The sequence below is a fragment of the Peromyscus eremicus genome, chromosome 10 (assembly GCF_949786415.1).
Source record: "Peromyscus eremicus chromosome 10, PerEre_H2_v1, whole genome shotgun sequence".
Classification (NCBI taxonomy): Eukaryota; Metazoa; Chordata; class Mammalia; order Rodentia; family Cricetidae; genus Peromyscus; species Peromyscus eremicus.
Window position 1 is genome coordinate 14,102,997 of NC_081426.1, and position 144,179 is coordinate 14,247,175.

Sequence of the window (144,179 nt, forward strand, 5' to 3'; positions counted from 1 at the left end):
GGCGGGTGCTTTAGCCAGTGAGCCAGCCAGCTGGCTAGCCAGGCAGCTCTTTCTAGAATCGTGACAGCTTTTCATTGAGTCAGCTAGTTTCCAGCGAGACAGTAAGGAGATATGGACGCTGTCATGAGAGAGAGAAAAGCAGAAGTGAGGTGGAGGGAGGCTGGTGAAACTTTTAAGAAATGAAATAATAAAACCGAACACCTGAATAAACTAAAATTTGAACATTTCCTGACTCAACTGTTTACAGGAGTTAGTAAAGACTTCAAAGCAGCAGTGATATTTAGGCTGTCAGATGAAGGCATGTGCTAGGTGGGGCATTCCTAGCAGGGGGTAGGCTGGCAGTATGATGACCAGAAAACTGCCGGGCTTACAATTTCCAAAAGAGCTGGGGTGACTGTGCCCATCTGGAATACACTGAAATTCTAGTGTAGGACACCCAATATTTGTCCTACAAACTTGAGTCTTATCATTTGTTGGGAGACAGAGGATGAGGCGCCTTATTTGCTAAGTAAAAATGCTTGATTCGTCATAGCCATCACTAATAGAGATTATTTTCACGTGATTTGCTGTAGGACCTGTAATGATTTGTTTATTCTAACTTTTACTCTTTATAGTGTCAGTTACCTATGGCCAGTGGTGGTCCCAGAAGATCAAACAGGCATTTCCAGAAATAAATAGCTCATACATTTTAAACTGACCGCAGTTCTGAGCATGATGTGATCCTTCTGTGACATTAGGTTGTGCTTTTACTACTGTGCTATTTTATTATTGATCTTGTTAATCTCTTGTTGTGCCTAATTAAACTTTACCACATGAATAGGTATAGCAAGCAAATAGAATATATAGGTTTTGGTGCTATCCAAGTTTTTGGGTATCCACTAGGGGGTGGGTCTTTAAAAATATCCCATATAGATAAGAGAGGACAGCTGTATTATATGAAATGACCTCCCAGGAAAAGAATGCTTCTGTTCTGGACAAAATTTGTCAGGTTATAGGTGTTGTAACACACACACACACACACACACACACACACACACACACACACGCACACTCACAGAGGTTTCTCTGGGGATCGCAGATGATCTACTAGGCTGAGCCAAACCAAAACAAACCAAAGCAAACTCAACAGGTTTTTAAGAAACAGTACAGGGGTTCGGCTATACAAGAACATATTTTAAAAACAAAACGTGTTTGTCAAGGGGAGAGTGAGGGGGAGAAGAAAGGCTTGTGGCTAATCAGCGTTTTGTTGATCAACCAATCATAGCAATACATTCACAGCATACAGAACATCCCACAGCAGGCTTGCTCTGATCCAGTTTGTGAGGTAGATATTATTTTACTAACTCATAAAGGGCAAAACCGAAAGTCAAATAAAGGGGTCTCTTGTAGCAAAACAAACTTGAGTCTTATTTTTTTCAACCTCTGAGACTATTTTTCTGTGCAAAATAGAAACAGGATAAACACTTCCTACCTCACAGGGACAAGATGATTAAAAGGAATAGTAAATAGAAATTTGACATAACTCTTGACCTTTACTGAATTGAACTGCTCTGATTCTGTTCTGATTTTGCACTTTATTAAAAACTGAGTCTTATTAGGTGTGAAGGCTCACACCTTCAATCCCAGCACTGGGAGGCAGAGGCAGGAAGATCTACATTCCTTATTTCCAGCCCTGGATGAGGATTTGAATTGAGGTATCTGGTTCTAGAATCTGAGCTCCCAAGCACTGAACTGTGCATTATACACTGATAAAAACAGTGGACCAGTTTCCTTAAATGAATCCTTGTTGTGGGATGTTCTGTATGCTCTGAATGTGTTGCTCTGATTGGTTAATAAATAAAGTGCTGATTGGCCAGTAGCCAGGCAGGAAGTATAGGCAGAACAAAGAGAGAGGAGAATTCTGGGAAGTGGAAGGCTGAGTCAGGAGACCCACCGCTGCCACGAGAAGCAGATGTTAAGATATTGGTAAGCCAGGAGCCACATGGCAACTTGTAGATTAATAGAAATGGGTTGGTTTAAGATATAAGAACTAGATAGCAAGAAGCCTGCCACAGCCATACAGTTTATAAGTAATATAAGCTTCTGAGTGATTATTTTATAAGTGGGCTGCAGGACTGCGCAGGGACTTGGCGGGACCTGGAGAGAAACTCTCCAGTTATAAACCCGAGCCATGATTATGTACATCCATTTTGATTTGGTACCAGCAACCACTCCTTGATTTAGGATAGGGTTATGTCTCTACTATAGATGGAGGTTACTACATTTTGACTTACTATGATATGTGCCTTTTTGATATGTGAAATGATACCTGAAAAAATTATTCTCCATCTAACTAACCTCTATAAATTGTCTTCTTTCCTCTAATTGTTCTGTTTTTAATTTCCTAAGAGTCAGACACTGGATCACTGCACATGGTAACAGTATGTCTGAGCTAGGAGTCACAGGCCATTGCAGAAAACTCGGTCTGTAGTGAACAGATGTGGCACATCTGTGGCAGCATCTGTATTTTTGTCATGTTTTATGTGCTTAGCTGTGGTCTGTATACGTTACATGGCTAGACAGATGACTTCTCAAAGAACGAGGTGCCACACAGCATAAACCCGAGGCGCTTCTACCCTTCTGCTTGCCCCAAAGTGTTTTCATCATCACCCCAATTAAAAGGATGGCCTCATTCCTCAGGCTTCTAGGGAGCCATCTGATGCTGGAAGTAAAGGGAGAGGCTACCATGTATAAAAATAGCTCTCCCAGGTGGTTGAGGGACAAAGTTACAACTCAGCGTCTTGATACAGCTGAGCACTTACATTTTTGGAGTAGGAGAACCAGAGAAAAACAGCCAGAGAGTCTGGGCTGGAGTCCACTCCTAAACAGAACAGAAGATGCCAGGAGCCATCATTTAACATGCAGATCAGCTGTTAGGATTTCCTGTTGCTTCATTCCCATCACTGGCCCACCTCTTCGCGTCTACCTTGTCTCTGGACCAGCATGAATCACTCACACACACACACACACACACACACACACACACATTTTTAAAAAAAGTACTGAAAAGAGGTGCAAGCCATAGCTTTTAAAAGATTTTGGAAAAACTCTAGAATATAAGCTGAGGTGACCATACGCTTAGAAAGAGCCGTAGTGGGACTCACCCTGACTCTTCATCCAGGCTCAGCTTTCAACACCTCTGGGTGAAGCTTATGCAGTTAGACCAGCCACATTTCCTCCAGTCTCCTGTTGACTAGTCTCCAATTTGCAATGAAGCCTCTTGCTTCAGAAAGCACAGACTATTTGTAAACATTTTGACACCATTTACAATCTCCAAACAAATGCTAAAGCTCTGAGATCACGTACTGGTTTGAAACTTACATTTCACAAACACAAAATTGATGAATCAAGTATTTATAAAGACTGAATTGTGCAGTTGTCCCCTCCCCTTCTGTTGCGTTCAAATTGCCCCACATTCTGGAGGGAGACTGAAGCCCCTGTAATAAACCCACTTTTAAAAATAGTTCGACGTCTAGCCAATAATTGAAGTTAGACTTTCAAAATATGTTAATTAAAAACAGGCTTGTGCTTTTACGCGGCAAATGTAATAGATGCTATTATTTTTGAACAAGTTCACCGAGAAACACATTGAGCTCTTTAAAAATTTATTAGCCCAAACCCAGGGAATTGCTGTTCCCTGGTGGCAGTGCAGACTCATTGCAAGCCAGCTACTTATTGATGGAGGAAAGGCTTCCAAATTTAGTTCTATAATAAATAAATCAACTCTTTAAAATACTTCCATTAACCTTGCATGCTATTGGTGTTTTGAGACAGGGTTATACAGTGCAGACTGGTTATACAGCACAGGCTGCCTTGAACTTACAATCCTTTTGCCTCATCCTCCCACGTGCTGGGATTGCAGGTGTGGGCCATCATAATCTCATATGAAAGGTTTAAAAGTATAGAGAAAATAAATGGAATCCTCAGCTGACTTTCCCCCAACATAATAGGATTTTTACTGGACAAGTGAGTGATAATATGGAAGGTAGGATATTAATTTTTTTAAGAGGAAATTCCTCATGGAATCGTGGGGGAGCATAGGCTTTGTGCTATGTACCTTGAAGAAGTCCTGTGAGCAGGCACTGAAGTCTCAATGCTGGTGTCCATGCTCTGCTGCAGCACCAGGTCCTCTGGCCATTGTGTTAAGTAGCTAACTAGTGCAGTAGGTGATATACAGGGGAAGGAATAAAGATAATGTCCAACCTATTCTGATTGCTTAGTAGGTGCTTAGACTCTTGTTGCCATGTTAGACCTTGCTGGAGGCTACCTGGTAGACAGGTATGGTAGTTTTACTCTCAGTATACTACCCTTACCCTTCAGCATAGAGATTTGGGTACACTGTCCTAGAAAAGAGATTGACCTGCTAGACAACTGTTGCACAAGTTGGGGCACGATTTTCAATGTCTTTATTAAGAAATATCAAAAGTTGATTACCATTCCAGACACGATTGTACAAAGTTCAAGTGAAATGGTATGTAGGGATGCCATCTCTATGCATGTTTGGTCTATGGTAGCTTGCCAAAAGGGTGACCCAAAGTTCCAGTTCCACAACAATGTCTTTCCCCTATTTCTACTAGGCCACAGCATAATACCTTGCTATTTGAAAGACTATTAATACATTATAAATGTTTCTTTATAGATTCATCTTTTTATTCTGTCATTTTCTTTCTTTCTCTGAGAAAGCTGGGCTGTTGATAGGAAGTACAGCATTCGAGTCCCATTTACTGCTGATTGTGTTACATTTCCACAAAGTCTGCTTTGGATGCTCACAAACATTGCATGCTACATGTTACAATATCACACACACGGGGGACTCAAGCACATTGTTATTTTAATTTGACAATGAACACAAAAGGGAGGCATTGCTTGTCTTGGAAACAAAACACCATGGTCCTGTGGACCTTTCGGGTCTAGGACAAACCTGCTAGTCCCACCAAGCTCCAGTCACACTGGCAGACAGTGTGATGGAGTGTGGATAGATGCAGGAACACCAGCATAGAGTAGTGGACGGAGAACTTTCAGGGATGTGACATCATCTTTCATGTCACAGCTACTGTATCAGAGAGGAGTCACACGTTCAAAGTAATTGGGGTTAGAAGGTCATTGGGAAACAGCCATGGTGTGGTGTGCCTTGGTTAAGGCTTGTGCTGGTCTGTCTAAACGTAGATTTCTGGAGATTGTCTAGCAACATCGGAAGGAGCTGTATTCAGAGGAAGGACTCCTTGTTCACCCACATGAGGCTGCGTGTCTCGTTGGGCTTGCATTCATACTCAATGACAGAGAACGGGCTTCCCCACTGGCAGTGGTCTCGCTTGTGGTAATTGTAGAACTTGACTTGCCACACTGTCTCGAAGGTCCCAATGTCTGTGAACTGAAGGAAGAGAAACACCTATCAAAATCTTATCCTGCCACAAGCTGTGGGTGCCTGCTAATATCAGTGACACACACAAGCAGTGAATGCCTGCTAAAGTCAGTGGCACACACAAGCAGTGGATTTCCACTAAAGTCAGTGGCACACACAAGCAGTGGATGCCTGCTAAAGTCAGTGACTCAGCCCCCCATAATCAGGTCTCAGTAGCTACATCTCAGTCAGCAAAGCTCACACATTTCCTTTTAGGTACTACATTCCTAAGATATTGAAGATGTTTTTCCCAAATCCCTTTGGCATTGGACTATTTCATAAATTTATCTTGTTTTCCAAGTTTAGTTTTCCGAAGAGCCAGCCTTAGACTCTCACAATTTCAGTGCTTTTTAAAAAATTCCCCTTGCCACAGAAGGGAGCTGGAAAGAGAAGAAAGGGAATATAGTGTTGACTGGCCATCTTCTGGGTTCTGTTTCAAAAGACAGTAGTACAAGAAAATGTCTATGTTATGTATCTAAGTGTAAGGTATAAATAATTGTTCTTTTATTACTAGTTTCGATTCAGGGGAGGACATTTGACTGAAGGTGAAAAAAACCACAAAAGATTTGCTTCAAAGTATTGGATTCATAAAGACTTATTTGTCAAATATTAAGGGTGTGTAGGTCAGATGTATATGCCCAAGTCTCAAGTTTAGGTCCTGTATCACTCAAACTATGAGTGCCTATTATGTACCTTATGCATATAAAAGTTGTGTAAGGTGTGATAATTGTTCTTAAGATGTTTGCATTCCAGCCAGGTATGTTGACTTACACTGAAATCCCAGCATATGGCACGCTGAGAGAAGAAGACTACCATGAGTTCGAGGCCAGCTTGAACTGCAAATAAAAGTTATCATTTTACTAGAAGGTTGGAAGGTAGGTTCAGTAAAAACCACTGTACAGAATTCTGAGCCATAAAGATGAGTTTGTCTTGTAGCCACAAAGAGGGCATTGAATGCTCTAGAGGCCACTAGGCAGATGCTCAGGTGGCCTGGGGTTTGCCTGAGTACTGCCTTCTGTGGCTATTTAGAGGATCTGGCATTAAACAGCATTATGCCTGTAGTTATTTTCTCCGCTGATCCTCCCATAATGGGAAGGGGCAGGGACTGACTTGGCAGGAATCTTAGACTCTCTTAGAGCCAGGAGACATAGAGAGAAGGGCAGCGAGCAAGGCAAGGGTGTATGCTTTGCAGTTGATACGGGAGGAGGGTGATCAGGCGCTTTGCAGAGAGCTTTCCAAGGTGCTCAGGACTTATGCCCTGCACCATTGCCTCATCCACTAACTTGGTCCCAAATCAAGATCTGGGCTTTCCTTCAGGAAATGCGCCTGATGTGAAACACAGGATGATACCATCAGAGTCTGCATACTTCCTAGGTATGAAGAGGAAGTATCTCTTTTTGGAGAGTCCTGGCCTAAAGATCTACGAACCTACAGCAGCTTGTTTATAATAACCCAAGTCTGGAATAAACTCAAAACACCTCAATATTCAATTGATGGGAGGCAAGTTTTGGTATATGTGACATGTGACTGACCTATCAATAGGACATGCAGATTAAGGTTAAGAACAGGGATGGATCTTAAGACACTATAAGCAAAACAATCTAGATTCCAGAGAACACATATCATATGGTTCCCATTACTTTAAAACTATATGATAAAATAAAATCTATACTAACAGAAAATATCTGTGGTTATCTAGGGACTGAAATGGGAAGATTGGTGAAAATGTGTAAGACAGAATTTTTGGAGGACAATGATATAAATATTCTATATCTTGGTTAATGTCAGCCAAAACACATTGAACGGTATACTGATCTATTTATTATTTGTAACCATGTCACATAGTTGATTGCTTTTTAAATCAGCATCCATTTGCAGTAAGCCATGGGAAGGTAGGCTGCTGAGTATGTCATTAAGGAGTTCTTTGACAGTCAGGTTAAAGGTGTGAGTGAACATGGGTCCAGAAGTCTTACTTCCTATAAGAATGTTATAAAGTTCAGAGCAGTGAAAACTGAACATGAAAATATTTATTTATAGAATAAATATATTATTATATAGAAATTTTAATGTAAAAATATATATTTATTCTCACATAAATCAAGTACAGTACAATAATGAATGCATAGTATTGGGACAGGGATATAGTTCAGTGGTAGAGTATCTGCTCAGAAAACATGAAAAACTCTAGGTTGATCCTCAGTAAAAGATAAATTCTAGGATAGTATTATTCTAATGTCCAATTTAATACCACTTACCTAATTGCAACTTAATGTTGAAAATTGATTGAATACATTTACTTTCCTATGTGCTTATTTGTATTTTTACAATTTAATGAGAAAAAAAAAAAACCCCTGAAACCCAAACTAAGTATTGGCAGTTTTGGTCAAATAGTAATGTAAAATGCATAATAAGTAAATAAAATATTACATGAATTGTATGAGTTACTGTTAGGATAAAAGACTGATTATAGTTCATTAAAAGAAAACTATAGCCGGGCGGTGGCGGCACACGCCTTTAATCCCAGCACTTGGGAGGCAGAGGCAGGCGGATCTCTGTGAGTTCGAGGCCAGCCTGGTCTCCAAAGCGAGTTCCAGGAAAGGCGCAAAGCTGCACAGAGAAACCCTGTCTCGAAAAAAACAACAACAACAAAAAAAACAAAAAAAAAAACAAAAAAAACAAAACAACAACAACAACAACAAAAAAAAACAAAACAACAAAAAAAAGAAAACTATAGGGGCAGGGAAGATGGCTCAGTGGTTAAAGACGCTTATTGCTCTTGCAGAGGACGGGGTCCAGTTCCCAGCACCCATATGTTGGCTCATAACCATCTGTAAATCCCAATTCCAGGGGATCTTAGGCCTCTTCTGACCTCTTTGGGATCCTACATTAAGGCACACATACATACACATAAAATATTTAAAAAGTTAAAACAGAAAACTATAATTAACGTTTGAAAAATATTCAAACACACTATTAACAGTTAAGCAAATACAAACTTTTACAGAGATACCAGTTATCTATTCAATGACTTTAAATTTCTAAGTCCTAGAAGCCTGTTCTAGGCGTCTGTTATTAAGAAAATATTATGAAAATGGCAGTGTATTGGGATGGGGGATTTGCACAGCCATTATGGAGTAACTCAGGTTATTAATATGATGTGAGAACATGCATAGAACAATCTTAACCAGAAAGAGATTAGAACAGTTTATACACATGAGCTCAAATATGTAAAATCTAAAGTATACTAAAGCAGAGTTTTAACATCTAAGTAATCAGAGTTTTCTATTTTTTTAATCCAGATTTTTCTGTGAAAAAGAGCTATTTTCAAAATGAAATGACTTATTCTACCTCTAAAGTTAAGACTGACACATTATAAATTATATTAAGAATATGTACATTCTAATGAAAGTATCACAGCTCTGTTCAAAATAAGATAGTAGTGCTGTGTACAAATTGCAATCTTATTTAATAACTCACTTTTAAAAATGAAGTATTATCAGTTTTAACTGACAGAGGTATTTCCAGTGGTAGGCACAACTGAATTACAAAATTTAACTGGAATCCGAATTCTAAATTACAATGGCTAACTTATTTTGAGATAAGGTCTCACTGTGTGGGTCCATCTCTCTGAAGCTTGCTATGTAAATCCCGCTGGCCTTGAAATAACAAATATCTTCCTGCCTCTGACTTCTGAGGGCTGACCTGCATCTCTCGCCAATAAAGGTATTTTATAAAGTACATAATTCAGTAGCAAAACATTTAGTATGAAATTAGCTTTCAAATAAAGCTAGTCACCAGAGAGAAGTGGCAGCCCAAAGCCATGTGCCAGGTGAGGGGAAACACTGAAACAATGAAGTTTTTTGAAATAAGAAAGAGCTGGATATAAAATAAAAAACAAAAACATAAAAAATGAATAATATAGCCACACATAAGAGAAAACTTCGGTGTTATTAACTTACCTGAAAAAAATTAAATTAGGAAAGTCATTTTTAAAAATTTATTTTTTAGTTTATGTGTAGGGGTGTTTTGCCTGCATTTAGCATGTTCAGTGCCCTCAGTGACCAGAAGGGGGCGATGGATCCCCCGGAACTGGAGTTAGAGGTGGTTGTGAAATTCCATGTAGGTGTCGAGGATAGAACCCCGGGTACTCTGGAGGAGTGGCGAGTGTTCCTAACCACTGAGCCATCTCTCCAGTCCCTGGAAGTCTTAAACTAAGAAGATTCAGTAGTAATATTCAGTAACACAAGAGACCAAAATAGAAATATGCTGATGGCAACGGTCATAGCAAATACACGAGACGTTAATTTATAGTCCTCGTTTGGTTTGGCTTCTCTTGATTACTGTTAAGTCCAAAGTCACGCTGAAGTACACCACTGTTACCTCCACACATCTTCCTGCCTCCCAGGCCTTAGATTTTTATTCTTCCCACCGATTTTCCGGAGTTCCACTTCCTGGTCCTTACACTGTCTAACTCAGACCTTCTCATCTGTCTGAGAACAGAAGCAGCCACGCAGGCTTGCCCTCCCTCCTTATTTAATCTAGGAGAAAAAATAATGACATTAAAATTTAGTGTCTTGAAAATGTTTAAATTGATAAACTTTCTTCTCATCTTATTAGTATTTTGAGAATTTTGAACAATGTATCTTGATCATATTCATTCCTCTCACAATATTTCTCAGATACACCCTCCGCCACCCACCCAACTTGCATCCTCTTTTTTAGTTTTTTTTTTTTGTTTTGTTTTGTTTTGTTTTGTTTTGTTTTGTTTTGTTTTTCGAGACAAGGTTTCTCTGTGTAGCTTTCCGCCTTTCCTGGAACTCACTTGGTAGCCCAGGCTGGCCTCGAACTGACAGAGATCCGCCTGGCTCTGCCTCCCGAGTGCTGGGATTAAAGGCGTGCGCCACCACCGCCCGGCTCTTTTTTAGTTTTTTAACGCACCGAGCACAGTTTGTGTTGCCCGAGTATGCCTGGATGTGTGTGCACTGGATGTGGTTGACACATCGGGGCCACACCTTTAAAACGACTGACTCCCCCTTTCCCAGCAGCTATCAATTGCCAACAGCTCTTCAGCTAGGGGTGGGAATGTGTACCTCCCTCTCCTCTCCATGCTGGGATTTTGTCTGGCTTGAGTTTACATAGACCTTGTGCACATTGTCACAGCTGCTATGAGAAATTAGTCCATTCTTAACAACCGAATAAGAAGAATAAAAATTACCAGTGTCATGGGTAAAAAGTAAAACAGAGCAGAATTACACATTACATAGACCTTTAACTGTGAAATCTTTATAGCAGTAATTTCAGTCAAGATGGATAACTTGGCCTGGCAGAATCACTCAGTGAGTAGAAGAAAGTACGCAGTGGCGTGCAAGCCTAGCAACTTGATTTTGATTCCTGGAGCCCACATAAAGGTGGGTGGAGAGAGATGACTACATAAAGTTGCCACTTGATCTCCACATGCACACCGTGTGTGTGCACACCTATGCACACCCTCCCACACACATCCCTGCACACGCTAGAAGTAAAAATTTCCCCTGGAAAGACACAAACTTCCAGTGGAGTCATAGCTCCTAAAGGCATTGAGTTGAGGGGATGGCTCCATTAGTAGGTGTCTACTGTACAAACACAAGGACCTAAGCCTGGGTCCACAGTACTCATGAAAAACATTGGGCACAGATCTCCAAGTCCAGTGCTGTGAGGGTGGAGATAGGCGATCCCTGGGCTTACTGGGCAGCTAGCCTAGTCAAAGTGACGAGCTCCAGGTTTAGTGAGAGACCCCATCTCAAAATATAAGGTGGGGAATGATCAAGGGAGCCATCTGGTGTTAACTTCTGGTCTCCATAGAGATATGCACACAGATTTACATGAATAGAAACACCACACACACACACACACACACACACACACACACACACACACACGCAGAGAGAGACAGAGAGAGAGAGAGAGAGAGAGAGAAAGAGAGAGAGAGAGAGAGAGAGAGAGAGAGAGAGAGAGAGAGAGAGAGAGAGAGAGATTGAGATTAAATCTAGGTTTAAATCTTTGATAAATCGTTCATTAATAATTTCAGAAACTTAAGAAAATATACCAATTCTACATAAATTCCTTCAGATAGAGATGGGAAAATTTCTATTTTATGAATCTGACATCACCTGTCTTAGTTAGTCGAGTTTCTATTGCTGCAATGAAACACCATGACCAAAAAGCAAGTTGAGAAGGAAAAGGTTTATTTGGCTTACACTTCAGCATTGTTGTTTATCACTGAAGGAAGTCAGGACAGGAACTCAAACAGGGCAGGATCCTGGAGGCAGGAGCAGAGGCCTAGGAGGGGAGGGATGCTGCTTACTGGCTTGCTCCCCATGGCTTGCTCAGCCTGCTTTCTCATAGAACCCAGGACTACCAGCCCAGGGATGACACCACCCACCATGGGCTGGGTCCTCCCCCATTGATCACTAAATGAGAAAATGCCTTGCAGCTGGATCTCATGGAGGCATTTCCTCAACTGAGGCTCCTTCCTCTGCTGACTCTAGCTTGTGTCAAGATGACACATAAAACCAGCCAGTACATCCTTGTAACAAGCAAAACTGTTAAAAAAATTATAAAGAAAGGAGATTTATACAGAAAATGTCATGGTCTTATAAGTAAATTTGTGTATTGTTTCTATTTTTTGAAATACTAAACTCAGAAATATATAAGAAGGATGCCAAGACCAAGAAAATTTTATTTTTTTTAAACAGAATAAAGGGTGAAAAGTCTATACAGATGTGTGTTAGATAACTATTTTAGGTGATAATGGACCTGATATGTACTGCATTGTGACATCACAGCCATCTCAACAAGTGTGAGTGCATACTGTGATACTTTCATAATGAAATTGCCAACTGATGCATTTTCTCTTTTTGTATTTTTTTATTTAATTTGTGTGTGTACATGAATTTGGGTGCCCATGTGGAAGGCAAAAAAGGGAGTTGGATCCTCTGAAGTTACAGGTAGTTACAAGAAGTTCAATGTGGGTGCTTGGAACCAAATGTGGGTCCATCTCTCCAGCTCCACGAAACTCTGCTTAAAACATATCTCCATTATTAAGTGACACATGACTGTAATAATTTAACAGATACAAGAAAGAATCTTGACAGAGTAGTGTTGTTTCTGTCCTCTGCAGACTAGAAATAGAAAGTTTTTCAAACTTATTAAAGGACACTGACAAAAAAAATCTATGAAACATAATCCTAAATGGTGGGAGAGTGAATCCTTTGCTCGTGAGATTAGAAAGCAAAGGTACAAACTCCTACAGCCACTATTCAGAACTGTACTGGAAGTTCTAGTAAGTGCCAAGAAACAATAGCAACAACAGCAACAACAACAACAATAACCAAATAGTGTGGTGTGAAATCAAAATGTTTCTGTTTGCAGATGAAAACTGTGTCCTGCAGAAAACGCTAAGCATTCTAACACAAACCTACTAGGATGAGTGAATTTGGTAGGTGTACAGGTTACAAAAATTCTTACTATTTTATAGATGAGCTTTGGCATTGATATATTTATATTTTTTACTAATAGTGAAAGCAAAATCATATTCATGTATTTATGGGACAATTGTTCTCTTGTGAGTTGCCCACTTACATTTTTTTTGGCTCACTTTTCCATTTTCATATCCTTATATTCTTTCCTACTGGTGGCTAAAATTTGTGTGTACATCAATGTGACCGCTCTTGTCAAACAACAGACCAAGTAGCAGGAGGGACAAATTTTATATCTGGTAGTGCATGTGTGAGGTCACCTTCCTCATCACACATTAGCCTTATAGCCAGCTCATATCTTCTCTGCCTTATTCCTCCAAATTTCTATGGACAAAGGCCAAAAAAAGGGGCATTATAAGGATTCATACAGACAGAATTTCTGTCTGCATGCTCTCCCAGGAAGGGCTAAATGAGCGAGGCTTCAGAGGCAGGAAGACCCATGAACCTGAGATGCACAGTAGGCTAGTTTGAATGAGAATGGCCCCCATAGGCTCATATGGTTGAATACTTGGTCCCCAGTTGGTAGGACTTTTTTGGAAGGATTAGGAGGTGTGGCCTTGTTGGAAGAAGCATGATATAGAAAAGCAAACAAGACACAATGAAACATGTTTGAGGGTCTGGTTTGTTCTTATTTTCCCAAAGCTGTAAGGCCATTAAGTCATTAATTTGAGATCTCTCAGTTTTTGCATGTAGGCGTTTAGTACTATAAATGTTTATCTTAGGACTGCCTTCATTGTGTTCCACAGATTTTGGCTTGATGTGTTTTTGTTTTCATTAAATCCTAGGGATTTTAAAAGTTACTTCTTTAGTTCTTATCATCCGATAATGTGTAGTTAGGTTTCCATGAATTTATGTACTTTCTATTACTTTTGATATATAGCTTTTTTCTATTGTGGTCAAATAAGATAGAGGATGTCATTTCAATTCTCTTAACATGTGGTCAGTCATTTAGAAGAAAACTTCATAGGGGGCTGCTGAAAAGTATGTGCATTCTTTTTTGTTTAGGTGGAATGTTCTGTAAATGTCTGTTAAGCACATTTGATTTATGATGTCATTTAACTCCAATGTACCCCCCCCCCCCACCAACACAAATTCTAACTGGTCGTAATAAAAAAAAAAAAAAAAAACAGAGCCAGATATCAGGGTAAATGCCGAAAGATCAGAGAGACAAAGGAGCAAGCCACATCCACTTCTTACTTCACCAACTCCTCAGCCTGAAAAGGGGTGAGCTCCTGTCTCCTCCCACCTTATATTCCTCTTTCCACCCAGCCATATCACTTCCTGTCTCCACCTCCCTAGTGTTGAGATTAAAGGTGTGTGACTCCCAAGTACTAGAATCAAAGGCATGAGATCCCAAGTGCTGGGATTAAAGGTGTGTGCCACCACTAACTGACCTCTATGGTTAACTAGTAGCTAGCTTCACACTCTGATCTCCAGGCAAGCTTTATTTGTTAGAGCACAAAAAAAAATATCACCACACACACACACACACACACACACACACACACACACACTCACTCACATTCAGATGATATATCTCCTAGTGAGAATGAGCTTTGAAGTCATTCGCTGCCACAGTGTTGAGGTCAATCTGTGATTTTACATCTAATGGCATTTGTTTTATTAAATTGAGTACACCTGTATTTGATGCATATATGTACAGAACTGTAATACCTTCCTAGCATATTTTTCTTTTAATGAGTATAAAGCAATCTTTGTTATCTTTTTTTATCTGCTGTGGTATTAAGACTATTTTGTCAGATAGTAAAATAGCTATGACTACTTGTTTCTCTGGTTCTATTTGTCTGGAATACCTTTATATTCTCACTCTAAGATGGTGTCTGTCATTGACAGTGAGGCGAATTGTTTTTGAAGGCAGTAAAATGATGGCTCCTGTTCTCTGATTCAATTTGCTGATCTGTATCTTTTTATTGGGAAGTTGAAACTGCTAACATTCAGTCATTGATAAAGGATATGTATTATTTCCTGTCATTTTATTGTGGTGCTTTCCAAGATTTCTTTGATTAACTGTCCTGGCATTATTTATTTATTTATTTATTTATTTATTTATTTATTTATTTATTCCCTGTGTTCTCTTTAGTGTGTTTACCCTTCTCCTCAGACTGAAGTGTTTCTTATAGTGGCTGTCTTAGTTAGGGTTTCTGTTGCTGTGAAGAGACACCATAACCACAGCAACTCTTATAAGGGAAAACATCTAATTGGGGTGAATTGCTTATAGTTTCAGAGGCTCAGTTCATTATCATCATGGTGGGACATGTAGGCAGTCATGGTGCTGGAGAAGTAGCTGAGAGTCATACATCTTGCAGGCAATAGGAAATGGTCTGAAAGTCACACTGAGGAAAGCTTGAACAAAAGAGACCTCAAAGCCCGCCCCCACAGTGACACACTTCCTCCAACAAGGCTACTGCACTTCAACAAAGCCACACCTCCTAATAGTGCCACTCCCTATGAGATTGTGGGGGCCAATTGCATTCAAACTACCACGTTCCACTTCCTGGCTACCATAAGCTTTTGACAATATCATAATGCAAAATGCATTTAGTCCAACTTCAAAAGTTCCCATAGTCTATCACAGTCTCAACAATGTTTAAAAGTCCAAAGTCCAAAGTCTCTTCTGAGATTCATGCAATCTCTTAACTGTAATTCCCTATAAAAAAAATCACATACTTCCAACATATAATGGCACAGGATATATGTTACCATTCCAAAACATAGGGAAGGGAGTATAGTGAGGAAATACTGGACCAAAGAAAGACCAAAAACCATCTGGGTAAACTCCAAACCCTGCATCTCCATGTCTAACTTCAAAATGCTATTCAGAACTCCAACTCTGTTCAGTTCTGTTGAATGCAAAGCACTTCTTTTTCTTGGGCTGGTTCCATCCCCTGTTAGCAGCTTTCCTCAGCAGGTATCCCATGGCTCTGGCATCTCACACATTTTGGGGTCTCCAAAGCAATCCAGGTTTCAGCTTCACAGCTTCACACAATGGCCTCTCTAGGCTTCCATTCAGGGACACCCCTGACACATGCCTGGCCTCAGCGACTTTCCTTAGGCACTGAAGCAAATTCCATATAACCCGTTTCTTCTATCCTTAACTCTAAAGACATAACAATGTGGCTAAAGCTACCAATTTCTGCTGCTTGCTAGGACTGGAACATGGCTACACCGTCACTAGCTTTTTCCTTTTCACCTTCACTACCTAAGCTTGGTTGTCCTGAGACTGGATCTGTAGACCAGACTGGCCTCAAACTCAGAGATCTGCCAGCCTCTGCCTTCCCAGTGTTGGGATTAAAGGCGTGCACTACCACACCCAGCTCTAGGATTTTCTTTAGTTCCTTTTCACAAGTTGGAAATTTAGCTGGATGAGATCTTGCCCTGAGGTCACCACTCCCTTTATTCCATTTCTTAATCTGTTTATCTCCCTGAACACAGGACTTAGTTGCATTTCACTATTTGGTGTTCCTTTTCTCCTTATATTTTACATTTTGTAATTTACCCTGCTCAGCTTGCTCCTTCTCATTATAAACCACACAACAGAGTCTATACTAGGCTGTTTTGTGACTTCCTCGGTCAATGGAGTTAATCCCAAACTCCTCACTCTTCAGTGTCTGTTGTAGAGCTATCTTAGTGATCATGAATTCCTTTAATCAGTTTTTATCATACAAAGTTTTCTTTTTACTTCTCCTTCAACGTTAATAGTCTGAGTTGACAGTTGCTGTCCTTCAGAACCTGGCAGAGATCTTTGCACATACCTCTCCCTTTAAGTTTCTTTGAATAATCCATCATCTGTTATTCTGATGAGCCTATCTTTATAAGTAACTTGACCATTCTCTCTTTCAGCTTTCAATACTCTTTCTTTATTCTGCGTTTTTAATGTCTTAACTATAATGCTATGGGTATTTCCTTTCTGGTCCTATCTAATTGATGTTCTGTTGGCGTCTTGTACCTGGATAGGAATTTCTTTCTCTAAATTTGGAAAATTTTTCTTTTATGCTTTTATTGAAAATATTCTTTATGTCTTTGGTATGATATTCTTATTTTTCTATGCACATCATCCTAAGGCTAGATCTTTTAGTGGTATCCTAAATCTCATCTGTGTTCTATAAATATATTTTTAACAATTTGTCATTGACTTTAATACATGACCCAGTCCCTCTACCTTGTCTTACAGCCCTGATACTTTGTTTTCTAAATGATCCATTATGTTGGTGGGGATTTTTAAAAATTTGGTTTATTGAAGATTTTCATGTCCAACATCATTTCAGCTTGCTTTTCTTTAGTAATTCTCTTTTATAAACTGTATTTTCATGTCCTGTATTGGTTCCCTTATTTGATTCATCTTGTTTCTGTTCTCTTGTACTATATCCATGCTTCCTTTGAGTTGTTTGAATATAATTACAACCACTGTTTAAAATTCTATTCCTGGGCCGGGCGGTGGTGGCGCACGCCTTTAATCCCAGCACTAGGGAGGCAGAGCCAGGTGGATCTCTGTGAGTTCAAGGCCAGCCTGGACTACCAAGTGAGTTCCAGGAAAGGCGCAAAGCTACACAGAGAAACCCTGTCTCAAAAAACTGAAAAAAAAAAAATTCTATTCCTGGAAGTTCTTCCATGTTGTTCTCATTAGGGTTCATTATTATGGGATTAATAAGTTTTGGAGGAGATATATTTTCTTGGTTTTTAATTTTGTTTTTGTGTGGGGATATATACATCTGAAGTTAATTGGCTGAGTCATTCTTTCTTTTAAAATAGATTTATTTTTATTTTAATTAATGTGCATGTGTTTGAGAACATGAATGTGTGAAAGCTGGAATAAAGCATTTAATTCCCTTGAGCTGGAGATACAGGTGGTTACCAGATACTTGAGGTGTGTGCTAGGAATCGAACTTGGGTCCTCTGGAAGGGTAGCAAGAACTCTTAACCACTGAGCCATCTCTCCAGCCCCCCCTTTGTTCAAGCCACATTTCTTCTTTCAATGGAAGTGTGTACAATATTTAGAAGTTGCTTAAGTCTTAGTATGTTTGAAATGATTTTCCATTGTGTGGCTGGTATTGAGGGCTGCAGGCTCTATCTCTCTTTTTATTCTGAGAGTTAGAGATTGTTTACAGCAGTGGTTCTCAACCTGTGGGTTGCGACCCCTTTGCAGGTCTAATGACCCTTTCATAGGGATTGCCTAAGACTGCTGGAAAACACAGATATTTACATTATGATTCATAACAGCAGCAAAATTGCAGGTATGAAGTAGTAACAAAAATAATTTTATGGGTGGGGGGGCATCACCACAACATGAGGAAGCCGCATTGGTAAAGCAGAGAGCCACTGGTTTAGAGTGAAGTCTTGGTGCATGGGTGGTCCTAAGGAGAGAAAGCCATGGTCCCTCAACTGCTACAGGAAGCTGTGTGGGTTGGACTCCTGGAGAAAAAATCCTGGGTAGCATAGATGGGGCTGATAGTCTGGGCACACAGAGTGAGGTTCCAACTTGGCTTAGGCAGACCCAGGCAGGGGAAGCTGGAGGTCTCTCACTTAGTGTAGCTGGTTTTCAGGTATTGTAAGTGGACCTAAGCAGGGAGATGTGGGTTCCTTCACTTAGTGCAGGAGATAATTTCACAAAATAAATACCAACCGATTTAAAAGATCTGCTTGGTCCTTACACAACAAGGGTGGATTATTTTGATAAACCAGCCTCATTTCTAGGTAGGTCCTCTAAACTAAAAACCAACAAAAAAACCTCAGAGTTAAACTATACTATAGAGAAAATTGACTTAGCAGGTATCTACAGAATAGTTCATTGATCAGAAACAGATTTTTCTCAGCAGCCCATGAAACCTTTCTTAAAATAGATCACACTGTAGGCCACAGATCAAGATTTGCCAAATAAAAAAGAATCGAAATAATCCCTTGTACTTTACTACACTGTAGTATAATAAACTAGAAATTAATAGAAAAAAACTATAGAAAGTACATAAATACATTGAGATTGAGCAATCTATATACTTGAAGTATTAATGAGCTGATGAATAAATCAGGGATGAAATTCAAAAATTCCTTAAATCAAGCTGCTGAGGTGGCTCAGCGGTTAAAGGCACTTGACCTCAACCATGTCACCCTGAGTTCAATTCCCGGTACCCGTATGGTGGAAGGAGAGAAGCAACTTCCACAAAGCTGTCCTTTGACCTCCACATGTGTGCTGTGGCATGCCCTGGCATACAAATCAATTAATCAATCAATCAATACAATTTCATAAAAATTGCCTATGGGCTGGATAGACAGACCTGTCAGTAAAATGCCCACTGCACAGCATGAGGACATGAGTTTGCAAGCACCTATGCAAAGGCTGGACATGATCACACATATCTGTAACTCTAGTGCTTGGGGGTCAGGGTGGAAGGGACAGGCGGATCCTCAGAGACTACAGGCCAGCCAGTCTGGTCAGTCAGTAATACTGTGTAGAATTCAGTGAGAGACTCTGTTTCCAAAATTGAGATGGAGAATGACAGCAGAAGACACCGGACCTTAACTTCTGGCCTTCACATAAACACACACACATGCCTACATGCACATTCACACACACACACACAAACCTGTATGTACTATACCAGACACACACACACACACACACACACACACACAAATGTGTATGTACATGTACTACACAAATACACAACAAATAAACCTAGCCAAGGGTACTGAAGACCTCTAAAATGAAAACTTTAAGGCACTAAAGAAAGAACTTGTAGGCACTAGAAGATAGAAAATACTTTCATACCAATAGGTAGGTTGAATTAATATTATGAAAATGGCAATACTGTCAGAAGCAATGTATAGATTTAATACAATCCGTCTAAAAGAATTCCAGGAGCATTCTTTCCAGAATAAGAGAAAACAATCCTAAAATTCACAAAGAAAGACATAAGATGGTGAATAGCCAAAGCAATCCCGAGCAGAAAGAACAATGCTGCATGCATGCATAGCAATACCTGCCATGTAATTATACTATAGAGCAGTGGTTCTCAACCTCTGAGTTATGACCCCTTTGGGGTTGCACATCAGATATTCTGTATGTCAGATATTTACATTATGATTCATAACAGTAGCAAAATTTCAATTATGAAGTAGCAACAAAATAATTTTATAGTTTGAGGTCAACACAACATGAGGAACTATATCAAAATGTCTCAGGATTATGAAGGTTGAAAACCACTGCCATAGAGCCACAGTGACAAAGATAGTGTGGTACTGGCTGAAAGACAGACACACAGAAAAATGGAACAGATTAGAAGACCCAAAAATATACTCACATGTTACAGTCTCCTAAACTGTGATAAAAGGTGCTTGGGATGATTAACTTTTTTGAACTTGTGGGATTTAAAATAACCATGGAAACAAATCTCTGGGCCTGTCTGTGAGATTGTATGTAAGCTCTGCCCTAAATGTGGGTGGCACCATTACATGAGTTGGGGTCCTAGGTCAAGTCAAAAGGAGAAAATGAGTGGAACACCAGCGTTCATCTTTTTCTGCTTCTTAACTTGGGATGCTTTGCCACCAGCTGGCTGAAGCTCCTGATATACCTTCCCAGCCAGGATGAGCTGTGTCCTCTATCTCTAAGCCAAAATAAACTCTTCCTTCCTTGATTCGCTTTAATCAGGCTTTTGTCATAGTAACAAGAAAAGCAACTAATCCAGGTCCAAAAACATTCTCTGAGGAAAGCGCAGCCTCTTTAAAATGATGTTGGGAAGACTGAATTTATATGGACAGACAGTATAAATTAACTCTTTAACAAATTGTGCTGGATGGTTTTTGTCAACCTGACACAAACTTAGACATATATGGGGAGAGAGAACCTGTAGGAAGAATGTCCTTGTGCTCATGGACAAGCACTAGGGAAACCAGGAGTGTTAAACACACAGAACTGTCTCTTCAAAGGGAGCGATGTATAAACTGTTTTCCATCCACAAGGCTGGGGATGGATGTAGTTCATGGCCTGGTGACCTCTGTGCTATCTATAGGCCAGGCCACATCTGGCTTCCCCAGACCCTTATCGTGAGCTTATTTACCTTGGTCCTGTTTTCTCAGTTAATCTATAGAACCCATCTTTATGGAAGATGTCACTTGTACGTTACAGGAGTTTTGGTGTAATCCTGTCTTAAGATTTGTTGTGCACATGGGATTGAGATAATTATCACCAGGAAGCTCCCCCCGCCACCTAAATTTTGCTGTGCTAAATATGCCTAAAATAAACCACCTACTGTCAGATTCTTGAACTTTGAACCAACACCGGATACTGAGTCGTGTTCCCTTCTTGCCTCTCATGGATTGACATTGTGCTGATGGTGGTGTTTGCAGACTCCCACCCCCCAATACCGCAATTGAGGAATTGCCTCCATCCGATTGCCCTGAAGGTAAATCTGTGACAGAATTTCTTGATTATTTATGTGCAAGGTACCAGCCCATTGTGGGTGGTTCCCCTCTTGGACCAGGTGGTTCTGGATTGTGTAAGAAAGCGGGATAAGCAAGTCACGGAGAACAAGCTGGTAAGCATGCTCCTTTATTTCAGTTGCTGACTCCAGATTCCTGCCTTGATTTCCTTCTGTGACTTCCTTTCATGATGGGCTACAATTGTAAGAGGAAATAAACTTTTTTCTTGGTAAAGGGGTTTATCATAGCAGCAGAAACTTAACCAGGATAAAAATGATGCTGGGAAGAACAAATGATGTTTCACAGGGCAAGGATTAGACTGGAAACAGATCTCTCACTGTACATAAAAATAAACTCAAAATGGATAAAAAAACAAACAAACAAAAAAAAATCCCAGAAACTTTTTGTCTTAGGTTTCTATTTCTGTGAAGAGACATTATGACCATGACAACTCTTATAAAGGAAAACATCTAATTGGGGCTGGCTTACAGTTCAGAGGTTTAGTCCATTATCTTCAGGGTGGGAAGCATGGAAGCAGGCAAGTAGACATGGTGCTGGAGAGGTAGCCTAGAGTTCTACATCTGGATCAGCAGCCAGCAGGATAACAGAGTGACACTGGGCCTGGCTTGAGCATCTGAAACCCCAAATTCCACCCTAGTGGAGTAACTTCACACCTATTCTAAAAAGGCCTCCTAATAGTGCACTCCCTGTGGGGTCCCTCTTCATTCAAACCACCACACTATGTAAGAACAGAAACTTTGAAATGGATAGAGGAAAACACAGGTAAAATACTTCAAGGTGTAGATACAGGGAGAGAGTCTCTAAACAGGATTCCAGCAGCACATAGAGTGAGCCCAAGAGTTGACAGATGGTAGTCTACAAGATTAGGATGTTTCTGCATAGCAAAGAGTATTGATATCTGGACTACACAAAGAACTGAGAAAATGAAACACTCCAAACCCAAATTCTCCCATCAAAAAAATGAGCCAATGAACTGAATAGACAAGACATTCCGATGACAAATAGTTATTTGATCAATTGTTCAATATCCTTAGCTACTAGAAAAAAACAGCTAAAACTGCCTTGAGATTCTGCCTCACCCCAGCAGAATGGCTGTCACCAAGAAAACACAAGACAACATATGCTGGCCAGGATGTGAGAAAAGAGGAACCCTTCCTTAACCACTGTTGATGGAGGTGTAAACTTATGTAGCCACTGAGGAAATAGTAAGGTTTCTCAAAACACTGAAAATAGAACTATTATATGACCCAGGTATAGCATTTTTGGGCATATGCCTGAAGGACTCTAGGCCAACATACTGTAGAAATACTTGTATATCCATGTTTATAGCTACAGAGGCAGGCAATGGAACACACTTTGATGTTCATTAACAGATGGATGGATTAATAAAATACAGAACATAAACAGAATGGAATTTTATGCAGCCATAAAGAAAAAAATAAATAATGACATTTTCAGGAAGATGGATGGATACAACTGCATGTCATCATGTTAAGTGAATTAAGTCAAACTCAGAAAAATACTGCTTTCTTTCTCAGAGGTAAGACCCAAATTTAAAAGTATATGAGCATATGAAAATAAATAAACTGCAGCCCAAACTTGAGAAATTGAAGTTTTACTGATTTTCAGTGCAAAGCTAAGAATTTAGAAATGATAGTGAAGCTGGATATTTAAGGGCAACTCAGGGTAGACAGGTCTAAAATCTCAGTATAAAAATCTCAATTTGGGACTAGGAGGATGGCTCAGAGAGTACACTTCCAAGCCTGGTAACCTGAGTTTGATTCCTGGGGCCTCACATGGTGGAAGCTGAGAACCAAATCCCATTATTGCCCTCTGACCTCTGCCTGTGTCCTGTGTGCTCACACACAAAATAAATAAATAAAATGTAGAGATAAAAATCTGTAGTGTTGTCTGACTGTTGTATCCCATGGGCACAAAGGGATGTCGAGTTAGAAAGTCAGCAAACAGAAGGTAACAAGGCTGATAGAGCTGTCAGCTGATACACGCGACCTGGAAGACAGAGCTTGAAGTTTGAATCAAGCTGTTCAGTGCTTGCTAGGACGTGAAAACACCATAATACAGGTTGAACATCTCTAACCTGAAGATAAAAAAAATCTGAAACTCTGTGCCAGCCTGACCCTTGGGAAGTCTGGGGTTTGAGCTGAATGTGGTGATACTTGCCTGTAACCTTGACACTCAATAAGCTGAAACAAGAGAACCGTGACTTCAAGACCACCCAATCTCAAAAGGCAAAACAATTATTTTTGATCTGAAAGCATTTTGGATTAAGTTTGTTCATCAAATTAAGTTTGTGAAAATAATCTCCAGTTCTCAAAGCCTCTGAAACCGGGAAAGTGCTGACTTTTGGATAAGGGACACAATTTATACACAGGAGAATAAAAGAGAAACTACAACAGTCAGTGTTACTAGCCAAAATTACCAAACATGCAACGACACAGAGAAGTGTACACCTAGGGGAAATCAGCCCATAGCTACTTATAAATGGAGGCAGATGTTGGACTTATCAAAGATCTCAAACCACAATTACAGCCAGGTGTGGCTTTGCTGCAACCCCAGCTACCTAGGAAGCTGGAGTAGGAAGATCACTGGTTCAAGGCCTCTTTGGGGATACAGAATATGAAAATGTTTCAGGCCAGTCTAGGCAACTTAATGAGACCCTGTCTCAAAATAAAAATTAAAAAGAGGACTGGGATAGATCAGTGGTATAGAATTTGTCTAGTATTAGAAGGGCCCTGAGTTTAATTTCCAGTACCACAAAGAACAACAAATCAATAAAACAATCAAACACCTTCCCAGCAGTTATAAATGTTCATAAGTAAAGAAAAACATAACTTGAACATGTGGGCATTTAAAACCCTAGAGTTGAAAATAGAATAGCAAAGGTTTAGAACAAAATGTGCATCTGAAAATTTCAGGAGAACCAGTGAACGTAAACACACTGCACTCAGAACTCTCTGGGGACCCACAGAACGACAGGCGACTACAGCCGAGAGAAGGAGAAGTAACCTCCACCAGGGAAGAAAGAACCCACTAACTGGTTGTCTAGTCCAGGGTCCTCAGCTCTGAATTATATACATACCACCAACAAAAACAATCGGAAGAAGTTGTATTTATATACATTTTACATACACTACACATACACATATACATACATATATGTGTATATAAATAACAAAAGAAGAAGAGGCTGCCAACTTGAGAGTGGGGGACACGGGAGGGGTTGGAGAGAAGCTAGTTTGTGGGGGGTTGCAAGGAGGAAAGAGAGGGGAGAAAGTGATGCAATTCTATTTCAATAAAAACATTATTTTTTTTTAATTAAAGAAGGTTGAACACAGTCTCAAAGGCTTAGGAGATAATACCAAGCTTCCTTACATATGTGTATTTGGAATCCTATAAGAAAAGGAGAGACAAAGGATTGCTATGAAAAATTTTTGCCAATGAAGTCGACAACTTAGTTGAAATGAATGACCTCAAATGCAAAGTACAAAAACAAAAGAACCCTAAGAAATAAATGTGGATAGCCCAATACTAAGAAATCTTAATTGAAAACCTTCAATAAAAATAAAATTTGTGGCTCTAGGAGAAAAAGTATTTAGCAAAATAAAGGCTCATAGTACTCTAAATTTTGGTAAAAAGCTTATAGATTCAATAAATTCAACGATTCCCAATAAAAACCAATACAAAGAAAAACACAATTAGGTGCACCATAGCCAAACTACTTAAAACTAGACTGTACACTATATAAAGGCATCATTTTACTTTGTATTATACCTCAATTGTATGTCAAGGCAAACAGAGGAAGAAAATATAGGCCCAGAATCATGTAAAAGCAAAGGCAGGATTTTGAAAAGGTTGTTAAAGGCAATAAATGTCTAGCTATACTGACCAGAAAAAACAGACATTTTGAACATCAAGAGTTAAAGAGTGGATCTTGTTAGAAATCCTAAGGATGGGTAAGAATTACCATGAGAGGCAGGAAAGATGGCTGAGCGGTTAAGAGTAAGCACTGCTCTTCCAGAGGACCTGAGGTTTGTTCTCAGTACCCACATCAGCCAGCTTCCTTTGGCCTCCTCGGGCACCTGAACACACACACACACACACACACACAGTTAAAATAAATTGAAATAAAATATTAAAGAAGAATTACCATGAACAGTTTTATTGAAGTAAATAAAACAACAATAAAATTAATTACTTTAAAGGTAAAGTCTGTAAATATGATAATCTGATAAAGCTGAATTTTAATGGAAAGCTTTGGTGAATTCTATTCAATATATTATGAGATCTGTAAGGTGTGAAAGCTTTCCAAATCATTTCATGCAGCTAGCACTATCTTGATACTGAGATCAGATAAATACATAACAAGAGAAGATCAGACCAATCACTTGCAGAAACATAGATAGAAAATTCATCAATAAGATATTAATATGAGAAGATATTCTTCTCATATAGAAAACACACCATAATCAATTACTACTTATCTTGGAATTCAAGGTTATTTCAACATTGGAAAAAAGCAATATAAACAAAAGAAGAAGATGATTAAACTCTGTTAATACACAAAGATCTTGAAAACATTCTATAACAATATAATGAAAGTGCTCAGGAAAGCAGAAGGGAATCTCTTTTTTTTTTTTTTTTTTTTTTGGTTTTTTCGAGACAGGGTTTCTCTGTGTAGCTTTGCGCCTCTCCTGGAACTCACTTGGTAGCCCAGGCTGGCCTCGAACTCACAGAGATCCGCCTGGCTCTGCCTCTCGAGTGCTGGGATTAAAGGCGTGCGCCACCACCGCCCGGCGGGAATCTCTTTAATACTGAGTTTATATTAAAAACTAAATAGCTAACATCATACTGTTAAAAAGTTGAACTCTTTCTTCTGAAGATGGAGAGACAGGGATAATGACTCTCACCATTTCCATTCAGCATCACACTGAAGTTCTTAGCTATTATAATCAAGCCATAAATAAAAGGAATAGAGATGGGAAGGAAAGAAAGAAAAACGAATTTTTCCATGACAGCACATGTAGAAATTAACAATGATTCCACAAGAAAAGCTACAGGATGAACCAACCAGATTTGCCAGATTTCAGGATTGAAGATTAATGCAGAAACCGATTTTATATCCATATCAGCAATGAAATGAATTCTATTTATAGTAGCATAGAGAATTATGAAATAATAGTAAATCAAAAAAATCATGAAACCTGCATAGGGGATATTGTAACCTATTACACAGAAGATGAGAGAAAATGAGGACTTTAAATAGATATATTAATGGATTAGAAGACTCAATATAAAGGTATCAAATTTCTCTAAACTAATTTGTAGATTTTCATCACTGATTTTTGTTTCCTGACACAGCCTTGGTATGTTGTCTAGTATTGTTCCTTCTCTCTTGGCTTTCCAATTGCTGTGATTACACATATAGACTACCCCTCTCTTTCTCCTCCTCTTCTCCTTCTCCTCCATACAGTGTCTTATGTTTCATAGCCTCACCTTGAACTCTTGGGCACAAGCTATCCCAGCCTCTTGAGTAGCTGTGATTAGCAGGTGTATGCTATCACACCTGGCTGACCTATAGATTTGATGCAAATATGGCAGCCCAATTATTGAATAAATATACAAGATAATTTTAAAATCTCTATAAAAATATAAAGGGCTCAGAATAACAATCCAAAGTTTTAAATATAAACTTGTAGTTCTAAAGTAAGAAATCAGTATAGATTGCAAAATGAAATTTTGTTGGATATTCTAGGTCTCTTTCATTTCCAGACTTAAAGATGGGCATCTACAGAGAGTCTAAAGCAACCAGGATTCACACAATACTTCTGGTGGAAAGAAAAAGTTACAACAGTTTGGGCATTTAAAATAGGATTTATTTTATTTGTAAATGGTGTGTGTGTGTGTGTGTGTGTGTGTGTGTGTGTGTGTGTGTGTGTGTGTGTTTGTGTCTATGTGTACATGAGTACAGGTGCTTCTGGAGGTCAGAAGAGGATGTCAGAGCCCCTGGAGCTGGAGTTACAGACAGTTGTGAGCCATGTGGTGGGGACTGGGAACCTAACTTGGTCCTCTAGAAGAGCATTACACACACTTGACTGCTGAGCTATCTCTGTGGCATCCTCCCTTAAAATTTCCATTTTTAATTTTTTAAATTATGTGTGTCTGTGGGAGGTTGTGATATGAGTGCATGTACCTGCAGGGGGATGGAAGTATCATGGAAGTATCAGATCTTCTAGAGCTGGAGTTACAGGCAGCTGTGAGTCCCTGATATCGGTGTTGGGAACTGAACTCTCAAATACTTTCTGATAAATGAAATAAATAAAAATTAATAATATGAAAATTCTAAATGTAATCTTATACCATTTAATTTACCAATATATTTAATAAAATATTTAAGTTAGGCTTATTTTAGGAATTAATCCCTACATTATCTTCCAATAGAATGATAGGAACTGAAATGATATTTAAGTCTAATTCATCCAAAATTTCACAAATGAAACCATGAGAATTTAAATAAAAATATACAAATGTAGTTGTGTTTATATGTATGCACAATTAATCTCAGAATTAGGAAAGATTTTCCATTCTGGATTGGTGCTAACTGCAAAAGCCATAGAAGGAAAGACTAATATGTCAGGCTACATTTTAAAAAATTAAATTTACATTGTGACCAAAGTTAATACACATGATAATTGATGAGCACATTTAAAATACAGTAAGAGATCACTTTAAGATTTATTGAAGTCATTAAGACACACAGGTTGACATGGATAAAGCACAAACAGCAAATATTTCAAGCCAGCAATAATTAGAAACACAAATGTTAAAATATTCTATTGTGGTTAAAACATTTAAAAGTGGTTTTTTAATTATGTTTATTTATTATTATTAAGTATCCTATCATTTATTGTGTGGGTGTATGTCTCAGGTGCAGCCTAAGTTGGATTTCTTTCTTTCCACTAGGTTGGCTCTGGGGATTGAACTCAGGTTGTCAGGCTGGCTGGCAAGCTACTGAGCCATCTATCCAGACTCTCCTTGTATTCCTAGAGGTCAGTGGTTGTAAAAATCCCCTAGCGTGCATGTTTCCTTTGGAAATCTATCCCAAGCAAACAATAACTTTGCAGACATGAGTAAAACTTAAAGTAGTTTTCCTTACAGTGGTGAGAAATGGAAATCACCAGTAGGTAATAGGAGATATTGATACACTCACATAATGGACTTCAAAATTATTTTCCATATTTACATCTTTGGATGTATATGTATATACGAAAAAAACCTATGCATGCATGCAAAGACATAGCAGAAGCAGCTTTCTAAGAACACGAACTAAAATATTGACAACAGTTGTCTCTAAGAGAAATTAGTATTTTCCACACTTTTGTATTTTCCTCTGTTGACTCTCTAGTAGAAAATAGAATTCCTGACTAAAGAAGTTCAAATGTATCTCTCAAAAGAATGGGCTCCTAGAGTCTTTCCTTATGTTACCACTGTAGTTGTTTTGAGGATATTGGACACTGTGAGGCCTTAAGGTTTTGTCAGATGGGATGGATAAGATCTTAGATTCGTGTCTCTAAAGGGGATTCCACAGACCGTCTTTATCAGGGTTGATGCTCTGAAGGCATGTCAGTTTCTTTGGTCCTAGCTTACCCATCATTAAATTACAACAACAAAAAAGCCCAAAAAACTGGACATGAGAACTAGGACTGAAATTTTAAGTAATCTTCAGAGGAATTTTTTCCCTGTATGGATATTTGGGAAATTCTGTGATCTCCTCTGTGGAGGCAGAGGGCACACAGTGCAAAACTGCTCTTTCTGAGGGAAAAGACTGACCAGTTTTTACAGTAGTCTGCTAGGTGATCTTCCCTTTTCTTATATTTTAGCAAGCTTACTGCATCATCTATTATATGTGCATGTACAATTAACTAACTTTATTGGTCAACTCTATCCTTTTATCTATTCAATGTCAATATTCCTTGGTGATAAATGTTTTCTTGTAATATACACATATATTCTATGTGAATAGACTCTACATCTGTGGATTAATCAACCTTGAACTGAAAACACTCAGAAGAAAATTGTGTGTGTATTGAACATGCATGGACTTTTTTTTGTCATCATTCCCTAAAGAATACAACGCAAGAGATATTTACATAATGGTCACAATCTAAAGATGATTTAAAGTGTATGCAATGGTGTGCATGGTTTATATGCAAATACTGAGCCATTTTATATATAAGGGAAGAGCACCTGTGGATTCCAGCATCTGTGAGTGATCTTGGAACAAATCTCCCATGGATACAGAGGAATGACTGACTGGATATGGTAGGACTAACATCTTATTGTCCACCATAGCAGTCACTTTTTAGGTTCCTTCAGGTGGAGTGCATTTAAATAGCAAAATGTCATCTATTTAGAGATTTTTTTTCACATTTAAAGGACTATGAGCCATGTAGAATCACAACCTTTTCAGAGCGAATTATTTAAATATTCCTTGTGTAGAACACAACATAGAAAATGGCAACATAGCGACTGTCTCTCCCAGAACCATTTACCTGGCTTCTTCGATGTCTGAAAGTTCAGTCCAGCATGCAAAAGAGCATCAGTTACATTACTCTCTCTCTCTCTCCACAGGTCCATGAGGGAAACTGAACCCAATTTCTGTAGTAACTGGCTCCAAAGCATCTTTTTTTATTCTTAAAGAGGTAGTGATTTTTTTCCTCCTGTAGTTTCTATTTGTTCTGAAACCACACCCCTACATCCCCAACTTGGACTTACCGGCATGGTGATCTGGATGGGTTGTCGCTCACCACTTTTGGTAGGAGCTACACCTTCTGTATCATATATCCCCGTGTAGACAACTCTCTCCCCATCAGGCTCTTTACACTTCAGCTCCAGTGGGACAAGCACACCACCAATGGAAATGTTCCTGCAATGGACTTGAGTTGAGCATAGATGGTAGGAATTAGCTTAGGTATCCTGTTCTAGTTTAAACCAAAATCCTAGAGAGGAAACCCACAGGGTTTGGTTAAGGAAGACATGGTAGAAACTTCTGAAAGTTTAGGAGGTTACAGTTATCCAGCTACGCAGTATTATGATCATAGACCAACTACTTCCACTCTCTGGACTGACTTCAGTATTCTTATGTAGAAGAACTCTTTTCTCATTGAAATCATCTATGGAATTAAAATTCCGCTTATGCTCAGCCTGACTCCAAACTCCAGAGAGCAGGATTCTATTGGTCTGGGATGTAATTTGATACTGGTAAATCTAGGTTATATATATATATATATATATATATATATATATATATATATATATATATATATATATATAGTTTCAAAGACTCCTGACCTCTCTAATGGGTTTTATTATTTTTTGTTCCAACAATCAAAGATTTTCCTTCAGATTTATCACATTCTAGAAATTCTCAGTGGTATCACTCCTGATCTCCTTTATCTCAGGATACCTGTTCTCAATGCAAAGTCTGAGTATCAACTATCAGAATGTAAACATTTAGGCTTCACCATGGAAATATCAAACTAGAAACTCTGGTGAGCCCCAAATGACCAGTCCTTCAGGAATTTGATACAAACTCAATTTGGGAGTTCCTGGATTAGAGCACTGAAGAAATCCTTCATAAAACTTAAATGTTAATAGAGAAAACTTTATCACCATCCAATTTGCTTTTAGATTAACTCAAAATCTAGAGAACTACCCCCAAAAGAAGGGGAAATAACATGTATAAGTGGGGGCAAATGTTGTCAGGGTGGATGAGAAAGAAAAAGCCTGGATACAAGTGCAGAGACAATTAGGCAGTGTGAGGACACTGGGTACAGGGACCTGTGAGGTAGAGGTTTGTAGGGGGTGGTGGTGCTGATGAATTCAATGGACTAGGAATGCCAGAAACCTTCCAAGCGTGGCTACAGATCTTTGTGTCAAGAAGACTAAATAAAATAACTTTACTGAGTTCAAACTGAAAGTATCTGATGGATTCAAAGCCCCTTCCTCCCTCAGCATATGTTCGGTATGCTAAGTTTTGGGTTGTTTTTTCTTACGATCCAGACTTCACACAATGTTTAGGTGAAAGGTAAATGTAAAGGACCCTGTGATGGCTGGTTCCAATTGTCAATGTGACACAATCTAGAACCACCTGGGAAGGGATTCTCAAGGAGGGACTATCTCGATGGCTTGGCCTTAGAAGATCCATCCTAAAAGTGGAGGGTACCATCTCCTGGGCTGGGCTCTGGAGCTAAGGAAAAGGAGAGAGCAGCTGAGCACTGGTGTGCAGGTACCCATTCTCTGCTCTCTGTTCTTGACCGTGGATGTAATTATGACTAGCTTCCTCAGGTTCCAGCTGCCCGGGCTCTTCCACAAGATGGACTGCAACCTCAAATTGTGAGTCAAACAAAACCTTTCTTCCCTAAGGAAGTTGATTTTGCCAGGGAATTTTATCACACCAACAGGAAATGAAACCAAGACCCATGTATGAAATATTTTTCATACACCACTACGCTGCTTTACACCTGTCTTGTTAACCATCACAGGTAACATCACCAGGCTGACCGACAAATTTAGCCAGCAAAGAAAGAAAAGGCACAGTTCATGGAAAACCATAAAGGTAGGCCAAAGCACAGGCGGTGTCCTCTAATTTGTGCCGTTAACTCTGGAAAGGAGTAGTGGGGAAATTTCCCTCGGGAAATCCAGTGACCATCTGTCCTCTGAGGCTACTCATTCCTCAGCCCTCCCCCACCCGCTTCAGTCTCCTCAGCAGAAGCAGGAGAGCTCCTAGGATCCAGGAGAGGAGGGATGGGATTGCGATTGCTGAACCCCTCTCTGTCTTTCTACCAACTGCCCCACCCTATCTACCTGTGGTTCCCTGTTGTAGCTGGACCGAAGAGAAATTCACAATGAAACAAAAGCAAACCCCCAAACACAACAACAACGAAAGCCCCAAAGCCCTGGCTTCCTGTCGTAGATTTAAAGGTTCTTGCTGAGATGGGTGGAAGGAAGATGGAATGCAGGGCTACAAGCTTGGGGCAGGAGAGTAGCTTGGGGACAGGGCGTTCACCTCTTGCCCTCACTCCAGGTCCCACTGAGCCGGGGAGAGACTAAGGGAACCAAGTGGAGGCTAGGGATGTCCTGGGGCCTCCGCGCTCCTCCCATACCCGGGTTATCAATGCCCTGCCGCCCGGCGCGCCCCACACTCACTCGACCTGCAGTGTTGTGGGTTTGATCTTCACCTCCACCTTGTAGGAGGAGCCGGTGAGCAGCTTGATTGTGCGGTTCTGGCCGAAGCGCTGCCCGTCCACCTTGAAGAAAACAGGGCCGTCATTGGGCTGGATGCGCAGCGCGATGGAAAGGCGCACGAGCCCCGGTAGGTCCCCCATAGCTGGCAGAGGGGCTGGCGACCCTGGCCGTGGTGATGATGGACAGTGTGGGTTGGAGGGAGCTGCTGCAGCGCGATGGGCGGAGGGGACAGGCAGGGAGGAAGAGGGAGCAGATGGATGCAGGCCACAGCTAGCAGCGGTCGCCTCCGTCCACCCCAGATTTTGAGCAGCTGCTGTTGAGGCTGTGGCCCTCCACCGCACTCAGCCACGGAGCCAGCCCCAGACACAGCACGGAGGCAGCTGGCTGCCCCATCCCCCGCTCCACGCGCTGGGCTCTGCACGCACCTCGCGGGGACTGGACTGGCAGGCTGCCCCGCAAATCAGCACAGCTGGGGGCTAGAGAGTTAATCCTGTTTACGCACCACAATCCCCTTCAGTAGGACTGACGTGTAGGCTCCTCCTAGAACAGCACCGGATGCGAGGAGGAGGATGGGGCGGGCAGGCACTGGGCGAAGATTAATTGCAACACCAAGGAGCGGAGCCCCCAGTGTCTAGGCACCAGGAGATGTGGATTTCCTTTCTAGAGTGTCTGAGCTGAGATTTGGAGTGAAGAGGCTGAGATGGGAAATGGAGGCGAGGCAACTGACGGGAAACGGGGAAGAAAACTGCTAGCTAGTGATTTAAATTTCAGGAAATGAGTGTATCCTTTCTAGAGCTTAGGGCAAATGGCCCTGGAAGGCAGAGTTCCTTCTCATGTGGAGCGGAAGCTACACTAGATCAGGTGCGGGTGGACAGACAGATGCGGGTTAGGGAGAAAGGGGTCGGGGAGAGGCCGAGAGAGTCCTGTATGTCCATTTCCATTGTACATTTCTTGTCTCAAAAAAGACACCGTAGTCAATCACATATATTTACGCGAATCTGTAAGGGAGAACTAACCAGCTCTGTCAAAGGTAAGCTAGTGTGGCACTTAAGGTGTAGGTCGTGACAACGTCCAAGAGGGAAGGATGAGCCAAAGGACGACCGCAGAGCGCTTCAGACGACACTGCGGGGTTTGCATTTGCAAGTTAAACGTGGTTTTGAAAGGCTTTCTCATAGACGTTGACGGCTGAAGATTCTGAGCGGCAAAGGGAGACCAGGTGTACGGAACTGCGTTCCGATGGAGAAAATGAGTTCCTTCTTCAGCACCACACAGGTGGATAGTACCAGAGCCTCTGCATACCGCATACCTGGGAAGGCAGGATCCAGTTAGAGCATCCAACTGGGAAACACAGACTTGTTGGTAACTTTGTACTCACCCAGGTTAGACTTTTCCCTTAGAAATAATAATCTCTATTTGTGCATATAAATTATTTGCACGTGATTCTGTTGAATTGGTGTTTATTGTAACTATGATTGCAAAAATCAAAACAAAATCTAAATGGACTGTCAATTCACAAAGAATGGTTGAAAAAAGACCCAATAACATAACGAATGGTTGAATATTCTCACATTTCTATACTACAGATTGCTATACAACTATTTAAAAGATGTATCATATGTTACATTTGGTAACACTTGCTTAAGCCTAATTACAAGAGCAGGTGTGTTATGAGCAGTGGAAACATGAGGGTGGGATTTGAAACACAAGGATGGGGTTTTCTCTGTTTTACTTATTACTGAATACTCAGCACGCACAAAACAGTGCCTGCACATTTTACATGCCCCCCCCCAAATGCGGAGTGACTTGAATTATTGCTGTTTTAACCACAGTCACATGTAAATTCTTCCACATCTAAAAGTAATTAGATTTATGGCGATTCACCTAGGATGAGGGCAAAGAGACACGAGTCCAATTGTAAACAATATCTGTATAATTTCATTGTCTATTTTGAAGCTCAGGAACAACTTTGTTAGTTTAAAAGAAAAACCCTAGTGCAGACTAGCTATAATCTTGGCTGGATGAGGAAGGCAGAGAAGAGAAAGAAAAGCCATGCTGTTTCAGTTAAGCTGCTGTGGAGGTCAGCCACATGGTGAATAAGTAGCTATGTAGATGGGGAGAGGAGCTTTAGAGAGAGAGGGAAGAAGCCCAAAATACCAGAGAAAGCATGCTTAGGCTCTGGCTAGCATCCAACAGAAAAAGAAGAGAAGAAAGGGGCCATGATGCCTTTCTTCACTTAGAAAGGCAGACAGACCCAAGGGAAACTTATGGTGGCTGTGCAGCAACTAAAGAGGACAGGGACCCTGGAAGGAAAAGTCAATGGTCCTATTAGAGAGAGAGTTATTCCTTCTGTCTCTTAAGCACATATTCAAGTGGATCCACCTTCCTGGGGGGTGATCCCTTAGCCAGGCTATTCGCCTGCCCAGCTGGATTAACTCTCAAGGGAGGGACAACTGCAACTCTCCCACCTAGAGAGAGACCCCATTCTCTACTGCCACATTTCCCCTCAGAAGCAGTAACTCTAAACTCCCACAATATACTGGAATTGGGGACTGGATACAACCCATCCTCACCAAAAAATATAGAGATTTCATTCCAAAACTGTTCACCAGAAGGGATCTATGTTTGGATGGCAGTTCTTGTCCTCACCCCTGAATTTAGCCTGTAGGCGGGGCTGCTCATTTAGGAAGAGATGAGAAACTGGAGCTCTGCTGTTCGTGGCCAGAGAAATGAGAACATTTCTGGAACTACTGATTTAGGGGCATCTCTTTTCCCATGTAAGGTTAAACATTATGTACTTCCCATTCTCATACCCAGCTCCACACCAAGAGGTAACCCTAACTGCTTTCTAGGGAGTTGGGATGTCAATCTTTTTTTTGGCTTCTTAGAGCTGAGTGGGGTCACTGAGTGTAGCAGGTGAGATATTCCTTCAGTGGGACTTTCTAGGGGACACTGAAAGTATATAGATAGTTCCATTTGATAACGGCCAACTATAGTGAGGAAGACAAGTCCTTGAATAGTGTCTGGAAAGACCCACGGGAGAGAGACTACAGGCACGAGTTACTAGTATTGCAAGCCACAGGCTGAGAGCCAGCAGAAGCCAGAGCAAAGGACAATTTAAAATATTTCCTGCCCTTTGGGGTTTAGATGAGTTGCCTCAAGAGCTCTTTCATGTCAAGCTATTCCACATAAACGTTGTAACACTTTTGACTCATCTCAACGTTGTCACAATACTGAGTGTTATTCTTTTTAAGTGTTGAAATTATTACAAGGTAAAAGATGATTTTTTTTACTTTGTGAATTATTCAGTGAGTATGAATATATTAAGAATCATTTAATGCTTTCCATGCCCTGTAGCTGAAGGGACAGAATGAGCTGGCTGGGCAGTCACGAGGCTGTGAAGGAAATGACTTAAGGAGGAAGATAAAAGCTTGTGTATGATGTTAACAGTTTATATGTGATGTCTGCATTATTTCTGAGGAAGTGCTGAACACTAACTAATAAAAATGTCTACAAAGCGAGTTCCAGGACCATCAGGGCTGTTACAAAGTGAAACCCTGTCTTGAAAAAAACAACAACAAGAAGAAATGTATTACAGAATGAAATAAAATTTAGAATAGAAATTAGAAGAATTTTGCAAGTCTTAAACTGATATTTGAAAAGTAGTTGAGACATGAATAGAACCAATACCACAGTAAGTATAATAGGAAGGCAAAGAATGAGCCAGTTGTTCAAGTACATGAGTCAAATCAGGCAAAAAAAGTCTGAGTGTACAGGTTCTACAATTCAGTATGTTAAGTACTTGCATATTTATTTTTCCCTCACAATGATGCTTACTTGAGAAGTCAGAGTTAAGTAAAAAATGCATTTTTTATATGAATCCATTCTATTACCTACCACATGACTATCTAAAATCTTTCTTAACTTTCTTTTGATTTGTTCTGTGTCTTTTACATCATGTATCTCTATCCCATTCATTTCTCCTCCTTTCGCATCTGCCTTGTACCCATGCATACCCCCCAATAAGACAGAATTTAAGAGAAGAAAGGAAAATAAAAGGGAAAATTTTTTAAAAATCTCATCACGGAAGCTGCAGTATGACACAGTGAGTCACGCAGTAAACCCCTTTGTCCATCTATCTTCACTTGCAAATGTTCATTGCAAAGAGTCATTGGTCTGGTTTGAGGCCTCTGGTTTCTACTACACTGTCGGTGCTGGGCCCTTGATAGGACTCTTCTTGGATATCCTGTTGTTGCCCTGTGTTGTGGAAGTCCTGCAGCTTTGGATCTGTGGGTCAGGTCCTTTTACATGGCCCAGCAGATCATAGATGAGGTGGATGCTGGGGTGGGCCAAGGCATAACCCTGGTTCTGGACCTGGGCAGCTGCAGGGTTGGTCTGCCAGACAGTTCTCCCCTGTCCTCACCACCAGGGAGAGCTCTTCAGCATTGCCCCAGCTAATTCACCTCTTGCAGCAATGATTGAGGGGTGGGGCCAGTTCTCCCACTTTCATGTTCTCAGAGTCAGCTCTCCCACACCTATACCGTTAACACTAGCTCTATTGTGTTGCCCGGGTGAGGTACAGGGGCCACTCTCCTGAGTGCTGCAGCTGGTGAGAGGTAGGGACAGCCCTCTTACTCTTATGACCCCAGAGCCAGCTTCTCCACCTGTCTCAGGTGTTGATGGGCAGGAGGTGAGGTGGGAGGGCATCTCTCCTTTCATCCACACTACCACATGTCAGATGAGTAATGGAGACAGCTCTCCTTTGCTCATAACATCGTGGCTGGGTCACACTCACCTGCTGTGGGATGGTCTGTATGTCAAGTGTGTTGCTGATTGGTCAGTAAATAAATCACTGATTGGCCAGTGGCCAGGCAGGAAGTATAGGCGGTACAAGGAGGAGAATAAAGCTGGGAAGTGGAAGGCTGAGTCAGAGACACTGCCAGCTGCCACGATGAGAAACAGCATGTGAAGATGCTGGTAAGCCACGAGCCACGTGGCAAGGTATAGATTAATAGAAATGGGTTAATTTAAGCTGTAAGAAAAGTTAGCAAGAAGCCTGCCACGGCCATACAGTTTGTAACTAATATAAGTCTCTGTGTTTACTTGGCTGGGTCTGACCTGCTGTGGGACTGGCAGGTGAGAGAGATTTGTCCTGACTGTGGGCCAGGCAGGAAAACTCTAGCTACACTCACCTCTGACCACTGGGTAGCTCTTCTGTACTTCCTAGGTGAGGGCCAGGGCCCATTTCCTGAGTGCTGCAGCTGGTAAAGGGAGAGTCAGCTCTCTCATCTGTTGAAGGCATTAAGGGGCAAGGGATAAGGGGGGCATCTTTCGCCCTCCCACACCACCACACGACAGATGAGTAGTGGGGACAGCTCTTCCATACTTACAACTTTGGGGTTGGCTCACCCACACCTCTGCCAACAAGGCTGGCTCTATTGTGTTACCCAGATGAGGTGCAGAGACTGCTCTTCTTGAGTGTTGCAGCTGGTGGGGGGCAGGGACAGCTCTCCCACTCTTGTGACCTCAGGGCCAGTTCTCACACCTGCCTCAGGTATTGATAAGCGTGTGTGTGTGTGTGTGTGTGTGTGTGTGTGTGTGTGTGTGTGTGAACTCTCCCCTGCCCATTCACTAGGAAAGATGGGTGATGGGGACAGCTCTCCATTGCTTACTACTTCAGGGCTGGCTCACTCATACCTGTGCAAACAGAGTTGACTCCATTGTGTTGTCAGGAAAGGTGCAGGGCTTGCTCTCCTGAGTGTTGTAGCTAGTGGGGGTCAGAGACAGATCTCTTCTTCTTATGACCACAGGGTCAGCTCTCCCATCTGCCTCAGGTGTTGATGGGTGGGTGGGAGTAGGAGGGCATCTCTCTCCTGCCCATGCCACCACAAGACAGATGAATGATGGGGACAATTCTCCAGTGCTCACAGCTTTGGGGCTCACTCACCCACATCTGCGCTAACAGGGTTGGTTCTATTATGCTGCTCTAGCAAGATGCAGGGCCTTCTCTCCTGAATGTTGTAGCTGATAGAGGTCAGGGACAGCTCTCCACTCTTATGACCACAGGGCCAGCTCTCTTGCCTGCCCCAGGCATTGTTGGGTGGTAGGTGGGGGAACACTTTCTTAAGAAACTAATCACAGAGGGAAGTAGTATTCCAAGAACTATAATTCACATAAGTGTTCAGAAATAGCATTTGGTAATTAACAGGATATCCCTTATTGAAAAGTATAAGGCAGAAGTAGACCATTCACTATTCACTTTTAGATTTAAAAGAACAAACCTTTATTTTGCTCTAATTACATATGTGATGGTTTGAATGAGAATAGCCTCTATAGGCTCAAATATTTGAATGCTTAGTACCCAGTTAGTGGAACTGTTTGGGAAGGATTAGGAGGTGTGTCCTTGTGGGAGGAAATGGAGATGGGCTTTGAGGTTTCAAAGGCCTATGCCAGGCCCAGTTTCTCTCTCTCTCCATCTCTCTCTCTCTCTCTCTCTCTCTCTCTCTCTCTCTCTCTCTCTCTCTCCTACCTGCAGATAGATGTAAAGCTCTCAGTTACTGCTCCAGTGCCATGCCTGTCTGCTTTCCACCATGATGAATACAGACTAACCCTCTGAAACTATAAGCAATCCCCAATTACCTTCCTTTGTAAGAATTGCCATGGTCATTGTGTCCCTTCACATCAATAGAACAGTAACTAAGACAATATATAATGAACCAAGGGGGATAAGAGCCCTCTACCCCATATAAACTTCTCCCTCCTCCAGTGATCCAGCCATCATCAGTAGAGAAAAGGGTGGGAAGAAAAGTGGAGGCAACAGATAGCTGTGGTCCCCAGCAACTGAGGCCTATGTGGTAAATCTTCCAAGAGTCAAAGCTTTCTTTTTTACAGTAGTAGTGATATTTATTGGGCCTCATACATTTATAGACCCTTGGACACGATCATAGATGAAGGACTGAAAAAGTGCATTTCACTTATATGTATGTTTACAGGGATGACCATTTATCCCTGGACAACCAATTGGTGTGCTCTTCCCTGGGGAAGACCACCTCTTCTGTTTCCTGAATTACTTAGTTGCCTGTAGTTTTTTATGTGGGTTTGGGGCCTAGTGGGCTTTTCCTCACACAGTTTGGAATATTCATTGGTATTGTTGTGTGAGAAAACTTTCCCTGGTGAGACACAACACATGTCTACTCACCCCAGATAGAAAACTCACCACAGATCAAAGTATAGATACCCCCAATGTCCAATTTGGTGAACCAATGAGTTTTACTGGGGTTACTTTTATTTCTTTTCATTCATTTTTTTATTAAGAAAGTTTTTATTCATTTTACATACCAATCACAGATCCCCCTCTTCCCTCCTCCTGCCCCTACAGCCAACTCCCCAATCCACACCCTATTCCCTCCTACAAGAAGGTAAGGTCTGACATGGGGAGTCAGCAGAGCCTGGTACATTCAATAAAAGGAGGTCTAAGCCCCTCCCCCTGCTTCAAGGCTGTGAGAGGTGTCCCATCATTGGTAGTGGGCTCCAAAAAAGCCCGCTCATGCACCAGGCACGGATCCTAAACCGTTGGTAGGAGTGCAAACTTGTACAGCCAATTTGGAAACCAGTATAGCAGTTTCTCAGAAAATTGAGAATCACTCTTCCTCAAGACCCAGCTATACCACTCTTGGGCATATACCTAAGGAATGCTCAATCATACCACAAGGACACGTGCTCAACTATGTTCATAGTAGCATTATTTGTTATTGGGGTTACTTATAGGGATTTGGGTAAGGAATTACTTACAGTAGCAAAAATGACTCAAAGACAGTTGTATCACTAAGGCCCACCCCACCATGCATGACAGATCACGGATTCTGGGAATCCTGGAGCACACTGCACAGCCTGCAGGCAGATCAGCAGGCTGGAGAGCGTCCTTTCAAAGTGACTCTGGTCTACACCTCTTCCAGGCAGCTCTGTTGCTTTCTCCTTCAGGGCAGCTGGTCTGGTCTTAGAGTTTTCTTTGCATCTTTCCTCCTCTGAGAGTGTTCTTTGCAGCCTAGCTGTGCCAATCTGAGGCGGATTCTTAGCTTTTATTGCTTACTCTGGCAGGGAGGGGCCTAGTGAATCTGGTCCCTTTTAGTGACTTCCTGAAGCTGTTTTAAGTTGTTTACCTTACTGTTTAAGGAGCTTCCTGCAGGATGGAATGTTTCAGTTCTCAGAGGAAACTGTTACACAACAGGTACACTGTTCAGCTCACATATGGGTGGTCACATTGGTAAGACTTTGAGTATAGCTTTTGAAAGGAGAGAGAGGAGTATATGGGAGGGCTTAGAGGGATGAACAGGAAAGAAGAAATGTAATTAAATTACAATTTCAAAAATAAATAGAAGGGGCAAATCTATTGCTGAAGATGCCATACACTTTGGATACAGATCTTGGAGGAATCATGTTGGAATGTTGGAATCTACCTGAAAATCCCCTCCATGAGGAATAGATCTCAGTATTATAAGGGGTTATGCAAGTTGTCAAGAGTGAATGCATTTGTAAAGACTATAAACTACAACAGTGAAAATCTCAGTAAGAATCCCCAAGAGTGTAATAGTGGCACTTATATCTTGAGGGTAACCAATAGCTGTTTAATTGGACTTAGGACCTGCTAAATAAGAAGTAAATCATTCTTGGTAAGCCTAGCCAGCTAGTTGTGGCTGGTTAGGACATGGACCTGAGAGGAGAGTGTGTTACTGACACTTTCCTAAACCAGTGTAATACCTAACTGCATTCTAAATATCTGTCTTTTAACCCACAGATGAGTGACCTCTGCCCTCATCAAAAGAGCTTCCTTTCTGTAACAGATAGAGAATGTGGCAGGAATTCACAACTGTTCAAAATGTAGAGAACAAAAACCCATGGTGCTCAACCCCAGATGATCCATGTGGTTATACAATATCTACATCTAAGGGTAAGAGAACATCATGGAAGAGAGGGGCAGAAAGATTCCAAGAGACAGAGGACTAGAATGTCTGATACATATATATGACTAAAATGTCTCATTGTGTGTATGTATGTATGTATATTTGTATATATATATATGTGTGTATCTATCACACACACACACATATATGTATGAATGATAGGGATGTTTAGCCTGTGAAATCTTAACAATATGGTCACCAAAACAAGATGCTCACATCATAACATGGATGGGGAAATATCACAGGCCCTACTGCTAGATGAAGAGGAATAATCAATTAATGGCTGCTGAGAGAAAAATCAGTCTTCTTCAGGAACTAGTGCCCTAATAGTTTATCCATCCCTAAGTGGTCAGCCCTAAACATATAGACACATGGGCCATACTAAATGGACTCTAAACGCAGGGTGTATTTATACACACACACACACACACACACACACACACACACACACACACACACCATACCACACCACCACCACCACCACCAACAACAACAAGAACAATTAAAAAAGAAGTCATGATTTTGAGGGAGGGTGTGGGGACATGGGAGGAGCTGGAGGGGAAAATGGGGTTTTAAATGATGTAAATACAAGTATTCATGTATGACATTCTCAAAAAAAATTAGAAACGTAACTTAAAAAGGGCATTTGTTAAGATCAAGATATTTTCTGGTTCTATGATGCGAAAACACCTTTTATTAGACAGTTTTTTAAAATGGTAACTTAACCATTCTCTGTTATCCTACGTTGATAGTTGGTCCAGGACATCTCATATATGCTTAGTGGAATTTCATAAAATAGAGCTTTATGTTGGTTGCCATTTAAGAAAAATAAGTACTCTGGATATGCCTTAGCCAATGGCAGGAACCTAAGAAGGTCGTTTATGGTTTCCATTGGTGGACAATAGCTATGGATTACCAAGCTACATGTGCGCCTTTTGAGGTCTCTGTGTTCTACATGAATAATGCTGGACTTCTAGCATCTTCTGATAAATACTTTATCTTGTTTGGGAGTTAAAAGTTAATTTTCCTTTCTAGCAATAGTAATAGATTTTATATCACAGAGCAGTGAAATCAGAGCATTTTTTCAAGTCTTTAAAATAAATAATTGTTCTCTCCCCTTTTTATTTTTATCTATATTTACTACAATGAATAATGAACATGTATTACTTTCATAATATGATATGAAGGTAATAAGTATACTTTTGATAAAGCAATACCAGAGAGAGAGAGAGAGAGAGAGAGAGAGAGAGAGAGAGAGAGAGAGACAGAGACAGACAGACAGACAGACAGACAGAGACAAAAAGACAGAGAGACACACACAGACATAGAGAGAGTCAGAGAGACACACAAGCACCTATAAATTGTTGGCTAACAAAATCAGGCCTTCAGTTCAGTCTTGACTTTCCTGAGAATTATGAAAAAGTTAGAGATAGAAAATGAGCTCTTTAGTATGACAGAAAGAAGGAGGCATTTTTTTTCTAAAGAGATGAAGTTCTTCCTGTCACTGAATTTAAGGAGAAATCTTGTCAGGATAGTCTCAATCAGGGTTTCTATTGCTGTGATAAAATACTGTGACCAAAAGCACCTTGGGGCGGAGAGGATTTATTTCATTTTTGACTCATCATGGAAGCAAGTCAGTAAAGGACCTAAAGGCAGGAACCTGGAGGCAGGAACTGAAGCAGAGGACATGGAAGAGTGCTGCTTACCGGCTTATGCTCCTCCAGAATTGCTGTTTGCTTTTTTACACACTCCAGGACCTCTTAACCAGAGATGGTGCTGCCCACAGTGGGCTGGGCTTTTCTACACCAATCATTAATCAATAAAGTAGCCCTTAGCCTTTCCCACAAAGCATTATCTTGAGGGTCCCTCTTTCCAGATGACCTAGTCTATGTCAAGTTGAAAAAACCTAGCTAGCATAGAGAGGTACTTGAATAAAGTACACTGAATGATTCAATATATATCATGAAATATGTTTTTGTAGATGAATATTCTTCATAAGCATTTAAATGTTATTTATTCCATTATCTTATGTGTATGGGTGTTTCGTCCTCATGTATACATGTGTGTGCAGTGCCTGAAAGATCAGAAAAGAGTGTCAGATCCTCTGGAAAGGGAGTTACAGATGATTGTGAACTGCCATATGGATGATGGGAATCAAAGTTGGATCCTCTGGAAGAGCACCCAGTGCTCTTAACCACTGAACCATCTCTCTAGTCTTTCAAAAATAATTTTTTAATATTAATGCATTAAAAAACTAAAAGATTAACACTGAGTCTTAATATAGTAAAGATATTTCTATAAGAGACCAAAATGAGATCAAGGTAAGTTTTAATCTTTGGAATACCAAGCAAATGTAAGTCAATTCTCTCTTATCCTCCCACTCACCTTAAAACATTATTTCTTAAAAAGGATATGCAAACTCACAACATTATTTGTACAAAGTGGATGTCTTTGTGGTTTCATTTGTAATTCATATTCCTCATGAAACAATAGAAGTTCAACTGAACTGGTTCAAGTGAGTATGCTTTTTCTTTTTTTAGCTCTCTTCACTCCTCTCTCTTCCCTAAATTTCTGTAAGCTCCCTGAGATCCAAGTTCACTTTTTGTCCTCAACTGAGTAGAATCAATCTCTTTCCTTCCTTATTAAACAAAGCAAAAGTCTGGTTTGATTGGTTATATAATTTCTAACTGTTTTTGCCAGTTGGTTACCCAATACCATACAGTCAGCCCTGAAAATAGGCATACAAGTAACGTTATGCAGACTGAGTAGGGTGTACATATGTATTTAGGAGTATCTGTGCATATACATATGTGCATGTAGCAACAATGAATGAAAATAGAGCCCATGATTGAAAGAGAGCAAGGAGGGGTCTATGGAAGGGTTTAGAGGGAGGAGAGGAAAGGGGGAAATGGAGATGTAATTGTATTTTAATCCGAAAAATAAAAGAAATAACTTTTTAAAGGCCTTCATGCTTTCTTCTTTGTCTTAGGTTGTTTTTCTGTTGCCGTGATGAACACCATTAGCAAAATCAGCTTGGGGAAGAAAGGGTTAAGAGCCAAAGCAGGAATTCAAGGCAGGAACCTGGAGGCAGGAACTGAAACAGAGACCACAGAGGAAAGGTGGTTATTGGCTTGCTCAGCTTGCCCTCTATATAGCCCAGGATCATCTGTGCAGGGGTAGTACCACCCACAGTAGCTTGGACCCTCCCACATCAGTCACTAATCAAGAAAATGTTCCAGAGACACACCCACACGCCAGTGCGATAGAGGCAATTCCTCAATTGAGGTTCCCTCTTCCCATGCGACTCTGGTTTGTGTCAAGAACAAAAACTAACAAGCACACCAACCTATGACACTATCCCTTAAAAACTTCTGCTATGGAAATAATATTAAATTATATAGTTTTAAAAGACTTTCATCTTGTCCAAAACACCCAGTCCTACACAAAACACAATTGTTATCATATTGCTTCTGCCACAGGACATTGGGAAATTTCCAAAGTAATGAAACAAACAACTCCAATGGGTCTTGGGTACCTTTAAAAGGGAAGAGTTGAGAATGAATCTCATGAGATTATCCATCAGTTTTGAAATTCTGAGGCTTGGAAACAAAAAACTAAAGTATAGACAGGTACCTTTGAGAAGTACTTGTTCTGTACTTTGGACATTTTGACCATGATATGTGTCAGTGAAGTTCTGTGCTGGCCGTGTCCATATGGAATTGTGAAGCATTTAAATATCCATTTCTTTCTTTTGATTGTCCCTTGTTCCTGTAATGGAACACATAAGGTCTTTCTGAGGTCCAGAATGATAGATGTCTTTAATACAGAGATCTCAACTCTCTTAAAATTTCTTCAGTGATAATGTTTTTTATTTTTTATTTTTTGTTCTAAAGAGATGACTCTTTGTGGGATCTTTAATGATTCCTGGCCACCCAAAGGACTCAGCTAAGATTAAAGCTTGCAAATGTTAGCCTTTTACTCATAAATTGTATTAACCACTTTAACCATTGATTATATCTTCATGATGAAGCCCTAATAAAAATCTCAAAAATCTCAAAAGCATAACCTGGGAATGGCTTGGAGGTTGTGGTGCCTGGAGAGGGTCTAGAAGTTTTGAAGTTTTGTTTCTTATTCTCCTGTACCTCTCTTCCATCTGAATACCTTACTATATGCCTTGTTATGCACTAGGTAATAAATCAATAAATGTAAGCATTTATCTGTACTGTTTTTGTTTGAGTTTTTTTTTTTGTTTTTTTTTGGTTTTTTTTTTTTTTTTTTTTTTGGTTTTTCGAGACAGGGTTTCTCTGTGTAGCTTTGCGCCTTTCCTGGAACTCACTTGGTAGACCAGGCTGGCCTCGAACTCACAGAGATCCGCCTGGCTCTGCCTCCCGAGTGCTGGGATCAAAGGTGTGTGCCACCACCGCCCTGCTTGTTTGAGTTTTTAAGACAGGGTCTCTCTACATAGTCATGGCTGTCCTGGAACTCACCACGTAGACCAGGCTTGCCTTGAACTCACAGAGATCCCCCTGCCTCTGCCTCCCAAGTGCTGGGATCAAAGGTGTGTGCCACCATACCCAGCCTGTTTTTTGTATTCCTTAATCTGCTTTAGGAAATTGATAGAGTTCAAAGTGAGGGGTGGGAGCCTCCAAATTGTAACCAACTGAAGTTGTGGGAAACCAGACCTTCAAATGGGGGTCATTTTTGTGGGTCTGAGTTGGTAACTTGTAGGATCTGACTCAAACACTAGATAGAACCTGTCAGAATTGAATTGGAAGTCAATTAGTTGACATCCACTGAGGCATTAATTACTATAGGAGACAACTCCCCCCATCCTTTTGGTGGGCATATAACCATACTATATGGCTATAGTATGAACTATAGCCATACTACTGTATAATAGAACTTTTTTTGATCACAATTATATTGAAGAAAAACATTTTGTTTATGTTCAATAAAACATTTTAAGAAATTTCTAAATAATCAGGAGCCCCAAACAACAGAAGGAAGAAAACACATTCCTTAAAATGATTACATGATGTTCAGTACACCTTTCTCTACCACATAACTTTTTTTGTTTTTTTTATACCAGATATTTCATTTAGTCCTCATAAAACCTTTAGCAGGGAACTGCTAAGACAGAGAAAGAGCCCGAGGTATAATGACTAACAAGTGACCATAATTGCAGTTAGCAGGCGATAGAACTGAGATTCAGAGGATCCTGAGGTTACTCAGCCACAATTATCCACTCTCACTCATCTCTGAAGAAGCATTGGACTTTTGCAGTGCAGCTTTGTTTAGACCTTAGTAACAACTTTTTGAAAATCAGAAGACCAACTATTGAAGGAGAGTGAGTAAAAGCCTTTTGCAATTCTGTTACCTCTCTAGAAGAATACTTAAACAAAAATGAATGTTTTATTACTCTTAAGCTTACAGAATGTAGATATACATTTACGTATGTGACCATGCCTTATAAAAACCAGAAGAATGTGGAATGAGAAACTGGATGTGAATCACTTTTCTATCTCCTGCTATAATTGAATGTTTTTTTTTTTTTTTTCTCACAGAGATTTGTTGGTGTGTTTCATAGTTACCGGAACATGATGGGTACTTTTAATGACTACATTTTAAATTACATGACAAGAACAGCAGTCAGGCTGAAATTGGCTGTGGGCCAGGCTGATGAGGACTGGCCTTGAAGATGAGGTGGGGAACAAGGCATAAAGAACGTGTGATTTGCCAGAGCTGTGGTAGAAGCTGACCCCAGGCAAGCATTGTGTGTCCGAGCTGGTTTTTGATGTAATGTTTTTCTTTTGATATACCTTTGGCTGTTTGTGACAGCTTTGCCACTTTTGAAGAAAGGTGCTTTTCTTATCCATTATTTTATGGACAGTCACTTTGGCTCTTCTGACAGAGTCCAGTTGTATTTTCCATTCATAGCTGGCTGTGGTTCTTGTCCTCAGAGAATTTAGAGAAATTTGTTAGAAACTCAGGACTATAATGCAGACATTGCACTCAAGATATGTTAGCCTGAGGGGTCTGTCTTAGAAAGTACCACCTATATCTTTTAGATTTATTTTATGTGTATGGGTATACCTTTGTATGAATGTGTGATGTGTGCACATGTGAGTGTGCATGCATGTGTGTGTGAATGCCTGTGAAGATCAGAAAAGAATATCAGATCCCCCTGAAGATGGAGTTACAGGCACTGTGAGCCACCTAATTTGGGCACTGGGAACTCACTTGGGTCCTCTGGAAGAGCATCAAGCACTTTTTTTGTATTCTAGTTGTATATTTTTTATTATTTTTATTATTAAGAAAATTTCTATTCATTTTACACACCAACCACAGATTCCCCTTTCCTCCCTCCCCCCGTCCCCTCAGTTTTCCCCCCAACCCAACTCCCATTCCTACCTCCTCCAAGGCAAGGTCTCCCACATTCAGCTGAGGCAGGTCCAAGCCCCTCCCCGCTGCACCAAGGCTGCACAAGGGGTCCCACCATAGGCACTGGGCTCCAAAAAGCCCGTTCAGAGCATTAAGCACTTTTAATACTTGAAGTCATCTCTCCAGTCCCCACCTACAATTATCAGTAATATATTTATTATAGGCATTGGGAAATGATGTGATTAACATTGGTCTGCTTCTTCAAGGAGTTATGTGAAGAAGCCTAAACTGAGTGATATAGTTTTTATTTATCCCAGAGTATTGATTTATGACCCATACCTTCATGAGGTTTTTTTGTTTATTTCTTCATAGTTTTCTGTAATGGAAAGGTAGTTCCTCTTCTTATTGTTACCAATATCATATTCTTTTTTGGTAGAAACTTGAGAGAGGAAAGGAGTTAAATATAGATTTTCAAGACACTCTGGAGCTTTAATTGCACACAATTTACACTTGTGATCACCTTGGCCTTCATTAGATTGTGTGCTATGTTTTTTTTTTATGACATAAAGGATTACACAGACAATGAGTATAGTCTGCTTTTTGAATGATCACCTCAATGCCTCAGCGTCAAAGAGAACTTGGGCCTTGGCACCAGATAGACCCAGTCTTCAATCTCCATTTCGGCAGTTACTAGATTTAGAGAGAGTCTTGTCATCTCATGCCTCATTTTACCCTTCTGCAAAATGTAGATAATGGTGGTTTCCTTGGATGCATGGACTGAGCTCTATAAACAGTTCTCTGGAGGGGAACCATGGGGGCCACGGGGAGAAAATATCTGCACCCCACTAGCATCTACTGAAGGGTGGCTGGGCTGAATCCTAAAGGACACAGATGAAGCTTTCTCTGACTTTTGTTTTTTTACCTGCTTTTTTTGTAGTGTTAAAACAGGAACACCTCACTGACTGCCTTTGCTGTTACCATGGTGATCCAGGTTCATTTTAGAAGGAGTGACAGGACAGATTGGTCTGAAGAATTGTGAAATCTCACACTCTAAAAATAAGGACTGGGAAGTCACAGTGGCACTGACAATGGAGGATGGGTAAAACTTCTGCTGTCTCTCAGCAACACAGAATCAGAAAACCCACAGTGAGCCTGGCATGCTGCCAGAGTATGGGTCTCCAGGTTTATCAGGGACAGTTGTATAAGTGGTAAGTCGTAAGAGTGCCACCAACTGTGACATTTCTTTCTCTTTGGATTCTTTTTATGCTTTGTGTCTTCCCTCCTGTTCTGCGCCTTTCTACCATCAGACATCTGTTCTTAGGCTATTCGTTCTTACCAGATAGACACAGAAATAATTTAATGGGCATTAAACACAAGGATTCCTATAACATTATTTAAGAAAATTTCAAATATGGAAAAGTAGGCTGTATTCATTATCCAGCTTCAATAGGTCTCAATTCCTGGCTAACATATATCCCTATCACTAACTGCAGGGAGAGCCTCCAGCAGCCCAGGGTATGCAAAAAAAAAAAAAAAAAATCCACGAATGCAGTGAGGGCTAGACTTTTCTATATGAGGGGTAAATAAGAAAACACACACTTTCTGATGGTAACTTTCTCTTTTACTTTATCTTAAAAAATCTCTTTCTGAGCCGGGCGGTGGTGGCGCACGCCTTTAATCCCAGCACTTGGGAGGCAGAGGCAGGCGGATCTCTGTGAGTTCGAGGCCAGCCTGGTCTACAGAGTGAGATCCAGGAAAGGTGCAAAACTCCACAGAGAAACCCTGTCTCGAAAAACCAAAAAAAAAAAAATCTCTTTCTGGGATTGTAAGAACAAGGAGGAGGGGTCAGAATTATGATGGGAAAAACCACAGAAATAGCTGACCCAAGCTAATGGGAGCTCATGGACTCTGGACCGACAGCTGGGGAGCCTGCATGGGACCAAATTAGGCCCTCTGAATGGGCTGAAAGTTGCATGGCTTGATGTGTTTGTGGGTCCCCTGGAAATGTGACCAAGACTTATCCTGGGTATGTGAACTGGCTTTTTAGATCCCATTTCCTATGGCGTGATGTCTTACTCAGCCTTGATGCAGGGGGAGGGGCTAGGTCCGTCCTCAACATTGCATGGCAGCCTGTGTTGACTACCCAAGGGAGGCCTTACCCTCTATGAGGAGGGGATGGGGATAGGTGAGGGGGAGTGGGGGAAGAGGAGGGAGAGGGAACAGGGGTTGGTATGTAAAAGGAAAGAAAATTTTTTAATAAAAAATTATATAAAAAACTTTCTGAAAATCTGTCTCCACACAGCTACATTCTTTACATAAAGCTACATATCTCTCTTTACATAATGCATCTCTCTCCTACAAAGCCACACATCTCTATATACAGTTATGTCTCTTTCTTCTACATCTCCACATCTTTCTTCTACACACATTTCTTCTCTCTACTTTGCTACATTCCTTCACATACTACTACATCATTCACTCACTCTTTACTCACTCACTCTCTCATTCACTCACTCACTCTCCTCTACACACACATTTCTGCCCTACATACACATCTCTGTCTCCACAGCAAAAACTCTGGACAAATATGAGTTACAATTTCAGGGTCACAAAGCATTTCTTGAGTAAATAATAAGAGACAGAGCCATTCTGACATGCATAAGGAATTACATAATTTCTCTCAGGTTTGGGAGGTTGAGCTGACTGGGCATGGTGAGTAAAGCAGGCATGTAGCTCTGAGTGGTTAGCTGTTGTGTGATATTTTGTTTGTGTTCTGACAAATAAAGCTTGCCTGGAGATCAGAGGTCATAGCTAGTCACTAGTTAACCATAGAGGCCAGACAGAGAGTGACATTAAAATTCAGGACTTAAACAATAAACAGTTAGTTTGCTGAACTTGAGGTTAGGAGTACAAGCAGAAAGTCAATTGCTGCAGGGAGCTTATGTCTTAATGTTATCTGCCAGGCTTTGGTTCAACAAACAGACACCTGGGAACTTGCCCTTGTGCAATTTGTCTCCAGGGGCAACTAGTCTACTTTGGACTTGCTCTGAGGTCTTAGCTAAATGCGCGAAAAGCTGTCTTTGTAGCTGAGAATACAGTTATTTTACAATGTCAGTCTGAGTATGAAAAATATCCTAGTATTATTTTTAGTCATCAGAATTATACAGATTAAACAGAAATCACCTTCCTGATCATCCACAGTTATTATGAGTGCCCAAAAATGGCATATTTTCATGAGATAAACATACAAGCAGTGGGAAAATACCCATAGCTGTTTTTAGGGAAGAAATGTAGTAGCACATGAAAACATTATAGACAGAGCAACCAGTCCAGAGTCTGTGGTCTGTAAACCTTGCTTAACGAGGTTCCTCCATCAGAGGGTTATTCCTCTGGTAGGTCGACACCTGAATTATCAATTGCCATTTGTTGCATATTATTAATGGCCACCAGCATATCTCCATTCAATTTTATGTTGTTTATATTTCTTTTTTTAAAACAATATTCTCTGAAAAATTCATACAACTATATGATATGTTTCCATCATCCATATCCATTGCTTTCTCTTCTCTTCCTCCTACTCCCACTGTACAAGTCCCTTCCTATTTCTTTATCTTCTTTTGTGACCTGCTGCATTTCATCAGGGTTGTTGCATGAGCATGAGTTCGGGATTATTTAGCAGTGCATATGCAAGCTACCAGAGATGTGCCTCTAAAAAATATTACTCCTTCTTCCCCAGCAGTAATTAACTTACAATGGCTCCTCAGGGAGGCATAGGGTCTTAAGAGCCCTCTATCCATGATGGAGTATTAATGGGTCAAATATTGTGCAGATTTTGTGCAGATAACTAAAGCTATTGTGATTTTATGATGCAAAAGTCATACCATGTCCAGGAGATAATGTTTCCCTCCCTTTTGTCTTCCAGCTCTTACATTCTCTCTGCTCCATCTTATGTCATGCTCTGTGAGCCTCTGAAAAGGTGATAGAGTTGTGTTACATAGGGCTGAGCACTCACCAGTCACTTATTCTTGACATTTGGATAGTTGTGAGTCTGCTGTGAGTCAACCGTTGACAAATGCAAGTCAAAGCTCCTCACAGCAAGGGAGAGAACAGCACAATTTGTAGGCATAAACATAAATATTTAGATGACAGTTTGACACCCTATCTCTTCAGCAAAACAACAGGAGTCTATCTCCTCACCCCTCAGGAATTACGACCTTCCCAGTCAGGCATGGAAGGGTTACAGTTTCAGGCATGAATTCTTTCTTAGAAATGACCCTAAATTCCAACCAGGAAGAAGTTGGTTACCCCCATAAAGGTCTTGTCAGTATTATATCAGTGGGCACATATGCCTGGCAGGTCAATACTGTAGTGCACAGGGTTCACAGCTGGACAAGATCTTTGATGACTTTCCTCTGCCATCAGCCTGCTCAGCACCCAGCACCATGAAAGCTCACTTCCAAAGAAGAAGCTTCAAGTTCAGCTCCAGCTAGATTTTTCTGTGCCCTGCAAAAAAATATGTTGTGTCTTCAGCAGTGGCATCTTAGTATTCAGTTCAGCAGTAGTCTATTTGGGATGCTTCTGGGATTTCCCTGGCCAACAATGCACGGGGAAGTATTCTACACTAGGCACTGCAATTTTCATTTGCAAACTCATGGCTTCTGGGAGCCATATTATCTATCCATGCAGGGTACCTCCACTCATATATTTTACAAGTTATATTTTTAATTAGCTTATACAGTAGGCTTTTATTGGTGAAATTATTAAGGCCACTCCACGTAGTTAAAAGGGAGGTTTATTTTGTGTGATAACTTACAAGTGAATGGATAGTTTACAAAGTCTGGGAAAGGCATGGCGCAGTTCAGCGGTGTTCTCTGGAGAACTCTGCTCGGTCTACCTCCAGCGTCCAGGGTCCAGGAACCAAGAGAGCTGGCGTATCTGGATCTCGGGTCTTCAGGGTCCTCTCTTGGCCCCACTTTGTAGGCGTGACAATTACCAAAGCCTCAATGGGGGTTGGAACTTCCAGATCAAAGCTGGAATGGCTACCCACTACAGGCTTTCATATGGCATTTTTATATCTCCTAAGTGTCAATCCTTCCACCATATCTCTTTCCATCTCCTGCCCTGATCCCTAATGAACTCTTTCTGAGTCTTCCATGATCCTTTCATCATCTGTGTTCTGTGATTACCCACTTTAATATGTTTTTTCTTGTTCCTTCATGACCTCTTACTAGCTTCTTGGCCTATACAAACACTCTAAGTTAAGCTTACAAGTTTAAAACTTTGAAGCTAGGATTCTGATATGAGACTGCATACAGCCTTTGTCTTTCTGAGCCCAGGTTACCTTAGCATGGTATTTTCAGTTCTATCCATTTTATTGTAAGTTTTGTGACTTCATTTTTCTTCATAGCTGAATAGAGTTTCATAGTGTATATGTTTATACCACACTTTCATTATCTGTTCTTCAGTTGATGGACATCTAAGCTGATTCCGTTTTCTAGCTATTGTGAATGGGGTATCAGTGAACAAGGATTTGCAAGTACATTATTAGTATTAATAATACATTGGGTATCTGACTAGGAGTGAAATATCTAGGTCATATGTATTTCTATTTTTTCTTTTTGAGAAATCTCTACACAGAGCTCCATAGACTTAAACTGCTTTACACTTCCACCAACACTGATTAAGGATTCCGTTTCCCCAGCGTCCTGCCACTTCAGAAGTGCCTTGTTCTTTTTTATGATGTTGACATTTTTGAGGAATTTAGTCAGATATTTTGTAGAATATAATGCAATTGGGGCTTTATCTAATTATTGATTCATGACTGGATATCAAAATATTTACCTTCACCAACTTGAATCACCACTATTAAACTTTTTCCAGTGGGCTCTGGTTGAGCAAGTGTTTATCTTATTTCTCCTTAATAAAGTTATTTTCTTCCTCCCCTCTATTTGGTGAAAGAAAGTCATTATGTACAGTCCTAAGATTAAGAAATGGGGAATTTCATTTTGTTTTCATGGGTAGTCTAACTAGATAAATTGTTTGAAATTCTTGGAATGTATGTCTCTTTCCTTTTTGAACTCCACATCACTTATCAATTTTATACTTTGATCAATAATGTAATACAATCACCCTTAGGCACCCACAGGGGATTGGCTTCAGGTTTTCAAGTTCCTTGTGTAAAATTTCATAGTAATTGCATACAACCTATATGTGTATGTATACATATATATACATATATATTTAAAATCATCTCTAGATTGCTTATAAAACTTAATGCAATATGAATGTTGTGTGCTACATTTGATCTTAGCCAAAGAACCATAAAAGAATAAATGCTGTACAAACAGTTATAATGCTATAGTACTATGTAAATGACAAAAATTCTGTCATACTTCATATAGGTATGATTTTTTGAATATTTTCTTTCCATGAGTGTAGCTGCAGATGGAGAGTTCTTCAAATTGTTTCAGTTTTGACCACTGGGTGTTTTTTCAGAGTTTTTTTGTCTTTGACATGACACATAATTGTGGATTCATTTATTAATTTTTCAAATTAAACACTTATTTAAAATATTTTAAATTTATTTTTACTTTGTGTATATCAATGCTTTGCCTACAAGCGTGTATGTGCACCATGATGCTACCTGTATCCCCTGAGACTGGAGTTATAGATAGTTGTGAGACACCATACAGGTTTTGGGAATTGAATCTAAGTCCTTTGGAAGAACATTCAATGTTCTTAGCCACTTAGCCATCTCTCCAGCTCCAAATTAAATACTGCTTAAAATCACTTTATTTTTGACAGTAGAAGATGATCCTGGGTCACCTTGTGTGCTTCATACTGGAATTGTAAAATCATCCATTTCTCCAAAAAGCTCTAGTTCTTTTTACTGGAGATTAATATTAGAAATCAAGATCTGAGATCCAAGTGTGCTTGTTACTACTACCAGAATGTTAACAACAGTTTCTCACTGATGATAAAGCAAGGGAAATTTTCTGTGTGGAAACTACATTTTTAAGAAAAATGGACATATATATCACATGATTCTACACACACATTACACACATATAAAATAATTCCATGTGAATTTTCCTGTCTGTTGAACTGGAATCCTGTTTCCTGGACACCAACTAGAAGCCTTCTAATGTATTTAAATGAGTTAGGAAATTGAATTGATTTTTTTTGGCTATTCCCATGAATATCTTAGATATTCATGATTATCTTTGCAAACAGAGGTACTCTCTTTTTTAAAAAATATATTTGTATAACAACAATGACAATCTATTGGAAAGAAGGGAGAGAGAGAGAGAGCGAGCGCTTTCAGAGAAGGGGACAGATTTGTTTACTATTCAGAACAGCAAAGATTATCTCTCTCAGAGGCAAAATTTGGGCAGGTTTACTTGTGTGGCTTATTGTAAAAGATTTAGGCTTCTTGAGCTCAACATTACTTAGGTGCAATGCACAGTATTCACCAGAAAAGATCTTTACTCTTCACAGCACTTGAGGGCAAAGAGTACCTGTACAAACGTTTTCCCCACTCTGCTTTATTAGGACATAAGTAACAAAGTCTGTTGTCTCATCCAAAGGTTCAGACATTGTATGTGTTGGCCATGAGACCCGCAGGGCAACTGTTTGCTTGCAGCTGGGTAAAATCCCAGACTCATCAAGGTTTGGATACTTTCCTTTCAATTTAGGTTCAATAATAGCAATTTTGTGATATTTCTCAGGTAAATTTAAGGTCCTTTTGAGTAATTAGAGATAATGGAAAATTCAATAGGGATACTATTGCAACTCTCATGTAGAATAAATAAAAAAGTTGCAATTCAACATCACAACTTGTTTAAAGGAGAGGTCAAGGACAAAAACATACAGAATAAAGGAGTGCTGAAACCCACTCATAAACGGACAGGAACCTGGCCCTACCAGGGAAAGCGCAGTAGGAAAGCAGGGCTTGATGTAGTCTCTTGAAATGTGGTTCTGTTCTTGTTAGGATTTGTGTTGCCACCAGTTATCCATAACTTACAGTTATAAAAAGGCCCCTAGACAAGGAGAGGCACACACATTTATAGAAACACATTTTCCAGAAGATTTACTGTAAATGATAGTGTTATACTGCAGACCCATCGTAATCTTTTTTGTTCCTCATACCAAAGCTTTAAATTTTCCTTACAGCAGGAATGAGTCCTACACCCTTTCCAAAGCTATTGGTGATGTGTGGGAGAATCAGCAAGGAAAACGTCTGAAGGAAAGCCTGGACTCCCACCTGAGAGAGATGCTGTAAGAGTCTCTAGTGATCTGGTCTAGGAGTGGGGTCTAATGTAGAACATTTGCTCAAACTCAAACTCCCTTGAGAAAGAGAAATCTTGACTGATGACGTTGAGAATTTCCTTTACTGACCAGTAGGTGTTGCTAGGAAGTCATGAGGGAGGTAGGCGGGGCAACATCTAATCCATCATGAATTGAGAGGGGCAAATGGGTGAACTTACGAATAGTGACTTCCGTTCTCTCTCTCTCTCTCTCTCTCTCTCTCTCTCTCTCTCTCTCTCTCTCTCTCTCTCTCTCTCTCTCTCTCTCTCATAGCAAAATGTCTATGACTATGGACTCAACAAATCATTGTCTTCATCTGTTTTTGCCTTGTGCAAGTACCATCAAATGCTGATTCTTTCACCCACATATTTTTTTTAATAATTTCTAATTAATGACAGTGTAATGGGGTCCGGTTAGCAAGCCCTTTATAATTTTATGTGATGAGTATTTGTATAAAACATTGAAAATAAAGAGGTATCAACTGCTTGTTGAAAATAGGGCTGGAAATGGCAGGGAATGAACTGGAAGGCTTGTGAACTGGCTTCTTCTCAGCTTTCCAGGCTCTCAGAGGCCTTTCACTTTTCTCCATTACCTCCTATGCTTAGCAGCACCTGGGGCTCACTTTTGGGAAACAGTCCGTTCTCTATACCATTCAGGATCTTCTGAGTGTGATCAGTCCACATGCTTCTCCTTCAGTGACCAGAGAAGGGAGTCTGAGGTCAAGTGATGCTCATCAGAAGTTCAGTGCTTGGACATTGTGTGGAGCATGGAAGTCATGGGTATATTGTCTTATGGTATCTTAAAATGATGCTTTGGTAGTTCTTGCTTTCTAGAACCTGTAGCTGCCATGTTTCTTTCTTTCCTCAGAATACCAGCCTTCATTGTTCCTTTAAGTTTACAAATCGTCTTGTTTTCTTCAGCAAATTCACATTTGCCTCTGTCATCAAAAGAAAAAGCTCCCAACTCAAAGGAATAAAAGATATGATTTATTCTGGAGCAAGTATGAGTGACCATGGTCCAGGAACATACATTTAGATCTTCCTAACTATAGTTTTCCAATGGGAAGCAGTTTTGTGGAGTTTTATAGTTACAGTACAAAAGAGCATTACAAATCAAGGCATTAAAAAATACATTTGTGGGCCATCAGAGAGGCAGGTTAAAGCAAGATGGGAGAAAACCTTTCTTATGGGCCTCAGATTCTCCCTGATCACATTGCTAACTTTTGAGTTGGTTGAAAATAATGGTCTGCTGAGTTAGTAAATTACAGAGGCTTTTGTCTATTAGTCACAGGGTATTAGTTCCCACACAGAGGTATTTAGGGAGTGAAAACTAGCCCAAGATTCAGAGTCATTAGGCTCTCTGTCCTCAAAATGTCCCAACCCATCCACATCACTGAACCTATCCCCACCACTGCAGTTTGAATCAGTGCATCAGTCTTTGCAGACACAGCTTCTTCCCAGGAACTCTCTGTCATACCAAGAATAGTCATAGTTGCTTCTGTTGACTGCAGCCAACAGATCAGGACTAGTCTATTGGGATAAAGGTTTTAACCCTTCAGAAACCATCCCAATGGATTCTACAAAATCTCTGTTAAACTTACCATTGAGAGGGGCTTGTCTCAGGTTGATGGTCTGAGAGGTAACAAATAACTATCATTTACAGACCTTGATTGTACTCCACACAATGTCCTAAACATTAACCTGTATTATCTTGTTTAATATTCAGAAGGGCCTCATTGGACAGGCGTTATTATCCCTGTATAACAGATGATAAATCTGAGGGTGAATGGCAGTAGCTTTCCCGCTATCTCATAAAGGTTTATTCTATAGAATATTAGCTTTTCAAAACTGCGTTATATTTTTTAGAGCAGCCATAATCAAGTATCTCCAAGTGGGTAGCCTTAAACACAGAGACATCTTATCTCATGCTTCTACTAGTCTGTAGTGCCATGTTTTCTGAAAGACGGACTTGCTTACATCTTCTAGCTGGTTCCCTTGGATTATAAATTCATTACTATAGTTCTGCCTTTGTGATCACAATGGGCTTTCCTTTCTGCACGTCTCTTTTCCTCATACGAACGTTATAGTGGATTATTTGGTGTCCCTCTGTTCAAGTATGACCTCATTTTCCTTAACCATTTGTATCTATGGTGACCCTATTTCCAAATACATTGTATTCTGAATACTGGGCTGCCATAATTCTTTCTTTAACTTAATCTATAACAAAGTCTTATTAAGGATTGTTCAAAAAGAATTCTGCAGTTGAATAAGTTTGAGACACACTATTAAAGGAATTTCTCCAGTGAAACCCGGGGTGGAGTAATGCTGGTCTGTTCTCAGCTCGCTGGGACAACCCCGGTGCGGGTGCCTCCCCTGCTTCTGGCTTTCGCTTTTATCGGCTGTATCACTTGAGACAAGCACTCCTCTGAGTCTGAGTTTCCTTATTTCTAAGAAACAATACTATCCTTTCCCCACGGGTTTCTTGAGGGAGTAAATTAAATGAGGTTGACTGAACAACATCCGCTCCAGTGTCTGGCATAAAAACAGGTCCGCGCTTAAGAGCAGGTACTTTTGTTATGCTAGCCAGATGGTTCTGAATTTCTTGGCAGTTTTTTAATTTAAATTTTTGTTTTTAGAGAATTTCATATGTGAGTAATATTTACATTTCTACTCCTCTTTTTCACCTCTTCCAAATTCTCCCATATTCTTCCCGACCCTCTTACCCTAATGGCGCCTACCTTTGTACTATTCTTCTTGCTCCCTGGAAAATACCCCCACAACAAAAAACCATAAAATCCTACAGGGTCCACTTGGTGTTTGGTGTTGCTTTTATATACACCTCTGACCTCTTGGGGTTGGATAACCTATCAGGGGGCTTATCCCTGGAGAAAACTGTTTTTCCATCTCTCAGCAGCCATTGATTGGTTGTAGCTCTTCATCTGAGGATGTGGTCGTGTGAGATTTCCCCCATCCCTGTTGGTATATCAGCTGGTGTCATTATACAGGTCACATTTAATCAACCACATTGTCATAATGCTGAGATTTCGTGGGTGCAGCGTCCCTGTCCTGTCTAGAAGACACTATCCAGCAGCAGGTGTCCACCCTGGTCTTTGGCTCCTATAATTGTTCTACTCCTCTTCACACTGTCCCCTGAGCTTTAGGTGTAGAGGTTGTGTTGTGGCTGTATCAACTGGGGCTAGGAACCCTGTGATCTGTTGTTCTTTGCATTTGACCAGTTGTGAATTTCTGTAATGATCTTAGTCAGCTGCACAAAAGAAGCATCTTTGATGAGGGTCAAGAGCTACACCTATCTGTGGGTGTAAGTATCGACAATACATTTAGAAATTGTACTATTTTGACTTAGAAAAATGGCCATAACAGGGTCTCCTCCTGGATCTAAGACCTCTCTCCAGCCAGGGGTAGTTGGCTAGGTTTACAGTATCAAACATGAATCCCTCCCTTAAAGTGACCCTTAAATCCAATTAGACAGCTGTTGGTTACCCCCAAAATGTAAGTGCCACTACCGTACCATTGGGGAGTGACCTTGCCACGCAGGTCACTGCTGTGGTTCGTAGGCTTTAGAGCTGGGTAGGACTGTTGATTAGCTTTTCTTCCTTGGCAGCTTGCGTAGCAGCTTCTGATGATGAGAGCCAGTCCTCATGGAGGGGGCTTCCAGGTCAGTTCCATCTCAAGTCCTCCATGGCCTGCGTCTGAAGTGTGTGCTGTCTTCAGCTCTTGGAGTCCATCAAGGACAATGGCAATTAGCCTCCATATTTTTTTCTTCCCCCACTTGAGACAGGAGTCTCACTATGTAGCCCTGGCTGTCCTGGAACTCGTTATGTAGACCAGGCTGGCCTCAAACTCACAGAGATCCATCGGCCTCTGCCTCCTGAGTGCTAGTGTGGATCACCATGCTTTGATCTATTGTATTGAGGGTTTCCTTGACTATTCTAAACAGAAATTTGAAGGAAAGTTTCCCATGCCTGCCTGATACTGAGGTTTCTGTGAGGTAATCTATGACTCTTGTGGCACAGCTCCATTTCAAACACACACACACACACACACACACACACACACACACTTCATATATTTTTTTAAATAAACATATAAAACAATGTTTTTCCTAAGGCTTTCCCAAAGATCCCCAGTGTTATTTGGCTTTCCTTCCCCCCTCTCCCTCTGTCTTACCCCTCCTCCTCTCTCCCCAGTTAAAGCCCCTCCCCTACTCCCTTTGCCCTGTTCACATACCTGTATCCTATTAAACCCATCTTTACAGTGCATTGCCCCCCTCCCTCCCATGATCCCTTTCTATTTTCCTGGCTTCTATGCTTACTTCAGGTTCACAAGTTCACATCTAAAGATCTGGAGCTAGGTTTCATAAATAAGAGAGGACATGTGGCATTTGTCCTTCTGGGGCTGGGTTATTTTAGTATAATATTTTTCATTTCCATCCGTTTACCTGCAGATTTCATGCTTTCATTTTTCTTTACACCCGGGCCTCTTAAGAGTGTGCAGACAGTGTGGGGGATTGAGCACTCACCTGGCTGGGCTGGTGCACACGGAAGTGTGGGGATGGAGACAGCTTCTTGGGATTTGTATTAAGAACTTTTAAAATCTCAAGAATAATTTCTAAGCAGGGAAGTTTTATTGTTCATCTCTTATCATTTTTTTCTTCTTTAGGAGAAGAGTTTTACATATGATAATAAAAATTTACATCTGTTAAATATTTGAATCAGCTTTTCTACTTAATTTCCAGCATTAGGAAAGCATGGGCTGTTCAGCTGTATAGTTCCTTTTTCTGACTCGTCACCCCAGTGAGGGGAAAAGGATGTCATCATGTTAGTCACCAGCAGAAGAGAAATTTCGAAAGAGACCTCACTGTCAGAAGGGCAGCCCACAACCACCTCGGCTCTCAGAGGAGACTGAGCTCCTCAGTGAATGTGTCTGAAGAGTGGACCAGTGTGTCTGTCCACTAGGCATGGAACCAAAGCGGATCAGGGAGGGCTACCTCGTGAAGAAGGTAAGCAGGGAACCCACTTACAAGGGTGGACGGACCTAGAGAGGGGCTTGCCAAGGATTAGTGCTTGCTTCATCCCCTGCCCATCACTTGCAGGGATGTTCCACGTTGGAGCTCTTAGGTTGGAATGAGAACTATAGAGAGTGTGTTGGGGTGGGGCTGCCTCCACATGCTCTACTACCCTTTTTGTCTCAAAAAATGAATTAACCTAGCTCAGGCTTCAGCACAGTTTGCCCTCGCAAGCCTGAGAATTCCAGACTCCGGGTGTGGAAGGCGAAAATCCAGATGAACTTTTTCATGATTTGAAACACTTTGCTTTTTGGTAAAAAAGCCTCAAATTCTTCTGTTACAGACGTTACCTTGAGGACTGTTCAGTTCTTATGTACATCTCAGGGTGGCGAAAGGATTAGGGTGGGCTGGGTGGGGGTTAGTTACAGTTCAGGAGATCTAACAATAAACTGACAAAACAAAAGAGCTAATTTCTTGGACCTTCTTGGACTTACTCCATGAAAGAAAGACCTTATGTTTTTGTTTCAAGGGTGTGAGGGTGGTTGGAGGTGGTGATGGTGGGTGTGGGCTGCAATTTCTTACTCACAACTTTAGTGAATTCATATAACAGATCACCAAAGTGGTAGATGTATCATCTTAAAAAACACAAGTGGAGACGTGAGAACACTACAAATTGCTTCATGTCATGGAAAATTGAATTTTGTTAATATCTCTTGTTTTTCTCCTGCTGTTGTGTGTGTTTTGAGCTGTGAAAGTTCCTTGCACGGCGCATTCACACGTAGGGGTTGCTGGCATCCTGTGGGCAATATGCTGCGCATAAACACACTTACATGAAGCCAAGTGAGTTCAGCAGCTCAGAAATGTTGCTTCTGACTAAATTCACGAGTGCCTTTCTAACCAAATAAGCAGGCAATGTGACTATTATTTTCTTTTAAACTCAATTAAATTCAGTAATTAGCTGGTTAATCAAATTTTGAGATTGAGTTTTACTCTACATCTCTTAATGTGTTCATAAGGCTGAACTTGAACTGGTAGCAAGCCTCCTGACTTGGTCTCCCAAATGCTGGGATTACAGGAATGAACAACCACACCCTGCTGTGACTTTATATTTTAGAGTGGCACTTGTTTCTTTTTAGTTTAAAACAGTCTATGTCTATGGCCACTAAACAGTACACCTTGTGATCTGGTTCCATTTTTATTTTGGGTTAGAAAGAAACAGTGAAGACATCAAGATGCCAAGGCATGAGGGTGTGACAGAGTTCGGAGAAACACCCTCTTTAACTTTGGGCAGTGAGTTCTCTCTCTCTCTCTCTCTCTCTCTTTTTTTTTTTTTTTTTTTTTTTTTTTTTTTTTTTTTTAGCACCCTACGGTTTTCCTGAAGCAAAGCTAATCTTCATCAAGGTTCACAGTGTATCTGTGGTGGCCAGAGTTATGAGTTGGTGCTGGAGAATACATGGGCCTTCAATGTATTTTGAAACAGCCTTTCTAAAAAGAACATGTAAAAGAAACAGCTGGGTGTAGGTTTTTGGTAACCGGCACCCATGCCTTCTCTCTCTGAGAACCGAAAGGAACTGTGGTTCACTGCTCTCCTCCCTGATCACACTGAATAATAGCTCATTTTGTGTGTGTGTTTCTCCGTGTCTCTGTATCTCTATGGGTGCACATCTTCCATGGTGTGTGTACAAAGGTCTGAGGACAACTTGCGGGAGTCTGTTCTGTTTGTACCCCATGTGGGTTCTGGGAATCTGACTCAGGCCCTTCTGCTTGCTGGCAGGCACCTTTACCTGCTGAGCCACGTCACAGGCCGGGCCTTGTTTTAATACAAAATGACAAAACTGCTGTTATAAAGTTGGTGTGCTTATATGTTATAGTCACTATACTACAAAAATACAGATGATTCAATCTGCAGTAAGTAAGACCATTTCCCTAGAAAGTGGGGGTGGAAGACTCAGGACTGTGACGCATCTGGACTTAATAGTTTTTAATCAGTCAGCAGTTCTCTGAGATGGTTACCAATGAGTGTAAATCTAGGAAAGACTAGAAGAGAGCATAGCGAAACCTCACATCAATATTTCCACAATGTATGTCTCCCATAATTCCTGTGGAAATCACATTCATACTACACTTCAATTTACATGATATTCAACCTAACATGCATCTTTTCACACTGCCTTGCATTTCCTCAGGGGCACTCCTTCTTGTAATATACTAAGATTTTCTATCTTGATACTTTTGTTTGAATTTTCTTTCAGTGTCCGACTTCAAATCCAGGGCCTCACATATGGTTAGGCAAAAGTCCTTTACCACTGAACTATACCCCCAACTCTCTAATTTGACATTTTACAGAACTATTGGTTTCAGAAATAGTTTGTCAATTGTAGATGTAAACTTGATGCTAGGGTTTCTTAATTAGGCATAAAAATTCTTAACTTCCTTATATTTTAAGTTTCTGTCAGTTATATAATATGTGGGTTAAAAGTCTATTATCTATCTATGTATCTATCTATCTATCTATCTATCTATCTATCTATCTATCTATCTATCTATCTATCTACCTACCTACCTACCTACCTACATACCTAGAAACCTAGCATACGGTAGGCATCACATAAGGGAAGATGAATATCAGCAAGTACAAATACCCAGTCAACTTGTGAGATGTGTGATGGTTCCAAATCAATCCCGAGGAAAGAACCATGAGAACCTCCTTCTGCGGAGACTTTAGTAGTCATAGGTGTGGCTGCTTAGATGCAAGCATGCCAAGTAACAATAATGGAAGTGATTTCCTGCTCTTTGCTTCATTGTCCTACTCAGTTGAAGATTCCAGGGTAGGAGTTAAACATGCATTTCTCCTATGCCTTATGCAATATTTGTTGTTGTTTTCGAGACAGGGTTTCTCTGTGTAGTTTTGGTGCCTGTCCTGGATCTTGCTCTGTAGACCAGGCTGGTCTCAAACTCACAGAGATCCACCTGGCTCTGCCTCCCGAGTGCTGGGATTAAAGGCCTGCACCACCACCTTCCGGCTCAATAATTATTTTTGAGTTAGGATATTATGGTTGTAAAAAATGTAACATTGGAAAATGCTGGTGTAGGAATTTTGTCAAGTCTTAGGGTTGATGGCTAATGGTATAGATTGTAACATGTCTCTTCTTTGTCCCCCCCTCTCTGTGTCTTTCTCTCTGTGTCTCTCTCTGTATCTCTGTGCCTCTCTCTCTCTGTCTCTGTCTGTCTCTCTGTCTCTGTTTCTCTGTCTCTCTGTCTGTCTCTGTCTCTGTCTCTCTCTCTGTATATAGGCTTGTGACACAGCGTGTGTGCTGAGGTCAGTGGACAACTTGCAGAGGTCGGTTTTCTCCTTCCACCGTGTGGTTCCTGGAGATTAGGCTCAAGTCATCAGGCTTGGCAGCAAGTGCATTTCCTACTGAGCCATCTCATGAGCCCATGCTTCTCTCTTGGTTCTGTTAGAGATAACTGTCCGCATTTCACAATTTGTGTTTCCTCTTTTGCCTCCTGGCTAAGATCCTTAAATAGAGAGGACAGTTAAGAAGGGGAGAGAAGAATGTGACTATCACTCTTCAACCCTTCATTCTAAATAGCACTCCTCGCTGCCGCGTTTGTCACTTGGGAATATTTTCAGGAGCATCTGTGGCCCTGTGGATACGCCAACGTGATCTCTCTTCAACTCCCAAACCTCACAGAGAGTAGGTGACTTGCTCATTATCAGACAGCTGTAAGAAGATGACCTGGGGTTCAAACCCAGGCTTGCCTAATAGCAAAACCCCATCTGACTCCATAATGCTCTGAAAGGCACAGGTATATTGCAAATAACACTGCGTTTAGTAACTTCAGCTCTTTCTTCATGATTAGGGGATTAGTTTTTGAGAAATAATGAGTTTGATTGTTCTTGATTACCTATGAATTGGATGTTCTTATAACCATAGCTTTAAAACAAGAGAAAATTCCTCCATGTTATATCTCTCATTGCTAAAACTTAGTTTCCATGACAACAGCCCAGCAATCACAAGGTACTTAAGGACAGACTCAAACAGTGGCTTAAGACTTGTTGGTAGACAGCACAGAAATCAGGGTGGTGAGAAATACAAGGCCAGGGGGCCAGGGATGAGTTTCCGGAGACTTATGGCAGAAGGTGTATATTGTTGAGCCCAGTGTTGAGCTTGTGTTGGGAAGAGGGGTTTGTTGGGGGTAGAAGGGAGATAAGAGAGGCTGACTAGGGAAGAGGTGTTAATCAAAGTACATTATATGTATGACATTTTTAAAGAATAAGTAACTAAGTAAATGAACCAGAAGTTGGCAAGTCTGGGATAAAGAGAACAGAACAGACTGAGGATTTTGTCCAAGAATTCTTTCCTGCAGCCATGTTGTCTTCTGAACAGAATGAAATGATCCCTAGAAGCTTGCATTCCCTTCTGGTGGTAGTTAACATTGTGCTCACAACGTTAGGGACAGTTCTAGCATTTGGTGCATTAGTGCTTTAGAGACCATTCCGAGGATAACCCTAGGGAATGGATCCAATTATCCATTCTTTGCAGATGAGGAAGTTGAGGTACAGAGAGGCAGAAGGTCTTGCTTAAGGTCCCCAAGATAAACCTTGGCACAGCTGATGTGGAACCAGGCATAACCCAGTGCTGTATGTCACCACTGTAACCAGTTTTCGTGTGGTCCTCATCAGTTGAAACTGCACTGACCTTCTTTTTCAAAGAATTTTGTTTCTCTGATAGATGGGCTCTGGGACGCTGTCAGGCCAGAATCGTTCAGATGGTATTGGTTACAAAATTGGGCTCTGACCTGTCTGTATTGTGGCCATTTCTGAGGCCCTGCTACAAGCTAACAGTGTGCTAATCACTTTTAAGTGTATCATATCATTTAGTGTTTATAAGGAGAAGTAGGTACTGATGCTTAGAAGAAATTAATAGTTTGCTTAAGGTCTCAGAGCCTGAGAAAGACAAAGGTGAAATGTGAGAACAGACCTGAAGTTCAGGAAATCAGGCTGTTAAGTGCACTGCCCTTCTGTACAGCTTATTTAATGTGCCTTTGTCAGAGAAAGTCCAGTCTCATAGAATGTATTCATATAAAAATATATCACTGGATAGGCTTGTCCCCTTGCTTCCAAAGGGTCTGACATGTAAAATGAGTCTCCAAGAAGTTGTACAAGCAGGAATGTGGATGATATAACTTATGATGCAACAGAAGTGAAAGACTGATTTAATATAGCCTCACTTAAAACGAAATGGCCCCTAAGTATGTGGGAGTAGTATAATGACGCACAGTTCTTACTTAGTTTTGGTCATAATAGAATTCTTTGAGCTTGAGCTCTGCATCGATGTATAAAATGAGAAGTTTAAAGGAAAGTGGAAGTTAGGTCTTCATTTTGGGAAGTGTCTGGGAGGGCCCTAAACACAACAGTCCGCTTACCTCCACACCAAGCCTCCAGTCCTGGCTTCTGTCAATGCAGATGGACGTGCTGAACAAGAGGTTACCCTCCCCTCTGTTAGATCCTGAGCTGTTTGACAATGGACACACCCCTTGTGTTCATTTCTATGCTCTCAACATCCAGGTAATGTTAAAATGTAAGAACTGTTCTATCATTTCTGGACTGAACTTTTCTCATGGAAGAAATGTGCTTAAAATAGATTTAACATATAGGCTTAAAAAATAAAATAGACTTTAAAAAATAGACTTAAAAGACACCAGAGAATCAGGGTTCTTTACTGCAGTAACATTTAAGGTATTCAAAAAAGGGGAAGAGGGCTCAGCTAGGGCGGTCCTTCCATGATCACTTAACACATGTTCCCAGCAGTTACTACTACTTTTGCATTTAAGGGAGAGGATCAGGGTTGCCAGCGAGACCTGGTAATAGAAATCTAAAGGGTTAGCAGTGCTACAGAAAAACATATGTAGAAATAAGGGTAAAAAGGGCTGTGAAACATGAAATCGAGTTTCTCATTTGTGCCATATATTTTTATTAATACATTAATATTCAGTGCTTCTCTCGTCAGAGAGCTCACAAGTTGAATATTTTCCTTTGATTGATGCAAATAAAAATGTTCTCTGAAACTTCTACCTAGTGGAACTTCCAAGTAATCTGGAAGCTGAGTGTGATATCTCATGCCTATAATCCTAGTACACAAGAGGCTGAGGCAGGAGTATTGCCACAGGTTCAAGGCTAGCTTGAGCAATGGAGGTGGGGATGGAGAAAGGACAATGATAAGTTCAAGGTCACACTCAGCAACATAGTGAGTTTGAGGCCAGCCTTCACTGTCTCAAAAAACAAAGCTAAAACTCAAACCCTAACCAACCACCCCCGACAACAACAACAACAAAAATAAAAAAATTAAACACCTTTGAGCAAAATACTTATCCATTTTGCCTGTCTCTTCTTGGTCTAAAACTATTCAGTTTCTCCAGCAGCTCTCCTGGAGAGACAGTACCACCATGGAATTCTCTTGTGAACTGGCCCCAGTTACTTTGTAGCTGTCCTGGTCCCTGAATGAGGCATCTGTCCCCAAGATACCTGAGAAGCATTTGCAAAATTAGTCTATGCTTATGAAAAGCAGGGCAAAGAGATGCATTCAATGTGGCACACTGGGAAGAGGAACAGGCCAGTCTCTTTACATGAAGTGATATGAGGTTTCGGTATAAATAGGAAAGTATACACAATCAAGCAGCATTGCTGACCCTGCCCATCACTGCCCATCATTATCTGGGCTCCAGGAGGTCCTGGAAGATGGCCTGGTAAGTTGTCAGAACTGTGTGAACTCTCTTCTAGGGTGGCAAGTTTCTCCTTGAGCTGGCACAGGAGCATCAGCCCTCCCCCACTCCCCTACCCCGTGACCAGCACATGATGTCTGAGGAAATCCTAATTGCTGGAGGGCAATTTTCTGATAGCCATGGGTAGAGGAAATATGTGTATAAAAATATGTATATAAATATGTTTTTCCTGTAATGTTAGTTATGATTCTTCTCTGTTTTTGTATCTCAGTTTTGAGTGATTGAGGGGATGATATGATTAAGTTGGTGTGAAAATTCCTGAAATATGCCTGTAGCTGAAACAAATATGACAAATAGAACATAAGTAGGACCAAAGTAAGAAGACATTAATGTCAGGTGAGCATACATAATAACTATCTCTGTAGCCTCTCGGCTTTAGTTTCAAAGGGCTGGCACAGTTTTGTTGTTGGCTCTGAGACAGGAGCTCATGATGAAGTCCAGTCTGCCCTCAAAATTGTTAGCTTCCTGCTTCAGCCAGGATTACAGGCAAGTTCCACCATGTCAACATGACTTCATTTTCATTCTGAGAACTTCGTCCCTCCTGTGACCCATTTATGGACTGGCTGATAAATGTAGCTATAGGAAACAATTCTAAAATTAGCCTTGTAAATTTACATATTAAGTTTGCCTAGAAAAATGGGATTTAGAAATATTCTCTACACATTTACAAAAGGATATTTTAAGAACTTAATCGTCTTTCCAATGTATGACAGGACTTGGAACTTAATGACACAGCTCATGTTTCTTTCTTTTTCTTAAAGTTATTTTAATATTTTGTTACATTATTTTTTTCTACTCAATTATATTTCTTAAAATACTTAACTGCAATCCATTTTAATGTAGTTTTCAAATCCCGTTGTCTTTTCTATGGTTAATCACTGTAAGTAGGACATAAGCTTTGAAGTTATTTCACCAATATCAGAGACAGATTTTTGCCCTGGCCATCATTTTGTTTTGAAAGCAGTGACATATTCATTCACTTTGCAGTGTTCAGAAAGTCCTCTGGAAGAGCGGCTAGTGCTTCTGACCACTGATCCATCTCTCCAGCCCTAGAAACCTTTTTTGACTTTCTATTTTCATTATTTTGGTGATTTAAAGCTTATTTACCTAGTTATACATAGCCCAAGACTAATGAATACTCCATGCTCAGGTATTTTTAAATGGATTTTTTTTAAGTCTAGCAAACAGAGAAATGACATATGAGTGGCGTTCATACATATGAGTCATTATACTTTGCTCCTATTCATTTCCTCCACCATCTCCTCCCCCATACCCTCTCACATCCTCCAGTTGGTTCCCTTTGTTGCCAGCTGGTCACTCTTCTGCTTATCTTACCCTCTTTATTTCCCAACTGTGGTGTAATCTCTTCCTCCTTCTCACAGTCTATTTTCTAGTTTCACGATACACACACACACACACACACACACACACACACACACACACACACAGAGAGAGAGAGAGAGAGAGAGAGAGAGAGAGAGAGAGAGAGAGAGAGAGAGAGAGAGAGAGAGAAACAGACACATACAGACATACACACATATATAACTTTAAATCTAGGTACCACATGATGCTTTTTGGCTTTAGCTTACTTCAAGTAACACAATAATTTCCAGCTGTATCCAACTTCTTGCAGATGTTGTAATTTCATTTTTGTTACACCTTTGTAAAACTGTGTATGTGTCTTTATTCATTCAGCTGGTGAAGGACACCTAGGCTGGGTCTTTGGCTTGGCTTTTGTAAACTCTGCAACAGAATTGGCAGTATTTAAGCAGTAGTTTCTAGATGCCATATATCATGTCCAGCAATGTACACGGGTAGCTTTATTTAATCTCCAAACAACCACTAGGATGTAGATATTATTATCTCTATTTTTTCAGATGTAGAAAATGATGCTTAAAAATAAATGTGCTTAAGAAGTATTTCTAGCAAGTGTTGAGTGTGAGACAGACCAGCTCAGGGCCTGCAGTCCCTACAGACATAATATCTCAGAGACATTATATTTACATCTTAAGTTGGCCTAGCAAAATAGGGTTTAGAAATATTCTGTGCACATTTGAAAAGAAGACACCCCTCTTCACCTTAGGGCCTGCACCATCTCTACAGCTTATGGCAAGGGTGGTGTCTTTGACAAATGACATCAAACTTCTGACTCAGAGCTCCTTTGGTTTCACATCCCAACTCTTCACCAATATATTTTACAAATCTTAAAAAAAATCATAGTAGAAAAGATTATCTTACCTAATTTCAGTATGCAGTCCTTGGATTGCTATTAAAGTCCATGCTGTTTATTGGGCCCTATGTAATTCTTTTGAAAATCAATTGTCCATATTATTCTCTATTTAAAAAACTTGAGTGTGTGTTTATATCTATTACTAATTCTAATGAGTTTTAATAGTTCATATTAAGGACATTAACCTTTAATCCAATGATGGTATATTATAAATATGCACTTTCAATTTGTTTTTAGTTTCTATAAGTATTTCAAAAGTGTACAAAAATTCATTTGAAATATGATCACATGTCTCATCCTTTATAACTTCTTTTGGTGTCATGTAATGCACTAAGATACATTATACCAGGTGCTATGAAGATGACCAGTTACTCACTGGGAACTCTAAATATGACTCACAACCTAAAATCTACCTATTGTGAGAGACTTTGTTTTATGCACAAAATGCTTAAAATATTACATGAAATTACCATTTAGCTGTATGCATAAGGTGTATAAGGCACACAAATGAATTCCATGTTTAGGATTGGGTTCCATTATCAAAATATATTATATGTATTCCAAAACTTGAAAACATAAAAAATCTTGAGCAATGGTGGTCCCAGACATCATTTTGGAAGAATTCTATGTATATATGTATGTATATGTATGTATGTATGTATGTATGTATGTGTGTGTGTATGTATGTATGTATGTATGTATGTATGTATGTATCTATCTATCTATCCATCCATCCACATACCTACCTACCTATCATTAAATTGTTCTGAGAAATTGATCCAGATTCTGAAATTACTCAAAGTTACTCAAGAACCAAAATGAAGAAGCATCTGAGGGGAAGAGAAAGAGGTAACAAGGAGTTAAGAGACCAGTATTCTAGTCTCAATTCCTTGTTAACTGGGTTAGTATAGGAGGACAAGCTACTTCTCCCTCAGGTTTATTTTTGGGTGAACAGAAGATTGAGGACAGAAAGGGAACTATATAGGCATCAACAAGAGCAGGTGGTATAGGGGTTGGGGATTTAGCTCAGCGGCAGAGCACTTGCCTAGCAAGCACAAGGCCCTGGGTTCAGTCCCCAGCTCCGGAAAAAAAAAAAGAGTAGGTGCTATAGTAGGCTGTCTGAGTGACAAACTGGTGGCTTGCAGCAATTGCATAAAGGACAGAGAAGCTACCCTAAATCCCACCACCATAATTCACCACACCACTTTTAAGCTTGGAGGGCAACTGAGCTCTTTTTGTTCAAAGGCCTTGCCTCCTCTTTGTCATAATGACCGCGCATTAGCTTTCACATGAACAGCCAGACATTTGTCCTAGAGCACCATGCACGCATTCCAGCTTTCCCACCTCCCTGTCCGGTGAGGATCTTCTTATCCTTTTTAAATGTTAGGCATTTTACTGAATGCACAGTAAAATGTGGTTGGCAGAATCTCTGGTCCCCTAATGAATAATGATGTTGAACATTTTTTTTGGTAGGATTTTGGATGTCTTCTTGAATGATATACCCATTTAATCCTCTTGTCCATTTAAAAATAGGACTGCTTTTACTTATTAGTTTTCAGGACATATGGATTGTAAATTAGAATAATTGAAGTTGTAAACCAGGAAAGAATTTAATCAAAATTATTTCATGTATTACCAAGTCATGTTCATTTTTGGAAAAGGCTAATCATCGTTAGTCTGGTCAGTTTTACTTCTGGGGTGGAAAAAGATAGTGCATGTTAGCAGAAAATATTATTTTAGGACTAGAATAAAGGAAGTGTTCAAACAAGCAAAATGACAGTCCTATAGCATTTATCGTCTTTGCATAAGTATTTTTCCTTTTAACAACTGGACCCCTATGTGCCTTTGTGTCATGATTCACAGCAGGATCTGCTGGGAAGTGGTTGATAACTCTATTTGTGGTAGTTAGAGCAGGTTGTCACTGTGAGTCAAAGGATACAGGCCAAGAACTGATCCCCTTCCTTTCCCAACTGTCTGAGCATAGAGACCAGAAAGGACTTCCTTGGCCTAGCACATGGTTAATTTAAAAATATAGTTTTATTAAACCTTTGACAACTTCATACAATGTGTATTCATTCTATCCAACCCTACGCCTCCCCTTAGCACCTCCCAGACCTGTATTCACATCCTTGCCTGTTCTCTACATCTTCCTGTCCTTTTTTTTTGTTGTTGTTACCCATTAACTCTAATTCATGCTACCCATTTACTCCCAGATGTGGAACCATCCACCAGAGTGTGGTTCATTCACCAGGGTCCACACCTTTAATGAAAGATGACTAGTCCTTCCAGAGAAGTCACAGAGTGTCTATAGCTCCCCAGTCAGGGCTGGAGGCTTGTGAACTCTTCCCACTGTGTGCTAGAATGGTGACTGGCTTGATCTCTTGAGGGTCTTACACAGGCAACCACAGCTGTTGAGTTCATGAGTTCAATGTCCCTGTAATGTATCAGAGGATACTGTTTGCCTCTGGTCTTCCCCGACCTCAGGTTCCTATCATCTTTCCACCCCCTTTCCTATCGTGGTCCCTGAAGCCTTGGGTAGAGGGTGTGATATAGATTTTCCATTTGTGGCTCAGCACCCACTGTCATGTGCTCTCTGCACTTTAACCAGGTCTGTGTTTTTTATTAACCGCCGTCCACTGCACACAAAAAAAGAATCCTCCGATGAGGTCTGAGAGCTTCCCTGATCTACAGGAAGAGAGAGACAAATTTAGAGGCACTTTGGTACTTAGTCTGTTTAGTGGACTAACAAACAGCAGGAGGTTCAATTCTGGAGCCTGCATGTAGCTAAAAGTTTTCCTGGTCCCGCCTGACTTGGACAGGACAAATCTCTCCCACTCATGTCCCCCAAGTAAACACACAGAGGCTTATATTGATTAAAACTGCTCGGCCATTAGCTCAGGCCTACCACTGACTAGCTCTTACTCTTAAACTCAGCTCATTTTTGTTAATCTACCTGTGTTTCATTACATACTGCTCTCTGGACAGCGAACTGGCATCTCCTCACTCAGCCTTCCTCTTCCCAGAATTCTCCTTGTCTGCTTATCCCGCCTACACATCCTGCCTGGCTACTGGCCAATCAGCGTTTTATTAAACCTGTGTACAAAAGCATTATCGCACAGCCCCTGCGCGCTCCCCAACCATGGGTTCTTGGTCAGGTTTACAGTACCAGACATGCCTTTACTCCTACGGAGTGTACCTTAAGCCCAATCAAGCAGTAGCCGGTTGTCAATTGGTTTCCTCTTTCTTCCACGGGTTTAATTCTGGTTATCAGGGTTGTCAGCAAGAGCCTCTATTGGCTGAACTGTCTCACAAACCTTATCGTTGAGAATTTATCTGCCTACCTTGTAGAGAGAAAAAAAATGCGATCATAAATACTTTGTTGAAAAGGTTTTTATTTTTATTTTTGAGACAACGAATCCCCACAAGTTGTCCTCTAACCACTATGCATACACTGTGACACTGCATGTGCACACACACACACACACACACACACACACACACACACACAAATTTAAAAACAAAACAGGAAAGTGTGCTGACAGTTCCTATTCATAGCAGTATGGTGAGAATGTGGTTTTTTAGGTTCAGGGCAGTAGAAGGTGAAGGCTCTGGGTGACAAGGTAGACAGTAAGAAGAACTGGTCATATTTCTCATTAAAATATATTAGATACCAGCATTTGGAAACTTAGAAAATAGTCTTCTTTGTCATCATTTTAATGAATATGAGCTATGTGCTCAATAATATGAATGAATGAAAGGACCTAATGCCAATTTCTGGCAAGGAAAGACAACCACACTATAGCAATTTAACTGAAGATTCTGGCTAGATTTTGTCACCTTGACACAAATCTAGACATATCTGGGGAAAGGGGATCTCAACTGAGGAACTGCCTCCATCAGACTGGCCTGTGGGTAATGCATATAGAAGGGCTCAGTCTGGAAAGGTGGATGGGCAGAAAGGTAGCAGAACATTCCAGGGAAAGCAAGCCGATAGTCAGCATTCCTCCATGGTCTCTGCTTCAATTCCTGCCTCCAGGCTCTTGTCTTGAGCCCCTGTCCTGACTTTTCTCCATGACGGATTGTAAACTATAAGCTGAAACAAAGGGTGGTATGTGGGTCCATCACCAGGTTGCTCTGGGGCAGTGTTTTATCACAGCAGCAGAAAGCTAACCTGCACTGACTCTAAAAGGAGGCATACAGCAAGGTTTTAGGATACAAAGGACAGTCAGTGAGAAGGGTGTGTGTGTGTGACATTCAGATCAAGGCCGCAAAGTGCAGCTTGGAAAGCCTTTACCTGCTAGGCTGATAAACTAAGCCTTAAGGATGGAGAGGGGGGAGAGGTCTAAGAGAGACCAAGTTTGAAAAGGGCATTCAGAGACTATGACCAATCAAGCAAACAGCAACAGGTAAGACATATAATGGTGTCCCAAGAAGTCATCACTTTGGGAGGATTTACGTTGAATCAACAGAGATTGTCACAAAACACTTTAAAAGTCAACTCCAAGAAAGTATGAATCTGTTCTGTTAATCGAAAAACACAGGTCACAAGTTGTCCTGTCTACTCCAGCTTCTCATCTCTGTCTTGCCGTTACAGGGAAGCATGTTTAGCACCTGGAAACCCATGTGGGTTGTACTGCTGGAAGACGGAATTGAGTTTTATAAGAAGAAAAGCGACAACAGCCCCAAGGGAATGATCCCCCTGAAAGGAAGTACTCTCACCAGCCCCTGTCAGGACTTTGGCAAAAGGATGGTGAGTTGACATCACTAGTCACAATGACCATCATGTCACCTGCTGACCTTGAATGCCCTTTCCAAATTCTACCTCTCCTAGCTCTTTCCTCCTCCCTCCATCCTCAAGGCTCAGTTTATGGGCCTAGCTGTGCCACCTGCTGACTTCAAAGTCTATCTGCATTTTAGCAGTGCATTCTGAACAAGTGTCCCCTCTTGTCAACATCCATATTTTACCCCGGCATTGGACTCTCTGTTTGTTGGAACAAGTTCTTATCAACTGCTATGTTCCACGGGGGGCCTTGAAAGGGGCCATTTCTAATGGGCTATCTTTTGATTTTCAGTTTGTATTGAAGATCACTACAACCAAACAGCAGGACCACTTCTTCCAGGCAGCCTTCCTGGAGGAGAGAGATGCTTGGGTTCGGGACATCAAGAAAGCCATTAAATGCATCGAAGGAGGCCAGAAGTTTGCAAGAAAATCCACAAGGAGGTCCATTCGTCTGCCAGAAACTGTTGACTTGGGGTAATTTTCTGAGTTTTGCTTCCCTCCACCCTTTGATTTTCCTTTCCTCTTTGATCTGACAAATACTGTTTCAAAGCTTGCTTTGGGCATCTTTGACGACAGCATCTCCAGTGCCTCGAAGCTGAGGAGAAAGGCTTGTGGTGTATGGAGAGGAGAGAAGAGAGATAGAGGTGAGAAAGAAGAGAGGGGAGAGAAGACAAAAATGTGAGAGAAAGAATGGAGGAGAGATAAGAGAGGAGAGGAAAGAGGAGAGAGAATGACATAGAGGAAGAGGAGAGGATGAAGAAAAGTGAGAGGGCAATAGAGCGATGGTTTTATCTATGAAGTAGCCATCTAAAGTTGGTCCTGAAAGAGCATTTCAGGATTTGTAGGTAGAAAGGAAAAAGCAGGGACCATGCATCCAAGCAGACCAAGGTTCAAGTTCAGATTCATGCTTTGCTCCTAGTCAGGAAGGGCCAGCCAGGGTGCACACTCATCCTGGATGGAAGCCATTGGTGTGGTGACTTGATGAATGGCCTCTAAGGTGCACTATTGATGACTTGGAATGCAGGTGGCATTTGTAATATAAAGGTGGCCAGGGAACAGCAGGTAATCCCAGACCCGGATAGGGGCTGGGAATGGGGTTGTTTCTAGTGTTCTTTACCTCTGCTCCAATTCTAAGGGTTTTTCTCCAAAACTGTCATTCTTTTTGGTAAGTTTGCCTTTTGTGTTAAGCAAAAGACTCATTGGAAGGAATACCTTGTTGGCTGCTTAATATGTCTGACAAGAATTCAGTTGACATGGGGGAGGTTGAGAGCAGTCTCTGAGAGGGGGTGAGAGACATACTTTCTGTACAACTAATGTAGGGAATGGAATCGTCAACTAGAACTTCTCTCACTTGGGTAAGACCCCAAGAGAAGAAATCTGGTCTAGCCATAGCTGCTGGCTTCAGACATCATGTGACCACATTCCTGACTGGAGATGTCAGAACTGAGTGGGAATGATGCTCAAACTACAAAGAAGCACAGAGACAGAACTATTCTGACGAGGCTATTTTTAGTTTATTATTCCAGGGCCCAAAGTAAGAGCTCACTATTTTACCTTATCATTTTCAGAAAAAAAGATAAGCTTAGAAACAAAAATCACTTTCTTGAAGGCAATTATCTGTAGCAACTGGCCTCCTGAAAACTTTGTGAGAATTGGGAGACTGTGTTATCTTTGCACTGCTTTAACAAATATCTAGAATAATCGAGTTGAAAAAGGGGATCTATTGTGGCTCTGAGTGCTTAGTTTGACCTATTACTTTTAGTCCCACAGTGGTGTTTGGGGGCAGCACATCATAGCAGACATGTATAATATAGCATATCTGTTCACTTTGTGGTTGGCATATGAAAGAAGGAACTTGTATTCCCAAATCTCCTTCAAGGGCATGTCCACAATGACTTGAAAAACTCTCTCACTCACTTGCTTGTGAGTGTGTGTGTGTGTGTGTGTGTGTGTGTATGTACACGCATGCACCCATATGTGGGTCCATCCACAAATGCATATAGGTGCATATGGAGACTGGAGGCTGACTTCAGATCTCTTCCTCATTTCTCTCCACCTCACTTTTTGAGATAAGGTCTCTCACTGAACCTGCAGCCCACTGACTTGGTGAGATTAGCTGGCCAGCCTGCTGCAGGATCCTCCTGTCTCCACCCCCATAGTGATGGGATTGTAAGGGACTGTGCCTTGCCTTTCCTGTGGGTGCTGGGGAATCCGAACTCAGGTTCTCATGCTTCCCTGGCAAGCAATTTACTAAAAAAGCCACCCCCTTCTTGGCTACATTTCTTGAAACTTCAACCACCTCTGAACAATACCAAGTTGGGGCACAAGCCTTTAAGGCATGGACATTTGCAGGACATGACAGATCCACATGATTGCAGGGACTTTAAAGATCTTTGTTCTTGCAAAACTGGCCCTGGGAACTCTTGACCTTTGACACATAACAAGGCAACTCTCCATCTTAGGCACCAGGATTAAATCAACAAAGAGATTAATGAATTTAAGAGATATTAAATGCATCTGCTAAATGTTTTACAGGCTATGTGATTGTGTAAGTTAGAACACCATCTTTTAACTCCTGCTGGTCTGGCAGAGAGATTAGGCTCAGGGCTACTCCAAGGGGTGGGGAAGCGTAGCTCCTGGAGGTCTTTCTAAGGTGGATCGCCATTCTAAGTGCTTCTTGCCCACCTCTGCTTTTATCCCTGTGCAGGGCTTTGTATCTGTCCATGAAAGACACTGAAAAGGGAATAAAGGAGCTGAATCTGGAGAAGGACAAGAAGGTTTTTAATCACTGCTTCACAGGTAAAATGACTTGCACTCCCAGAGTGGGCAACCGAGGAGGGAATGGGGTGTTCTCCCACAGCTATCTGTGTGTAGTGGGGTGTGGCGCATAGTAGGTGCACAGGATTGCAAAATGTAGACCGGTGAACAAGAGATCAGAATTCTTCCTGTGTAGAAACAGAAACCAGGGTAGAAAAAGCCTTTGTTTTTGTTCAAGATAAGACTTCAGAAGTCACAGCTATGGCAATCAAGTGTCCCTTTTCTCCAATATTTGGCATTATGTTAAAAAAAAGGATTAGGAATAGGAACAGTTTAACATACTGTAACCACACTATGGTAAATAAGAATTAAGATATGTAGTAGAGGGCTGGAGAGATGGCTCAGAGGTTAAGAGTATTGACTGCTCTTCCAGAGGTCCTGAGTTCAATTCCCAGCAACCACATGATGGCTCACAACCATCTATAATGAGATCTGATGCCCTCTTCTGGTGTGCAGACAGAACAGTGTATACAAAACAAATAAATCAATTTAAAAAAAAGATATGTAGTAGAAAATTTAAATAATAATGTTGGGGGTGTCAGACACTGTACCCAGTAGGTTAGTAAGAGTCATTTGTTTGAGCAGTGTGCTACAGAGGTGAAAGCACATTCACTAGAAACATGCTGCCTGGTTTTCAAACTCTGCATCTGCAACTTACTAGCCACAAAACCTCCAGCCAAATAACTGCCTCTGTGCTTTACCGTCTACATGATGGGAAATCACAGTGCACCTACCTCCCAGGCTTGGTGTTTTGTAGTGGAATAGTCCCTGACACATACCAAGCACGTGAAGTGCTAAGCTTTCAAATAGTTATTCTGATTAAAGAAGTTATAGCTATGTAACAGGGCCATGAATTCAGGAAAGAGAAAGAACTAAGAGCTGCTGAGGTGATTGGGAGGCGGTGCCTCAGTTGGACCTCGAAGTAGAGGTGGTTTGTGGGGAAGATTTCTGATGATGAGTTGTAGGTAGAAATGTGCAGCATGTGCATCTGGAAAATTAGTGACCACTTGGAAGAGCTGATGCTCTTATAGCCAGCAAATGGGATGTTAGCTTGGGAGTCAGACACTCAGCATGTTTGCAAGATATGCCGTAGGGATACAACTTGGAGGAATTATAACAGTGTAAGCATCTGAGAAGATGTTAGGTCCACAGAAAATACATGAAAATGGCTTAGGTCAGAGTTAGGAAGGGGAAGAGGAAAGGACGTGATTTGCACTGTGGGGCAGTATCTCCCAAGAGTGTGCCTCAGAGAACGAAGGCAGTAGCCTTTAGCATCAAGTCAACACCAAGCTTCGCCATCAAGCTACTTAGGGAGATGATAAAAGCAAGGCAGGACCCTAAGGATATGGGGCTGGGGTTGCTATGAGACAGCCCCAGGCCAAAGGAATAAGGGGTTCCTACGGAGACTCAGCCACCAGATCTAGCCCAGACTTACTTTCTGTTGAATACATCCCTGAGTCCCAGAGCATTCACTAACCATCAAGTCCTTCCCATGCACTGTCATAATGGATTCCAAAACTCTCCATGAGTGGAGCCTTCATGAGAGTCTGGTGGTGTCAGCTGAGAGGCAGAAAGTAGGAAGCACTCAGTGCAATGGAGTACCTTGACTATCACATGACGGAGAAACCCGATTGAAGTCTTTCAGACTTCAGCACACCTAGTCAAAAAGCACAGACTCAAGTGTGAGAACACACCAACGAAGGTCCAGGAACTGGACGTGTAACTGCAGCCCAAGGCTACTGAAGCTTCTTGGGTTTTACGTTTCTTGCTTTTCAAATGGGGTAAGTAACTGCTACCTCTTTTGTAGGGTTGTGAGGATTGAAAGCTGAAATGCTTGTCTTCACAGAGAAAGAAAAGTGGGTAAAAAAACTTTGTGTGTGAAACTCAAGGAGGGGCCATTCTCTGAAAGGGGTCATGACTCTTTCAGATGTCCCATACCCAATGTTCCAGCTCCAGTGACCCAGGACCAGCAGGCTGCTATGTTGGTTGTCACTGGTGGACTTATAAAGAACACACTTTATGAGTACAAATCTTCATTTTTAGCTTGCTGATAATCCAACTGATAGGTTCTTTTCATTTCATTCCCTGTGTTATTTTCTCTTGAGATAAAAGTTAAACAAAATGACTATTCAAGTTCCCTGACAGACTCTTTAAAATGCATGACAATACACACAAATATTGTAATCAAATTTTAATTTAGGACACACACCTTGTTATGTTATTTGATAATTAAAGTTTGCAGTATCTCTTCATTGACAGATTTCTTTCTTTCTTTCTTTTTCTTGGTTTTTCTGTGCAACAGCCCTAGCTGTTCTGGAACTCTCTTTGTAGACCAGGCTGGCCTCAAATTCAGAGATCTGCCTGCCTCTGCCTCCCGAGTCCTGGGATAAAAGGTGTGTGTCATTATGTCTGGGTTTGATAGATTTCCTAATGTGCCACCAGCCTTTCCTCACTGCCCCTCATCTTCCTCCTCCTGTGGAGTCCTCTTACTTTGTCACCAGCACCAGCTCTGTTCTCATGGGCTGTGATGTGCTTGTAAGTTTGTCCATACTGCTGCATCCTTGCCTGTGCTGGACCCTCAGCTCCTATCTCAAATGCTTGCAGACACCTCCTATTTTAGGTCTCAGCCCAGTTACTTTCTCTATAAATCCTTTTCTGATTTGATCCAGTCATCCATTGTACCACAGTACTGACTTAGAGCAGAATTCTATAACTTTAACGCTTACGTTTTCGCTAGGGAACCTGCCCACTGCCCAGCTAGTGTGTTGTACAAGCTCAATAAATGTGTAAGTTAATAAAAATGATTTGTTTATGTATTTCTTACTAACTTTCATGTGTGCTCTAACTTTTGCATGATTCCTGTTGTTTCCAAGTGTCCATCTTACTAATCTTCCTTCTCCTTCTTGGAGTAGCAGGGAAGCTGAGACAAGATGGACCCTGGTGAGCACTGGAGCCAGTGTGTGGTTGGCAGTCAGTGACTTGTGACTTGGGAAAGATTTAACTTTCCATTGATGTTCTCATTCAGGTAACGGTGTCATTGACTGGCTGGTTTCTAACAAGCTGGTTCGGAATCGCCAGGAAGGCCTCATGATCGCTGCATCACTGCTCAGCGAAGGGTACCTGCAGCCTGCTGGGGATCTGTCTAAGAATGCGGCCGATGGAATAGCTGAAAACCCTTTCTTGGACAACCCCGATGCTTTCTACTTCTTTGTAAGTAGGAATAGCAGCTACCCACTTGTTTTTCCCGACACAGGACCAGGGTAGATTTTCTGTGGATATCAGTTTGTAGCCACACATGCAAACAGAGTGTCTGGTCCTACGGAGAACTGAGGGGTAAGAAGGCTAGAGAAGAAGCCAACCAGAGACAAAAAGTAACAAGCTGCTGAGATGGCTCAGAAGATACAGGTGCTTGCTGCCAAGCCTGATGACCTGAGTTCAATCCCCAGAACTTACATGGAAAAAGGACACTGCAGCTTCCTGCAAGTTGTCCTTTGACCTCCATACCCACTCGATGGCATGCGCATGCGCATACATATTGAAACTCGCACAAATATTTTAAAGACAAATAGTACAAGCTATGAAAACACAGGCCCCTACAGCTTCTATTACGCCAGCATTTTCTAGACTTCACAGCTCCCCCCTCAAATGCTGCCTTCTCCAAGTGAACAGTTTAGAGGAAGCGATTGTTTACTTGAATAGTTTTCTCTAACTCACTTTTGAAATCTTACTACCTTAATTCTTCCTCTAAGCAATCAATTCATCTATAAAAGTGTATTGTGTGTCTCTGCATGGCACATGTTGTCCTAGGCAAAGGGAACACAGCAGTGGAAAGGCAAAGACACGAGTCCTGGTATGATGTCCTTTTCAGAGGGCTGCCTATGAAATCACAGATGTGGTGAGCTGCCTGTCTGTGCTCAGCTGTACAATCAAATGCACACCATTCTTCTGTGTACACTTCCTCCCATAACCTTGCATGCTTCTTGTGTTATGCCTACCGAGACTGCTCAACTCCATGTTACGTAACATGAGCCTAGCTTGTGATCACATGATAATTTCAGCAACTGTGGTTTTCTAGGGGGATTTTGACAGTTTTGTTTCTATTTTGGATCAGAATGTAGAAGTTGGGAAAGCTACATAAAGAACCATCCTTCTTATACAAATGAGGTGGACATCCCAGATAGTGTTTCATTTCACTTTTGGGGGAGTTCCACTGCCAGTACTTTTTCATGCTTCAGACCCTTGCTCTATCTTTTTATAGCCATTTAAATTAAGGGTGCTAAATTAACTCCCCATAGCAGCTCCTCCTCTGTGTGGTTTGTCACTCTCTTACAGCTCAGAAAGTCTCTAATTATCCTGACCTCAGGGGCCGAGGTGATGCATAAACTCTTGGTTCTCTCCAGGCTAGAGCTGGAGCTGAGTGACAAGTCATGGTGGAGAGAGTTGCATCAGGGTGTTGTCACTATGATTTCAAACATGTGGCTGTGAAGTCCCATGAGAAGGAGGACTTTGAAGAGAGAAATGTGCCTGGTAAAAGAAAAATGAGATAGACTTAGGATATGGCTTGGCGAATCATGGAAAATGAAAGGATATTGACCAGATCACACCTGAATGGAAACACAAAAAGGGCAGGATCCAGGGGCAGGAAAATGGGGGAGGCTTAGACAGCAAGCCTAGAGTCACCTGGAAGCTTCCTGCCGTGGTTCACACAGCAGCATGGAGGAAGCATGGCTGGCAAGAGCGGGTGTGGACGTAGGTGTAGCAATATGTTTGAGACCTACAAGAACCTGCTGTGCGTTTCTCAACAGCCAGACAGTGGATTCTTCTGTGAAGAGAATTCCAGTGATGACGATGTGATTCTGAGAGAAGAATTCAGAGGGGTCATCATCAAGCAGGGATGTTTACTGAAGCAGGTGAGTGACTACCACTAGTTTCCTCTGCCCCTTTTCAAGCCATCTCATTTTTTTTTCTCAATTACCAATGTGAGCAGAGGATGGTGGTGCATATCCCAGCACTCATAAAGCTTAACCATAGGGATTGCTGTGAGCTCAAGGCCTGGCCAGACTAAATAGTGATACTTTATCTCAAAAAGACAAAGGAAACAAATGAAAAAGAAAAAGACTGACATTATTAAATAGAATTTAGTTTACTTGACCAACAATCAACCAGAAAATGAAACTGAGAACATGTAAGACAAAATGCTAAGTAGAGGATGAACATGATGTTGGGTTAGGACTGGGGCAGCCAGGGCAGAAAATTCCCTTGTAAATAGTGAAATTCTTCTTTTGCCAATGTCCTAATGATGAAAAGTATTTTAAGAAAATATTGCCCTTTCTTTAATAGGAAGAAGTAAGTTGGCCAAGAGATGCCATTCAAAAGATAAAGCTATTTCATGATAAAGTACTCCAAAGTGATCAGAAAATAGGACGAGGCCACACTATATGGTAACCTTTAAGAGCAAGGAGGTGCCATTCCAGACTGTGTTAAAGCCTGGTGAGATGGAAAACTATGGCCTGAGGCCAGCTTTGTAGGAATAGCGGGCTAAGGTCAGGTCCTGTTTGAGTGCATGGGCACAGTACAGGTGTGTGTGGGGGATTATGTGCAATTTCAGGTGTCCACGATCAGTCTTGGAGGCAAGGGCTGGGGTAAACTGAAGCTCTGCATAGTTCTAGGAGTCAAGGCATGTGATGGTAAGAGTTAAGAGAGCACAGGGTCTCTTAGGAAGAAGTTGCACTGCAGGGCTGGCTTGACTCCTCCCACCACCAGACACAGGGTAACAGAAGCCTCCTTACCCATCTCAGCTCCCGATATGGGATGGCTTTGGGTATATACCATGGTAGCTGTGACTGTTTTATTTCACTTGTGCCCACAAAGATTTCTGACTTCCCTTTCATCCAGACCACTCATTGTCTAAGACCACCTGCTATATTTGTTATTTCCTTTAAAAATGTGACATTCTGTAAAGCAGACTCATGTACAGAACAAGGAAAAGAACTGGAGGGAGGGAGGGGAATTCAAGTGGCAGCAAAGTTTGGCTCTGCTCCAGAGAGCAGAGATGGCATTGGAATGTGTGAGAAAGTCCGCAATGTCATAACCACTTCAGCCACGGATGCCATTGAACTGGTTGTGTTTGTTCCGAACTCCACGTGGGGAGCCACTGGCTGTGAAGTCTTTTCCCCCTTCATAGTTGTCTTTATCCTAGCAGAAGCAGCCGCCAGAGGCTCTCCATCATCAGCCATGCCCATTTTCTCATGGGCTGGCAATGGGGTCTATTTGATCAAACTGGTTAGTGCAGCCTCCTGCTGCAGCCACAGGGATCAGAATTTTAAAAAAGGAGTGGGAAATGATGATCTTGGTAAGAGGAAGGAGTTTGAAAATATTTAGTGCACCTACAAGTTCAAAGTTCTTAAGAGATTAATCTTACCTCCTGGCTGGGGTCACCAAGTTTGGTGTGTGTGTGTGTGTGTGTGTGTGTGTGTGTGTGTGTGTGTGTGTATGCACGTGCACATGCACGCGAGCACATGAGTGGGCATGAGCATGTCTGGACTGGGTGTTTTCAAGTTCCTTGCACCTTATTCAAAGAATTTAAAAAGTGCACACAAATGGAAAGGCAATGGCTTTATTTGAAGAGACAGTGCAGGGGATGCTACAAGGAAGTAACAAGCTAGGTGGACTACAGCCTAGGGACACTGGTTATTGTTTACAGCCTCTTTTCATGGAGTCCAGAGGAGGATGTGTTAGTTTTCCACTTTTATCTCAAGAGAATATTCATAGTTGACAAACAGAACAAGCACAAGGATGGATGAATGGGTTATATTCAGTCTAATCCTTTTTGTATAATTTTTCTATTATAACAATGAACAAAATACCTTGATGTTTAATCCTTGGCCACATATACAGTCTGTTGGGGGAAGGACAATATATGCTTTTAATATGCTTTTCTTGTTTGTACAGAATTCAACACACTTTTTTTTGCTCTGTCATAAACAGTATGCACTTGTCAAATGAACAAAGTCAACTATAATGGATAACTGATAAAGCAGATAATTCAGATAATGGTTGTTAGAAAACCCAGGCATGCATACATTCTTGAAATCCTTCAGTAAATAATCCTTAAAGAAAGGTGATCAGACACTTACAATAAATTTTTCAATAAACCACGTTGTGATGTTGGAGAAGGCTTTGAGAGAACATGGAAGCTGCTCAAAGTTGGCTGACCCATCAGCTCAGGATAACTTGGTGGTCACTTAATAATTGCACAAGACAGCATGGCTTTCACGTTTTCCAATAAAGAAGAAATTGTATGAGGCAACTTATGTGCTCAGATCTCATGGGCAGTGTTATTAAGGCAAAGAAAACACCCATATTTGTAGAAGCCGAAGGATCTCAGATGTCATTTTGAGGTGGGGAGATGGCTCACCACTTAAGAAAACTCACTGCTCTTGCAGAGAGCTCGGGTTCAGCTCCTAACACTCACACGGAGGCAAACAGACATCTCCAACTCCAGTTCTAGGATACCCAATGTCTTATGACACCTGGAGTCACCAAGCACACACATGGTGCACCTACATACATACATACATACAAGTAGGAATGAGAACCTGTGTTCTATTACCAGAACCCATGTAAAAAAATTGGCATGGTACACACCTGCAATCCCCATACTAGATAGACAAAGACAGGCAAATCATTGGGGCTTATTTTTGGCCTTCTATCCCACTTTTCACTGACAAGCTCCAGATCCTAATGAGAGCCACTGTATCAGAAAACAAGTTGGACAGCTAATGAGGAATGACATTTGAGGTTGACTGCTGACCTTCACATCCACATACATACATACACACACATGCACCTGCATGGGCATACATGCATGTTCATGCATGTGCATACACATACACATATGTGCGTGCACACACACAGGCAAAGACATATATCTATATCTATATAGATATAGATATAGATGTAGATAGATAAAGAGAGACAGACAGAGACAGATAGACAGCAAGCAGACGTCTTTATTATGCTTTGTTTGATAGCTCATGTCTACAATGACATATCTCTCATTTAATTCTTTTGAAATCCATTATTTATATCTAGGGTTTTATTTGGATTTTGTCATAGTCTATTTCCATATAGATCATAAACTCCTCAAAAAACAGGACTGAGTCTTGAACCACGTCATATGCCCAGCACCGTCAAATGTGTAACACAGGCTGTACCACTGCACACAGTTCTGAGGTCAGAAGAGAGCACAGAAGTAATTTAATTTATCCATGTGATTCAACAGCAAGTGTTTCATTAATTGGCCTTGGTGCTCTCTCCTTGAGAAAGACACGGGCCAGGACCTAGTAATTCACCATGGCATTTTTTTGTCCTGTATCTCAGCAGACTTCCTACTTGGGCACCGCGTGCACCGAGTGATGCTTACGATTCATCCTCGATACAGGGTCACAGGAGGAAGAACTGGAAAGTGAGGAAGTTCGTCCTGAGAGAAGACCCGGCCTACCTGCATTACTATGACCCTGCTGGGGTGAGGTCATATGGTTGATAAGTCCATTCCAACAGAAGCTTTGCAGTGGTGATGAGCTGGGGCCACGCCCCCTCTGTTTGGATGCCTTTCATTTTCACTCTCATCCTTCTTACCTTCCTGCTCTCTGTTAAACTGTTCTGCCACCTCCCACCACAATGTCTGAGTTCTTGTTCCTCTTAGACCAGCAAAAACTCAGCAGGGGGAGAAAGTATCAGGGTATTGTATGTATTTGGTTAACTCAGTGTAGCTTTTTTTGTCCCATTTGAGATATATGTTATTACCTTAATTTCTCTCAGCACTCACATTATGGGTTTCACTGTGAAATTTTCACACCTGTATCTGCGTCCTTTCTTGACTTTCTTCTGCCCCACTGCCCTCTCTTCTCCCTTTTTTCACACCCATGCAATCCTTCCTTCCTTTGCATGGTCCTCTGCTTCCATGGCGTGTCCCGTCCATCACACCCCTTCCCTTCCTTCCCTTGTACCTCTTCCCTCTCACTTGCAGCCCCCATTCTGCTTTCTAACTTCATTGGAGAGAACATGAGGACTATTTGTCTTTCTGAGTCCGGATAATCTTGCTTTAACAAAATGGTCTATAGTTCCATCCATTTTCCTACAAATGTCAATATTTTGTTATTTTTTATGGCTGTATATGTGACACATTTTAATTACCCATCCATCTAATCCAACTTCTAGGTTGAAGTAGAGTGTGTTTTCTGGTTTTAGTCTGTTGAGACCCTCTACATTGGTTTAAGCAGCGGCTGCCTCAGTTTACAGCCCCACTAAGAGTGTCTAAGTTCATTTTCTTCCCTATCCTTGCCAATAGTTACTATTTTTTTTTAATGACAGCCATTCTGACTGGGGTGAAATAGAATCTCAATATGACTTTGATTTGCCTTTCTCTGATGGTCAAGGACACTGAACACTTTTTCAACTACTTGCTGACTGCTTGTATTTCTTCTTTTGAGAACTGTCTACTCATTTCACTAGCCTAATTTTTAAGTTGATGATTTATTTTTCTTGGTATTTTATTTAAGAGTTCTTCATCTGTTTCAGATATTGATATGTTTGGTGTAGAGCTGGCAAAGAGTTTCTTCCGTTCTGCAGGCTGTCTCTCCACTCTGCTGATTGTAGTCCTCTGATGTGGAGAAGGTTTTCAATTTCCTGCATTCCGTTTGTCAGTTCTTGTTATTTTCTGTGCTGTTGGAATCCTTTCCCGGAGTCGTATTCCTAAGCAACATCTTGAAATGGTTCACCTATGCTGTTTCAGATTTTAAGTTAAGATCTTTTATCCATTCTGAGTTGATTTTGTGCAGAGTAAGAGCTTTGAATTTAGTTTCAGTTTTTTTTTTTTGAGCACTGTTTGTTGAAAATGCCATCTTTTTTCAAATGTGTGCTTTTGGCACCTTTGTTTAAAAGTGTTTAAAAGATTCTCTGGCTACAGCATTTCTTGGTTCTCTGTGTATCCATTATTTGAGCTAATCCCATCTTGGTCATTATGGCTCAAGTCCAATTAGAGAACTTGATGCCTACACCATTGTTGATTCTGTCTAGAATTGTTTAGGATTTTCAGTCTTTTTGTATTTCCATGTGAATTTTAGGGTTTCCCCCTAATTTTCTGAAGAATGTTGTTGGGACCCTTACCTTCTGGTGTGTCTGGTCTCCCTGCTATTGCTGCCTGAGGTAAGACTGGATCATCTGTGTGTTGGTACACAGAAAAAAGGAAATATTAATTGAACAGGAGGAGGATGGCACTGGAGACAGATTTCCAGGATCAAGCACTCTGGAGGACCAAAGAAAGCTTTTGATCAAGACAGTGTCGAGCTGTCTACCTACCACCAAAGGCAAGAGTGGAAAGAGTCTTCACTGTATTGGCTGTCTGGTCTAACCTGTACAAGATGGACGTTCCTCTCAGAGTCTAGATATCACCAATGCCATGTTGCTATTGCTCCAGATTCCAGCCAGGAATTCCAGATTCCAGGTTGGAATTTCAAAGGAGAAGATGTTAGCTGAAACTGTGGCACTAAAGCTGGGCTTCACATGAATGCCTCTTGAAGGTCCTGGAAAACTAATTACAGAATGTACTCTTAAATAACAGAGGATCTGTCCCCAACTTATGCCAGTTTTCCAGTGAACCCCAAAGGACATCAAGTTTTCTATTTTTGGTCATTCCAGGGAAAGTCACAGAGCTCTGATTTGTGCTTTGAAAAATCCTGGAAAATACAAATCTGTGTCAGCGTTTGCTCAAATTTACCATCCAGTATTCTGCTCTTGGGGCAAACAAGCCTTTAAAGGACAGTTGGGAACAGACCAGAGTAATGGAAGGGTAATGAGGCAACCTGTCTGGTAAAACCCTATTCAGGTTCCCTGACGGACATGTTCAAGAGCACTTGATGGGCTGTGAGAAGACGCATCTTCTCTGTCTGTGGATCAAATGCTCTGCATGTGAGCTAAGTTTAAGTCTGGATTTCCTCCTAGTTTGTATGACATCTCTACAGACAAGGGAGGAGCACTGAAGTCACTCACCGTGATTAACCTTTACTCACCATTCATGTTTGCTTTACAAAATTGGGAGACCCACGATTGGAAACATATTTATAATTATTATATATTCTTGATGAATTTTCTCTTAATAATATGTTATTTCTTCTAACTAAATTTGGCTTGAATTCTTTGTCAGATCCCATAGTAACTACAACAGCTTATTCTGGGCTGCCATTCGCTTGACTGATTGAATCAATCCTTTGAGTTTGAGCCTGTCAGTGCCTTTGCTAGTGATGTGTGTTTCTTGGGACAATAGAGAGGTGAATCTTGTTTGTTAATAGAGCCAGACAGTCTGTCTCTAAAGGTGAGTTGAGGCCACTTACAATTAAATTTATTCTTGAGAGGTGTTTACCCACTCCTGTAACTTTTTTTCTTGTTGGTCACAACATTATTGGTTATTTTCTTTCATCCTTAGTAATTAGGGGCTTGCTGGCTGACTGTGTTGGACATGATGAATCCTTTCCAGAATTTTCTTTCTCTATTCATCGCATGGTGTTTATTTTTTCCTGTGCTCTCAATGTCTTTCTTCCTCTGTACCAGGCTTTTTCTTTTAGGCCACTAATCAGCTCCCAAATCATGACACAAAGACTTCTTATTAGGTATGAATGCTCAGCCTCCTCTTACGCTTGTTTCTTGGTAGCTTTTATAACTTAACCTGTTTCTCTTCATCTATGTATGTCTCAGACTTTATACCTTTTCTTTCTGTGTGTCCTACTTTTCCTGCTTCTTCCTGTCTGTTTGTTAGCTGCCTAGCTGGTTAATCCAGGAAGTCTCCATCTCTTTCTCCCTTGTTCTCTCCTTTCTTCTTCTCTTCTCGAGCCTAGATTTTTCCTCCTACTTATTCTCTCTGCCCACAAGCCTGGCCTAATTTTATCTCATTTATACCCTCTCACGAATGTATTGGCAGGATTCATGTATGAAAATGGCTATACTACCAAAAGTAAACTACGGACTCTATGAAGGTCCTATCAAAACACTGATGTAATTCTTCATAGAGCTAGAAAAAGTAATCCAAGAATTCATATGGAATCACGAAAGACCACAAATAGCCAAAGTAGTCCTAGGGAGAAAGAACATGCCTGGAGGTATCATCACACCTCCTCTCAAATTATACAACAGAGCTGTAATGAGAACAACAGCCAGATATGGGCATAAAATAGACATTTAGACCAATGGAATGCAAGAGAGGACTCAGAAATAAACCAATAAAGCTACAGCCACCTGAATTTTGACAAAGGAACAAGAAATATGCCATAGAAAAGAGATAGGTTATTCAACAAATGGTGCTGGCAAAATTGGCTATTCATGTGCAGAAGAATGGAATTAGAACCACATCTTTCACCCTGAAAATTAACTATGTAAAACCTAAAACACTGAAACTAATCATGGAAAAGAGGAAATGTATATCACAGTACAGGTTTAGGTATGGCTTTCTGAGAGATCTCCAGCAGCACATGAGCTAGCTCCAAGAATCATCAGATGGGACAAAACTAAAATTAAAAAAAAATCTCTACACAGCAAAAGCAACTATGAGCAAAGCAAACAGATGGCCAGCAGAATGGAAGAAAGTATTTACTAACTGTACTTCAGATAGGGGATAAAATCCAGAATTTTCAAAGAACTGAAAAAAAGCCTACCAATCAACAAACAAGTTAAAGAATGCACAGATAATTTTCAAAAGAATAATTACAAATGGCCAATAAATATGTTTAAAAAGTGTTCAACAGCCCTTGTCATTATAGAACTTCTTTGAGACACCACCTCACTCCACTCAGAGTGGCTATAGAGGAAAGGAACTTCAATTCAAGGCTGATGGGAGTACACACTAGTCCAGCCGCCATGGAAATCAGCATGGAGTTTTCTCAAATAATTAAAAAGAGAACCGCCATGTGGCCCAGCTATGCCACTCACCAACATTCCCACAGGACTCCACACCCCACTACAGACATACTTGCACCTCCCTTCCAGCTTTTAATACTGTTTCTTTGCTCTGTTTTGTTACTATTGTGACTATAATATGTTGTGGGAAGTTTCTTCTCTGGGCATGTCAATTTTTAATCATAAATGCCTGTTGTGTTTGTATGCTTTTTCCTTTCTCTAGGTTTGTGCAACTTTCTGCTGTGATTTCATCAAATAGATAATCTATCTTTGGTTTCTATCACATCTCTCTCTGCTCCTTGGATTCTTCGGATTGGTCTTATGATTGTATCCTGGAGTTCTTGGGCACTGTGCTCTGTTTGTTTGTTTATTTATTTATATTAATTGATGTTTGGATGTCGCAGTCCCCAGTCTTCTCCCCCATCCTTGATATATTTTATTTTCTTGGTCAAACCCATTGGTGGTACTTGGTGCTCTAATTTTCACTTAGTTGGTTTGGATTTACATTTTCAACATCTCTGTTTTTTTTGTTGTTGTTGTTTCTCAACATCCTCCTTTGTCACTCTTCAATCTACATTGTTGGTTTTCCATTTTTCTGCTGTTTCCTTTATGTGACTGAATTTCTTCCCCAGTCTTACATTGAATTCACCTGCTTGTGTGTAAACTATCTGAGGTCATTAATCATTTCACTAGTAAGTCTTCATCCAACATTGAATCTACTTCAGCATCTCTGAATTCAGTTGGTGAGGAGTTATTATGGTCTCTTGGAGGAGTCATACTGCTTTGTTTCTGTGCTATGATCTGTGCATTTCTTGGCTTACATGTTGGTTGTACTATGGGATTTTCTTATTGAGCAGCCTACAGTAGAGGGTATTACTGCCCACATCGGAGAAAACAAAGTACTTTTGGACAAGGCTTGTGTGTGTGTGTGTGTGTGTGTGTGTGTGTGTGTGTGTGTGTGTGCATGCGCGCGCATGTGCCTGTGCACTCTATAGACATATAGACATATGTGTACAGGTGTACATGACTGTAAACATGTGTGTCGAGACCAGAGGATAGATGTCAGATGTTCCTCTATCAGTCTTCGATTTATTTCTTTGAGATGAGTTCTCTCCCTGAAACTAGAATTCAGTTTTGTTGTGATTTTCTGCCTGGGCTGGAAGCTAAGAAGCCCTAGCAATCCTCCTGTCTCCATGGGTTTGCATTATAGGTGTGCGTGGAACATATGTAGGTGTTGTATTTGTGCTGAGATCAAAACCTTGGTTCTCATACAAGTGCAGAAAGCTCTCCTAGCTGCTGGGCCATCTCCTTGGCCCTTGAGTAAGGCTTGGATTTCACCTCATCCACTTGTGTCTCCTATACTTTTCTCTTCCCTCTTTACTTGTTCTGTCACTACTGCTGTGAATTTTCAAAGCTCTCCCTCTCCTTTGCTGTCAGAGTAAGGTCTATTTTTTTCCTTATTCTAATTTTCCCCTTTACTAGGTTGCAAAAAGCAGCTTTTAGTCCACCATATCACCCCAAAGCAATATTTGATATTTTTGTAGCAACACATGGTCTAATATACAAGACAAGATAATTCATCTTCCAGGACAACTGGACAATCACTCTAGGTCCAGCAAAGAAGAAGCTTTTCCCTCAACGGAAAGATCTGACTTGGAAGTAAAGAAAAGCTCGTGTCAGCTGTCGGGATTGAGGGCTTGCTCTGCTCACACTCGGTGTTCTTTGGCTTAGTCCTGTGAGCGCTAAAATGCTATGTCAAAGACAAGAGCAGGCAGTTCTTCAGAGGGACATAATAACCTGAGCATCTCCACCTCCCTGACGCTTTCCCTCCAGATCTGAGTTCCCAATTGGCTTGCATCTTCTCATGCAGCTTGTAGGGGAGGGTAGACGTTCTGAAAAGGATTTTCTTTCATCTCCCTCTGCTCTTACCTGACATGTACCTGACTGAGCCTGTGTGTCTGCAGCAAGAGGATGAGGCAAGTCAACACTGTGTACAGTGGAGACACCGCTGCCCTTCTCTCTTCTAGGGTGAAGATCCCCTGGGAGCAATTCACCTGAGAGGCTGTGTGGTGACATCAGTGGAGAGCAATCCCGATGGTAAGAATGAATTTCTGTGTGTGTGGGGGGGAAATGTGTCTACTGCTACTCTACACCTGTGCATATTGAGCTAATCAATCGGTCATGAGGCACAAGCATGTATAAATTTACTGTCTGAAAACTTCAGGGGGAGTGTCATTCCTTCCAAAGAACTGGCCTGCCTTTCAGAACTTTGGAAATAGGGGTAAATTTGTGGATTCCTTGCGTGTTTCACTGAACAATGCTAGAAAAATCCATCATCTCCAACCTGGCTTCCATGAAAAGCTGGATGGCAGCATCTCCTGATGCTGCCGGTTTCCTTAAAGAAGATCATGTACTTATCCATATAGGGAAATGTTCTGCAATAAACAGAGTAACTATAAATGAGTCAAAATGCTTAGTGGGAAGAATACCTGGGTACAGTCTGCTAGGTCTGTGCATCTCAGTCTGTAGTTGGAAGTTTTCCTGTGTCCCGGCTGGCTGGTGGTTGGGACAAATCTCTCTCATTTGCATCCCCCAAGTAAACACACAGAGGCTTTTATTAATTATAACTGCTCAGCCATTAGCTCAGGCTTATTATTGACTAGCTCTTACACTTAAATTAACCCTTAATTCTTATCTATGTTTAGCCATGTGGCTTGGTACCTTTTTTCAGTTCTGCCTTATCATCTTGGTTCCTCTGTGTCTGGCTGGTGACTTCCAACTCAGCTTTCCTCTTCCCAGAATTCTCCTTGTCTACTTATCCTGCCTATACTTCCTTCCTGGCTACTGGCCAGTCAGCATTTTATTTATCAACCAATCAGAGCAACACACATTCACAGCATACAGAACGATATTCCACAGCACTCTCCCTTTTCTGTCTAATCAAAAAGGAAGATTTTAACTTTAACATAGTAAAATTATATATAATAGAACAGTTAGCAAGCAAGAATTAGTTACAATATCTAGTCTATTTGTATTTGGCAAAATTAAAGAAAACAGTCTATCATCTATCCTGTATTTGTGAGTCTAAAGTTTCATATCTAATTTATCTTTTACCATGACTGAGGAAAACTATAATTGTAACTATCTAGTCTTCAACTACATCAAAGATCTCAGAAGGATATAATATTACCTAAGTAAACAGGAAGATCATTGTAAGCAACTTCCAAAAATCTAGAATGACAGAAACAACTGCCTGCCTGGACAGTCACCCCAAGTTCCTCTGCAATGTTGGGGCATCCGTATTCAGCCTATAGGTCTAGAGTCTCTCAGTCACTTCTCTCTGTGTCCTGTAGAATGTCTGGCAATTTCTTCTGTGAGGCAGGAACCTGAAGGACTATCTTGCCTTGCAAAATTCAGTGGTCACTATGAGTCACCCTTCCTATGGGTCCTGCATGTCCAGTTTATGCAACATTAGTCTGCCACACAGTACACTGTGAGCATGCCATCCTGATGGATCTCAGTTCCTGCTCTGAAAATAAGGGGCTGCACCAGATGGTTTCTGTACCTTTGTACTCGCATGCCTATGATTGACACATGGTTTAACCATTTGGCTTCACTGCCTTGTCAGCTGCAGAGGACACACAGAATCACTGGAGATGTACTTTTCACATCCCAAATCCTGTTTTCTTTCTTTTTTTCCCCTGTCATTTATCAGACTATTTTTTTCTGTGTTGTTATAAAAAAATCATATTTTTGAACACAAAATTATAGAGAAATGTATGTAACAATTATCAAATTTCAACAAGCATCTCTACACAATAATTTACTTGATGTGTGCTTGTCTGTCTTGATACTCACGTCTTGATATTTTATCTTGACTCAAATGAAGACATGCCATTTAAAAGGGAGCACACCATATGATCACTCTGGCTTCATCTTCACATTTTGGGTTTATTTGCCTTTTCATTTTTCATAAGGAGCTCAGACTTAGCTCTTAGTTTATACTATATTTACAAGACTAGTGTTAGATCTGGCTTGGGTTCATTATATATGCACACTTGTGGATAAAAATATATGTGCACTTTAATATAATGTATATTGAGATTAGCTCTTAGCTTATATTATGAGCAAAACAAAGGTACTCAATAGATACTATCTGTGTGCAAAGGCAAGAAATTTAGCTTCCTTACACATTATGAAAGAAAATGTTTCTCTTTGAGTATTTTACATGTTTCTTAATGATCATACTACATAGCTGTCTTTACAAATACTGAATGTACCCTTAGGTAATGAATACGAATGCAGAGTTTTCTCAGGACACTGAGGACCATTTCATGCCTTGGGGAAGGATGTAGGCTGGTGAGTTTCTGGCGCCCACATGTTATTGTGTTTTCTCTCTCATCAGGCAAGAAGAGCGATGACGAGAACCTGTTTGAGATCATCACAGCAGACGAAGTTCATTATTACTTGCAGGCGGCCACTCCCAAGGAGCGTACTGAGTGGATCAAGGCTATCCAAGCGGCTTCACGGACTGGGAAGTAAGGACAATGTTCCAGTCATCATCCCCTCCTGAGGGAAGCACTTGTGTGGATAAATAAGCCCAGTCCATGACTTGTCCACGCCCATGACAATTCTACCAGAAAAAAGTAGGAGTGAGAAGTGTTTGTCTCCATGTAACGAACCGTGTGCCACATGATGTTACCTGCACCATGCACTCACTCTAGTCTCTCTACCCCGTCTGTCTCACAAGCCATATAACGAACTATGAGAGGAGGAGGTGACACAGGCTTTCCAGGCCTTGGGGCCTCGTGTGGAAAATGAAGGCATGGACTAGGATATCTCTGAGGTCCTTGCTAGTTGAAAAAAAAAAAGCCAAATAGCAAATAAATACATAATGTCCTCTGATTATAATACCCATAGAAGTGAAATTGTCTCCAATTGTCCTGCTGGCATCCTTTTGGGGCCAAGTTGTGGCTCTCAGCTCTCATCACATGTGCCAGGTCTTAGACATCGCCTGTCTTTGAAACTGTTACCAAGGTGTACTGAGAACACTGAGTGATTCTTTGTTCCCTGGTCATTTAGCTGTCGCTCTTGGCTGAGATTATGTGAAGTAATGAGGCAGTATGCTTGCTTTCTAGTCTGCTCACTCAGACACTTCTCAAGAGCAGCTTTCTGTCTTCAGGGACTTTCCACAGCCTTTGCTGTAGTATTTCCTGAGAAATGGACTCAAGGAAGCCACAGCCAGCCGAGGGTCTTCCAGGTGCTGCAGATGCTTACATTAAGGTCTGGAAGTCTCCCTTGTGTTTTTCTGAGAGCATTATGCATCACTTCTCATAACTAGAAGGTGACCCCAAGCCCTTGAGTTTCTCTTGAGGTTTACGGAAAAGTGGTTCCTGTGGGGTCCTTGAATGTGTGAGGGGCCCGGGCAGCTGTCTGGCTAGTGTGTCACTCATCTGCAGAGAGTGGACAGGACTGGGCTGCAAGGCAAGCTGAACAGATGACAGACCTATGCAGTGTCAGTACTGAGGGCCTGGAATCTATGCAGAGCTTGTGGTGCAGGCTGTCAAAGTCATGGAGATCCTACAAACCTCCCCTTCTCAATACCACGTAGTTCCCTAGTCTGAAGTGCACGCAGCTTCCATTTGGGCTCTGAGAGCTTCCTGGTCCTGTTCAAAATGGAAGCTCGTTTGTAACTTTTCACTCTGACTAATCACTAATTACTTCTGTTCCAAAGTATGAAACAAAGTATTCATGTAAAAGAGTGTTTTTCTTTTTTAAAAATTAATAAAAAATAATAATATTTATGTGCATGGGTGTTTTGCTTGCATGTATGTGTGCGCACCATGTGCCATGCTTGGTTCCTGTTGAGGCCAGAAGATGGCGCTGAATATCCTTCTGCTGGAGTTGTGGGTGATTGAGGCCCCATGTGGGTGCTGGAATTGAGCCCAGGTCCTCTGGAAGAACAGTCAGTGCTCTCAAACACTGTCATCTTGCCACCCTGGGAATATTTCCATAATTCCAGGTTTAATGCTGTGGTCCCAGTATAGAAAGGAGAACATTCTTGCTGATCCTATTGAGTCTCTTGCATGCTGTCAATTCCCCTGCACCAGTTGTGAGGCTCTGCTTATTCCCAGGTTATTTTATCAATGGCCAAGAGGCAAAGGACTATCCCTTTCTTCGACTCTTCAGCACATTGTCTTTGTAGAATACACACAACAGTTTATTTACAGTCAGTCTTCAAATAATTATCAATATAGAGTCAGCCTTATGTTTTGAAATACATAAGATTTAGCTCAGTGTCTTTTGGGTGTGATTGCCTCTCTTTAACTGTTCTCCCTTTATGCAATTTACTTTCATTTTCTAAGTAGGGTTTTATTTTATTTCTCAAATCATTTGCAAACACTTGTCATTTAAAACAAAGCAGAAGTCAGGGACTGAAGACATGGCTCAGCAGTTAAGAGCACTTGCTGCTATTGCAAAGGACCGGGGTTCAGTTCCCAGGTCCACACAGTGACTCACCGCTGTCTGTAATTCCAGTTCCTGGGGATCCAACACCTTTTTCTGGCCTCCAAAGGAACTGCAGACATGTGGAATACATGCGTGCATATAGGCAAGCACTCACACACATAAAGCAAAAATAAATCTTTTTTGAAAAGTCAGTTTACTGTAGGGTGTAATAGAAGCATACCCACACTGAAGATGAGGTTTAAGGATAAGGCAGAGCGTACTTCTTGTTTTTAACATGTACCACCTCAACTACAATCCTCAGACAAATGAAGGGACCCATGAAGTACACATAGCGGTTCCCTTCCTTAGGGCTGCTAAGCAGGCTGCAAGTTCAACTCCGCTGGACCTAGTGACTGTTTTCCCATGAGATTTCAGTTGCACTGAAATGCAGGTGTGCACAGAGGCCTGTGACATTGTCAATGTTTCCTAATGTAAGCAAGAGCCTTTTCTCGGGGAGAAGCCGTCCCTGACAAAGCGGTTAATCAGGGAATAGGGAAATGTGCTATTCCTGTCTGAACCACTTTTGGGCTTACACATGAAGCTCAGATCCAGTTGGACATGATGATAAAGATAACAGACATGACTTGAGCTCGGTCAAGATAGCCACTGCCCTCCCCCGGTGTGTGTGAGGGTGTGGAGGCTCGGGATTCTTCTGGCAGGACAGCTGAAGCTGGCAAGAAAGACTGAGCAGGTCTTTTACTCGGTTTTCCAACTTAAAGGGAGGGGAAAGCAGGTTGTTTGGTTACAAACCGTAGAGGAATTAGGAAATAATACCCAAGCCAGGTGTGGTGGTGTGGACGTGTAGATCCCGAGCTTGTGAGGTCGTGGCAGGAGGATCGTGAGTTCCGGGTTAGTCTAGGCCACATGGTGAGACCATGCCTAAAAATCACTGAAACAAGGAAAGAAGAAAAGATAACGAAAGGAGGTAACCATCTTCTCGCTTTATATGACTAATAGTGAGTCAGACAAATAAAACATCATTCTAAAAACTAAAACACGCTCTGGGAGACAAAATGTTTAAATCTTATAGCATAGACTGCAGCACTGATTCAAGGATCAATGTTTAGTTTTACACACACACACACACACACACACACACACATACACACACACACACACACACACACACACACACACACACACTACTCAGTGGCTAAAACTGCACCATAGCGAGTGACTTTCAAGACAGAATGAGGAACTTCGAATGAAGACATCAGTAGTCATCCAGTGCTTGTCAGGAGACACTAACGAGAGCTAAACAGAGGTTTGGGCCGCCGCCTTTGGACTCTTTGAAGAGTGACGGAAACACCTCTGTCCACAACCTTTAGGGCAAAAAGAAAATGGAAAAGTAATTGCACAGTGTTTTCAGATTTAATTTCGTGTTCGCTAAACACAGGGTTTAACAACCATGCAGGAAGTGTTAGGAGAAGTAGAGGAAAGGGCAGTGGAAAAAGAAAGTAAATGAGGAAGTTCAAAAATGTTAAAACGTGCTTAAAAATAAACAGTGTGAAATTATACCCTCGCTGAGTTCGGCCCGTTTCAGCGCAAAGGAAACAAAATTTAGAAGTCCCTGGAGGAGACCAAGCAGAAGGGAGGAGCTGTCCTGAGGGGAAGGGCGCAGGTATGTTTGTGGGAGGGCTTGGTAGTGTGTGGGGAAGGCACTGCCAGGGCCTGGGGTCGGGGCTGGGATGCAAGCCGTGACTTAGTGTAAGCACAGCCTCTCTTACAAGTGGCTTCTGTGTTAGCCAGCGCTTCATCACTGTAACAAATGCCTCAAATACATCAACTTAGAGACAGAAAGGTTTCTTTTGGCTCACAGTTTTCACCCACGGTTGGCTGGCCTCTAGTGTGGGGCTCGCGGTGACAATCTCCTACTAGCAGGTTCTGGTTGTGGGTGTGGCTGGAAACAGACAAGAAAAGGAGAGGAAGATTTGCAGGCCCTCAAGTCCTCTCCAAGAGCATGCTTCCAGCGACTAGATGATCTTCTGTTAGTCCTCTTACAGATTCTTCTGTCCCCTAAGATGGGAGCCCAAGCCTTAGCCACATGGCCCTTTGGGGAACACTCAATTCAAGCTGTGGCAGTCTCTTTGTTGCTAAAATAAAATTGGGGTTGCTATTAGGACCAAGTGAAGGAACTTGCCTAATCAACCTGGCATGTGTGGACCCACTACCCTCACTTCCCTTCCTTTCACGCATCTTCCATAGAAGGCTTTCGTGGTAATCTAAGCTAGTGGGCAATGGCTTCCAGTTTTTTAAATCTATATCAGAATTGCCTAGAATTCTTTTATTGAACGTTTCTGTACAAAACTTGCTCAACATCGCCGGGCCTATAGTCAGAGGAGATTCAAAGCCCAGCTTGCCTGACTTCTGAATCCATGCATTTAAGCTCACTGTCCTGTAGTGGATATACTTGGCTCTTTCCAGCTTTGGGTACCTATCTTGTTTCCATAGGAACGCTATTAACTGCGCCCTGGCTCCTGTCCTATCAGCCACAGCAGCATTTCCTGTTAGCACACAGCCAGGCCCTGACTCTTCTGGGGTCTGGGTTTTCCGTTGCCTAAAGGGAAACCTCTAGGGCCAGATAATAGCTAAGCAAGAGGCTCCACACCATGGACTCTGGTTTTGAGGTTTCTGTGGATTCTACTCTGTGACATATTCTTGCAAAACATTTTTTTTCTGGACAGATTAGGATGTATTTATACACACATCCATTGTGTACTCATGTGTGTACTTAAAACTGTTTTGAACTTCACTCTGAGGATGAACAGCAAAAAATATTCACACACATATATAGGAAAAACCTGCTTCATGGATAAAAATCCAAGTATAATAACATAAGGGGAACTTGTCCAAAGATGTGTGACTGGCAAATAAATACATGAAAAACAAAACGAAACATGGCATCATTAGCCACTGGGGAAATGCTAACCGAGCTCACAATAAGGCAGCACTGTAGACTTGGTGGGTTGCATTGGCTAATAAAGAGTAACTTGCTGGGTTTTGACAAGGATGGAAAACCTGAGCCTTTACATAGTGCAGGGAGAGTACAATGGTACAGTACAATGGTACAGTCCCTTTGAAGAACAGCCCGAGGGAGACTTAAACCATTAAGTTTACACTATCTTCTCCCTCCTTGATCTACATCCAAGAGAAATAAAAGCGTATGTCCATACACAACCTTTATGAGGGTTTATCATTTGTGCTTGTCAAAACAAGGAAATGACCCAGATATTCAAAATAGTTAGTAGAAAAGCAAACTGTATATATTCATACAATGAAACATCCCACAGCAATAAAAAAGAAGTAACCTCTTGGTACGTACCACATGGGTAAATGTCAAAACAAGTAGGCTTGTTGACAAAAAAAAAAGTACATCCTGTATAATCATAATGGCATGAAATCCTAGAAAATGCGCACTAGTCTATAGTGATAGAAAAGAGACCAGTGGGTATTTGGGAATGAGGAAGAGGATAGAAAGAAGTGAGCAGAAGGAAGCACAAAGGAAGGAGAAAATGTTTGAGAGGAATGAAAACCCCCGTCTGCATGGCTGCCTTAGTGTCACAGGTACACAGGAATATGAGTACTTGCGAGGTTGTGCATTGTAAATGCCATTTGTGCGTCAAGAGGCTTTGTATTTGGGGTCAGCATGAGTAGTTGCCCCCAAATTTTCTTGCCAACCCTCCCACATCACACTTGGCATTCTTAAGGGCATGGCTTAGGGGAAGCCAGCAGGATAGAAAGCACCATCCCTCATCTTTGGTGAGGCAGGAAGTATCTGGCGATTAGACGTGCACAAACCAGGATGCTTTGGAAGTGTGGTGTTCAGACTGAGACGTCTTGCTTTTCAAACATTTATCAGATGCCCCCACCCACCATTGCTTTTAGCTTGACAGCCTTCCTAAAGCTGTGAGCCTAGGCTACTGACTGCATAAGGACTGTGTGAAGACATTTGAGGCTCTCTTTACCAACTAAGGACCTTGCCACAGTAGAAATGGTCCTCCTTACTACACAGGGCACGGGTAAATGTAGAAGGAAGTGGTTTTCTGGGGCTGTGTGTGTGAGTCGGTGATAAAACACTTGTATATCAAGTCTAAGGCCCTGGGTTCAATCCCTAACACCACCAAAAAAGTTGTTTTTTAAGACAGCCTATACCTGAAACTTCTCAGATTGCCATACCTTGTGTGATTGCTTCTTTATTTTGAAATCAGAATTCAGAAAAGAGTTCTTTTATTTGGGAATTCAGGTCAGTTAGTTTTTGTTTAGTTTCTTTTAACTGTAGAAGTTCCCTCTGAATGGCAGTTCAGAGGAAACAGACTGCCAGATGTGTAAAGACTCATGATGCCGACCAAGCTCAAGAAAGACCAGAAAGAAGTCAGCAAGGTGGGTGGGATGGTGAGCTCTGGTACTAAGGGATGTCCTCTGCTTGTGCTCAGGTGTGGGTGAATACAGTCCTCCCAGTAACACATTTCTAACTGCACATCAACTGGGAAGCAGAATCTTTTAAATGATCCTGAATTTTTCTGTTTTCACCATAGCAGGGAGTTCATAACTTACAGTCATCAAACAGGCCAAATCTCCCCCATCCCTGCATATGAACCTGTAACATTGAGATGAAGACACTACTTTGCATCATGATATGAGGATAAAGCACAATAAACAAAATAATGCTGCTTCTCATAGTCATTGCACTCTTAGTCCGGCAATTTCCTAAAGCGGGGATGTGGAAATCGTGACTGTGGCATGCAACCACACTGGAGACACGGTGAGCAGGGACAAGTGCTGTGTTTTATGACGACGTAGTTTGCAGTTACGGTTGCATCACTAACACCCTAACTATGCTGGTTCGTTCACCTCGTAAGAAGCAAGGGGGCAGAAATGAACTCGTGACCTTAGTCTTTGGCATCTCACCAAACACCTACTTTTTTTTAGATTCTGTGTCTTCAAGTCCAACAACTATAAACAGAATGATCAGAAACATTTTACCATCCTGTTAAGGGTCCAGTTGAGTGTCAGAAGTGGCATGTTATGTCATGTCATGACATGTCAAAGTGGCACGTCCTGTCACTGTGGAGCTTTGCTTTATTGTCAGTGTCTTAACAGACAAGGGAAATAACATTCCGGTTGTTCTATCTGTGGGTTACACCTGAGGCAGTGTAAGAGCAGAAGACTCAGGGCCTGGCTTACTCACTTATTTCTTGTCTCAGTGACTGACCCAGATGGCTGGCAGTGTGCCTTCTTCTCTTATCTGGCTGGCCTTTCAAATTCTCTTTGGCCACTGCATGAAGAATAGACTGCAGAGGGTAAAAGGTGAAGCTGGAAATATGATGAGAAGCTGATGAATAATTCACTCAAGAAACAACTGTGACTTAGGCCAGAAAAGGTAGTCCTGCATATGTAAGAAAGGGTCCCATTGGAACACATATTGGTGGTACTCTCATTAACAAGACATACTGAGTCATGTGAGAGGAATGAATAAAGAGAAAGACAAATGGAGGGTGATTCTTACATATTACCCAGAGTATTGGATAAAAGTGGAACTATTTGCTGAAGAAGGAAGATGGAGAAATGTGGATTTCTTAGTACATCCTATGAAGACTACCACCAATATATATTCGAAGTGGGGACTCCTTACATCCACAGGAGTACCTTGTTTGGTCTAAGTCACCGTTGTTTCTTAAATGCATCATTCATCAGCTTCTCATCCTATTTCTATATGGAGTGGTAGCATATAGGACTGAGGGGTTGTCTTCTTACATATGACATGCTTTGACTCGTTTAAGTAGATGGTAGGTTCAAGGAAATGGGAAGAACCAAGGGAAAGATGCCTCTTCTAGTGGAGAACTGAGTATCTGTAGATTGATTGCAGAGCTATGCTGAATTTGAAGGTAATAAGAGACATCCCTGACCTCGAATTGCTGTTTGGAGAATGGAAGCTGAGATCTTAGCCAAGGGGAATAAGGTGTAGATACTTAGATATGGGTAGCTGAAAAGCAATACAGCCAAAAGTCCAAGTTCTGAGGTAAAATTACAAGAATCTACTGGGGTCTCATACTTTTTACTAGTGTCGTTTTTCTCTTTGTTACATGTGCTTATAGCACCAATATAATTGCTGTTGCTCTAACACAGTTGTGAATATAAGCCCCCAAATCGAGGATGTAAATGTGAGTTTCCTCCAACGGCACTTGAATAGAAGCTAAACAACCTTGAGATCCTTCACACTCTGTGGCACAGGCACAGATTTATAAGAGCACTGGAGAATACGACCCTAAGTGCTCAGCATTAATGTATCAGGCAGCAGGCACACGTAGGGTAAAAACACTACATACTTACGCATTTGGTAAATATGCTCTTTTCCAAAGTTTAGCTATAGATCGCACTTGAAATACAACAATGCTGTATCTATGTGTGAGAGAATAGTGAGGGACCCAGTCTACCTTCTTTTTCTTTTTTCTTTTTTGAGACAGGGTTTCTATGTGTAGCTTTAGAGCCTGTCCTGAAACTCATTCTGTAGACCAGGCTAGCCTCAAACTTACAGAGATCTGCCTGCCTCTGCCTTCTGAATGCTGGGATTAGAGGCGTGGGCCACCATGCTCAGCTTCCAGTCTGCCTTCTTAGGAATCATTTGTCTTCCCTGATGTGTGGGAGTGTTGATCCAGTGTTGGAGTTATCTTGTGGGATGGATGGTTTGTTTTCAAGGGTAAAGTTGGTATAGTTTGGGTGGGCACAGAATTGCTAGCAAGTCTTCTTGGGGAAAATACCCCTTGTTATTATTACTTGAGGAAAGACATGTTTCCTGAGATTTGTGAACAGCCATTTATAGGGTATGTAGCCTGGACCAGGGACCATATCAAATATGTTGTTATAAGTGTTGCTTTATTTCAAACTCACACTAAACCATCTTTATTATGGTTGAACAGATGAGGATACTGAGGATCATCAAGGTGAATCTGACTGGCCAAGATTCTACAACCAGGATAACAGAGATGGACTTCACAGCCAGATTTTGAATTTTTAGTTGGCATTTTGTTTTGTTTTCACTCTCCTCACATGCTTCCTGGGTGTATGATTTTAATCTACTGTCTATTTAATATTCCCTGTAGCAAGAACTCTCCAGCCTTATAGGGCTGTTCTTCCCCCCAAGCACTCAAATAAAATGATACTGTGCCTGCACAGCTTTCCATGGGAAGTCTGGACACATCACAAATTTTCCAAAAAATCTCAAGGTTAGGGGAGAACTAGCCCTTTCATCCCCCCTCATTCTGAGTTCACCTCCCTGTTTTCTTATCACCTGCCCCCTTGAATAAAATAATTACCACAACATTCCATGTAAAGCCTCAGTCTACATGTGCACCTTGCTCTTCCACACTTCTGCTCAATGTCACTTCTCTACATGTCAGCTGGATTCTTCGAGAAGCTGATCCTGAGACAGGATAAGGTATGAAAGAAACTTATTGAGAAGGGGAAAGGACATTACTAAAATACACAAAAGTGCAAGGAAGTAGAGACTGGGTGAGGAAACTTCAATGAAAATCTAACAACACTTGCCCTAGGAAGAATAGCAAAGGACCACCTTCCCCAGCAGAGGTTTGAGCAGTACATCAGGTGGAGAAGTGAACCAAGGTGATGATATATCTATGGACTCATGAACACTAGTGAATTGTCTCTCTGCTTGTTCAGGGTCTTGTGAGGAAAAAAGACAGAGGGATCAGAGCCAAGGGGTTCTAGGGAAGAAGCATATGGATGGACATTTGGGAGTGGGTGTAAAGTGTGAAGATGTGTGTGTCATATCCTAGTATTCCCAGAAGCTTCCACCCCCAAATCACTTGGCCTGTTGTGTGAGGTGGACCTTGTCTGCAATTACCACAGCACTAGCACAAAGGACACATGAATGGGATGGCCACAGTGGTGGATATAGAGGCCACATACAGGGACAACGGCATTGGCTTCTACTTTCCACGGCTGATTAAGATATTGCCACCTCTGTGTATCCAGCATGTGAGCAGTGAAGACCAGTGCTGAGCATCGTGTGGCATTCTTCAAGGAGATCAACAAGTCATTTGATAAGTTGGCTACATTCCATTCTGAATGTTTTGTCCTCACAAGAACAGACTCTGATTCTAGCTACAGATTTCTCTTTCACAGTGCTCAATCTATAGACAAAGAGTCCATATACTATAATATCTATTTAGAGAGTTATTCTAGCTGGGAAAAGAAAATGAGGAAATAGACCCATAAAATGGGTTTAACTTTCTGTCTAGTGAATCCTTCAATCACATCTCCTTGAGCCTCTGCCTAGCTCACCAGTTACCTGTTCTTAATAAATGTTAAGATCATCCTTCTTATAGATTCACACTTCTGCGTTTAGATAAGAACCCTACCATTTATTGTCTGGAATCATTTCAAGAGCCTCCAAATGGGCTTCCCTACCCCACAACCATACTCCTATCTACTTTATCTATTTTAGCCCCAAACCTCATATGAAATGAAGGTCCCTTAAATAGTTAATGCTGCTTATCTTCCAAACCTTGGCTCATCTCCAACTGTTCCATTGCTTGTGCCATGGATTCCAATGTTGGTGAACTGTAATGGTTAATAATGTCAGCTTGACGAAATTGAGAGATGCCTAATGCATAAGGGATCAGTTTAGCACATCTATAAGTATGTCTGTAGGGGGGATTTTTAGAAATAATTAGTTCATGATAGCTCTGACTAAATAAATGGATAACTTAACTCATGGTGGATTCAAGACTATGGGGAGATGGTATAACTCTGCAAGTTGGAGGAAGTAGGTCTATGTGGGTGTGTCTTTGGGGAACTATATCTTGGCCTCTACTTATTATTACCCTGCATTGATTCCTATATGCTATAATGTATCCTGTCCTGGTTCACCACCCTCAGTGTCCATGGTGGATTGAAACCCTTGAATTTGTGAACTAAAAATAAATCCTTATTCTAAGTTGTTTCTGACAGACATTTTGTTATAGCAGTAAGAAGATATAACTTGCACATTAACAAGGGGGTGTCCTTATTGGCCAAACACATTAATTTTCATAAAATTCAGGAGTCAGATGGGAAACTTAATAAGATCTTATATTAAAACAGAAAGTAAACAAAGAGCTGTACGGGCAGTAAGTATTTATTAATGCAGTAGTGACATGACCATTAGGGGTGTAATCAATGCTTTCAGATTGGATCTGAGGCCCACTCCAGAGGAGAAAATTCATGTTTAGTACTCTACTTGGTCAAATGCCTGTGTCTGGAGAGGACATAGGCCCTACCAGGGGGGCTATTACTATTGTTTTGCTAAATAGACATGCTGTGCCTATCAAATCGCCTTCTGAAAAGACCTCTGGTGTCTATGAGTTTAAAAGTCTAAGAATGTCCTCAGACAAAATCCAGTGCCTACAACAGAGATTTCTCTACTTTGCTGTAATCCTCATAAACTATTTGATGTTTCTACCAATATCTGAAAAACGCCTTGATTTATGACTTTGTTCTGATACAGTGAAAATTCATGTAAGAACCCTGAGGTTGCCTCAGTCTATATTCCTAAGCCATGGTCAGTCATATTTTACTGTAGAGTAAGCTCTAAACTTTTATTCCCTTGAAGGTAAAAGTTGTATTTTCTGTGTCAACAGTGTGGAAGCACATAGGCCCTCTCCCTTGCCCTAGGCATCTCTCCATCTGAGTGTTCTTGGATGAATGCCGTTATAATAAACTGGCATTTGTACAGAAACCACTTTCCTGGGCTTTGTAACATGTTCTTGTGAGATTGTACCCTTAGTTCGTGGAGCCTACATTAACTCTTGGTTCATAATTGTAGGACACAGACGGTATCTACAGGATTACTTAATGTGAGGGAAAGTCCCACACACTTATTGTCAAAGCATTATATGTAAGCAAATATAAATACCTCTTTTTCTTTTAGGGGTTGTGACCTGGGAAAGTGTAGGAGAGCACCTTGTGTATTTTCCATAGAATGAGCTAGAAGTTGGATCTATCTGTGGATTAATATACAAAAGGCAAAAATTAAAGCTGCTCACATAAGATTAGTATATTTATATTTAATTATATACTTTCTACAAAATTTATTGTATTAGTTTTCTATTGCTCTTTTTTTAACAATATAATATTTTTATTGATTATTTGCAATTTTCACACAGTGCACCCTGATCACATTCACTTCCCAGAGTTCCCAGGTCCACCCACCTGCTCCCTTGTGACCTCCTCCAAAGAAGAGAAGAAGAAAAGAAAAAGAAAAAAACAACAACTTCAATTTCTGTTGCCCATGTAGTCACTGGAGCATGGTCAAGCTCCCAGTGGCCAGCCACTTAAAGCAAACTGGACGGGCGGTGGTGGCACACGCCTTTAATCCCAGCACTCGGGAGGCAGAGCCAGGTGGATCTCTGTGAGTTCGAGGCCAGCCTGAGCTACAGAGTGAGATCCAGTAAAGGCGCAAAGCTACACAGAGAAACGCTGTCTCGAAAAACCAAAAAAAAAAAAAAAAAAAAGCAAACTGAGTCCTTTTCCATCCCACCCCTGCCAGAAGCCAGAAGCTGTGAAAAGCTACACTCCAGGATCCCAATTTTAAAGTTTTCTTCAATGGCTCCCCATTGTTTCTTTTTTGAGGGGGTTGTAGGGGAGAGAGGTTATCACAGAAGGCTTCTATGTCTCTCATTCTCAATTTTGAGTCTGCAGTTGTCACCACCACTGCAAAAGAGAGCTTCCTTGTACTTTACAGTCCGTGGCAGCAGGGATTATGGACTTCCATAGACCACGGACACCATCATGGCCTTTGGTGGCAGTACAGGCTATAGACATCAACATGGATTCAGGTGGCAGCACAGACCACAGACATCCACATAGCCTTCAGTGATAACATGGACCATGGACCTCCTGCAGAAAGGAGCACAGACCACAGACAAGCACACCGGTCCTGGCTGAGCAGGATCATGAACACCAACATGGCTCTTGGCAGCAGCATGGGCTCAGGTGGCAGTACAGGCCACACATATCAACATGGACCCTGACAGCATCATAGACCATAGACATCAACATGACCTCTAGTGGCAATCTAAACCATGGATGTCTACATGGCCCCTGGCTGTAGCAGTATCACGGACACCAACATGTCTCTTGGCAGCAGCATGGACCACAGACATCAATGTGGCTTCAGGTGGCTTCACAGACCATGCACATCAACTGGTTCCAAGCGACAATACAGCCCATGGAGATAACATGGTTTCAGGTGGCAGCACAGATCATGGACATCCACATTGTCATCGGTGGTAATACGAACCATGGACATTGACATGACCTTCTGCAGGAGCACAGACCACAGTCATCTACATGGTCCCTGGCTACAGCAGGACCCAGGACACCAACATGGCAGCATGGACAGTGGACCTCAACATGGCCTCTGGTGACAGTACAGAGCATGGACATCTGTATGGACCTTGAGCATCAACACAGCCTGGGGCAGCAGCATAGACCACAAATACCAGCACATTTCCTGGCTGTAGTGTGGATCAGAGATACCAACATGGTCTCGGGGGCAGCATAGAGCTTGGAGGTCTTTCAAAGAGGCCAAATCCTGAAAACGAACTGTTCTTCATCTCAGACATGCTGGATTTGCTCAGAGCCAGGGGGATCATGTGGCTGGGAAACATGTTCAGGGGCAGTGCCTACAAAAGCCCCAGGCTGCTGCACACCACCCTGCCAGCCCTACTTGGCAACGGCATGTTCTCCCATCCATCACAGCCTTCTCCCATACCTATCACCTCTGTCAAATCTCTAGTTCTGCCTCTCTCCACTACATGCCCACTGCTCCATTCCTCCATCTTTCCCACTTTTCCATTGCATATTTATTCATCAAAGTGACATGGCAAACTACACATGCCACATAGTATATTTTTTTGTTTAGCTTTACATTCAAAAACGCATTGCAAAGGGTCACTGGTCCAGCTCAAGGTCTCTGGTTTCTGAAACACCATAACTACTGGACCATGGCCCAGACTCGTCTTGGATAGCCTACTGTTGCCCAGAGTCAGGGTGATTTTTCGGTTGAGCAGGGCATCCGAAAGCAGGATCAGCTCCAGCTTCAAGCCACCACACACGTACCTGCCTATGGCACTGGCTGCCCAGAGGCTCACCATTGTGTTTGTAGCTTGTGGGCAGTGCCTGGAACCCATTCTTCCCAGCAGGGGGAGCAGCTGAGCCATTGCTGCAGTGGCCCCATCCTGTCCTCTCTGTCTTTGATGCCCTCAACATCCCACCTTCTATTCCCCCCATCTCCCCAACTGCCATCCCCCCCCCCCACCGTGGGCATCAGGCAGCACCCTGGCCTGGGCTCTCCTTCCAACAGGGTGAGCAGCAGCGGTGGTTCCATGCTACAGGCTGGCATTCATTAATGCCGTGTTCTTGGTCCGCTGGGCCATGCTCTCCTGTATCTCTCTCATATCGTTCCCCACCACATCTCTAGTTTCTCCTTCTCAGCCAAGCACATCTATCTGCTCCACTGTCTTTCCTTCCAATTTTGTGAAACCACTTTTTAAAAGCATCCTCCCATCAAGGCTGCCTTTTTTTAAAAGTTGTTCTAGAGATATACAGGCTCTGTAAACTTCTCGAAGCAGGGCAGCACTGTGGCTCAGGCTTGGGTTTCACAGGCGAGGTGGGAGGGGGTACTGGCTTGGCAGTGGCATCTCTCATCCATGCACCAAGCCCCTAATGGCTGCTGTGGCCTGTTGCAGGATACCCAGAGCTAGTCTCCACCTCTAGCCTGTCAGAGGAGGTGTGTGTGCCATGGCCATCTTGGCTCTGTCCCCTCTCTTCTATTGTTCTTTTAAGAAATTACCACAGTTTGTGGCTTACAATGATATAAATCTACTATCTTATAGCTTTGGAGATTGTTAGTCTGAACTGGGTCTCAAGGTATGAGCTCGGCTACATTCCTTGATGGAGTGCTAGGGCAGAATTCATTTTCTTACCTTCTAAAGTTTATCGAATCTGCCCTCATTCCTTGACTAGAAGGTCCCTGAGATGGCCAGTCTTGGTTGTCAACTTGACCAGACCTGGAATCAACTAAAATGCAAGCTTCTGGGCACTGCCATGAAGAACTTTTTTGGGGTAAAATTATATGCACTTCTTTAATCCCAGCACTCGGGAGGCAGAACCAGGCGGATCTCTGTGAGTTTGAGGCCAGCCTGGTTTACAGAGTGAGATCCAGGACAGGCACCAAAACAACACAGAGAAACCCTGTCTTGAAAAACCAAACAACAACAACAACAACAAAATCTTTTGAAATGTAAATATCCACCTTAAGTGTGGGCGGCGCCCTCTAGCGGCAGCCCAGACGGAAGGACATGGAAGAAGCAAAGCTGTGCCTTCTTGTCCTCACTCTTGCTGACAAGCCCAGCCATGCTACTGTCGCTGAATTCCTTCACTGATGTTAGAACTAGCTTCTTAGGGTCCCGATATTGACTGAAGACTCTTCCAGAATCTCTCCCAGAGGTCTTTCAGAATCCTCCAGGCCTTTCTTGCCAGATTAGGACCGCTGAGACACCTATCCTTGTGAATTGAGCAATTGCTGGATTCCTGGATGCTCCAGTGTGAAACAGCTGTTGTTGAATTACCTGGATCTTATTGTGTAATCCAATCCAATAAATCCCTTCTTAATATAAATTCATTTTATCACTTCTGTCCTTCTAGAGAACCCTAACACGACCCCTTCCAATTTCGTAGCCAGTGATAGCCAATTGATACCACTTCTCTGGTTTAACTCATCTGCCTCCCTTTCTCCAATTTGAAGACTTCTGCGGAGGTCGAGGATACTTTCTATGTTACTTGCATTTTTTTTTTTTTTTTTTTGTGACCACAATACCTGGCAGAGAGCAGTCAATATAAGGAAGGGGAGATTGGTTTTGGATCCTGGTTTCAGAGAGTTTCAATCCATCATAATGGGAAAGGCAGCTCAATATACGGCAGTGGGGAGTGTATGACATGGACTGTTCACATAGTGGTGGAGCAGGAAACAGACAGTGGGCCGGAACCAGGGCTCAGGTCCACCCTTCGAAAGCCTACCCCAAGCAACTTACTTTCTTCAAACTAGGTCCCTCATTCTAAAGGCTTCGCAGCCTTCCTAAGCAGTGCTACCACCTGCGGGAAACTAGTACCTCATTTAAGTCATGCCATGGTATTGGCATCGCCAGAATGCTGGGGTCTTTAATGTAACTGGGTTGTACCTTCATCAACAGCCTCTCTTGAGCTCTCGTTGAGGACTCCCACTCTGCCACACGGAGCCAAGCCTCAGCTTCTTTCCACGACCCCTTCAGTCCCGGAGCTTCTACTGCAACAGAGGCTGCACCTCAGCAATGGACTCCTTTGGCCTCTCCCACATCTTAACGAAGTCTCTTCAGGTGCCTGTCCTGAGGAGCTTTCTCCTAGGGTCCACAACAGATGCTACAAGTGACTAAGGATTCTAATCTGAGGGATATAAAATGAATCTAAGTGCACTGAGTTCTTTAGTCCCTTCGTTTTATTCTTCTAAGTAAATTCTATCTACACAGTTTCTTTCCTGTTCTCATTCTTAGATCTTCTCAGTCCCTTCTGCTGTTCTCTCATTTCTATCTAGTTCTTTCCATCTCCATCCTCATCTTGTTCTTCTCAATCAATTCCCCAAGTGCTGTTGGGAAACTAGTATATATACACAAATAGTAATTCTTTGGCAAAGCAATGCTTGAAGTTTTCAGGGTCACAGAGAGAGGTGACAAGGAGCCACACATAAAGCAATAAATGTCAGCTTCCAATTACAACCCAAAAGGGGAGTGACTAAGGGGAGTTCTCTGGTAGGGTCAACTGAAGGCTGAGATCAATTAGGGAATCTAGGAATAGCACCTGGCTGAGGAGGAAAGAAAGAAGCTTGGCACCTATCACCTGCCTGGCCTTGATGGCAATCTCCTAGGGTCAGTGGGAAGTAACTGCCTTAACTCAGTAACTAGCAAATGGCTAAAACATCATCCCAGGAATGTGAGCAGTAAGTCTCTTAAGTTAGGGTCTTGTGTAAATAACCCGGGGTGAAGGTAAGGAGTTGAGGATTTAACTGTTAGCGGTTCTTTTCTCTATCTGTGAGTGAGATGAGCTAATGTTTACCTGTGTGCAGTTTTTTCCTTGGAAAAAAGTATCTTTGCTGAAATACTTTGTCCAGAGAATGGCCCTGCCCAGATATATGTTAATGAAAATAAACACAGCTGGGGACAGTTGTCCAATTACCCCAAATGTATAGGGAAAGTTATGCCCAAGATTGAGATGCGATCATGAAATCACATGTACATGTAACATGGAAATGCATGGTAAATGGGGAGACTCATAGCTGTTATTGCACAAGAAGTTTACAACAAGAGACAGCCAGTTCATTCAAAAGGCAGTAATTCCATAACGCCTTGGGTGATGGTTTCCTCTAACAGAACCCTTAGTTCTGATAGGTCGACCTTCTGAACTCCAGTTGTCACTGCTGTACACTCCCATGGTCTTTTGCTACCAGTATACAAACATACATGTATATGTCACAACAATTAAAGAAAAAAGGTCATGAATTTTAAAGAAAACAAGGGGGGCACGTGGGACAGTGTGGAGGGGGAAAGGAGGAAATGATGTAATTATAATCTCTACAAGTAAACTTAATTTTTAAGCTACACTCGTTTGACCAGGAAGCTTCCCATTGCTAGTTGCTATAAATGCCTTAGTTAAGATATTCCTGTGGCATACTCACCTTTAAATGTAGTTTTGGACACAGGTTTTTGTGACAACTTGAAGTTACTGCAGTATTTTTTTTTTTTATCAAGAGTATAAATGTTCAAAGTTACAAATGGAATTTTTAGTAATCAAAACATGATTTACTAGTAAATGAGAAAAAGCAGATATCAGGTCTGCTTTCCTAAAAAAGGAAAAGATCTCTGGAAGGGACTAGTATCAAAACATCACCCCTGATAATGCATCTGCAACGCCTTGGTAGCTTTCCTCCATCTGGGAGAATAAAGCTATTCACACTTTTGAGAAAACATTTTTCAGTGTTTACCATCAGGTTTGAGAAGCATTTGTGTGTCTGAATACAGTACCTTTCCTCACAAGGGATAGATTCGGGTATTACAGTTGTCCTGATGCTAACGAGCGGCTCCTTCCCAGCATGCTCAGCCTCTCCTCTAAACTCCTGGCTTTCATTTAGGTGAAAGAAAATGAGTATTTTTGTTGCTGTTGTTCCCACAGATGTTTAAACCAGTTTTTGAATAAAGTATATTATTTCCCAATCCATATTACAAAAATAAAGTGAAGCAATGAGAAAAAATTTATTATTATTATTATTATTATTATTATTATTATTATTATTATTATTTGTGTGTGTGTGTGTGTGTGTGAATATGTGTGTGTGTGTATGGGTGTGTGTGTGAACGTGCGTGCCTACACCATGGCATGCGCAGAGTCAGGGGACAGCTTTGTGGAGGTAGTTCTCCTCTTCCATTGTTGTGTGTTGTGAGCACCTTTACCTGATGCTCCATCTTGTGGAATCTACAATGAAAACTTTAAAATAGCTGATACTTTCTTCTGCAAACGTGGCTAGAACGAGGAACTCTCAGCTTTCGGTCAAGCACTTTGGGTTTCAGTTGAAATATTGTTCCCTCTGCTGGCAGCAGATTAAATACCATCTCAAAGATGATGCCCTGTGCTTTAGAGCTAGTCTGGAGGACTAGGTTTTTGAAAGATCTTTTTTTCTTCTCTGATTTACAAGTAGAAGAGAAAATGGATAAAGTTTATTTTGGCCCTAATAAAGGTACTTTCATAAACCCTATGTATATTTTTTCATTTTATTAATTGTACAAAACAATGTCTCCTTATGACATTTCATACGTTACATAGCATACTCTCATCCTCCTCAATACCTTACTATTATAGCAGGTCGCAGGTGCTGTGAAGGAGGAAATGGGCAAACAAGGGGTGGGGAGGAGAAGGGAGGGATGCATAATACTAAGGATATTTGAAAAAACCATAGGGAACCACACAAATCCTATGATTTTATGTACAAAATTACACATAACATACATATGTGTACATACACACACACACACACACACACACACACACACACACACACAGGAAGTTATGCCATTATGGGTGGTCCAACAAAATCCCAGGACCAAGCATAAGAAACCTTCTTTGTTGTTGGTCAGGAGAGTCCAAGAGACTGCCAAATAATATAGGCTATTGTGGTGATATTGTGTTCCCCAAAATATTGTGAACCCTAATAAACTTATCTGGGGTCAGAGAACAGAACAGCCACTAGATTTTAATCCTAGCATTCCGAAGGCAGAGAGCCATCCAGATCTCTGTGAGTTCAAAGCCACACTGGAAACAGCCAGGCATGGTGACACACGCCTTTAATCCCAGGAAGTGATGGTAGGAAGCAGAAAGCTATATAAGGAGTGAGGACCAGAAACTAGAGCCTGGTTAAGCTTTTAGGCTTTTGAGCAGCAGTTTGGCTGAGATTCATTTGGGTGAGGACTCAGAGGCTTCCAGTCTGAGGAAATAGGATCAGCTGAGGAATTGGTGAGGTGAGGAAGCTGTGGCTTGTTCTGCTTCTCTGATCTTCTAGCTTTAACCCAATACTTGGCTTCGGGTTTGATTTTATTAATAAGACCTTCTAACAATTCGTGCTACAGGCTACTGTGGTTTCTCTTGGCTGTCTCCCAGAATTCAAAGGTAAGTCCACATTGCTGAAGACACCTCACACTTTGGACATAGGACTTGGAGGAATTGAGCAGGATCTGACCTGGAAGCCCCATCCCTCAGGATTAGTTCTTCAAGTGCTAGAAAGTGCTATGCAAACTTCCAAGGGAGAAAACATTCAGAAGTCCTACCCAGATGTGATGCCAGTAATCACAACAATGACCAGCACAGCAAGGTATCCTGTCTTGGTGGTAACTAAAAGCTTGGTCCAACACGATTGGACTTATGGCCTGCTTAATAGGAGAGAATCCATGTCTGGTTCGGTGGTCCTAGCCAACTACCCATGGCTGGCGGTACCATGGGACCTGGAGAAAAGTGTATCACGTCCATTTTTTCTAAACTGGTGTAATTTCTAACTACATCCTAAATACATATCCCGATACCCACAGATTAACTGCAGCTCTCACCCCTCTTCAAAGAAACTTTTTTTTTTTTTTTTGCAGCAGATGGAGACTGTTAAAGCAAGTCACAGCCAGTCAAAATACAGAGATCAACTGGCCAAGGAGTGCTCAACACCAACTGATTGATCTAAGACACAACCCTGTACCTAAGGCTCAGGGAACATCATGGAAGGGGGAATGGTAAGGCTGTAAGATCCAGAGGACCAGGACATCCACTGTGAGTTTGTATTTTCTACACAGGACAGGAAAACAGCACCCGTGAAATCTCAGCGATGTGGTGGCCTGAAAAAGACCTGAGCAATTACTGCAGCAGTTGACATGTCAATATGAAAAAGGAGAATTTCACAAGGACCACCCCCTAGGTGAGGAACTACAGGTGTTGACGACTGCTGAGGGAGGGAGAATGAGGCTTCCCTAGGGATGAACCCCTTAAGTGGTTATCCAATACCAAGTGGTCAGCCCTAAAAACATACATAGAAGCAACATTGAATGGACTCAGCAGGTTGCATTTATATATTTACATGTATGTAACATAACAATAATGAAAAGAACAATAGAGAAAGCTGGAGGGATTTGAGTGTTGTGCCCTGGGTGCGAGACCCTCCCCGCTTCCAAGAGACCACCAGAGATGCAAACTCACCAAAATGCAAAAGCAAGGTTTATTGGAGCAGTATAAGCCATCCAACACAGTGGAGGCTGGAGGAGGTGCCCGCCCCTCTGCAAGCTCAGTTTTTAAAAGCAAAAACCACAAGGTTACATCAGTTAAGGGTGCTAGTACGAGTACAATTCTGATTGGCTCAAGTTTTAGGGGCTTTCCACAATTTCTGTGTTGTCTTACTTTGTAGTTTTAACCAGTTGTTTGTCAAACTTTATAGACTACCTCTGGCATTGGGGGCATTCTGTGGTTAATCAGTTGCTATCACATAGTCCTTCAAACATCCTGACCTTGTACTTTTGACCATCTCTGGCATTCCATGGTTAATCAGTTGCTACCAGATGGCTCTTCAAACATCCTGACTTTGTCCTGGGACCTATGCCAGCAGCTCTGAGAATTTTGAAACTCAGGCCTGTTTCAAGCTGGGGTGAGGGGCTTGCTTGAAGTAGGGGTGCTTTGGTTCTTCAAGAGGTGGAAGAAGAGGAACAGGATAGGATATAAGGGATTTAAGATCATCAAAGTCTATCATATGTATGAAGTGTCAGTGAAACCCATTGGTTTGCACAATTAACAAACTCTAATAAAAATGAAAACAAAAGACAAAGCGCTGTCCCATCAGGTGGAGTATGTCGGGAAGAGACTGAGACACCATGTCACCACATAGGTCGCCATTTTAGTTTCATGAGGAGTGTGGAGTTGAGATAGGGATGGGCACTGTGTAAGCGTAGCCTTTTCAATTAATAGTAACTCTGACATTTCTACATTAATTTAGGCTCAGCACATCCCCCTGTCTTTTAGAGTTGAGATTGCTAAGTTAAATATGGGTGGTCCAGTTAAAGCTGAATTTCAGATTAAAAAAGGAACATTTTGGTGTAATATTACCCATACAATATTACAGATATACTCATTCTAACAGATATGTTTGTCACCCAAAAATGGCCCATGAGGCGAAAAAAAGAAAAAAGAAACAGTAATTCAGCCAATAAGTTGAACCTGATCTTCCCCATGGGTCCAGCCAGGAGGCTAGCCATGACTCAGCTGACCCAGGGACATCAGTGTCACTTTGAGACCCTTCAGGGGGAGAAGGGAAAAACCCTGACAAGGACAAGGGGCAGGGCACATTGTTCATGGGAGCCTAGAAGGGTGTAGAAACAGGGGGTTTGTCAGTTCTGTGGGATCAGAACCCATGGTGAATAGAACCTCCTCTGTGTCCAGCTGTCACCCACCCTGGAGTGTGGGCTGCAAGCATGGAATATGCTAACTTAGGGTGATACTCCCTGGAAGAATCTGGAAGACCCAAAGCATCTCAGTTCCAATGTCTTGAGGATCCTGCATCTTTCAGAGCAGAGGGTGGGGAGTCACAATCCATCGAGGCAGAAGCGTTACAAACCCACATCAGACCTATTCTCCAGCCATTAGCATTTTGATGCCTTAGTACCCTAGAAGTCACCCTGGGAGTCAACTAGGCAAAAGAAGACAAACAAGGCCAAAGGTTTATCTGTTTTAAACCTGTTTATGCAGGGAAGGGCGCTGGCAGAGACAGTGCTCCAGCTTAAGTCCCTGGGACTTTGACAGGGAAAGGCAAGATCTCCCAGCCAAATGCCTGCCTTATGGAAGAGCTAGGAAAATTCTACAGTGGAGAGCTATTGGAGTATGTGGGAGAACCAACAGTTCGAGAACACAATCTGATGAAGATGTGGATCCCTCCTAAGGAACCAGACAGCACCAAGACAGCAGTTAGTCCAGAAGATGAAGATCTGGGGCTCAGTAGTGGACAAGAGCCTGGGATCCACCAATGCTCGGGGCCAACAAGTAAAGGGAGAGCTTGTTGCAACACGTGGAGAAAGGTGAGTCACCATTCAAACAGCCAAGACCAACTAGCCTATGGAATGCCCCATGCCTAAGTATCAGTGGAGGGGACAGCTCCCAACTTCTGGGTCTCTGAAGAGCAGAGTCAGTGTGGTTCTTCTTCCTGAAGACCACCCATCCGTCCTTAGGAGGCCCTGGAACTTTCAGAGGACCAGTTACCACTATGGGTTCTCTGACACCATCTAGGGGTCCTACGTAGACCAGTGTGTGTGTGTGTGTGTGTGTGTGTGTGTGTGTGTGTGTGTGTGTGTGTGAGAGAGAGAGAGAGAGAGAGAGAGAGAGAGAGAGAGAGAGAGAGAGAGAGAGAGTAGGCCTGAGGTACATGGGAACTTTATGGAAGGTGGAGAAGTTGGGGTTGAGAGGACAGGTAGAAGAGAATAAAATAATAGATCCTTTGTGGAACAGAAATGTGAGGCATCTGCTTTATTCTGGTGTTGGCCTTGAAGCAATGGCACCCTCTGGAAGGCTTCAAGCAGGGCAAAGGCAGGTGCTATTTCTCAACTTATTAAAAGCTTTTTTAAAAATAACATCCCATTTTTCAACTTCACCCTACGTTGTAGTTGTAGCTTTCTGTCTCCTCTCCCTCTCCTGCTCCAATCCTCTAGTTTTCTGGCAAAAGACTCTATTTTGATCTAGCTTCATCTATTTTTCTCCTATCTGCCTGAACATATTATTATCATTATTTCCAAATCACCAATAAACTCTACCAGCTAGATCCTGTGACTCTGGCTCTATGGTCTGATTTCTTTTTTTCCTCATTACTTTTAAACTTAGTATTTTTCCTTTTAATGCAGGTGCTGTACATAGGTAATTGTAGTGGCTCCGAGGGACATCATCTTCTAGCCAGGACTCACCCTGTTATCTGTGGAGCAGTGGGTTTGTCTGCCTTCACAAACTCCAGAGTCCAACTGAATGGAAGTTGGAGCCTTTGTGTGGAGCTCCCTAGAGGTTTCCATGGAGAACTTTAGTTGTTCATGCAATTCTACTTCTAGACCTACCTACTAGGTCTTCAGCTGTAACCACTGTGTCTTCAGTACTGTGAGATTGTAAAAAAAAATCCCCTTTGCTTCACAGAGGTTCTTTTCTTACCTTCTCAGCCTCCCAGAGAAATATTGCCAAATATTTTTCATCGGAATCAAATCATAAAGACAGCATCAGATAGGGAATGGTCCATAAGATAATTGTCTTTTAAAAACAGGGTAATATCTTGAAAAACAAAACAGTAATGGGAGGGGGAGAGGGACAGAGGAAGGGTGAGATTGAGAGGGGTGTGTGTGTGTGTGTGTGTGTGTGTGAGAGAGAGAGAGAGAGAGAGAGAGAGAGAGAGAGAGAGAGAGAGAGAGAGAGAGAGAGAGAGCAGGGAAGGAGGGAGGGTGAGAGAGACTGAGAGATGAGAGAGATATCCAGATGCAAAGTGTTATTTGGACATAAAATTTTAAAAAACCATAAGGGATATTTTGGGGGCCTTGGGGAACTTTTCAATGGATTGTAAATTAGACAGTAAGAATAAGCACTTTGGGCTGGAGAGATGGTTCAGCAGTTAAGGGCACTGGCTGCTCTTCCAAAGGTCCTGAATTTAATTCCTAGCAACCACATTGTGGCTCACAACCATCTGTAATGAGATCTGGCGCCCTCTTCTGGCCTGCAGGCATACAAGCAGACAGAACACTATATACATACTAAATAAATAAATCTTTAAAAAAAGGAAAGAAAGAAAAAGAACAAGCACTTTTAGAAATAATGATAGTGCATATGAGAGAGTATCTTTAGGAGATCCATGCTGAACTATTTAGGGCAGACATATCAGTTTTGAAAAAATACTTCAGCAAAAATAAAAAAAAAAATACAACACATGTTAATTCACATCTATATGATGATGTGTGTATATATATATATGTGTATGTCTATATGTAGACAAACATGTCTCTATATAGAAATATATAGACATTATATAGATATATGATATCTATATCATATATCACACATATATAGATATCATCTCATATAATATATTAATGTATTTGCTTTCCTGTGGGCTTGAAAGTTTTCAAAATATAAAGGCCCTATAACATTCTTGGTCCTTCATCAGTTGCTCATTCTAAGTATTAAAATTCACTTGAGCAGTAACCATTCATATCATCCAAACTCACTTGAACATTCATTCACCATACATCACATACTCTTACAGTGGCAACAGCTATACTACAAGATCGTTTTCCTTCAGCTCTGAATTCATACAATGAAGGGGAAGTAAGGGTGCCCATCCCGTAAGCTCAGTACCTGGTACAGAGCGGGCATCCACGGAATGTTGGCTACCATATCCAATTTCATCTGTTTGGTATCTTAGGGATTTTAACTTAACTTTAAATAAAAATACATGATTGCCCACCTTATGCACTCTTCTCAGCTTGTTTCTTGATGTTATTACCCAACTTAATTTTGGTAATAATGTTAGGACATTTTAAGTCTTAGACAACAGGTAACACAAAGTCACAGCAAAAGGGAAATTAAAATGTTGAGGATATGCTATATTCTTCAAATTAGGTTTATACATATACAAGTATCTTAAGGTATGCATTCCAGAAATAACAGAGAAAGGTTTCTAAGTTTATTTTTAAATAGTAAACCCAACTGATCATGAATTTTTTGAAAAACACTGGAAAAACACTTCAAGCTTCTTGTCAATAATCTTGCTTCCTTCACACAGTGGTTTATCTACTAATGTGGCACGCCTCCCTTCCACTTTGGCTCCACCCACTCATGCTCTCAGATACAGACGGGTTGGTCTGATAAACGAGTATTCCCTTTAAGCCCTCACCATGCAGCTCATCAGTCAAGTTGCTTGTTCTTCAAGAACTGTTTTTACAAAATAGAAAACGACTTAAGGTTTATGTACTTAACTTGCAAAAGTAATACTAGAAATTGACTGGGGTAACTAATAACAGAAGACAGTGAGGATGTGATATTTTAAAACTAAATTTATTTTCAAATGTTTATTAAAAATACAGCAAAAACTTTAAGCTCCACTTACACCTTTAAAGATGACTAAAACAATCATCTACATTTTAACACTGAGTGTCTTATACATTCCAGCAATTATATTTTGCATTTCAATAGATCTTTATCTACTAACAAATAGTAAACTTGCTACTATAAAAATACATACTTTATATTATCCAATGACAATATATTTTTCTTGTACATTCTGCATATGTATAAAATAATACAATAAATAACTAAATTTCATCTAATAAACCTTATTTTTATTTAATAAAAATAAGGTTTAAGGAGCAGAAAAATAAATTAAAACATGGTACCTGTCACTAAAAAATTGGATTTATAGGGGCAGGTAGACAAACAGACAACTCAACAGTGTGAAGGCTTTTGAGCAGAATGTTACAAAGAAAGATATATATGAACTTTAGAAGAATAACATAACCAAGAACAATACAGTAACCATTCATATCATCCAAACTCACTTGAACATTCACCATACATCACATACTCTTACAGTGGCAACAGCTATACTACAAGATCGTGTTCCTTCAGCTCTGAATTCATACAATGAAGGGGAAGTAAGGGTGCCCATCCCGTAAGCTCAGTACCTGGTACAGAGCGGGCATCCACGGAATGTTGGCTACCATATCCAATTTCATCTGTTTGGTATCTTAGGGATTTTAACTTAACTTTAAATAAAAATACATGATTGCCCACCTTATGTACTCTTCTCTGTTTGTTTCTTCTGTGGGAAGAACAAGTTATAGAAGACAGAGAAGGAAATGAATGCTGAGAACATCTGAGACAAGGGATTACCTCAGGACACAAAACTGGCAGGACTAAGGAAGCAAGGGTTAAGCTCTCTAAAACAAAGACACTAACATAAACTACAAGTATCACATACTTGAAAAATAGGCAAAGGAAGCCCTACCGGTGGGGTTCCTAGTGCAAAACCAAGATACTAACGTAAACCATACTTTTACAGTTACACACTTGAAAACAGTAGGAAAACCCTGTGGGCAGGGCAGGGTTTCTGGTGCAATTTGTAGGGGTTTAGACAGGTGGACTGGCTGAATCAGACCTGTCACCACAATCCTCTCGTCCCTTCCTTTGTTTTTCTGTTGGATGTGTATTCTCTGACTAAGGACCCACTTCTCCATGAAGTCAACCAGTTTAAAAAGGAGGTGGGTTCAGTCACGTTCCAGTCTCACACTCCACACAGAGGCCGGCAGAGAGGGGGCCATGAGTGAGAAGGGTGAACCCCCCGGTTAGCAGGGGGGTTTATTAGCAGGAAAAGGTGACAGCCCACAACACCAGCATGTACATGTGGTTGTCATACGTTAAGACGCGTTACTGCTTCACTTCTGTGTTTTCAAGATCTCAAAGTGCTTTTGAATGATCTCTTCCTAAACGAAGTCAGCAGGATATCTTCCTTGCCAATCACACATTTGTTAAGAGGGCATGAGCAGCTGAGAGTGCTGCTTGGCCTCGAAGTGATGGCGTGTGACAGGGGGAAGGAACGGAGATTAGATCATAGGAAGAGAGACCAGCTGGCATCAAGTATTCAAACAGCAAACGAAGAGAAGGATTAGATCAGTCTCGTCCCAGCAGGCAGAAACAGGACTACAGACACGGGCTACGGATGGTCTTGTATTTTGAGGAGAATTTATAATGATTGCAGCAATCCTAGGAGAGTACTGACTTACGATATATATATATAATATAATCTATGACTATAACAGATGTTTTTGAACTCAAGCCTCTGAGACCTCAGTGTACTGACGGGAAATTACTGAATAGTCCTGGAAACTGCCCTGCCAGGTTTTCAAGATCATTTCCAACTCTTAAGATACTAGGAGATGATAATCATCCATGTGGTGCAACAAAAATAATTTGTATACAATGGGGCATTGACTGATGGCTGTATAGTTTCTAAATCGTTAGTTATTAAACATTGGTTTCCTAGATTTTTTTAAATCTAGGAAACTGTGGTAGTTTGATAAGAAATGTTCTACATAGGGCTCCGGTATTTGAATACTTGTTGGTCTCTGGTTGGTAGCGCTGTTTGGGGAGGTTTAGGAGATGCACCCTTGCTGGAGGAAGTAAGTGTCACTGGAGCAAGGCTTTGAGAACTTAAAGCCTCACCTACATCTAGCTGACTGTCTCTGCTTCATGCTCTTTGCTGAGGATGTGATTTCTCAGCTTCCGACTCTAGCCTCCATGCTTACTACTTCCTCCTTTGAAGTGACTTTTCCTGCTCCGGAACGATAAGCTAAATAAACTCCTTCTTCCATAAGCTGTTTTTGGTCATGATGCTTTATCATAACAACAGAATGGTAAGGAATAGTAACTATAGAAAACCCCATACAAATGACCATATTTGTAGACACTTTTTACTGTGGTTTACAGATTCAGGTGGGATAACCTGGTAGAGGGAATGTCGATATATAATCTCCTTTTATGAAAAAAGAGAAACAAAGTTGAAAAAAGATTCCCTCCCTACAAAGATACACTTTAACAAGATCAAATAGTGCTTGGAGAACACATTTTCTTGTTAAGTAAGGAGAAGCATCTAAGAGTCCACTAGGTGGCGCTATCAGGATGTTGGGACGCAGTTGACTAAGGAAAACACAGCCTTTGGTGGTTCTCATTGTCCTGTCAAATATTCTGAAGCTTTTCACACATTCTCAGCCTTTGAGACTTTGAATAATGTAAATCTTAATCTAAGAGTTTCAGCTCCAACATTAGATCAAGTTTAAATAAACCTTAGGTTTAACACATTTTAAAATAGTTTTCATTATTTGACAATTCAATCTGTTCCACTTAAGTAAAAACTGTAAAGTTATTAATGTGCAATTTTATTATTAGTTTACAAATATTGCAACTGATCTCACCTGATATAAATGAGATTAGTATCTCATTTATATCAAATGAGTCTTTAAATAATTGTACCACTTAAAGTAATACAATAGTCTAACACAAATACATGAAACAATACATTTCAAAATCTATTACTCTATTATTTCTTATAAAATAACACTTCATGATTTCTTACAACATAAAACCTGAAAAAATTTTCAAAGTGCAAAATACAAAGCTTCACATTCAACTTTGTTTTCTTTTAAATGCTAGATATTTTTTAAAAACTGAGAAAAACATTACCCGATTTTAAAGTCTCCTGCAGTCTGAGTCATTTTATCATGCACCATCAAAACCATGAGGTCTACTGCGATTTTTCAACTTCTCTTTTCAGTTCTGCTTCTAGAATTTCCCCCCATGTATCTGCATCCATTGGGCACATAAATTTTTCTGGCAGGTTTGCGGGAGAACGTATGTTGCTGTATCTGCCACTTAGCCACTCACGCTTCACTTTACTCTTCTGGTAATTTCTTAGGAATGTTTCCTGAAAGGGATAGACATCATCATTCGAAATTCTGGCAGCGTGGCTGGCCAGTGAGTATGTCTGAGCAGAGAAACTCATTCATAGAACTGAGTTGACTGACAAGGAAATAAACATATAATCACACTAATAAATTCATGTGTGCTTGTATGGATTAGTGTATATGCAGAGAACAGCCCTTTGGATGTACTGTTTTCATAAGGTTGAATAAATGAAATGGACTTCTTCAAGTCCCTTCTGCTTAACAAGGGAAGTTCTTGACTTCAAGATCTGAGAGGTATACAAGTTCTTGACTTCAAGATCTGAGAGGTATACAAGTTCTTGACTTCAAGATCTGAGAGGTATACAAGTTCTTGACTTCAAGATCTGAGAGGTATACAAGTTCTTGACTTCAAGATCTGAGAGTTATACAAGTTCTTGACTTCAAGATCTGAGAGGTATACAAGTTCTTGACTTCAAGATCTGAGAGGTATACAAGTTCTTGACTTCAAGATCTGAGAGGTATACAAGTTCTTGACTTCAAGATCTGAGAGGTATACAAGTTCTTGACTTCAAGATCTGAGAGGTATACAAGGCTTGGGGGAAGGCGGTGTGGAGACTATGACAAGTAGAGAGAACATCATGATTCAACTCTGACCTTCTCTACAGTCAACACCCTCTGTGTAGTACTCTAAGCAGAATTATAGAGTTCTCTTAACTATGCTACAACAACCCCGCTCAAACCACGACAAATTGAAAAGGTTAAACTCACCCTCCAGGTATAACCATTTTTTCTGTCATCATCTATTTCTCTTTGGCACACAGCTCTTATGGTCAAGCAGTGAAGTTTCCAGATCTCTTCACTCTCCCTTATTGTGAGATTCCAACTCCAGCATGTCTCAGATGCTCTGCATAAACTCTGAATGTCTAGCTGGCTGAAGATTTCAACGGTGACTTCTGGAGGCAGCCGCTCGACCAAGTCACCTTGACTCGCTGTTCTTCCCCATTCAGCATCTGCAGAATTCATTCTGGGCTAGGAACTTTGAAATTATTGTTTCTCGTGGAAGTTTCCTTCATAGTTTGATATTTTAGTCAACTGTCTTCATATGTAACCTACAGGGCAAAGTTTAAATACACTCAGCCTTTTCAGACCAAACCGCACGTTCTATTCTGAGTCAGAAAGTTTTGAGATATGATTTAAAGAACTTTACTTTTCTTGACTTCAGTCTCTCAGTCTGCAAGACGGAGCCCATGCTGTGTCTCTCATGTATTTTGTGAAGACAGACAGGTGGAGTGAATAAAACAAGTGGCTGCATATCTGAATTGTCCATGGGAGACAAGAAATATGTTCCCTTCTTTTTGAACGTCTTTAGCAAATACGGCTGTTTCTACACATTCTATTTCTTGCTGCTCCCAGAAAACATTACCTTTAAAAAAGGGAACTCATGAAAGTTGAATCAATGGCTGTGGAGCCTACCCGGGTCCTCTGCATGGTGAGACAGTTGTGTAGCTTGATCTGTTTCGGGGGTGGGGTGGTGGTGGTGGTAGGATCAGAATCCATCCCTGGTGCATGAGGGGGCTTTTTGGAGCCCACTACCTATGATGGGACACCTTGTGCAGCCTTGAGGCAGGGGGAAGGGCTTGGACCTGCCTCTACCGGATGTGCCTCCCCATGGGAAGCCTTGCCTTCTCATGGGTGGGATTGGGGGATGGGTTGGGAGGGGAGGCTGGGGTGTGCATGAGGAGGGAAGAGGGGGATCTCTGATTGGTGTGTAAACTGAATGAAAATTTTTTCTTAATATAAAAAAGGGAATTGATTCTCCACATTACGTATTTACTGAGTTTAGTGATAATGGCTACTTTAAGGACACGTTCAAATATTTATTGAAAGTATGTGTGTGTGAACTGGTGCTTTAACATTGAGCTCACCACCTCCAATCTGACTTAATTTTTAGTAATTTATACAACAACTGTTTAATTACTTGGATAAGATGGACAGGTGCTTGCTTTTGACATAAACTTAGCCAAAACGGACGAGGATGAAATCCTGGTTATAGTTACACAGTCTCGTATATTCAATTAAGCTTTAAGGGTACTGTTTTAGAAATGAATCTATTGTATGTGAATAATTTTGAGCTAAGGATGACTGTCCCTGAATCTATCAGTGACAACTATAGTCTAAATCGTTCATAATTCAGCTAGGAATAGCATATGGCTATGGACTTAAAGCCTGATTTCAGCTAATGTTCCCCAAAACCACAGTACAAACTTTTGGAGGCATGGCTGGGTACATCACCCTTGAGCTACTTTTCAGTATAAAGACAACTTGTGTTTACCTACAATCTGTCTATACTATTTACACGTCCCTTTATAATAGGGAATCAGGCTACAACAGGAACTTGAGGTACATCTACATATCTCTTCACTCAGCTAATAACAATCCCCTTTTCCAGATGTACTCCTCAAGTTTTTAGTTACCGAATCATGGTGACTGGCTTTGGGTAGGCTGTTTATGATACAAATTGGTTGTGATTGGAACTGTGACGTCTGTACTGAACAGGGGGCTTCCACTAGATGGCTCTGCAAAATAGAAAACAACTTGGTGGGCAAAACACGACAAAAAACCCACAAGATTAAATATTTGCAATGAACCTCCTCCCCTCCCGCTACTGATACAAACCAAAGCCAAAGCAGCATTTTTGGAAAGAAACTCCTTTTAGGAGGAGGTTACACTACATTCAAACGTTTCTCCTAGCTTCTCATTAGGAACAAAATGCTTCTTTCTGCCAAAGGAATTCCACAAGAGGCAGAAGTTTTTCAAGTGAACATTCTGTGGTTCCTTGGTCATCTTCCCAAAAAGCTCACTAGGAATCTTCTAAATCATTTCTGTTGGATGCTTGGAAAACTATCCTATTTACGCCTCTTCTTTTTGAACCAACCTCGCCGAACTACTAAGTTAGCTTGGAGCCCTGCCACCCACCTTTCAAAGATTTGTTTTTATGTGTATGGGTGTTTTGCCTGCATGTCAGTCTGAGCGCAACTTGCGTGCAGTGCCCGGTGAAGCCAGACGTGGGCGTCGGATCCCGGAACTGGAGGAACAGACAGTGGCGAGCCCCCTCTGTGGGTGCCAGGAAGTAAATATGGGTCTTTGGGAAGATCGTGAGGAGCGGGCAGTGCTAGCCACCTCTGGCCCATCTTCAGCCCCTCTACCCGCTGTCCTGTCAAATGTCTCTAGGAGTAGGGGAGCAGAGCAAGAGCACCACCCGGCAAGACTAGATCCCTGTCAAATGTCTCTAGGAGTAGGGGAGCAGAGCAAGAGCACCGCCCGGCAAGACTAGATCCCTGTCAAATGTCTCTGGGAGTAGGGGAGCAGAGCAAGAGCACCGCCCGGCAAGACTAGATCCCTGTCAAATGTCTCTAGGAGTAGGGGAGCAGAGCAAGAGCACCGCCCGGCAAGACTAGATCCCTGTCAAATGTCTCTAGGAGTAGGGGAGCAGAGCAAGAGCACCGCCCGGCAAGACTAGATCCCTGTCAAATGTCTCTAGGAGTAGGGGAGCAGAGCAAGAGCACCGCCCGGCAAGACTAGATCCCTGTCAAATGTCTCTAGGAGTAGGGGAGCAGAGCAAGAGCACCGCCCGGCAAGACTAGATCCCTGTCAAATGTCTCTAGGAGTAGGGGGAGCAGAGCAAGAGCACCGCCCGGCAAGACTAGATCCCTGTCAAATGTCTCTAGGAGTAGGGGAGCAGAGCAAGAGCACCGCCCGGCAAGACTAGATCCCTGTCAAATGTCTCTAGGAGTAGGGGAGCAGAGCAAGAGCACCGCCCGGCAAGACTAGATCCCTGTCAAATGTCTCTAGGAGTAGGGGAGCAGAGCAAGAGCACCGCCCGGCAAGACTAGATCCCTGTCAAATGTCTCTAGGAGTAGGGGGAGCAGAGCAAGAGCACCGCCCGGCAAGACTAGATCCCTGTCAAATGTCTCTGGGAGTAGGGGAGCAGAGCAAGAGCATCACCCGGCATGACTGGTTCTCGGGGAGCCCAAGCCAGTCGGGCCGAGAGCAATCGCATCCCTGTGTGCTGCGAGGGCGGTGCGGACCGAAGAATCGAACAACCGACCTCCATCGAGCACTCAGGCCCCGGTCCCGGGAAGGACAGGGCAGTCTCTTCCTACCTAATGGTGCTGAGCCGGCTCCTCCCGCGATTTCGGTCCTGGGAATTTGAATCTTTTCCGGGAGGCCTTCGAGTCCCGCCCTCTCGCTCTCCGCTCCTCCCACTCCGGGGCGCGCGGTGCCTTCTGGGCTTGGTAGTTTTTCCTGGGTTTTATCACCGAAAGGGAAGAAATGAAAGGCGGCTAGTGACTACAAGGTCCAGAGTCCCCGCTGAGTGACAGATGACAGCCACAGCGTGGGAGGGACTCCCAAGGGCGGGACTCCCAGTGTGTTTTGGTAGCTAGAAAGTTCTGAGAGGAGGCGGAGTGTCTGAGCGCCTAGGCTCTCCCTCCACTGGAGGCGCTCTCTACCCTCCTAGGCGCCCCTTCTCTGCCATGCTTACATGGTTAAGGTTGCTGAAAAATTAGAAGTTCACGTAGTGTTAATTTTTTTTTCTTGCACAGGTGGTTATTTAAATGTTTAAATGTTATTTAAATCGTGTTATTTAGATCGTGTTATTCCTTTCCTCAGCTTCTTTATTGTAAACGTTGGAGGGAGCTGCCTGGGGAAGCTTGGCTCTCAATGCAGTATGCACTTCATCTAGTAGCATCTAGCAAAAGCTATAGTGAAATATCAAAGACTACCGAGACTGATACATACTGTGGAATCGTAAACCTTCCTGCTTGTGGGGTTATTAAGTTAGCTGAACATTTCATTTTTTATTATTTTCTTTTTAAATATTTTTATTTTATAATTAACTTAATTTCACATATCAGCCATGGATTCCCGGTCCTCCCTCCTCCCACCCTCAGCCCTCCCCCCATCTATCCCCCCCCCCCATTCCCACCTCCTCCAAGGCAAGGTCTCCCCTGGGGAGTCAGCCCAGCCTGGTGGACTCAGCCGAGGCAGGTCCAGTCCCCTCCTTCCTACACCAAGGCTGAGCAAAGTGTCCCAGCATAGGCCCCAGGCTCCAAAGAGTCAGCCCATGCACCAAGGACAGGTCCCAGCTCCACTGCCTGGGGGCCTCCCAAACAGTTCAAGCTAATCAACTGTCTCACTTATCCAGAGGGCCTGGTCCAGTTCCATGGGGGCTCCTCAGCCATTGATTCACAGTTCATGCATTTCTACTAGTTTGTCTATTTGTCCCTGTGCTTTTTCCAATCATGGTCTCAATATCTCTCACTCATACAATCCCTCCTCTCTCTCACTGATTGGACTCCTGGAGCTCCACCTGGGGCTCGGCCGTGGATCTCTGCATCCGCTTCCATCAGACACTGGATGAGAGATCTATCCTGACAGCCAGAGTGTTGTGTTCGGCCATCCGATTACCAGAGCAGGTCAGCTCAGGCACTCTCTTGACCATTGCCAGTAGTCTATAATGGAGGTATCTTTGTGGATTTCTGGGGACCTCTCTAGCACTCTGCTTCTTCCTATTCCCCTGGGGTCTTCATTCATCATGGTATCTCCCTCTCCGTTCTTCCACTCTGCTACTGATCCAGCTGAGACCTCCAGCTCCCCTAAGCTCTCTTTCCCCCCAACCCTTGCCCTTCATTACCCCACACCCCACTCCCAGTTTGCTCATGTAGATCTCATACATTTCTCTGTCATTGGGCGATCCCTGTGTCTTTCTCAGGGTCTTCTTTCCTAGGTAGCCTCCCTGGAGTTGTGAATTGCAGTCTGATTATCCTTTGCTTTATATCTAGTATCCACTTATGAGTGAATACATACCATGTTTGTCTTTCTGAGTCTGGGTTATCTCACTCAGGATGATTTTTTTCTAGTTCCATCCATTTGCCTGCAAACCTCATGATGTCATTGTTTTTCTCTGCTGAGTAGTACTCCGTTGTGTATATGTACCACATTTTATTTATCCGTTCTTCAGTTGAAGGGCATCTAGGTTGTTTCCAGGTTCTGGCTATTACAAACAATGCTGCTATGAACGTAGTTGAGCATGTGTCCTTGTGGTATGATTGAGTATTCCTTGGGTATATGCCCAAGAGTGGTATAGCAGAGTCTTGAGGGAGATTAATTCCCAATTTTCTAAGAAAGCATCATATTGATTTTCAAAGTGGCTGTACAAGTTTGCATTCCCACCAACAGTGGAGGGGTGTTCTCCTTGCTCCACATCCTCTCCAACATAAGCTGTCCTCAGTGTTTTTGATTTTAGCCATTCTGACGGGTGTAAGATGGTATCTCAGAGTCGTTTTGATTTGCATTTCCCTGATGACTAAGGATGTTGAGCAATTCCTTAAATGTCTTTCAGCCATTTGAGCTTCTTCTGCTGAGAATTCTCTGTTTAGCTCTATAGCCCATTTTTTAATTGGATTGTTGGTTATTTTGATGTCTAATTTCTTGAGTTCTTTATATGTTCTGGATAACAGCCCTCTGTTAGATGTGGGGTTGGTGAAGATCTTTTCCCATTCTGTAGGCTGTCATTTTGTCTTGTTGACCTTATCCTTTGCCTACAAAAGCTTCTCAGTTTCAAGAGGTCCCATTTATTAATTGTTGCTCTCAGTGTCTGTGCTACTGGTGTTATATTTAGGAAGTAATCTCTGGTGCCAATGCATTCAAGACTACTTTCTACTTTCTCTTCTATCAGGTTCAGAGCAACTGGATTTATGTTGAGGTCTTTGATCCACTTGGACTTAAGTTTTGTGCATGGTGACAGATATGGATCTATTTGCAGTCTTCTACATGTTGACATTCAGTTATGCCAGCACCATTTGTTGAAGATGCTTTCTTTTTCCTATTGTATAGTTTTGGCTTCTTTGTCGAAAATCATATGTTCATAGGTGTGCGGATTAATGTCAGGGTCTTCAATTCGATTCCATTGGTCCATATGTCGGTTTTTATGCCAATACCAAGCTGTTTTTATTACTGTAGCTCTATAGTAGAGCTTGAAGTCAGTGATTGTGATGCCTCCAGAGGTTGTTTTATTGTACAGGATTCTTTTGGCTATCCTGTTTTTTTTGTTTTTCCATATGAAATTTAGTATTGTTCTTTCCAGGTCTGTGAAGAATTGTGTTGGGATTTTGATGGGGATTGCATTGAATCTGTAGATTGCTTTTGGTAACATTGCCATTCTTACTATGTTAATCCTACCTATCCATGAGCATGGGAGATCTTTCCTAGCTGAACATTTTATTTTTGTTTCCAGAGTCTTTGTTTGCTAGGATTCAGCGTTTATCCCCATTGCCAGTACTTCTAGTCTCTATAACTTCTTTTGCTTACTTCAACCTGACTACTTTTAGTTGGACAATCTCTAAGTCTCTGATTATAAAGAGGCTGAAGATAAGAGGCACTTGTTCACCTTACCCTTGGCAGAGAGCATCCATCACAGGGGACACCCCAGGGTAAGTAACAGTCTTCTAGGGAAACTCAATACATCTTGTTATGGATTCCAGAAACCTTAACTCAACTGAGAAGACACATTTAAGAGTTGATTAGTGTAGTAGTGTAAGACCATTTCTAAATGGTCTTATTAAATAAAGAACACAGAGCCAAATATAGGGGTGAAAACCTTACAGACCAGGGAAATAGTGACAGCAACCAACCTTATCTCTCCAGCTCTGCAGCTACCAAAAGGGAGCTATTTCCTGTCTAACCTGTGCCTTTATTGCCTTGCTATTCTGCCCTCTCATTAGCTCTTAGCTTAGCTATCTCACTTCCTTTTCACTGCCTGTCTGTACAGACCTCCAGGTCTCTATGGTTGGTACTGGGATTAAAGGCGTGTGTCACCTCACTTGGCTGTGTCCTTGAACACACAGACACCCTGCCTGCCATGTGAGCTGATTAAGGGCATGTGCTACCACTGCCTGACTTCTATGTTTACTTAAAAATGGCTGGCCTTTCCCCCCTTGACCTCCAGGCATGCTTTATTTATTAACATACAAATAAAATATCACCACATTTCAGCACAAATAAAATATCACCACAGATTGCCTTAGATTGGTGCATACCCTAACTGTCATCACAGAGCCCTCATCTAGAAACTGAGGGAAGCAGATGCAGAGATCCACAGCTAAGCATCAGGCTGAGCTCTGGGAGTCCTGTCGAAGAGAGGGAAGAGGGATTCTATGAGCAAGGGGCATCAAGATCATGATGGGGAAATCTACAGAGACAACTGACCCAAGCTCATAAGAACTCATGAACTTTAGATCAACAGCTGTGGAGCCTGCATGGGACTGGACTAGGCCCTTTGCATACGGAAGACAGTTGTGTAGCTTTATCTGTTTGAGTGGCCCCTGGCAGTGGGATCAGGATCCATTCCTGGTGCATGAGCTGGCTTTTTGGAGCCCATTGCCTGTGGTGGGACACCTTGCACAGCCTTGATGCAGGGGGAGGGGCTTGGTCCTGCCTCAACTGAATGTACCAGGCTTTGCTGACTCCCCATGGGAGGCCTTATCCTTTTTGGAGGAAGGGATGAGGTGTGTGTGGTGGTGGTGGTGGTGGTGGTGGTGGTGGGACTAGGGGAGAGGAGTGGGAGGAGGGATGAGAGGTTGGTTGTAAAACGAATAAAAAAGTCTTAAATAAAAAATAATAAAATAAAATAAAAAAGTTGATTCCCTAGTGTGAGTTATTGTCCACATTCCCAGTTAATGTCTGAGATAAACCAGAGACTCATTGAGAGGAACTGACCTTGGGGTGAGAGCTGAGGGAAGGGAGCTACTCGAATAAAGAGTAGATAATTCTGACCCAAACCACATCCCGGTAGCTGGCATGAAGAAGAGCTCAGTTTTCTGTAGAAGCTACGAGACAGAAATACAAGGAAAGAGGAAATGTGTGTGCGGGCTAGGTTTCTTCAGCTTGACGCCTTGGAAGAAGGAACCTAAAATGAAGAATTGCCTCACTCAGATTGGCCTGTGGGCAAACCTGTGGTGGCATTTTCTTGATTATATGTCCATGTGGGAGGGCCGAGTCCATTGTGGTCCTGGGTTGTGTAAGGAACAAACTGAACAAGCCACGAAAAGCAAGCTAGTAAGCAGCGTTCCTCCTGGAGTTCTATTTTAAGATCTTTCTCTTTCGTTGCTGGCTGGAATTCCTTGTTATTTATTTATTTATTTATTTTTTCAGTTTTTTGAGACAGGGTTTCTCTGTGTAGCTTTGCGCCTTTCCTGGAACTCACTTGGTAGCCCAGGCTGGCCTCGAACTCACAGAGATCAGCCTGGCTCTGCCTCCCGAGTGCTGGGATTAAAGGCGTGCGCCACCACCGCCCGGCCTCCTTGTTATTTTTGAGTTCATACTCTCTTAGAAAATTTCTGAACCTGCCATTTCTGCCTCTTTCCTTCGGCTAAACTTTATGCTGAACATGCTGCAGTTAACCACCAGAGGGCACCATTCACCAATTGGTGCCCCCCACCCCACCCCCAAGATCTAAGTTTAGTAACAGTGTTAAATTTAGTTTTATGGACTGGACAGAGCTGCAGCACTTACAAACTTCCAGCAGCTGTGGTTGCCTGCGCAAGACCTACACTAAATAGGTCATGTCAGTCAGCATTCCAGCGTGCAGGAATGGGGGGTAGTTCAAGAGCCTCGACCCCTAACTGAGGAGTTAAAGATGGCCGATAGCTTCAGGGGAGGGGGGGCAGTTTTCTTTACGGGGTGTGTCATCTGGTAGGTCAAGCAAGCACCCCTGGATAGCACCACACCCAGGAGTAAATGGCAGAGCTAACTGGAGTCGATGGATGGATGAGAGTGAGAAGGAAAAGATGAGTAGGAGAGCTGGGGGGGGGGGGGGAGTGACTCTGAGAGGCGTTAGGAGGAGGAGTGGTGAATGTCATCAAAACTACGACATTCTTTTTTTTTATTTAGTAAAACTTAATATGCGAACTATTGCATTCATAGATGGGAAGACTAAAAACTGAGTGTTTGAAAATGTCCGTTTTTATCAATGTATTGATGCATTACAGTGTGCTCTAACGTGAAGCTGTCTGTGACATGCTGCAGCTTCATTGAAGACTATGCTTAAACATCAGCATTGGTTGGGCACTTAGAAGGCACTGGATGTTTTATTCATATATTATTCTGACAAACACACTGCCATTTATGCTGAGATAAAAATGTCAAAAAACAGGGGCCGTGCCTCTTTTAAACACTTATTCATTTCCGTTTATTTTCTTAGAGATTTTTATTTTGTTTTACTTACTTATTTTTTATTTTATGGTTTTTCAAGACAGGGTTTCTCTGTGTAACAGCCCTGGCTGTCCTGGAACTCACTTTGTAGAAGAGGCTGGCCTCAAACTCAGAGATCCACCTGCCTCTGCTTCCCAAGTGCTGGGATTAAAGGCATTCACCACCCACCACTGCCTGGGACTTTATTATTATTTTTTAATTTAATTTTTTATTTTTAATTAAAATATAATTACATCATTTCCCCCTTCCCCTTCCTAAATTCAGTCCCTCCCATGTACCTATTCCCGTACTTCCTCTTGAAATCATGACCTTTTTGTATTATTGTCACACACACATATGCACACATCTAAATGTGTAAGCTGCTCAGCCTGCTTAGTGTTACTTGTTTGGGGCATACAAGTTCAGGGCTGACTACTTGGTACTGGATAACCAATTAGGGGATTATCTTTGGAGAACACTAATTCTCATGTTCTCTGTATTCCTTGGTTGCCTATAGCTCTTTGCCTAGGGGTGGGGTCCTGTGAGATCTTCCACTACCGTGTTAGCTTTCTATTGGTGTGATCTTTGTTTGGGTCTTATTTAGCTAGTCATATTGTTGATTTATGGGTGAAGGTGTCCCTGTCTTTTTTAGGAGACACTCTCTTAGAGCAGATTTCCTGGTCCTCCAAACCAGCACTTGCTGGTGACAGGTGAGAATATTAAAAATTATCTACTAGTGTACCTGCCTCAAAGTAGGTTTGCCTTAAACCTACGTTCCTTCCTTTCTTCCCCAAGTTCCATCTTTTCATCCTTCTCCTTCTCAGTCTCTTCCCTTGTCCCCTTCCCTGCTGCTCACTTCCTTTTGTAGCTAGAGTTCTCCTGCCTGGCCCACAGTCAGGACAAATCTCTGTCACCCGCCAGTCCCACAGCTGCTCAGACCCAACTAAGTAAACACAGAGACTTATATTGCTTACAAACTGTATGGCCGTGCCAGGCTTCTAGCTATCTAGTTCTTACATCTTAAATTAATCCATTTCTATAAATCTATACCTTGCCACATGGCTTGTGGCTTACCGGCATCTTCACATGTGCTGCTTGTCATGGCGGCGGCTGGCAGTGTCTCCTCCCACCTTCCTGTTCTCTCCTTTCTCCTCTCTGTTAGTCACGCCTATACTTCCTGCCTGGCCACTGGCCAATCAGTGTTTTATTTATTGACCAATCAGAGCATTTGACATACAGACCATCCCACAGCATCCTTCTCTTCGTCTCTCCATAGAAAGAATAAATTGACATCCAAAGGGATAGGTTGGAAGTGAGCAAGCACTGAAAGACAAGAAAATCTGGGGGGCCTGAGAAGGGAGAGGGCTCCTCACCCCAGTGTCTACTGGAAGGCTGTCACCAGCAGGGCAGCAGGAATTCAGCACAGCATTTGCTGTAAAGGCTGACAAGAGACCCCAGGCTTTAACCCTTTTGTGTATCCAAATGCTTTATCTTAAACTCACAATGTACCGGGCTTGAGGTCTGAATGCATATGACGTTGGGTAGGGCCACTTCTTTTTCTCAGACATTTTCCGAGAATCTCAATTTTTTGCAATAGTAAAGATATCCTACCTTCCTGTACCCCTGTGAGCTAGAATTCTCAACTATAGTCATGTCAGGTAGCCTTAAGAAGCACCGGCTGATCTCATTTGGGTTTCTTATCACATCTTGAAGACAGTAACTTCACCCTGCCCCCAACATCACTGTAATAAACAGCGAGCAGAGACTTCCCTTTGAAGTCTCTCTCTCTCTCTCTCTCTCTCTCTCTCTCTCTCTCTCACACACACACACACACACACACACATACATGGGGGTGGTGTCCTATAATTCTTGAACTTAATTCTTTTTTTAAAAAGAAAAGTACTTCAGGAAGCCTAAGGTAGATGGAAGCCTCAGGTGGCACTGTCCTTGAATTTCTCAGAACTTTGGGAAATGACCCAGAATGATAGAATCTGAGCAGTGATAGAAGACAAGCTCTGACATGTGTTCCTAGTAGAAGGAAATATATCTCCTTCCAGACTTCGCTCTTTCCTGGAATATATTATAGCTGTGTCAGATGCTGTGTGCTGGCTGTGTGTTCTGATGCAGGAAGAACGTGGGCTCCTGATGGATGGTTCAATATTCTATTTAAATCGGCATATATTTTTCTAAGTTTAAATTCTTACACGAGGAGCTGGAGAGATAGATCAGAGGTTAAGAGCACTGGCTGCTCTTCCAGAGAACCTGAGTTCCCATGGTGACTCACAACCATCTATAATGAGATCTGGTGCCCTCTTCTGGCCTGCAGGGGTACATGCAGGCAGAACACTGTATACGTAATAAATAAATAAATCTTAAAAAAAATTCTTACAGGAATTCTTCTCACACTAAGGAAAGAACTGAAGGAGCGGTACTGATGCTCAGCAGTTGAGAATGCTTTCTGCTCTCCCAGAGGACTGGAGTTCAGCTCCCAGCACTTACGTTGGGTGCTCATGACACCTGTGATTCCAGATCCAGGGGATCCTAGGCCCTCTTTTGGCATCCAAGGGCATACACATGTGCACACACATGTTTACATACATACAAATAAAAATAAATCCTAAAGAGCTGAAAGTTTATCATTTGAGGCCTACTTTGGATTTTACTTAATCAGAGTCTCATGGGTTTTCACATATCAATGAAGAAAATAAAATAATGGACTATTTGCTTCAAAAATTCTACTCTTTTGATAAAAAAGAATATTGAGACACTAATGGGAAAAATCTGATCTAAACCCTCAGTTTTCTCTCTCAGTTTCTAATTAAACATCCCCCATAAGTGACCCTGTGGGGAATATAAACTATCTGGATGTTGATCCTGCCCTTGACTGATGCTTGTGAGGAGCAGAGAAAACAGACTCAAGGAATTCAAAGGGTGTTTTCATCAAGGCAGACGAAACAGTCAGTTCTTCTCAATACTTTATGTGAGGAAGGCCCGTGTAGTGCTTTGCCTTTTGTCAGCCACCAAGCTTGGTGCAAATAGAAAGAACTGAGCCTTCCACTTGTTCCCGATTAAACTCAGACATAAATAAGACATATTTAGACAAAATCATAAAATGCCATCTCCTTCTTGCCCTGGACCTAGATCTTTGGACAAACCTCAGAGCTCAGACCAAGTCCCTTCTCCACTCTGATGGGGATCAGGTGTGAGAGACAGGGATTGGCGGGCGTCCAGGATGTAAGGTCTGAATCATTTGAACTTGAGGGGGAAATAATAGTGATGACTCTCAGATGTCCATGCAGGCCTTACTTTTTACAACCTCCACAATTCTTTTCCTCAGTCAGATGTGGGCAGATCCCTTTTCCCGATCCCCCTCATCTACCCGGGAAATTGGGTCATGGTATAAAGGGAGATGGCTCTGATACCACTCTCCATTGTGAAATCACAGCAAAGAGATTCTCAGTCTTTGAATTTCTCCTCTTCAGGATTCTAAAATCCAAAAATGTAAATGTCAAACATAACAAAAATGTAGTCAATTCTCCACAGTACTGTAGCTCTTTTAATCCTTCAAGCTAAATATTAATAAAATAATATCTCCTTTACTCTCAATCTAAATAAATAATAAATAATAAAAAATTATTTGAAGCAGACATCATTGTACAAGGGTTGCTGTCTGCAGACACCCATGGCATTAGGAGGGACAGTAATGTGAGTATAAAAGCAATAGTTACCCCCGTCACACAGACAAAGCTTAATGGGAGCATGGCTATGGGATCCAGGAGGTGATTTGACCCGTGAGATCTTTATAAGGGAGGAAGAGTGTAGGTATGTTGCTAGAGTTTTCCTGCCTGGCCCTCAGTCAGGACAAATCTCTCTCACCTGCCAGTCCCACAGTCGTTCAAACCCGACCAAGTAAACACAGAGACTTATATTGGTTACAAACTGTATGGCCGTGGCAAGCTTCTTGCTAACTGTTCTTACAGCTTAAATTAATCCATTTCCATTAATCTATACCTTGCCACATGGCTCGTGGCTTACCGGTATCTTCCCATGCTGTTTGTCATCATGGCGGCTGGCAGTGTCTCTATGACTCAGCCTTCCACTTCCCAGCTTTATTTTCCTCTTTGTCCCGCCTACACTTCCTGCCTAGCCAATGGCCAATCAGTGCTTTATTTATTGACTAACCAGCAACACATTTGCCATACAGAACATCCCACAGCATAGGTAAATCTCCTAAAATGGATGGGACTAAAGAGGTAATATGCCCCAGCCAGAGAAGACAGCTCACAATTGCTAGCCAAGTGGTGAGTAGAATCTGAGGTTTATGATAAATGCTTATGAGGGTGATTATTGGTATCCAAGACTGCTAACCAGCAAGGTTGCTCTCTAGAGGGATTTACACCCCAAGAAAATACCTTCATGCAAGAGAGTCCTTCAAGGTTTCAGAAAATGAAAATGATATGTACCTAAGCATTTCCTTGACACCAGGGAATCAAACTACAATGTTCTTCTGGGCAGCAAGCTGTGCTTGCAGACTGTAGGTAAGGACTTTGGGAATGTGAAAAAATTCTACCCTAAGAGTCTTCTTAACTATGCACTGTCTTTTCAGACTCTTAAGGCCTTGGCATGTGCCCCCAGGGTGGTGGTGGATTCTGATTTGGTTGGTTCTGCAACCAATTTTTGGAACCTCCTTGAAGTCATTAAAAATGGTTCCTTCACATTAAACACAGAAGTAAACTTATTTAGGATGACGAAGATATCACGGCCAATAACAGTGTAAGTCTGGAAACTACTACAGAGGTGTCCCTTTCCCCACAGTTTCATTTTTTAACATTATAATTACTGGTGTCAACTGCGACCTGAAAATGTGAAGTAGAATGTTCTACAATTAAATATTAGTTATTTTTATTAGTAAGTAAGTAGTAAGTATTTGTGAGTTTTAAATTGTAGTTTTTATAGTTGTTTTAAGTGTCATGATAAAACTGTTGCCCAGGAAATGAATAATCCTTTTATTCAAGATATCCACGCAGTATACACTGTCTGCTTTCTTAGTAGCCATCTCATACATGGGAAGCACTGTCCTGATATTCCAGGCTTTGTGTTCAAGGTACCTTTGTCTTGCTCCAAAATAGGGATGCCAAGGGGATCGCAGGGCATGAAACATGGAAGCACAGATTAACTGCTGTTGATGGCAATGTTGCAGAGCATGCCGCCGAAGGCCTGCTGTGTGTGGGGTTCAGCATTAGCTGCTGATTCGGGGATCTACCAAAAATACTTTCTGGAGCATATCCTACAAGGATGTGGGTGCTGCACAAACTATATGAACTCTAGAAAAGACATGATTCCTTGTTTACTTATTATGAGCTTGCCCTACATTTTCCTATAGACACTCTCTGATTGTTTCCTTATATGATAATAATTTTCTATTAGTTTTATAGGGAGAATAAAATATTCCATCACTTCTTATGAGCAATATTTTAAATATCCATCTTATTGATAGTATCACAGGGGAATATTCTCATGCTGGGACAGGATCTCTGCCTCGGTGCAGGGAGCTCCTGACTGATGGCACACAGAGCAGAAAAAGATGTAGCTTGCATCTGGAGGAAGTCTTTTCTTCTTTCCCAGAAGTCTTTTCTTCTCTGCTTTCTCCAGATGGCAGTCTGCTATATGCAGACATGGGTACAGCTTACGCATCGGCTCAGACTGCCCAGTGTACCCCTCCTAGCCTAAGTCAGGTTGTCTGTGCACCTGTGATTCCATTGCATGGCAAGCCAGGAGGAGCCGGATAGGGCTAGCCACACAGTCATGTTCTAACCTGTTAAGTTTAACTATCCCGTTTTTAAAAGGTTTAACAAAACATGAACTTAAGATAACAGCCTTGGAAAGATGCCTGTGATAATGAGGGGCCTTGGAGGAGGCAAATTTACTTTATCTTTTTTGGAAAAACTCCTACAAGGCCATAGTCTAACAAAACAAAGAACAAATAAAAAAATGAGATTTTGGGATCAGGGAAATAGTGGATTGAAGCTAACTGAGCTCTGAAGAGAATCTCCTAGATGTCACACTTTGGGTTTCATCACACAGAATATTAAAAGAATCGATATTAATGACTTGATAGTTAATGAGGCAAAAAAAAATCAGATTTTTTTCAATAAGCAAGAAACGTGCTCATTCTCACTGACCATCATAGAACTACAAATCAAAACCATAGGAAGATATGACCTCACAGCTGTTAGGATGACCATCATTACAAAAATCAAATGGTAACAAGTGTCCTGGAAATGGAGAAAAGAGAATTGCTATATTCAGTGCTGGGAATATAAACTGGCGCATTCATTATGGAGAACAGTCTAGGAGTTCCTCCAAATTAAATCTGGCACTACCAAATGACTGGATAATTCTCTTCCCATACGTATTCAAATAAGTTAAAGTCAAGGGCTCAAAGAAATACCTACATTCTCTTATTCATTGTAACATTGTTTATAATTGCCAAGATATAGGGGAAAAGATAACTCCCCATCAATGGGTAAATTAGTAAAGAAAATGTGGTACATGCATGGAATGGAATGTTATTTAACAATAAAAAGGGGGGTCTGTTAGTTGTGCTGTGTGACACTATTTGTCGGGGGACAGGAACAGAATTTTACTTACTGATAGAGAACTGACAACAAATCAAAGTAGGACTACTAAAGTCCGACTTGGTGAACCAATGAGCTTTATTGGGAGCACTTACAGGAATCTGCAGGAGGGCTTACTGACAGGAGCAGAAATAACCCAAAAACAGTTGCATTAGCAAAGCCACCCAAGAGTGGGTGACAGCTCATGAAAGCTGGAAGTCTAGAGCTCACTGTACAACTTGCTGGTAGCTCGACAGGTTGGGGAGCTTTTATTCAGGTAGATCAGTTGGTATGAGCCTCTTCCAGGCAACTTGAGTGGTCTCTGTTTCTTCCAGGCAGCTAGGCTTATCTGAAAGTATCTCCCAGAAGTACTTATTGTTTATATATGCTTGAGGAGGGATGGACCTGTTATATCTTGTCAATTTCAGGGATTTCCTGAAACTTCTGAGTTGTTTCGTCCTGAGTTTTAATGAGCTTTCCTGCAGGATGCAATGATTTGACTTGGAGGAAATTGCTATACAACAACTTAGAACAAGAGTGAAGATGTTACTGGATATTATGCTAAGTACAATAAGCTAGGTACAGAAAGACAAATACGACATGATCTTACATACATATGAAGCCAGACTCGTGAGACTCAGATGCAGGAAGTAGAATCATGGTTGACAGGTATTGAACAAAAAGGAATCAAGGTATGTCTTCTTAGATTCTAAGCTGGAAAATAGTTATAGTAGATATATAAAATAAGGAAGCTATTGGATTAATGCACTTTAATTTTATTTTTGTCTTTTGGCTTATTTTTCTTTATTGTTATCTATATAGGAAAGGACAAAACAACAATGACAGAGTGGAAAAATGAAAGTAATTTTTCGCTGTATTTAGAATTAGGTCCTGGGCTAGCCTTTTCTCATGAACTATTTTGTTTAATGTTCACTGAAAACCCTGGAGACGCCTATCAGTGACATTCCTCTACAATAGACCAGAGTCTAGCCCTCTAGTTTTATGATTTTTCTAGTCAAAAATGATCCACATAGTAATGAATAAAATTTATAAGTACAGCTGCCACTGGGCCTAACAGTAATAAAGTGTGATGCCTTGTGGAGTCTGTTGGCTTGAGGCCAGTGTATCCATAGTGAAAGGAATAGAAATTGGCTACATTATGAGGCAGAAAACCCTCTGTTCATGGATGCACGCACAGGAGAGCTACTGGCCCCATGTGCTTATGAGCAGTGTAACATCTTACCTGAGGGCCTTTTCTTTCTTCTATATGCTTGAGAATAGGTTTGAGAGGTGTTGAGGAATTGTTTGGGGGGACAGGAAGGAGACCTGAGAGTTACAAATGCAGACCTGTGTCACAAAGCCAGAGAATTTCTCACAGAATGCTTCTACAATTCTGTCATTTCAGCCATTAGTGGCAATATTATCTTCATTTTACTTACGAGAGAACTGAGGTTCATCAGGGTTGAATTAATTGACCATAGTCATGAAGACTACCGGGCATTGAGCCTACAATCAAACCTCTATGTGTCCAAGGCCAATGTTCTTTTCACTTTATCACTCCAATGAAAATATTTCTTAAAAGAGACAAAAACCGAACAAATGTCAGAAGAACCGAGTTATGCTCAGAAAATGGGCAATGATTACAATCAGGGTGTGCTCTGAGAACTCATTCTTCTTCATTCCAGTTCGTGCGCACTGCTGCAAGTCCATGGGTGACAGTCTCTGGCATGTCACCATGGTGTGGTGTCACAGGCTCACAGCTGGAGAGCCCAGCAGACTGACATGTTGATTTTAGGATTCTCAGTTCCTAACAGCACAGCAAGTGCTGCTTGGCAACTGCTCAGTGAGACCCAGGCATCTGCTGCCCCCCCCTTCTTTCTCTTCCTTCTCTATAGTCTGGGCCACCTGGCTCTCTGGTTTCACCAAGACCCTTTTGAGTGCAAAGAAACAGCTAATCAAGTCAGTCTTTATCTTAGTTAGGGTTTCTATTGCTGCGACAAAACACCATGATCAAAAAGCAAGTTGGGAAGGAAAGGGTTTATTGGGTTTACACTTCCACATTGTGGTCCATCACCGAAGGAAGCCAGAACAGGAACTCAAACAAGGTAGGAAACTGGAGCCAGGAGCTGATGCAAAGCATGGAGGTGCTGCTTACTGGCTTGCTCCCCATGGTTTTCTCATAGAACCAGGACCACCAGCCTAGGAATGGAAACACCCACAATTGGCTGGGCTTTCCTCCATTAATCACTAATTAAGAATCTTCTGGAGGCATTTTCTCAGTTGAGGCTCTCATGACTCTAACTTGAGGCTCTCATGACTCTAACTTGTGTTGAGTTGACATAAAACTATCCAGGACAGTCTTCTTCCAGTTGGAACCTGAAGATTTGGTTTAGAATAACCTCAGCAGCCAGTGGCTTAGCACCAACCTGGGCAGACATGTGGCCTGATGCTCCTTTCTGGGTCTACTTTCCCCCCTATGCTCCATGGCTTGACTTAGCTTTATAAGCCAAGGTGGAATGATTGAGATTAGTAGACTGACAGACAGACAGATACACACACACACACACAGATAGGCAGACAGAGAAGAGAGACAGAGACAGACACAGAGAGAGGCAGACACACACACACAAACACACACACACACACACAGAGAGAGACAGAGACAGAGAGACAGAGAGACAGAGAGACAGAGAGGCAGAGAGACAGACAGACAGACACAAACACACAGTGGGGGCAGACACACACACACACACAGACAGACAAAGACAGACACAGAGAGGCACACACACACACACACACACACACACACACACACAC

The 144,179-nt window shown here is 41.7% G+C and overlaps 3 protein-coding genes and 1 pseudogene across 4 annotated transcripts; 2 read left to right on the forward strand and 2 right to left on the reverse strand.

Moving 5' to 3' along the window:
- Positions 1-4,428: 4,428 nt before the first annotated feature.
- Cnrip1 (cannabinoid receptor interacting protein 1) lies at positions 4,429-33,103 on the reverse strand. Of its 2 annotated transcripts, none has more exons than XM_059274997.1 (3): positions 32,638-33,103; positions 30,205-30,355; positions 4,429-5,410 (listed from the first exon to the last, which is right to left on the reverse strand). In XM_059274997.1, exons 1-3 carry the CDS (start codon positions 32,814-32,816, stop codon positions 5,246-5,248), a joined length of 495 nt encoding a protein of 164 aa, XP_059130980.1. In that variant the 5' UTR covers positions 32,817-33,103; the 3' UTR covers positions 4,429-5,245. The 2 variants fall into 2 exon arrangements, with proteins under 2 accessions (XP_059130980.1, XP_059130981.1); XM_059274998.1 differs by having other exon boundaries at positions 32,670-32,761.
- Positions 33,104-61,158: 28,055 nt separating this feature from the next.
- On the forward strand, positions 61,159-96,665 carry Plek (pleckstrin). The gene is made up of 9 exons (XM_059275418.1): positions 61,159-61,340; positions 74,957-75,112; positions 75,435-75,616; positions 77,850-77,941; positions 80,985-81,169; positions 82,765-82,869; positions 86,403-86,486; positions 92,935-93,004; positions 95,313-96,665. The coding sequence occupies exons 1-9, from the start codon at positions 61,299-61,301 to the stop codon at positions 95,447-95,449; spliced, it is 1,053 nt and encodes a 350-aa protein (XP_059131401.1). The 5' UTR covers positions 61,159-61,298; the 3' UTR covers positions 95,450-96,665.
- On the forward strand, positions 86,642-88,925 carry LOC131920798 (S-formylglutathione hydrolase-like; annotated as a pseudogene).
- A 27,527-nt stretch (positions 96,666-124,192) lies between the features above and the next one.
- Positions 124,193-125,761, reverse strand: Fbxo48 (F-box protein 48). The gene is given in 3 exon segments (XM_059275422.1): positions 124,193-124,514; positions 125,263-125,516; positions 125,519-125,761. Coding segments are annotated over 3 exon segments (483 nt in total). The 5' UTR covers positions 125,568-125,761; the 3' UTR covers positions 124,193-124,334.
- Positions 125,762-144,179: the final 18,418 nt, after the last annotated feature.

What these genes read in the sequence shown, in the direction of transcription:
- Cnrip1 (XM_059274997.1), bottom strand. Translation starts at nt 32,816, where the DNA reads ATGGGGGACCTACCGGGGCTCGTGCGCCTTTCCATCGCGCTGCGCATC. An exon ending in CCCACAACACTGCAGGTCGA is followed by an intron (nt 30,356 to 32,637) that starts GTGAGTGTGGGG and finishes AGTCCATTGCAG; the next exon opens with GAACATTTCCATTGGTGGTG. An exon ending in CCATCCAGATCACCATGCCG is followed by an intron (nt 5,411 to 30,204) that starts GTAAGTCCAAGT and finishes CTCTTCCTTCAG; the next exon opens with TTCACAGACATTGGGACCTT.
- Plek (XM_059275418.1), top strand. Translation starts at nt 61,299, where the DNA reads ATGGAACCAAAGCGGATCAGGGAGGGCTACCTCGTGAAGAAG. An exon ending in AGGACTTTGGCAAAAGGATG is followed by an intron (nt 75,113 to 75,434) that starts GTGAGTTGACAT and finishes TTTGATTTTCAG; the next exon opens with TTTGTATTGAAGATCACTAC. An exon ending in AGGGATGTTTACTGAAGCAG is followed by an intron (nt 82,870 to 86,402) that starts GTGAGTGACTAC and finishes TCCTCGATACAG; the next exon opens with GGTCACAGGAGGAAGAACTG.